The 143,074-nt window shown below is 40.0% G+C and overlaps 3 protein-coding genes across 3 annotated transcripts; 2 read left to right on the top strand and 1 right to left on the bottom strand.

Annotated features, from left to right (window-relative positions):
- The first annotated feature begins 1,756 nt into the window (after positions 1-1,756).
- On the top strand, positions 1,757-2,572 carry LOC137089393 (serine/threonine-protein kinase pim-3-like). The gene is made up of 4 exons (XM_067452973.1): positions 1,757-1,913; positions 2,024-2,197; positions 2,288-2,386; positions 2,482-2,572. Exons 1-4 carry the CDS (start codon positions 1,757-1,759, stop codon positions 2,484-2,486), a joined length of 435 nt encoding a protein of 144 aa, XP_067309074.1. The 3' UTR covers positions 2,487-2,572.
- Positions 2,573-43,304: 40,732 nt separating this feature from the next.
- On the bottom strand, positions 43,305-88,295 carry plppr5a (phospholipid phosphatase related 5a). The gene is made up of 6 exons (XM_067453947.1): positions 88,080-88,295; positions 69,020-69,152; positions 65,099-65,349; positions 60,039-60,215; positions 51,286-51,420; positions 43,305-45,412 (listed from the first exon to the last, which is right to left on the bottom strand). Exons 1-6 carry the CDS (start codon positions 88,281-88,283, stop codon positions 45,383-45,385), a joined length of 930 nt encoding a protein of 309 aa, XP_067310048.1. The 5' UTR covers positions 88,284-88,295; the 3' UTR covers positions 43,305-45,382.
- A 6,960-nt stretch (positions 88,296-95,255) lies between these two features.
- On the top strand, positions 95,256-119,061 carry plppr4a (phospholipid phosphatase related 4a). The gene is made up of 7 exons (XM_067453945.1): positions 95,256-95,677; positions 102,040-102,225; positions 112,498-112,627; positions 113,188-113,383; positions 114,651-114,708; positions 114,841-115,014; positions 115,930-119,061. The coding sequence occupies exons 1-7, from the start codon at positions 95,600-95,602 to the stop codon at positions 117,427-117,429; spliced, it is 2,322 nt and encodes a 773-aa protein (XP_067310046.1). The 5' UTR covers positions 95,256-95,599; the 3' UTR covers positions 117,430-119,061.
- The last annotated feature ends 24,013 nt before the right edge of the window (positions 119,062-143,074 follow it).

Below are 143,074 nucleotides of genomic sequence, written 5' to 3'. Positions count from 1 at the left end.
TCGCTTGACGTCAGTGGACGTCTTATTCACAACCTCTTAAAAACTACTTGGTGCACTTATATTAATTATTGCAGTATTAACCAATGTGTAAGGTAAGCACAGCTTTGCATATTTCACAAGGATTTCATAACGGGTCAGGATGGACTATAATTGCACGTGTAAAAGACGTCGCCAGGTGACGTCCTCTCACAACCGAATCACAACAGGGTGTATATTGAACTACACGGAGCTAAAAGTCAAAGTAATAATTATACATACAACTCCAGATAACTGTAGACACGAACAAACGTATCTGAATACATTTTTAAGAAATGTTTCTGTATTACACATTTTTACTGATTCATGCCGTCCTACCGCGACTATTTTTGGCCAGGGACACGACGTTGCCGTCGGACCAATGTTTGCTGGGAAGCGCCTTTGATGACGTGCATGATTACGTTACTGTTGATCATCTGTCCGTCATCGTCTAAAGCCCGCCCTGATGATTTCATTGGTCCGAACAGTTTCTGTTCGAGCATAATAGGATTGTTCCACTTCACCCAGCGATGCCCAGACCGATCGGCGGCAGACTTGAAGAAGTGCATGCCTGTTAGAAATTAAGCTTGTTTGAGATGCGCCTTGCCTCCCCTGAAAAAAAGGCGAGACTATAGGCGACTGCAGTGAGGGGAGGAGTGAAAAAAGCCGGACAGTTCACTCTTCTCGTGGTGGATCAGACACCTGCGAGATCAGTTGCGGTCGGATATCGCGGGATTCACACTTGTGCGCTCTGTTGCTGATAAACTGGATGTTATTTAAGTTCTGTTGCTTTTATATGAAAATAAATATTATGAACAAGACACCCAAAGTTTTTGTTATTTATTTCCATTCGAAAGACCTGTTTATCAAGTATTTTTATTTTAATTACATGCATGTTTTTTAAAAAAAATATTTTTATTAATATGACAACAATCACATAACCCACAGAGAGATCACACTCTCTGAGAGTTTGAGAATATTCACACATAATTTATACACATAAAAACATGATATCAGAGTTTTAAAATCAAAAATTTTAAAAAAAGAACCATACATCATGGTTTGTTTAAACCAATAAGCATTAAGCTGTGTCGTCAGCAAGTCGTTTCCCATTATGCTTTTGCTCCGCGCAGTCGGTGGAGAGCAACTGCGCTCAACTGTAGAATCCGACACATCCGCCTTTCGCTCGCAAGTTTTTTGACGTACGTCAGCATGACATCAGAGCAAGGCGGACCGCCCTCGGACACATTTCTAACCGGCATGCATCTCGCGCTGATCACCGCTGAACGGTTCTGTATGAATCAGCATCTTGATTCATGATTCAGATCGCCAATGTCACGTGATTTTGGCATTTTGGCAGCTTGACACACAATCTGAATCATGAATCAATCCGCTGATTCATTCTAATCTTTATTTGAGGATTGAAAACAAACACGGAAGCGAAGACAATGCTAAATAAAGTCGTTGTTTTTATTATTTTTGGACCAAAATGTATTTCCAATGCTTCAAGAGATCGAAGATACTTCGATCAGAAGAAAGACAAATTAAATAATTTACCTCCCCACCTTTTCTTAATGCGTTGTGTTTCCTTCTAGATTTTTTTGTCTTGTGGACTATATGTAAACAATAGCTAATAATTGATATTCCTATGGACACATTGGGTTGGTCAGAATGGATAGGCATAATAACAGTTTATTGCCCATATCTTCTGATGATTTTATAACAATAAATATTTTACAACATGCAGTCAATAATACGACGATGCGAGAGCCGCGGAGTCCTGCACCGGGACGTCAAGCCAGGGAACCTGCTGATTTCCACAGCTTCCCATGACATTAAGCTGATAGACTTTGGTTGTGGAGACCTGCTAAAGGACTCAGCCTACACATCCTTTGCAGGTTGGTTACAGAAGGAAACTGTGGATGTCTGTTAACTTTTTTGCTTTGAGAGAATTTGTTTGGACTGGAACCTTTTCAGTGAATGTTTCTTGTCTTCTTGGGTCTCTCAGGTACTGCTGAATATGCCCCTCCTGAGTGGTTTCATCAGCACCGCTATCATGGAGGACCGGCTACTGTTTGGTCAGTGGGGGTGACGCTCTACAACATCCTGTGTTTCCCGTTCAGAGCTGCAAAGAGGGTCTCCTTCAAAAGCAGACTGCTCTTCCCTAGAGAGCTGTCTACAGGTAAGAGATAGCAAACATTCAAAGGTATAAGGTTTGTTACAGGATAAGTTTTTTTGTGTGTGTTTCTGAAGACTGTGTTGTGTGTAACAGAGTGCCGTCAGCTGATTAGCTGGTGTCTCAGTGACGCGGCAGCAGATCGTCCCAGTTTAGCCGAGATTGAGTGTCATCCCTGGTTACACGGAACAGGTGGTCAGTTACTTTACACTTATCTGAATCATAGTAGTCATGACTTGGATTGTATTGTTAGAATAAGTGTAGATAAACAGTTTTGAATATTTGTATAGGGTGAGCAGGAGTGACACTGGAACTGCAGAGAGCTTCCTGATCACCTACGGAAAGAGGAGTGGTCCATGAATACAGTTTACATCTCTGTGAAGCTGTGGATGTGTGGATGCTGGAAGAGCTGAACACACAGCGGCAACTGTAACCAGAGCCCCAGTTGGCCAGAGATCAGCTAGTTGAAAGTAGCAAAATATGTAGTTTGTATTCATCCAATCAGAACAACAACCAATCGGGCTTCAAAAGCACCCACTCAACTGAGACTGCCCTGCTCTCGGTCACTGAAGCACTGAGACCACAGTACTCATCTTGTTGGATCTGTCTGCTGCTTTTGACAGAGTTCACCACCAGGTCCTTCTGTCAACTGTCATGAAGCCTTTTCCTGGACCGTTCCCACCTGGTGGGAATCTCAATTCGAGCAGCCGAGTCTGCAACCATATTCAAAAAAAACATCTAAAGACTCGTCTTTTAAGCAGCTGACCAATGTGTGTGTGTGTGTGTACTGTAGTATGTGTACTGCACTAGATTAACAGAGTCTTGTTACAGCACTTGCATGCTGTTGCCCCTTGTTTGTCTGATTGCATCTATTGCTCTCCTAATTTGTAAATCACTTTGGATAAAAGCATCTGCTAAATGATTAAATGTAAATGTATTCCTATAAGAAAAGAGCAAGAGCAGAGTTTGTTCAGTTAGGTTCATGCAACAGGCCTCTGCGCGACTCACAATAGACACAAACAGAGAAAATAGCAATCCTTAACTTTGGCTGCAGTGTTTTTCCGCTAGACACATGCAGTTCTTTTTATTAAGCGCCAGAGCGCCAAAAGTTACGGATTGCTATTGCTCCGACTACTGGCATGATTGCATATGTGATATAGCCTGACAAGCCAGACCCACATCAAGATGTTTGGTCTGGAAACTCAACATTGAAAGGGCTCAATCCGAGGGGCGGGATAAACGGTTGTCTTTCAAACTCCCTCTGCACGCAATTGGATAGTGCTACACCACCCAGAGCAACGAAGGTGAAGCGGAGCTAGTTGACAGAATAAACTTTCGCTGTATACTGTCGGCAAAACTCCGAACACATCTTCCCTTTTTAAGACTGACTTCAGGGCCTCTGTTCTTTGTTCTTTTCTCAGAGAAAAGCTTAACTCCAAGTCTTCCAGAGTTGCGGTCAAAGCTGATTCGAAAGACCGCCGTTCGCCAGCCTCTGTGTTTACTAGAAGCACGCAAGCACAACTATGCCGTCATTATGTTAAGCCCCGACCACCGACTCTATACATAATGTGATTGGCTCAGAAGGTATTGAAAGTTGCTAGATGACACTGGCGGCAGATTAGATTTGCTGCTGCTAGGGTGCATCTAGATTTCTAGGCTATATGTGATACTGATCTTGCACAAAAGTCCAATAGACAAGTTGATATTAAGTAACTACGTTTTAGCCAAAACACTCTCTAATTTCGTGAAAATCAAAGCCACACCAGAACTGACGCACATCTCTCAAATCAATCTGTTTTGAACAATTAAATGAATGACTCACACATCAAGAATTGCCGCCACCTACTGACGGTTTTATTTTCATATTTATACTTTGCATAGACTTTGTATTTATAATATCAAACTTTTAAAGTTTAATTTTTTTAATAAATTTCTAAATTGAAAAACTTACATTTAAAACATTCGTTCAACATTATTTACCCATGAGCTGCATTAAACACTATGTAAATGTGTCTAAATCCCACTTCAGATAGAGCTTCTGTGGCACTTCTGCAGTGCAAAGATGGATCTTTTGATGCTTATGTCATTTGATTGGAAACAGTATGATTGTGTCTAATTGTTCTAACTGAATTTATTGTTTAAATGGACTGCATTTATATATATTTAAATTTATATATTTAAATTTACATTTTCAAAAAAAAAATCTATTTTAATGTAAGAAATGGACAGATGATGCATACATTTAATAAGATTAGAAAACATTGCTCTTATAATGGTAAAATGCCCCAGAACATTAATTTAAAGGGACAAATATCGTCCTGTAATGGGAAAGTATAATTGGAATGTGTTTGATTGATTAGAAAGTGCTCCTAAATGTTTGACTTTGCTCCTAAACATGTTTTATTAGGAGCATAAGTACTCCTCAAGAAAAAAGTTAGTGTAGAGCCTTGGTGGTGTGTATGTATTCTCATCATGTTCGTATTTTATCCTCATCGTCATGATTCTGTTAACTACCATATCAGTTGTGACACCGGTCGTCAAATAGGTGATCTCAGGTTTTACTATTCTTGTGGCAACATTTGGTCTCTACACTTTTCTCCAGCAAAGTGCTATTTTTAGAGGTGAACTGTTATAATGTCAAAGGGATAAACATATTTACTGTTAGTTTAATGATAAACTAATGAATTGAGAAGAATAATTGACTATATCTGCCTGGTTTCTTGTGTAAATTTCAGTAGTTTTTTTTTTGTTTGTTTGTTTTTTGTCTACAAGTTTATGCAATGTTTTTTCTTATTCAGATATGCACATTGTCAAAGAAAAGTTCTTGGAATAGAAAGAATTTTTTTCTTCATTTAATATTGTAATACATTTTCTATCCAACAGATGGAGGCAAATGCACAGAACAAGTAAAAAATATCTAAAAGTAAAAGCTTTCTCTTCTAAAGTGTTAGATCATTTAGGCATTAAATCTTGATTATGTCACAATGAAAATGTATGCACTGCCTTATATAAATACAATTATAATTCTAAATGGTAACTTTACAGCATTATATTTCCTTTCTCTTAATTTCGTTCTCTTTATGCTGAAGATTAATTTCGGAGTAGCCTGTATTGATTTTCACAAAGGTTCCAAATAAAAGGCTATTTTTGTTGTTGTTTTCTCATGAGCACAGCAGGCAATTAAGTCTGGGTAATTGCTTGAATTTACTCACATTCTTATCAAAATTCAGCTGTTCTTAATGCATGTAATTGGGCATTTAGGGAGGTGTCACTGTTAAGCTGTGCTTCTGACAGCAGACTCACTGACTGTGGATGATGAGTTGACCGAAGTCTCGATAGGAAAGGAAAGCATAGCAGTGTCTAATCAATCAGTATGCCCAGCCAGTCAACCATAAGATCCTGCCCCCTCGCCCTAAACGCTAGCCAATGGACGACAACAAACAGCATTAGTGACCTGAAACCCAGCAAATCAGCTGCAAGGTCCTGCTACCCCCTCCTGGGGCTAGGCTGACGTCATCATCTCAGCTGTGCTCAGTGGAGTGATGAACTTCAGCCTGAGGAGTCAACAGACCACAGCACTCATACATATATTACACAGCTTAGTATTCTTACTCACATGTACGTGCATTAGAAGTAACCATAAGCAACTATATAGTGAAAATAGATTTAAACCAAAAGATTCTACTTTGTTCGTAGGACAGCCATTTTTCATAAATGTCAAGTCAGTGTCATGTGTTTTAAAGGTACACAAGTTATTATACAAATATTATTTACTACTTATTTTTAGCACTTTTTTAATTAAATCTAACTGTTTTAAAACATGTTTCAAATGAAACTTTAATCACAATGAAATCAAAATGGACTGTTCTATTTTTATTGCAGAATTTATTATAAATAATTTGTGCATGCCATTATTTAAATTCATATGCCCTAATCAACAACAAAAAAACTCCCCCTGCCTGCAATGACATCTCTTCACTGATTATTGTGGGGGTTTTTTTGTGTGTGTGTGTTTTTTTTTTTAACCACAACTGTCCAATCAATTCTCAATGGTCAAAATCAAGTCTCCCCTCACATTTTTTTCTTGTTCAAAAAGCCATTTCAGTCTATCGCAACTTCCGTTTCATGCTCACTTTAAGGCATGAGTCTATTTAAAACCAAATCCTCTGAGACATATTCATTGGATTAAAGTGTGACAACTTGCCCTGGCCTCTCTGTATCACCTATCTTGTGGCACGAGTAAATCCAATTAACACATCACTGTATTATCGCTATATATGGATGAAATGGCCTGTAATTGATTCGCTATCAATACATCTCCACACCATGAATGGTCTCATAGCCGTGATATCCTTGTGGCAAAGAGCCCGGTGAGCTGAAGCAAATCAAGTGGTTAAATCAAGTTGTAAAAAAGCCCCTTGAGTCATTGAACACATAACAGCACAAGATTTATTTTTAGCTTGGATTTCAGTGAGGCCTGAAATTTAAAAGCAGGATTGTGTTTCTTTCAAGGATTCTCTCCATTTTTGTTTCCAGTGTTGAGGTACAAGTGGCCGCTTCAACAGATGTGTCCCATACCACTGAAGAGAATCTGATGTGAAGATCTGGAAAAACAACACAAGAGCACTTCATTACACAGAGCCTGACAACAAAGAGGGTGCTTTCCTGGAGCTGCATCTCAAAGCACTTTAGATACCCATGAAAATAAAAAATAAAAACCTCTTTACAAGGCCCTTTCATCAACAGCTACATGGCTGAGGAATTATATTTGATAAAATTAGTCTTATTAACAAACTTCTCTGCACAAACTTAATTTCGACTTTTTGAATACAACTGAATTAAGTTAGTGCTGTCAATCGATTAAAAGTTTTTAATATATTTTAAAATGTAATAATTTCTCAGTTAATCTCTAGATTAGCGTAGAAACAATTTAAAGACATAATATCTTAAACTTTTGTAATGGCATCTTTTTATAAAAGAAAGCCAGTATCACTGATACTAATACAGATACTGATGTCTCCATGAAACACGCACCCCATTTTAAACATTAATTTGGCCATTTAACATTAAAGTGTAATTGAAAGCTCTCTTTTTTTTTACATTTATTAGGCTTCAAAAAATATAAAAACTTTTAATTTAAGTGAACTTAAAACAATCCTCACATAAACCCATAATAAATGTCATATTTACACGTATACCTTCCTGTCTAACAGGAAAGAAATACACAGAAATTGAATAAAGTTATCCAATATGTCATAAATTATGCATTAAATATAGATTAGTCCTTATTAAAGCTACAAAAGTTGTTTAGTCAAGCGCAGCGAGTGATTTTCTCTGTTACCTTTGTTCTTTGATTAACATTAAGGATTAAGGACATAGCCTACATGCTGTCACTTTAAGATGAAGCAGATCTCACATAATCATTTTCATCTATGTTTCTCACAACTCTCTTTGCATTCGTTATTTAACTCATTTAAAGGGATATTTCACCCAAAAAAAAATAAAAAATCTCTCAATAATTACTTATCCTAATGTCGTTCGACACCCGTTGACCTCCGTTCATCTTCGGAACACAGATGAAGATATTTTTGTTGAAATCCGATGGCTCAGACAGGCCTTCATTGACACCAATGTCATTTCCTCTCTCAACAGCCATAAAAGGCACTAAAGAAGTCGGTAACACTTTAGAATACTGTTTCTTACTTAATGCATAACTAATAAAGAGTTACTGCAGTACTAATGAATAATTCTTCATTAACACTCAAGTCACTAATATTAACTACTAAGGAATGAGTGTTAACTAATCAATATGTAATAGCATTTTTTAATTGTGTTAAGTATCAATTAGTTAATCAGTAACTATTCAATTCAGTTATGCCTCCTTAAGAACTACTATTAAGTAACTACTAATTCAGCTTCACAAGGAATAACTATTAAGTAACTACTAATTAACAGTGATGCACAGTATCAGATCGAGGCCCTTTCTTCTTCTTTAGTACTAATGTTGTTAGATAAATGTACTACTGTTATGTGTACTATATTCATTTACATTCACTCGCAAATGTGCCGATTAATGTTTCTGTCTGTGTGTGTCCCCACGCTATAATGTTGCAGTTCTTGCAGCATTAAATCAGAGAAAACAATTCTAGTGAAAGAGTACACAGATTCATGAGTGCACATGCAGAGTGCACAAAATGTGAGCGCACACGCAATTTCTGTGAGTCCAGTTTTGTGCGAGAGAATGGATTGAGATTCCGCTTGTAAGCAGAGATTTATCGCTTGTAAACTTGATGTGCTCTCGCGGTACAATATTAATACTACATTAATGAGGACGTTGATGATTTTTTTTTTTTTTTTTATGTAAGTATTGTCTGCATCCAGAAGTTCAGGACGGAACCCCATCCCCAAACTAAGTGCCTTGCCAACATGGCTCAGGCATTTTATGTTTATGTGATACCAAATGATTTCTGTATTTAAGGCAATGACTGAGGGGAAAATGAGAATACAGGGAACCTATGAGTCATTAAAAAAGAATTACCAAATAGTTCTCAAGTAGTTACTTAGAACCTGGAACAGTATTCTAAAGTGAAAACAAACCCATTCATAATTAATGAAGAATTACCAAATAGTTCTCAAGGAGTTACTTAGAACCTGGAACAGTATTCTAAAGTGAAAACATAAGGAACCCATTCATAATTATTGAAGAATTACCAAATAGTTCTCAAGGAGTTACTTAGAACCTGGAACAGTATTCTAAAGTGAAAACATAAGGAACCCATTCATAATTATTGAAGAATTACCAAATAGTTCTCAAGGAGTTACTTAGAACCTGGAACAGTATTCTGAAGTGAAAACAAACCCATTCATAATTATTGAAGAATTACCAAATAGTTCTCAAGGAGTTACTTAGAACCTGGAACAGTATTCTAAAGTGAAAACATAGCCTAAGGAACCCATTCATAACTAATGAAGAATTACCAAATAGTTCTCAAGGAGTTACTTAGAACCTGGAACAGTATTCTAAAGTGAATACATAGCCTAAGGAACCCATTCATAACTAATGAAGAATTACCAAATAGTTCTCAAGGAGTTACTTAGAACCTGGAACAGTATTCTAAAGTGAAAACAAACCCATTCATAATTAATGAAGAATTACCAAATAGTTCTCAAGGAGTTACTTAGAACCTGGAACAGTATTCTAAAGTGAAAACATAGCCTAAGGAACCCATTCATAACTAATGAAGAATTACCAAATAGTTCTCAAGGAGTTACTTAGAACCTGGAACAGTATTCTAAAGTGAAAACATAGCCTAAGGAACCCATTCATAACTAATGAAGAATTACCAAATAGTTCTCAAGGAGTTACTTAGAACCTGGAACAGTATTCTAAAGTGAAAACAAACCCATTCATAATTAATGAAGAATTACCAAATAGTTAATAGTTAAATAATTAAGCCTAACTACCATTAATACAGTACTAATAAAGGAAATTTGACCCTCTATTCTAAAGTGAAAGTTTTATCCTCATTAATTATGACACTTATTGAATGATATTTAAGTTTACTAACCAGAATAAGCCACTAATTAAGCGTAACTACCATTAATACAGTACTAATAAAGGAAATTTGACCCTCTATTCTAAAGATAAGTTCTTATTGTTTAGCAGTTATGTGTATTTTTATGTGTGGTTCTACGTGAATCTAATACGTAAATCATTAAAAGCAATAAACATTCTGCTGCACACTCAGTTCAAAGGATTTACATTAAACAAACTACACCATAAAACCCTAAAATGAATAAGATTTCTGTAATCATTTAACCATTATTTATCAAGTAATACTTATGTTGCTTGCCATGGGCCACAATGACTAGAAAGTACACCAAAACGCAACATAAATTCACAAAAGACACTGATTTAATTCGTTCGGTGTAATCCACATCTTTAGAATCCATACGAGGAACTTCTTTATCCAGCGTTCTCCATCTTTCTCTTCAATAGCGACCGTAAACAAATCCCGCGCTCCATCTTTCTCTTCAACAGCGACCGTAAACAAAACGTCTCAGGTTACGTATGTAACCATGGTTCCCTGAGAGGGAACGAGACGCTGCGTCGAAACGCTAGGGGACGCCTCTGCGTGCCATGTCATGAAGCACTTTTGTAATCAGTCCAATAGCGGGACGATACGTCACGGGCGGGTGACGTCATCGACCAGGAAGCTATAAAGCATGCCCGGACCAAACAGTCACTAGCTTCTGGAAAAGTCGAACAAATCGATCACAGGCATGCCGGGAGTATGGCATCTCGACGCAGCGTCTCGTTCCCTCTCAGGGAACCATGGTTACATACGTAACCTGAGACGTTCCCTATCTCGAGGGAACTTCGAGCTGCGTCGAAACGCTAGGGGACCTCAATACCCACGCCGCCAGAGTCCCAAATGTCTGTATGTGTGAATCAACCCAGAAACACCCGGGACCCCGGTGTAGAGGCTACATCTAGATTGTAAAACCTCACAAATGTATGCGGAGAGGACCACCCAGCCGCATCACATACCTCTGACAATGAAACTCCCGAAATAAGAGCCATAGAGGCAGCCATACTCCTAGTGGAGTGGGCGCGGACCCTCATTGGTGAAGGATGTCCGGCAGACTCATAAGCGAGCGAAATAGCCTTGACTATCCACTTGCTAAGCATCTGCTTTGAAGCCGGTTTTCCCTTGCTCGGGGACCCAAAAACACACAAACAACTGTTCTGAGTTTCGCCACAGGGCAGCCCTGTGGACATATGCATCTAGGGCCCTGACCGGACATAGCAGATTTAGCTTCTCTTGGTCTTGACTAGTGAACGGAGGCGGACAGAAAGCCTGCAGCATTACTGGTCCCGGCACATTAGTCGGGACCTTGGGAGCATATCCTTCCCTCGGGAAGAGAAATGCTTTTATCATTCCTGGTGCAAACTCCAGACAAGAGGGTGCCACTGCCTAAGTAGGCACCCTCGAGCGTGCCGCAGGTCTGTGCCTCAAAGTACCACGAAGGAAACGCATGACCCAAGGGTGTTTCCCCAATGATGCATTATCTAATGGAATATGATAAGCAGATATCGCCGACACATATACTTTCAGTGTTGACGGAGATAACCCTGCGGAGAATTTTTCTTGTAGGAACTCAAGAACTGAACCGAACGGGCAGTTAACAGGGTCCAAAGCCTGGTGCGTACACCAGGCGACAAAAACTCTCCATTTGAGTGCGTAAAGTCTCCTTGTGGATGGTGCTCTGGAGTGCAACATGGTCTCTATCACCTCAGTAGATAGACCCGTGTTTATGAACTGGGCCCCCTCAGGGGCCAAGCCCACCGTTTCCACAGTTCCGGGCGCGGGTGCAGTACTGACCCCCCCGGCCTGCGAAAGAAGATCTCTCCTGACTGGGATTTTCCAGGGAGGACCTTCTAGGAGAGACATAATGTCGGCGAGCCATACTTGGCCCGGCCAGAGCGGGGCTACCAATAAAAGCTGAACCCCGTCCCGGCGGACGCTCTCCAGCACTCCTGGGAGCAATGCCAGAGGGGGGAAGGCGTACAGACGCAGCCTCGGCCACGTCTGTACCATTGCGTCCAGCCCCAGCAGGGCTGGATGCGTGAGGGAGAAATATGCTGGACAGTGTGTCGTCTCTCGAGACGCAAACAGATCCACCTGGGCTCGCCCAAAGCGGATCCACAGCTCCTCCACCACCTCGGGTGGAGTCTCCATTCTCCCGGCATCACCCCCTGCCTCGACAGGGAGTCTGCCGCTACATTCAGGACCCCCAGGATGTACATCGCCCTGAGCGAGACCATCCTGCCTTGGGCCCATGTTAGCATATGATGCGTCAGCTTCCACACCCGACGCGATCTCAACCCCCCCTGGTGATTTATATACGAGACCACCGAAGTGTTGTCTGACCGAACTAACACATGGCGGCCCCGCAGGTCTGAGAGGAAGTGTTTGATTTTATATGATTGAAACACAGCCATCAGCTCCAGCTGGTTTATGTGCCAGGAGAGCTGACGGCTGCTCAGACCTTGGGCCGAGCGGCCACTCATGACCGCTCCCCAGCCAGTTAGGGAGGCATCCGTCGTTAGCGTTACGCGACGACAAGGAGCCCCCAGAACTGGACCTTGGGACAGGAACCAAGGATCTTTTCACTTCACTAAGGCACGTAGGCAGCGCCGCGTGACCTTGATCAAGCGAAAAAGGGTTTCCCCTCAGAGAGAACCCCTTGGTCCTGAGCCACCACTGTAAGGGTCTCATGTACCGCAGGCCAAAAGGTACCCCGTTGGACACTGCTGTCATCAGCCCTAACACTCTCTGAAAGTGTTTCACAGTGAGTGACTGACCTAGCTTTATCTGGTTCACGGTATCCAGGATCGTTTTTATCCTGGGAGGGGATAGCCGAGCCGACATTATTTTCGTGTCCCAGACTACCGCCAGAAAAGTAGTGCTCTGCAGCTTATAAGTGCCAGCACACATTTCTTTCCGTTCAACCTTAGCCCCAACACTCTCATATGGGCGAGAACAGCATCTCAATGCTGAACGCCCACTGTTTCGACTATGCTAACACCAGCCAATCGTCGATATAGTTGAGCACGCGAATGCCCTGGAGTCGCACCTGAGCCAGAGCTGCATTCACGCACTTGGTGAAAGTGTGGGGTGATTAAGCTAGGCCGAATGGCAGCACTCAATACTGGTAAGCTTCGCCCCCGAAAGCAAACCTGAAGACCTGTCTGTGCTGCGGAAGGATGGAGATGTGGAAGTATACATTTTTTAGGTCTATTGTGACACACCAGTCCTCGGACCTGACGTGACACACGATCTGTTTTATCGTGAGCATTTTGTTTAGCTGATGCAGATCTAAAAATAGGCCTTAACCCTCCATCCTTCTTTGGAACTATGAAGTACTGGCTGTAAAAGCCCGACTCTCTGCAGAGGGGAGGGACCCGTGTATAGCCTCTTTTCGCAGAAGAGTCTGTACCTCTCGTTCCATGACCAGAGGCTGCTCGGGGGTTACTACCATAGGAGTAACCCTGCTGAACACGGGTGGGTGTGACCCGAACCCTTTTTATAATGTGAGCAGGACCCATTCTGAGATATTCGGCAGAAGTTTCCACGCTGCCAGAAAATCTACTAAGGGAACCAGCCTCTCGAGGCTGGTCTCTGGATTTTCCTGGGTGGTCAGCCCGGTGTCCTGTAACGGATAACCGGCAGGTAGCAACCGAACTGACCGCCACGGGGCCCTCACGAGAGGGCGCGAACATCCCCAAGCCGCTACGTTTCCGGGCGGACAAGGAGATATATGTTCGCCGGGGACCGCCGCGCCCTGAAGCACCAACGGTGGCAGGGTTGGCAGACCGGCCCCCCCCGATGGCACCGGGAACGAGCGGGCGCCTCGGCGAGCCGCACTCTCCCGGAGGGGACTGCCATCGGAAGTCCTGCGCCTTTGATGTCAGGACTTCTTAGCCGAAGGCCTTTCTGAATGATAGATGCAGACCCATAATCTACGCGATGCCTCGGCAAACACGCGATCTGAGCCACTAAACTCAACCCCATAATCTACACGCTGCCTCGGCAAGCGCGAGATCCGCGATCGAGTCATAGAATCTATATTGTAGACCCGTGATCTACACGCTGCCTCGGCAAACGCGAGATCCGAGCCACTAGATTCAGCCCCTCGTAATCTCAAACATACTGTCTGCTCGCCATTATATTGTTCTTTCTCTTTCTTATTTTATTTATATATTTATTTATTTTTTGGCGAACTTCTTGACACTCGGCCGGCCAGTCTAAACTTAACCTGGACACAGCGCGAGTTACACCAATAGCACCTCTTTTTATGAGTGTGTGTGTGTCGTTTTCTTTTGCCAGATCATCATTAGCGCTAACAACATCCAGTTCCTCGGAGCTGGAGTGCTGCTGCGCTTGTGCCTCAGCGCGAGCGGAAGAAAACCGCAGAGCGTGCTTCCAGCTCGCTAACTGAGGCATGAGATCCAGCGGGTAAAGGCAGAGATAGGGGATCACCCGTCTCTAACCCCGCCACTAGATCCGACTGCGATCCCCAGGACGCGAGCCTTCGCTGCGCCTCGGCAACAGCGGGACCCGAGCCCTGAGGACCGCGAGCCAAAGCACTCTCCTCGAAGAGTGCCCGGCGTGATCTTAATATGCGCATTGGGAGTCTCTCGCAATGCTCGCAGCCGACCCCCTCGAGAGCTGACTGGGCATGCTCGAGCCCCAAACACATCACACATTAGGACGTGTGTATCCCCACCCGTGATGTAACGTGGGCAGGGAGGAACACAACACCTATACTGACTTGCCATATTTCTTTCTTTCTTTCTTTTTTGAACACACACACAATAAATGGACATACAATTCACACAGAGCGCTTGTGAAGACACAGAAGCTAGTGACTGTTTGGTCCGGGCATGCTTTATAGCTTCCTGGTCGATGACGTCACCCGCCCGTGACGTATCGTCCCGCTATTGGACTGATTACACAAGTGCTTCATGACATGGCACGCAGAGGCGTCCCCTAGCGTTTCGACGCAGCTCGAAGTTCCCTCGAGATAGGGAACCCGCGCTGTTTGGGAATTCAAACATTGCGTTTTACGCCAGTGATATCAAACGCTCATTGGCTCTCGCCTGCTTCGTCACAGATTGCGACAAGCCGTGTTTTAGTTTTTAGTCTGTGGTGAATGAGAAACGCGCACGCCTTCAAATAGTGGGATTAAGTTTAAATTAAATAATTTAAATTCTCTGTAACGTTACCTCATACAAAACTATATCACCAGAGATGACTTCGACTGCAACACATCGTCACTCGGACTACTATTGGTACCGCTTTTGACATTTTCACAATAAAGAAATGATTGTGATTACACTTTTGTTAGTTATGTTTTTCTTTATATATTTTCACTTTAAAAAAATCATTATGTGTATGTTTAGAGGTTTGAGTGAGATTAGGGGCTCAAAATATAATTGTAATGCTAGATTGCCCATTAACCCATTAAGTTGTATTGTCATTTTTAGTCTCTGTTAAATTGCTATGTTTGTGTTTAGGGAAGTAACATGTATCTTTAAAATGGTAAAAGGAAAATTGTAAATGTGTATATGATATAAAATATATTTTATGTATTTTGAGGTAAAAACACCTTTGTTTAAATGTTGCCAATACGTTCATGTTGTACCTTTCACTATTTATCCAAATAGACAAAAAATATGTTTTGTGTCTGTAGAAGCTGCTTAATTAACTTATATAAATTACTACCATAATTGGATATAAAACTTTCACTTTAGAATAGAGGGTCAAATTTCCTTTATTAGTACTGTATTAATGGTAGTTAGGCTTAATTATTGACTTATTCTGGTCAATAAACTTAAATATCATTCAATAAGTGTCATAATTAATGAGGATAAAACTTTCACTTTAGAATAGAGGGTCAAATTTCCTTTATTAGTTCTGTATTAATGGTAGTTAGGCTTAATTATTTAACTATTAACTATTTGGTAATTCTTCAATAATTATGAATGGGTTTGTTTTCACTTTAGAATACTGTTCCAGGGTCTAAGTAACTCCTTGAGAACTATTTGGTAATTCTTCATTAATTATGAATTGGTTTGTTTTCACTTTAGAATACTGTTCCAGGGTCTAAGTAACTCCTTGAGAACTATTTGGTAATTCTTCATTAATTATGAATGGGTTCCTTATGTTTTCACTTTAGAATACTGTTCCAGGTTCTAAGTAACTCCTTGAGAACTATTTGGTAATTCTTCATTAATTATGAATGGGTTTGTTTTCACTTTAGAATACTGTTCCAGGTTCTAAGTAACTACTTGAGAACTATTTGGTAATTCTTTTTTAATGACTCATAGGTTCCCTGTATTCTCATTTTCCCCTCAGTCATTGCCTTAAATACAGAAATCATTTGGTATCACATAAACATAAAATGCCTGAGCCATGTTGGCAAGGCACTTAGTTTGGGGATGGGGTTCCATCCTGAACTTCTGGTTGCAGACAATACTTACATAAAAAAAAAAAAAAAAATCATCAACGTCCTCATTAATGTAGTATTAATATTGTACCGCGAGAGCACATCAAGTTTACAAGCGATAAATCTCTGCTTACAAGCGGAATCTCAATCCATTCTCTCGCACAAAACTGGACTCACAGAAATTGCGTGTGCGCTCACATTTTGTGCACTCTGCATGTGCACTCATGAATCTGTGTACTCTTTCACTAGAATTTTTTTCTCTGATTTAATGCTGCAAGAACTGCAACATTATAGCGTGGGGACACACACAGACAGAAACATTAATCGGCACATTTGCGAGTGAATGTAAATGAATATAGTACACATAACAGTAGTACATTTATCTAACAACATTAGTACTAAAGAAGAAGAAAGGGCCTCGATCTGATACTGTGCATCACAGTTAATTAGTAGTTACTTAATAGTTATTCCTTGTGAAGCTGAATTAGTAGTTACTTAATAGTAGTTCTTAAGGAGGCATAACTGAATTGAATAGTTACTGATTAACTAATTGATACTTAACACAATTAAAAAATGCTATTACATATTGATTAGTTAACACTCATTCCTTAGTAGTTAATATTAGTGACTTGAGTGTTAATGAAGAATTATTCATTAGTACTGCAGTAACTCTTTATTAGTTATGCATTAAGTAAGAAACAGTATTCTAAAGTGTTACCATACCTTTACACCGCTAGATGGGGAAAATATCACACAGTGGAGCTTTAAACTCCATATAAACGAACAATATTGCCAAATTTAGCATAACTGCCCTTGTCTGGATTCTGGAGGAGTATTAACATAGTTCAATATGTGTGTCCCATGCAGCAGCCTCACCGACAGCTGTGTGAATTACTGCTAATGTGTGGTAATGAGCACTGATTCTAGGGTCTTACACAGAACTGCACAGTGCATGTGTGTGTGAGAGAGAGTGTGAGAACCTACTGTGCGCTATCTTTTAGAGCATGGGTGGGACATGTTGATCTCGAGGGCCACTCTTTTGCAGAGTTTAGCTAAGTGAGCCATACTTAAGTGGTTGACTGTGCTAGATTGGTTCTGAGTTTCTCTTAGAGAATCAATCAATCAATCAATCAATCAATCAATCAATCAATCAGTCAGTCTGTCTGGAGATAATAGCTCCCACAGTTTCAATGGGGTTCAAGAACTTTAGAAATGACTTTATAAACCTTTACAAACTAAAAACTTGAAGCTAAATTGCCTTTATTGCGACATTGTGTAAACTGTGTAGAACTGTTTTCTATTTTAATATAATTGAAGTCCTGTTCAATTATATTTTTTATATATATTTTTAATTGATGCCAGGTTTGAGCGAATAATCTTGGGACATGTGGTCTTCACCTCATAGCCGGTGGAAAAGAATCGGGATAGAACTCAGGGAGCAGGGCCAAATGTTAAGGGAGCTGAACAATAAGGCCGCTGGAGAGATTGTTACGCAACACACGGCTCACGAGCAGCTGGACTTTTATTATGACGGTATGGGACACGGTCGTCGGCGCCATTTCCGCTTTTCCGGTCATGAGTATGAGGTAACGCAGCTCTGTTTATCATATCAGATACATTTAAGTGTTTCGAAAACTATTATGGTTGAAAATAATAATGGCGTTACTCTGTGCGCTCACTCTGCGGCTGCTGTGACACTTGCACATGGACGAAGAGTTAAAGGGGGGGTGAAATGCTGTTTCATGCATACTGAGCTTTTTACACTCTTAAAGACTTGGATTCCCATCCTATACATAGACAAAGTTTCAAAAACTAACGTTGGACGTTTGATGGAGTATTTCTGTGTTAAAAATACTCCTTCCGGTTTCTCACAAGTTTCGGAGAGTTTTTTTCTAGTATGGGTCGACTTGACGTTAATAGACCGGAAGGTCCTTGTACAGGCCGTACGGGCTCTTCTCCCAGTAGGGTGCGCGCGCGTGACTAGAGCGACAGAGGAAATGCACGGCCGTAAACACTCTCTCAGCTGCAGATCCAGTCGTCCGTGAACACTAATGTCGGTTATAGTCCGCGCCGCGCTCCACTTCATTCCTCCACTTTGACATTAAGCAACTTCAACGCTTCAGCACAGCATTCCGGGAAGGCAGCGCTGCATTTGAACCGATTTGAACGCAGAAATGCTTCAGTCGCAGCAAAGTGGATCTCCACACTCCAAGAAGTGTGTTTTTGAGGGAGCCGTCCCAGCGATAAAGGTTTGGTCCTGCTTTGGAAGCAGCCGGTGAGTAAAACTGCTTCAAATGTCTGTGCTGTTGCTTATCGTCGCGTATGTAAACATCAGTAAACGACACGATCGCGTGCTTCGTCATTCAAATGCGCTAACGGACTTCATTGTTGTTCTCTGTATAACGTTACACTAGTCTGACATGCAAAACCGTTTTGCTTGCTACTAAGGTTTGGTCGCATACAATAGTCCATAAACCGAATCATGTCCTCATAAACTGAGAGTAAAGACAAATGTTGACAGGTCACTAAATACAGTACATACCACAGAGACAGACGTCCTGCTGTTGCTGTTTCTATTTCAGCCTCTGAATTAGATTCTGGATCATATCTATTTGCTGAGATCGATAGCCATGGGTTTCTCCACGCTTGAGGACGTCACCGCTTTGTTCGCGATCGTCATTCTTTAGCTCCGCCCACATGATACGCCTCCAGGCGCTCGTTTTTTTTCCGGAAAGACTCGGTACAGCCCATATTTCTTTTACAAATATAATAAAACTAAAGACTTTTCGGAGATATGAAGGATGCAATACTACTCTATAGGTGTCACGGTTCACTAATTCATCATCTCTTTCCTCTCTATGTGTGTGTGGTTGTGTTGGAGGCGGGGTCACTGATTACTGGGATTGGATCACCGTCACCTGCTGCACTCATTATCCACTGCATATATACACAGAGCTCACATACCTTTGTTGTCAGTCGTTGCAGTTGTCCCGCGGGTTCCTGTCTGTCGGTGTGTCTTCCCCCTGAGTGTGTTCTTCATTCCGGATTCCAGGATTCCTCCGGTCCAGTGTGTCCATTGCCTGCCTGTGCTGCTCTGCCTGCCGCTATTCATCTGGATTATTCTGTCTCTCGGCTGGATTGGACCTGTCCCCGACACTGCCTTGACTTTTTGTGCTTTATGCATCTGAATTATTGAGAGTAATAAATACTTGTTCTAACTCGCTATTGGATCCTCTGTTTCCTGCCCTCGCACGTGACAGAACGACTGACCAGCTTATGGATCCAGCGAGAATGGCTGAACTCCAGGACTATCTCACCTCGAGTCAACAACGGATGGATCGTCAGGAGGGACAGGTATCCGCGACGGCCCAGGTGGTGCAGGCATTAGTAGCGCAGGTGTCCGAGCTCTCAACCCAGATTGAACAGCTGAGATCGCCCGCTGTGCCAACCCCGCCGTCCGTTCCCCACAACCCCGCTGACGTCATCAACCAGCACGAGCCCCGGATACCAACGCCAGAGCGATACACGGGTGAGCCCGATCTGTGCAGATCATTCTTGACTAGATGTTCGCTGTTTTTCTCTCTACAACCAGTCACGTTTTCAACGGAGAGATCCCGAGTGGCGTTGGTACTGAATTTACTATCCGGGCGTGCTGCTCTCTGGGGAACGGCGGTTTGGGAAAATAACCATCCTTGTTGCTCCTCGTTCCAGGCACTCTCGGAAGAAATGAGGCGCGTGTTCGACCGTGCGGTCGTGGGCCGTGAGGCGGCTCGCAGGCTAGCGGATTTACATCAAGGAAGGAGCACCGTCTCAGAGTATATGATCCAGTTTCAAACCTTGGCCGCGGGGTGCAAATGGAACGAGGAGGCGCAGTGGGATCGATTCCTGCATGGGCTGGCTTACCGTGTCCAACGAGAAATCTACGCGTTGGAACTGCCCGCCGGCTTAAACGATCTGATGGCTCTTGTGCTGCGAGTGGACTCAAGACTGGAGCAGCGCGACCAACGTTCACGTTCCCGAAGACCCCCTGAGGCGGGTGAGTTCCTCGACAGAGACACGGTCAGCCCACTCAACAATCCCGAGCCCATGCAGCTGGGGAGAGCTCGGCTCTCCCGGGAGAAGAGAGAGTGTCAGAGGAGCGGAGGACTGTGTCTTTATTGTGGTGCGGCGGGGAATTTCCTCAACCGTTGTCCTTTAAAAGATCAAGCCCGACAGTAGAAAGGAGGCTACTGTCGAGTGGCGCGTCGTTGGGGAAATCCTCATCCGCGACTCTCCTTCCGGGAAGTCTGCAATGGGCACACGGTTCGTACATCTGCCAGGCCCTTTTGGATTCCGGAGCGGAGGGTAACTTCCTGGACCGTTCCCTGACTGTTCACCTCCACATTCCCATCACTCCCCTTTCCAACCCCATCGCAGTTCACGCTCTCAATGGACAGACACTTCCCACCATTACACACACCACCAGCTCCATCACTCTGACTGTATCCGGCAATCACACTGAAATCATGGAATTCCTCATCACTGACACCCCCTTGGTCCCCATCGTTCTCGGTCATCCCTGGTTGGTGAAACAACCCCAGGGTTGACTGGGGACACAGTTCTGTCTCTGCCTGGAGTAATCGTTGTTATGCCTCTTGTCTTGTGTCTGCTCGTTCGTCTGTGTCTAGTTCTGTGTTACAGGAGGAGACGGTGAATTGGTCCAACGTGCCCAGGGAGTACCTCGACCTGAAGGAAGTGTTCAGTAAGTCCCGGGCTGCTTCTCTTCCTCCACATCGTCCCTATGACTGTGCTATAGATCTTATGCCAGGTACGTCTCCGCCTAAGGGCAAGTTATACTCACTTTCCAATCCTGATAGGGAGGCCATGCAGAAATATATTTCTGATTCTCTAGCTTCCGGGTTCATCCGCCCTTCCTCTTCTCCAGCAGGGGCGGGGTTCTTCTTTGTGGGTAAGAAGGATGGCTCTCTGCGACCTTGCATTGATTACCGAGGGCTGAATAACATCACGGTAAAGAATACTTATCCTTTGCAGGGAGCATCCATATTCACTAAGTTGGACTTACATAATGCTTATCATTTGGTGTGTATCAGGGAGGGGGATGAGTGGAAGACTGCATTTAATACCCCCAGGGGACATTTTGAATATTTGGTCATGCCCTTTGGGTTGTCCAACTCCCCCGCAGTCTTCCAGAAGCACTAGTCAATGATGTGCTGAGAGATATGGTGGATCAGTTCATTTATGTTTACCTGGATGACATATTGATTTTTTCTTCTTCTCTCCAGGAGCATGTTAAGCACGTCAGACTAGTACTCCAGAGGTTGCTAGAGAATGGGCTTTTTGTCAAGGTGGAGAAATGCGTTTTTCATGCACAGTCAGTCCCGTTTTTAGGTTATATCGTCTCGTCCGAGGGAATGCGCATGGATCCCGATAAAGTTAAGGCTGTGGTAGATTGGCCAAGTCCAGATTCCCTTAAGGCCCTGCAGAGGTTTCTGGGGTTCGCCAATTTTTACCGACGTTTTATTCGTAACTTCAGCCAACTAGCCACGCCTCTGACAGCGTTAACCTCATCCAAGACGACGTTCGGGTGGTCTGGTGTAGCCGAGGCTACATTTTCCAAACTGAAGAGCCGCTTCGTTTCGGCTCCCATTCTTGTCGCCCCTGATCCATCACGTCAGTTTGTGGTGAAGGTGGACGCTTCAGAGGTGGGGGTAGGCGCTGTGCTTTCCCAGCGCTCTTCCTCGGACGACAAGATGCATCCTTGCGCATTTTTTTCCCATCGATTGTCGTCAGCCGAGCGCAACTACAACATTGGTAACCGAGAGTTGTTGGCAGTCAAATTCGCATTGGAAGAATGGCGCCATTGGTTAGAGGGGTCGGGGGTTCCCTTTATCGTTTGGACGACCATAAGAATCTGGAGTACATCAGATCTGCCAAAAGACTCAACTCTAGGCAGGCTCGGTGGGCCCTTTTTTTCGGACGTTTTGATTTTTCGCTTTCGTATCGTCCGGGTTCTAAAAACATCAAACCCGATGATTTGTCTCGCGTTTTTGACCGCTCCGAACGCCCGTCTACTCCCGAGTGCATTTTTCCTGAGAGACTTATCATCTCTACACTCACATGGGAGGTCGAATTGAAGGTCAGATCGGCCTTAGAAGGGGTAACGCCTCTGCCCGGCGGACCACCGATTCTATTATTTGTGCCTGAGGGGATAAGGTCCGACGTGATTCGATGGGGTCATGGTTCCAATGTAGCTTGTCACCCGGGAGTTAACAGAACCAAGTTTTTGGTCAAGCAACGATTCTGGTGGCCTGGTATGGCTCGTGACATTCGGGAATTTGTTTTGGCCTGTTCGGTTTGTGCCATGGGCATCTAATCGCTCCCCCGATGGGTTACTCCAACCGCTGTCTATTCCTTCGAGACCCTGGTCCCACATAGCGCTAGATTTTATCACCGCCCTCTCGCCCTCCCAGGGCAAGACGGTTGTTTTAACCGTCGTGGACCGGTTCTCGAAAATGGTTAATTTTGTTCCCTTGCCCAAATTACCATCAGCCAAGGAGACAGCGGTGGCTGTCATCGATCACGTCTTTCGTTTACATGGCCTCCCGATGGACGTGGTTTCCGACAGGGGGCCCCAATTTGTATCCAAATTTTGGCGAGAATTCTGTAAATTATTAGGGGCAACGGTTAGTCTGTCTTCGGGATTTCATCCCCAGAGCAATGGTCAAACAGAGCGGGCCAACCAGGATCTTGAGAGAGTGTTACGATGTTTGGTCGCTAAGAATCCTTCCTCCTTGAGTCAGCAACTGTCTTGGGTTGAGTACGCACAGAACTTGTTACCAGTGTCGGCTACGGGTCTATCTCCGTTTAAGTGTAGCTTAGGTTACCAGCCACCTATCTTTCCCAGTATGGAATCTGAAGTCGCGGTCCCCTCCGCTCACGCCTTTGTCCAGAGGTGTCGTCACACATGGAGCAGAGCCCGCGAGACTCTGCTTCAGGTGGGTAGGCGCACCAAGGCCCAAGCCGATTGCCACCGGTCTAAGCCTCCCGTTTACGTTGTGGGTCAAAAAGTGTGGCTTTCATCCAAGAACATTCCTCTCCATTCCGTAAGTAATAAACTAGCTCCTAAACTCATTGGCCTGTTCACCGTCACCAAGATCCTTAGCCCGATGGCGGTCCGCCTCAAACTACCTCCCGCGTACAGGAGAATTCACCCCGTGTTTCATGTCTCTAAAATAAAAGCCGTTTTTCATTCTCATATTAATCCGCCGGCCCCGGTTCCCCCTCCGCCACGTCTTGTAGATGGGGAGCCTACCTATTCGGTCAATCGTAGGTATGCTAGACGGAGGGGAAGCGGATTCCAATACTTGGTGGACTGGGAAGGTTACGGTCCAGAGGAGAGAAGTTGGGTTCCGGCCAGGGACATACTGGATCATTCCCTTATTGATGATTACAATCGACAGGTAGGTCCTCCTGGGAGCTGCAGGGGGCGCTCCTAGGGGAAGGGGTACTGTCACGGTTCACTAATTCATTGTCTCTTTCCTCTCTATGTGTGTGTGGTTGTGTTGGAGGCGGGGTCACTGATTACTGGGATTGGATCACCGTCACCTGCTGCACTCATTATCCACTGCATATATACACGGAGCTCACATACCTTTGTTGTCAGTCGTTGCAGTTGTCCCGCGGGTTCCTGTCTGTCGGTGTGTCTTCCCCCTGAGTGTGTTCTTCATTCCGGATTCCAGGATTCCTCTGGTCCTGTGTGTCCATTGCCTGCCTGCGCTGCTCTGCCTGTCCCTATTCATCTGGATTATTCTGTCTCTCGGCTGGATTGGACCTGTCCCCGACACTGCCTTGACTTTTTGTGCTTTATGCATCTGAATTATTGAGAGTAATAAATACTTGTTCTAACTCGCTATTGGATCCTCTGTTTTCTGCCCTCGCACGTGACAATAGGTACTCAAGATTGACATGAGATTGACTGAAACTGAGTGTTTCACCCCCCCTTTAAGCATTTCTGCCAAAATAAAACTGGAAACCGTGGGTATGAAGCTAAATTGGGTATGTAGCAATGCCCAGATATGGGCCGAGGGTATGAAGCAATGCAGATGCTACCCATAAATATATATATAGGCGATTTTAACAATATTTCGATTTCTTTATTAATTTATTTTTTCACCCTCAGATTCCAGATTCTCAAATTTCTCAGCCAAATATTGTCCAATACATGAATGTAAAACTTATTTATTCAGCTATTCAGCAATGAAATTTATCCTTATGATAGGTTTTGTGGTCCAGGGTTAGATGCTGATTTGGTGTTCAAGAAACATTCAATAAACATTCAATTATTATCAATGTTGAAAACAGTTTACATCTTTTGTAACATTAAATATGATTACTGTCACTTTTGATCAATTGAATGTGTCCTTAAATAAAAAATATTCCTTGTTCTGAGGTGTCAATACAACAGATGTTAATAGAGGCATTAAAAATTCTAACTTTTGAACGATGGTATAATTCAAACCGAACGAGGTTGCCGTGAAGGCTGCCCAAGTTCAGTCTCTTATATAAAATTAACATCAACAAAAAAATATTTTTCACAGGGACAATATGGTGATGAGTGCCTTTTAAATAAATTAAATAATGACAGCAAAAAGCTTTGTCTTCTCAGGGTTTTCTTGCCTAATGTGAGATTTCATTTGATTATTTGCAATCATTCAGTTGAATATGCAATTAAAATATGAATTTTTTCCCCCATTGTATATACAGTATATATGTTTAAAATATGTAATCCTTCAGTGCTTTGGTAAAGTATCACAGCATATGGTAAAAAGAGTCATGAATATGTGGTTTGTAACAGTGTCCTGGGCATATTGATTCTTATCAGGACCTTAATTATGAAATCTTATCATTATAATTGCATTATTACTTCTTACCTTCTGCCCTATTATGGTTTGACACATTTTAATCTTTGCTCATTTTACCACACTGGCCTGAAAGGCTTCAGATGATTAACTATAATTCACAGCACTGTAGATTATATTTTCATCAGTTTATTCCATACTTTGCTGTCATCTAATGTTATTGCTATGGTGATACCATGGCAACATGAATACTGCCAAAAATGAAGAACTTCCATTCCAATTAACTGCAATGAATTATTAGAAGTCTTCACTGCCCTGAGAGAATCTATAAACCTCTGTTAATGTTAATTCCTTTAAAACATTATTAGCCTTCTCTCTTTAGTCTTTTATAATGCTTTACATTTTTCTCACTAGTGTTACAATAGTCACATGGTACAAAAAACACCCTACCCCTTCTACACAGCAGACCAGCCCATCTCAGATGTAGATCTTTAAAGGTTATATGAAGGCAGAATCCATTGTGCTGGGGCTACCATCTGGAAGAGACCCTTCTGATAGAGCTAGCAGTTCTTTGTGTCCTCTTTTAAAGAGACTGCCCAGATCACAGACGAGTGCCTCCATATAATGCCAGGAGCAAAGGCAGGGCCTGGATGCAGGCACTTATCAGACAGATGCTCTGATGGATCAGTGTGCTCATACAAAGATAATTCAGTATGCTAATGGATGAAAAAGATCTTCCTTGTAATAGCATTTTTTACAATTGTATACAAATTGTAATGTAATTGTATACAATTCAATTGTGAGAAGTTTCTAACTGTTCAATATACAAGTAAACTAAAATTAAAGATGCCATATTAAACCCAAGTTGGATTGAAAATGGACAAACCCAGCAATTGGGCTGTTTAAACTGTAGACTGTTAAAAAAAAAAATCTGAAGATGTTCTGAAGCATAAAGTAAGATCGAGCTGGCCGTTGCCATCTTGGCAGCACGTCATCGTGCATCACTCCTGGATAACTGAAAATGGGCAAAAAGGTGTGACATGGCTAGAGTGAGGTGACGTGATGATTAATAGACAGCAAACAAATGGCTATCCACCTGTCACTCAAAGTGGCCACGCCCTTAATTATGCAGAACTTGAAGGCTTTATATAATGTAAACGAATGATTTATAAAAAATCCACCTCCAGTTTTCATGAAGGGCAAAATAACCGTACAGACCAAAACTACTGTTTTTTTTACCAGCTGTAAAGTCATTCAGATGTAAATGTAAATCATTTTTAGCAAGAATATTGCGGACAATTTTCAAAAGTAACTGCAAGTTGTGTTTGCAATTGCGTTTTCCATTTCTGGATGCATAAAATGCGACATAATCCAAACGCAACTGCAAATCACGCCTTTCCGTTTGCATTTTTGTTTACGCGAGTGCACAAGGACTACCATATTTCAAATGGAAAAGCAAAGATTGATTGCAATTGCATTTCCAATGTCTTACAAATTATGACCCTGCCATTTTGGAATAGTATTGGAAAATCACCTATTTGCTATTTAATTTCCATGTCCTGCAACAACTTGTACAAAATTCAAATGCAGTTGCAATCCCCTTTCCGTTTGCATTTCCGATGTCTAACACTGTAAACTGTCAAAAGAAAAAAGAGTGTCCTTGTGCATTCGCATAAACGAAAATGCAAACGGAAATGCACGATTTTTATTTCCTATTGCGTTTGGATTATGTCACATTTCATGTATCCACAAATTGAAAACGCAATTACAAATACAATTTACAATTCCTTTTGAAAATTGTCCGCGACATACATTTTAACATGAGGATCAATGAGATTGTGCTCCCTTTTGGAGCCTTTCCCTAGCGGCCAATCCATGAATTGCAGTTTAAGTCACATACATATTGGCTTCAAGTGAAACTGGGGGAGGTTGCCACTTGTTTTAACCCAGTGATTGGATTGTTTTAACCTTGGAATTTGGTTATTTTAACCCAGCAATTGGGTTGTTTTATACAAGCATTTAACCCAACCGCTGCAGCTTTTTTAGAGAGTATGCCCCTTAACAAAGTCATGAGGTCTAGAATAGGTTTTCAACACATTTTGGCTGAATCCAAAAACATCCCTTAAACCCTCAATCATTCTCTACGTTAGACCACTTTTTCAATTGACTTGAAGGAGTGAATGAAAACAAGTGAGTGAATTATATGCCAACCTAACGCCCTCTGGGCAGTCCTTAGCCAATGAAAGCTGTTACGGAGTACAATAAAACAAAAAATAGCCCATGTCAAAAAATATATAGTTGAGAATTTTATAGTCTAATTCCAACCAAAGCGACAGCAGAATCAAGTCAAGTCTCTAAGCAGCACAGAGTTCCATTTTTTGCCTCTTTACTGAATGAAACAGTGTTTTTGAATGAATCGGTTAAATGAATAATTCAATGACTCATAACTCAACTCATGACTCATAAAGACAGTGTCTGAAATTGCCCCCTTTACCTTTATGGAGTGTACTATTTAAACGTGCAGTATGCAACTTTTGGCCACTAGGGGTCACTCATTCAAAATAATAACAACAGACGTACTTTGATGACGTCGGGAAAGTGCGTGGGCTCATGGGAGTTGTTGTCATTATTGCCACTGTCAACCAGCGAATCTGGCATCTCCAGCAGAAAACATGTTCACTGACAAGGTAATTGTTATATTACATCTCTATTATTGTTAAGTTTAGTTACGGCTTTTCACTTTATGTAATGTCAATCTAATGAAATAGCAGCGAGCTACCGTTACTTAACAAACTTATCAGTAACGTTAGATAATGTGCGAGACAGAATGTTGTGCGGGCGGTCGCTATGCCAACATACCTATAAGTTGGTAGGCTATGTTGACATATTAACCGCGCATCATAATTTGAGTTACTCAAATTATAGATATGTTGACATGGCATCCGCGATTGTCGAACATTCTGTATATCAACTCTTCAATAAGGAAATAAATTTCAATTTAGTTTATCAGTACCAACATAAAACAGTAAATGAGAGAACCAGCACCAGCAATACGTTGTTTATTGGAACACGCGCTGTGTCGCTCCCCACGTTCATCAATCATTCTAATAAACATTTATTTTGGAACTCAGAGATAAGTTATATGAATAAGTAGATCATTATTAAATCGATATTATATGTAGCTAGTATTAACATATGATAAAAGTGACGGTCACCTTATATTAATTGACCAAGATAGTGGCATATTACCTTATGAAGCTAACGTTACTTTCTCCAGCTACATATAAAACCAATAATAGCTAGTCCATCTGCGTTTTACACATGACATCATCGTGTCACCAAATATACGGATAGAAATACTTTTGAATCAGTTTTTAAAAAAATAGCTCTTTCAGTCTCCAAAAACAGAGAATCCGCCTGTTTGAAAAGCCGATACAAAATGTATAACATTACGTATTCAGCTAAACGCGTCTCAATGTGGTCAAGATCGCTATGCAATATGCAAACATACATCATGTTATGATTATATGATTATTACGATAGCTGAATGGTTACTTAAATGACCTGTTTATTAAAACGCAAGCGAGATCAGCATCTCTCTGCAGTCCGAGCTTGTCACGAAGATTTCGCCATCTTTCAAAGGCTTCTCCAAGGTTTACACGTCTCTTGCTTCTTCTACTGTCCCAAAATCTTCTCGGGTCATTTTTTTCACCCGTACGTTTGCGCTTTGTTGAGCTGGCAAAACGTACAGGCAAAGAGTAGTCATGATCCATTATCATACAGACTTTTTTATACGGGGGTTCCCCTTATACTGTCTGTCAGTGTTCCTCTTTGAGTTTGGCGGTTCCGCCCATAGGTTCCGCCGAGTTCGCAGGAAGCAAGACACAAACATGGATATGACGTGAAAGACTGGCGACATAACGGAAATAAAGACACGGTCCGTGTCTTCGAATTAAAATATTAATTTCTCTGAATTTAGAAGTTAATTGGAACTGTCGGGATAATGTAAACACACAACTTTAAAAAATATATAACATAGATATAGTGATCTTTTATATTTTTAATGCTGAAACATTACATATTGTGCCTTTAAGGGGACATCTGTGTGTATTGTGTATTCTATATATTATAGAGTATACTCCTTCAGTACAAATACACCTCAATAACAAATGTTATTGACATCAGCGATGCACAGAATAAATTCCTGCATCTGGAAGCACTTCCAGCTATACAGTGGAATTATGTTAAAAATAGTGAATGAGGGTAAAAGGGGTGATTTTGGGTAGTTTTTGAAAGTCAATATCAGGGATGTGCAATTAAATATTGCAGGGGCTTCAAATATTGTTGTGGGCAATGGTGTCCTTGAGATCCACTGCCTTTTAGGTCATACATACATACAGACATACATATGTTTGCCTGGCAAACAATGGAAAACAGTTATCTAAAATGTTATGCCACACATACCAGCAGGGAACCATGCTAACCAGCCAAACATTGACCCCTTTGGCTTCATCATTATTCTATGTATTTGTCACTAATAATGCATTAATTCCTTATCAAAATTTGTGTTTGAGGAAATACACTCTTAACACATGACTCATTAGCTCCGTTGACAAATACTGAGCACAGCTGATTGAAGAGCACCATGACAGACTGTGAAACATGTCCTTAATCAGAGTTTGTGCTGGACTGTCACATTCAGATCGTCAGAACAATAGCTTTGCCCACTCAGCCGGCCGTCCATCCACTCAGCTGACCTTTGGTTCCCTCATTGATAAGAGAGCAGAGGCAGGTGTGATGGCAGCCTGTTGCTCAGTCTGTCAGAGTACATCAGCAGGAGCTGTGATGTAGAAAGAGGGACACTGGACTAAGTGGCACCTCCAAAAGCGGCTCAGCACCTCACAGTAACAAAGTGAAACGAGTCAAGGAGAGCCACTCATGCTTTAGCACACAAGGCATTCCCTTAAGAAAAGATCTGGATGCTGGTGATGCAACTAGAGACCTCCATGATCTACCAGCATTAGAGGAAATAAGCATGTCATGCAGATTAAATAGAAAGGTTATGCAAATGAGCAACAATAATTAAACACCACCAAAGAAACGGTAAACCATGTGTCTGTCAAAGCTTAAAGAAATCAAAGTTGGCTTTAAGGGTTAAAATTGTAATGCAATTATTCATGGAGAACATCCTTGGGTTTTTTATAGATGGTATGAATGAGATACCCCAAAGTCTACTGTTTTTATTAACTGAAAAAAAAAAACTTTTTTTTAAGTTAATGATAATTGAGAATTTTATATATATATATATATATATATATATATATATATATATATATATATATATATACTCATATATATATATACTCATATATATATACTCATCTATATATATATATATATATATACTCATCTAAAGGATTATTAGGAACACCATATTAATACTGTGTTTGACCCCCTTTCACCTTAAGAACTGCCTTAATTCTATGTGGCATTGGTTCAACAAGGGGCTAAAAGCATTCTTTAGAAATGTTGGCCCATATTGATAGGATAGCATCTTGCAGTTGATGGAGATTTGTGGGATGCACATCCAGGGAACAAAGCTCCTGTTCCACCACATCCCTTAGATGCTCTATTGGGTTGAGATCTGGTGACTGTGGGAGCCATTTTAGTACAGTGAACTCATTGTCATGTTCAAGAAACCAAATTGAAATGATTCAAGCTTTGTGACATGGTGCATTATCCTGCTGGAAGTAGCCATCAGAGGATGGGTACATGGTGGTCTTAAAGGGATGGACATGGTCAGAAACAATGCTCAGGTAGGCCATGGCATTTAAACGATGCCCAACTGGCACTGAGGGACCTAAAGTGTGCCAAGAAAACATCCCCCACACCATTACACCACCACCACCAGCCTGCACAGTGGTAAAAAGACATGATGGATCCATGTTCTCATTCTGTTTACGCAAAATTCTGACTCTACCATCTGAATGTCTCAACAGAAATCAAGATTCATCAGACCAGGCAACATTTTTCCAGTCTTCAACTGTCCAATTTTGGTAAGCTCGTGCAAATTGTAGCCTCTTTTTCCTATTTGTAGTGGAGATGAGTGGTACCCGGTGGGGTCTTCTGCTGTTGTAGCCCATCCGCCTCAAGGTTGTGCGTGTTGTGGCTTCACAAATGCTTTGCTGCATAGCTCGATTGTAAAGAGTGGTTATTTCAGTCAAAGTTGCTCTTCTATCAGCTTGAATCAGTCGGCCCATTCTCCTCTGACCTCTAGCATCAACAAGGCATTTTCGCCCAGAGGACTGCCGCATACTGGATGTTTTCCCCCTTTTCACACCATTCTTTGTAAACCCTAGAAATGGTTGTCATTGAGTAATCATGTAATCATGAGTTAATGTATTACTAATGGTGAACTATTCACTATTTACTACTGGAAGTTGAAATGCATGGCTTTGACCCCTTGTGGTAATTAACACATTAATTTACATTATTAGTTAATATAATATGTTATTAAGGAATTAATACATTATGACACATTTAACTAACATTTAATCTATTAATCATGTAGAATCTTCATTAGTTGCTTATGCAGTAATCATTAATAAATGGGTTAGTTCACCACTAGTAATACATTAACTCATGATTATCTGTGCATTAATTAATCATGAATTAATGCATATTAGTGCACCCGTATTGTAAAGTGTTACCACATTTCACTTACTTGTTGATTCAAGTTGTCTTCTACACAAGTGGAGCAGGATACTGAACTGCACACATTGTTCAGGAATGGTTTGAGGGACATGATTTGTAAAAGTAAAATACATTTGCGAATGTATTAATTTTTGGTTTGTCTGTCATTTGCTTTAATGAAAAACAAAACTTGAGCTCCATGATCTCTACAAGTTTGCGTTGATCATGTTCTTCTTCAGCATGATTTGTGATGATCCAAAGTGCATCTTGAGATTCAATGGAAGAGTTACATGATCAGCAAATTTACTTGATTGAGTGACCATGATGATATTTTACAAATCCGTAATATATTCCATAACATCCTAATATCCTAACCCTTAAATAAATTAAGATAGTGCTTTGTTAGATTTAATTATTTAAGTTTGACTTTTGTCATTCTAATTCTAAAAAAAAATTAATGTGTTTTCTGTATGGGAAAATTCCTTTTCACAATCAATCTGTGATTTACTGGGTTTTTTTTTTTTTATTTGAACCCATGGGACAAATTATAGTTTTATACTAAACTTTATCCTATACTGATCTGGATGAGCTGATGTTTATGAAAACAATACACTCCATTATATCTCTGTGCAAGTTGCCAGTGTATATAGAGACATTAATGCACGCATGTGTAAGCCCCGGGAGCTCTCTGCTCTTTCAGCTTTCTGTTTAATCTCTGCAGTGAAAACTCTCATTGTAAGGGAGGATGCATTTGGGGCACTGAGATACTCTCTTGATTCAATGAGACAGAGAGGCAGGCAGCCCATCGTGACCATTATTCTCTCTCTCTCTCTCTCTCTCTCTCTCTCTCTCTCTCTCTCTCTCTCTCTCTCTCTCTCTCTCTCTCTCTCTCTCTCTCTCTCTCTCTCTCTCTGAAATATTTTAGCAGTGTGGCATATATTCTAAAGAGATACACTTTACCTGCTTACTGAGGGATACAAATTACTTGAAATATATTTCCTTTTATATATAAGACCTCTGACTTCTTTACAGCTCTACTATCAGTCCTTGTAGCTCTTTAAAAGTTTCTAAACATGTATTTCCCAAAATCTGGTGATAGTGCTGAATCATACAAGAAGTTGAAAAACACAATCAGTGGCCAACCATCATACAGCAAGGTTTTTCCAGACAGTTATTACCAATATACCAGAATCACAGTCCATGCAAGATAGCTCAAGCTGAAAACACTGCAACAGAACAATAAGCCTTTTAAATGCAAACTGCAGACATAGATTCATCAGATCTGACACATCGCTCTCCCAAAACGAACATTACACAGGTAAAATAGCTCTCATTTAAAAGAAATCTGTTAAGACCCCTTGCATTAAATCAAGAGGTAGAGGAGAATAATGTTAAAGTTGGGAGAAACGCATATGCATAGCATACTAATAACCAACTGAGGTGGCAAGGCGAGCACAAAAGGCTGTGATTTGCTGCAAACACACAATTTTTTTTTACACTGTGAGGATAGACGTAAACAAAAGGGTGGAGAGTATTGGAGAAGGGATGTATTTTCCTTTCCAAATCAAAGGACTAATAAAAACCAAGCTAACTTGCCAGTCCCCTCTACTAACAAAAATAATAAAATCTTCAGTCTCAGATGTCCTACCTAACCTACTCTTGCTTGCTAAAATGAAAAGTATAGATGATGGACCTCACCCCTTTCCTAATGCACTGCAAAAAAAAAATGCTTTTCTTACTTAGTATTTTTGTCTTGTTTCTAGTCCAAACATCTAAAAATTCTTAAAACAAGAAGTATTTAATAGACAAGCAAAAGTAATTGTCTTGTTTTGGGGGAAAAATAACTCAAAATCCTGGCATTTACTTACAATCTTTTAAAGCCCATTTTGCTTAACCCACTGGTAGATTATTTTGCCTATTTTAAGCAAAAACTCTCTTAATTTTGAGTAATTTTTTCCCAAAACAAGACAATAATTTCTTTACCAACTGACCGCGCTGCAGAATCATTTAAGTGTTGATAGTGTTGCCATAGAAACGCATAATTCCTAGCCTGACAAGCCAGACCCACATCAAGATGTTTGGTCTGGAAACTCACCATTGACAGGGCTCAATCCGAGGGGCGGGATAAATGGTTGTCTTTCAAACTCCCTCTGCACGCGATAGGATAGCGCTACACCACCCAGAGCAACGAAGGTGAAACGGAGCTTGTCTTTTCTCAGAGAAAAGCTTAACTCCAAGTCTTCCAGAGTCGCGGTCAAAGCTGATTCGAAAGACCGCCGTTCGCCAGTTTCTGTGTTTACTCGAAGCACGCAAACGCAACTCGGCCGTCGTCATTATGGCCCCGCCCACCGACTCTATAAACGATGTGATTGGCCCGGCAAGAGTTAGGCGAATACAGCTCAGAAGGGTATTGAGTGTTGCTAGACGACACTCGCGGGCAGATTAAATTTGCTGCCGCTAGGGTGCGTCTAGATTTCTAGGCTACATAATTCCCAGTTTGAGTTTATGAACCACTCTGACTAGAACGCCACGTGTTGTCATCTCGAGACTACCGTAATTACAATGCGGCGTGAACGCAGCATTAGCATATCAAACCGACAGAATGTCAGTTGCACCCTGCTTACATCATATTTCCTTCAAATAATTACAGTATAAGCTCATCAGGATTAACTACACGAATAAATGTTAGAAACATGAATGAGGTACATCTTAGAAACGCACTGTGTACTTGGTTAGCTGACGCTGAAATTGATAGACAAATCATGTTTATTTTAGTTCTTTAGACACAAGCTCTAATATCTGGACTTAATTATTAATGATAATAAATAATATAATGCTTGCAGCAAACAACTCTGGTATATTTTAGCTTTCATGCAGCTTGTGGTGTTTCTTTCTGTTCTAAAAATGTGTTCAATAGGCCGAAATGAATATATTTGTCTAATATAGTACTAAACTATTAGTAAGTATATTATATTATTATATTCTCCTTTGCTCATTGTTTATTCCTCATATACCATCACATAGGTTTTAATGTATTTTGCTTCTTGATGCAAATCCTGAGATAACTCTAACCTATACTCTACTGATGTACAATGACTCTGATTTATTTAGACCCGCTCTAAATTTATACCAAATGCAATTACACTGGTCATTTGTAAATCTAAACCTTGCACTGTTTTCAGGTCCTCGTCCAGATAAAGCATTGCAATGAGTCTTGATTTATGTCAAATCAAGTGCAGCTTCATGCAATGCAGAGTTTGTGTCTCAGCAAAGGAAAGCACCCAATTATTGTGCCCCAATGACAGTGTAGCCTACATCCACACGGCTGCTGAAACATTGGTGCTGTGAGACCTTGGTGCACAGCTGTCCTTGACAGATGTGTGTTTGTTATTCACCTCACTCTGCTGTGTGTTTATTTGTGCAATGCTTTGTGATTTAACCAGGAAGGACATGATTCTGGATCGATATCCATACCCTAATCCTGACATTTACCACTAAAATCACAGGGAAATGAGAAACATGCTGTTGAAGCCTTGAACATATGACCTATGACTTACAGTGACTTCAGAATTGGCAACATAAACAAAAAATAATATTACAATTATTAAAAAGTGCACATTTAAGCCCATTTAAACAAGATAGTAAAAACTAGACCTTTCCCATGATAGCATTATGATGGCAGCACTTGGTTGCCACAATCATGTAGGTGGGTTAAAGGGGGGGTGAAATGCTGTTTCATGCATACTGAGCTTTTTACACTGTTAAAGACTTGGATTCCCATCCTAAACATAGACAAAGTTTCAAAAACTAATGTTGGACGTTTGATGGAGTATTTCTGTGTTAAAAATACTCCTTCCGGTTTCTCACAAGTTTCGGCGAGTTTTTTTCGATTATGGGTCTACTTGACGTTAAATAGATCGGAAGGTTCTTGTATGGGCTGTACGGGCTCTTCTCCCGGTAGGGTGCGCGCGCGTGTGACTAGAGGGAGAGAGAGGAAATGCACAGTCTCTCACGTAAACAGTCTCTCAGGTGCAGATCCAGTCGTCCGTGAACACTTATGTGGCGCGCCGCGCTCCACTTTATTCCTATGGGTGACGTCGAGCGACTTCAACGCTTCAGCACAGCATTCCGGGAAGGCAGCGCTGCATTTGAACCGATTTGAACGCAGAAATGACGGGAAGCTTCAAGGCATCGCTTCAGTCGCGTCGCAAAGTGGATTTCCACGGTCACTGCTGTCACAGGACTTCACCAAATCATACCAAAGAAGTGTGTTTTTGACAGAGCGGTCCCAGCGATAAAGGTTCGGTCCTGCTTTGGAAGCAGCCGGTGAGTAAATCAACTTAAAATGTCTCTGCTATTGGCTACCGTTGCATGAGTAAACATCAGTAAACGATACGATCGCGTGCTTCGTCATTCAAATGCGCTAACGGTTAACTGTTACTCCATTGTTGTTCTGTATAACGTTACACTAGTGCAAAACCGTTTTGCTTGCTACCTCTAAGGTCTAGTCACATACAATAGTCCATAAACCGAATCATGTCCTCATAAACTGCGCGTAAAGACACACAAAGGCCCCTAAATACAGTACATACCACAGAGACGGACATCCTGATGTTGCCGTTTCTCCTGTTCAATTTATTTCAGCCTCAGATTTGATTGTGGATCATTATCTGTATTAGCTGAGATAGCGATGGGTTTCTCCACGCTTGAGGACGTCACCGCTTTGTGCACATTCGTCATTCTTTAGCTCCCCCCACACGATACGCCTCCAGGCGCTCGGTTTTTTCCGGAAAGACTCGGTACAGCCTATATTTCTTTTATAAATATGATAAAACTAAAGACTTTTCGGAGATATGAAGGATGCAATACTACTCTATAGGTACTCAAGATTGACATGAGATTGACTGAAACTGAGTGTTTCACCCCCCCTTTAAGTATGGTTGAAAAAGTATGGACAAATTGTATTTGAGTTGTACTTAAAGTTAAAGGACAGTTACATGTAAAAAATAAAATAAAATAAAAAACTAATTTTAAAGTCTTGTAGCTACCTAAAAAGTGGGTGAAAGTAAGTGTATCCACATTTAATTGTAATTAAACAGTGTTCTTAGCCTTTTTAAAAATGACTTTTGACTTTTAAAATTACTTTTTCGATGCAAAAACTGTGTAAAGAAACTGTTAAAAAGCACTATTCTACAATTGTTCTTACAGTACAGATGTTAAAAGTATAGCAGCAGATGATTTTAAAGTGGTTATATCAGATTAGAACAGCGATTATTTAGTATTTTGTCATTTTAAGTCTGCATGGAACTGTAATAGCGTAAAAAGTATTATTTTACCTTGTAAATATAAAAATACAAGTATCCGGTAAAGTGCTGGTACTGCGTTTTTCTCTTAAATAACTCTTAATTACTATTAATTAAATATTTACTCCTCTAAATGTTTATCACCCAGCTCAAGGTCACACGAACTGACCTTCTGCATTACTCACAGATATGAAGTTCACACACAGAATATGAGAGACATGCCTGTGTAGTTCTCTGCTGTGATCTGCAAATGAATGAAGATTTGAGGATGAAAGATGCTGTGGCCAACTGACACATGATCAACACACTTTCTCAAGGTCAGAGTGTGAGTTACTCATGAAAAAAACAGAACATACTCACTGTTCTTCTACAAAACTGATTTGAGATCAGTTTAACACCTCCTCATAAGGTCATTCAGGCAATGAATCATAGCAATAAAATCATGTGAAATGTAAATGTGACACCACTGAATATAGGCAGGTCATGCTGGGTCATACTCTCATTATAACCCAAGAAAGATCTTCCCTCATATATTCTCCCATTGTTTATTAAAAGTACTGTCAGTTGGTTTGAGCTTTAAACAAAAACAGCTTTTAAAATTGACTAGTGAATAGACACATTTTTTTATTTATTTAATTGAAGCAACCTGTTTAATCTTTTCTTTAAATCCTCACTGCATAAGATTCAATTAGACACACCAGATGTTTACAGAAACTAATATCCTGAAACCTTTCACTACATTTACCGACTTGGGAACAAGCTCTTGCGCACATTTTTGTGCTTTTAATCGCTCTTTTTATTATTAAACGCATCCCACAATTTAACAACAGTAGCTAGACTGTATTTTACAACAATCACTGCTCGTGCTGATTCTGTCACGTTTGAGTTATGGAGAAATGACAGCGGCTACTGCTGCAAAGGGAATTTGCGCTAGACATATCTAGCAAGATATGTGTATTATGCTAGATTATAATTATAATCTTTGGAAGCCAAAATCTAAAATAAAAACACACTATCACAGATCTAGTGTAAAGTGTAACCAGGCTATGTTTGAATGTTTAGTTCTGTCCTCCAATGTTTAGTTGTTTAGTTCTGTCATCAAGGGCTGTCGTTTTGCTCTCTCTCTCACACTCTCTCTCTCACACACACACACACACACACACACACACACACACACACACACACACACACACACACACACACACACACACACACACACACACACACATATGTTGGTCTATGTGGTTTACAGGGACTCTCCATAGGCGTAATGGTTTTTATACTGTACAAACCGTATTTTCTATCCCCTTACACTGCCCCTGCCCCTAAACCTACCCATCACAGGAAACATTCTGCATTTTTACTTTCTCAAAAAACATCATTTAGTCTGTTTTTAAGGACATTTGAATTATGAGGACATTTGATATGTCCTCATAATACCAGTGTAATACCCATGTAGTTATACAAATTTGTGACCTCATAAACGACATAAACAGGCTCTCACACACACACACACACACACACACACACACACACACACACACACACACACACACACACACACACACACACACACACACACGTCACGTGTATTTTTAAAAGTAGCTGTAAGTCGCTTGGGGTAGGCCTATGTCTCTATCAGTTTTGCACATCGAGAGACTGAAATTTTTGCCCATTCCTCCTTGCAGAACAGCTCGAGCTCAGTGAGGTGTTTATAAACAGCAGTTTTCAGTTCTTTCCACAGATTCTCGATTGAATTCAGGTCTGGACTTTGACTTGGCCAGTCTAACACCTGGATATGTTTACTTTTAAACCATTCCATTGTAGATTTTGCTTTATGTTTTGGATCATTGTCTTGTTGGAAGACAAATCTCTGTCCTAGTCTCAGGTCTTTTGCAGGTTTTCTTCCAGAACGGTCCTGTATTTGGCTCCATCCATCTTCCCATCAATTTTAACCATCTTCCCTGTCCCTGCTGAAGAAAACCAGGCCCAAACCATGATGCTGCCACCACCATGTTTGACAGTGGGGATGGTGTGTTTCAGGGTGATGAGCTGTGTTGCTTTTATGCCAAACATAATGTTTTGCAATGTTGCCAAAAAGTTCAATTTTGGTTTCATCTGACCAGAGCATCTTCTTCCACGTTTGGTGTGTCTTCCAGGTGGCTTGTGGCAAACTTTAAACAACACTTTTTATGGATATCTTTAAGAAATGGCTTTCTTCTTGCCACTCTTCCATAAAGGCCAGAGTTGTGCAGTATACGACTGATTGGACTAATAACATAGCTCTGTGAATACAGTAAGAATGTGGTAACTTTAGCCACATTAGCTGTACAGCATTCTTGAAAGCTCATTCAGAAATGAAATTTGCAAACATTAACAAAATATGAAGTGCCATCCTTGTTCTGGATATGAAGTTAGAGCATGAAGCGTTACTGACATATCCTTCAGAAACAACTTTTTTGCTCACTCAGGGGTGTGTCTATGTTAAAAGGGCAGATCATCAACAGTCACGGGCAGGGTTTCTCTACTCTTACGTAGGAGTAGGGGGAAACATGAAACACGATATGATAGATTGATCATGATTGATGGGGATTATAAAAAAGTATAGGGGGGAATTTTACCATTTACCGTGTTCAAACACCTTCTAAAAGTGACTTTTCATAATATGTCCCCTTTAAAGCACTACTAAATAAAATCAAATAGATCAAGATATATTAGGCTACCATGGACACATGCAAACATGTAAACATGCTGTGATGTGTAATGATACTGAAATATGTTTCTATTCTCAGCATTTCATACACGTTGTCCTCTGTTCTTTTATCTGGGCAATGACTCATGCCCTTGTCATGGCCTTCCTCTGAATTAAATTCATTTTATGAGAAGCCTGAATGAAATCTTCAGAAATGAAATCAAGATTCCCGCTGGGTAGAGTTCTTGAAATGTCATTTGAAACGCATCCAATGCATTTTTAATTTACATTTTGTCCATGGGAGACTTGCACTGTAAATGGGGCATGTGGGGGCAGAGGGGAGGCAGTGGGCATATGCACTGGGACTCACCCACCACACATGAGCTTCATTAACAGAGAAGATGAAAGCAGGACGTCCGGGAGGACCCCTGAACTCCAGCATACTTGGACCAGCATCTCTGTGACTGATACATGACCAGAGACTGATATAACCAGAAAAACACAGTACGCATGTTCCTACATCTCTATTCATATGTGATGTGAATGTTTGGATGATGGATACAAGATAGTAGTTGTAAAACTTATGTTAACAATGTAAGATATTGAGCTATGTAAAAAACGCCCCATCCCTAAAATAGTTACATAAGACCAGCTTGACTGAAACGGATGATAACTAGCCTTCGCCAACACATCTGAAGGTATGAAAGAAACTTAAGTGTAACTGAACTTTTTTTTTTTGCTTCAGCATGCTAATCAGTCAGACTAGCAGGACGATGTACAATAACTGATTACTGAAACAGTATTGTTTTGTTGGCAATGTAAAACTAACACTGACGTTATTCACAGAACATTTTATTTGGATAAAGTAGGGACGAAAAGATGATGGAAATTTCCGTTTCATTGCCGATTTTAAACCTCATTAAAATGCAGACAGAGCAGAGTTCAATTTATTTCCATGAAGAACGACTTGTTGCCTCTAAATGCAAATGCAAATGAAAAAAAAAAAATCCCTTCTTGCTGATCTACTACAATGTGACATAACCATCTGATTCAAGGTTACCTTTTGAGTTCGGATCACTCAACATTGCGTCAGAGCTGATGCTATGGGGGCATCCCCTGCGTCCTCGAATATACTGAAGCCTTATGAAATTTTGTGGGCGAGAGTTCACTGGCTAATGGCGTTCATGCAATAGGGGCGGGCTCCCGCATTATATAAGGCGCTGCTGGGTGCCATTACCTCAGAATCTTTCTTCTTCATCTACAAGAAGCTCTCTACAGGTTGAGATATGCACACCAGGGGACGGTACCTGGATTGCCGCTCCCCTGCAGCGTTCTGGTGAGTATGACCCCATTAAGTATGCCTATCAAGGATGCTGGTGAAGAGCTCGTGCCACCTAAGCATCAGCTTCCCTTTTACCCAGCCCTCCAGGAAATACAGCTAACTTCTCATGCTCCTCCCTCTGTGTTGAGCTGCAAGCCAAGCTACAGCTAAGAGACTACAGCTAAGGGTTCTCCCGCATGGCCCTGCTTTCTAAACCTGCACCCCACCACTTCAGAGGGGCAAGCTGCCGTGTATAAACCACAAATTGCTTCAGCTTCAGTTACCTACAAGCAGTATAAGCATTATCAGAACACTCCCTCGGCCTGCTCACGTTGAATAAGATTCCTCTCGCAGGCTGGCCGATTTTAGTGCATCTGAAGAATGTCTGCTTTTATATTCAGAACATCACGTGTTTCTGAGGTTGCTTCATAGCAATCAGAGACTGTTCTGTTTCTCAGCTCCTTCTTAGAGAGTTGAGCTGGGCTTTATTGTCTCACAGGGGCCCTCCTTACTTTCCAGCGCTGAGTTCGAACAAATGTTTCTGCCTTTAAAGGGTAACTAAACCCTAAAACAACTTTTTTTTTAGTTAATAATCTGCAAGACTGGGGCTTTATTAGTGTTGTTCACTGATTCAAGTAAATGTTTTGACATTCGGACATCATGTTTTATTATATGGTGTAAAAAAAGTCTGAGTGATGCCCTCTTAAGGTTGAACGGTGGCTATTGCAGTTGAATTTTACTATTGGACATTGTTTGCCATCATGATGTTTTTGGCTCTGGCTCACTATCCACGCTGCTGGCATGAGCTCAACACGCCCTAAGAAAGGAGCATTTGAGAAAATAAGAACTTAATACATGAGAATTTGTCTGGCTATCACCAGACCAACTCAATTTAAGATTGAACATTGGTCTGCAGAGTCTGCTCTGTTTTTTCTACTGCACAAGAGGCGTGATCAATGAGCATTATTCAAATGACTCTGTATACAATTGGATAGTCCTTCAACCAATCAGAACACAAGAGGCGTGATCAACAGGCAACGACCCATCGCTTTTCTATCTGTTATCGTGTTAAACCCGCCAATAGGTGGATAAGCCAGTCTGTGATTGGTTCCCGCAAAAGTGTAACAGAAGCAGTAGAGATGAATGTACGAGTTTCCAGACTGAGTTGATCAGGCTGGGTCTACCCGGTCTACATGAGAATAGCTTAACTCCAGTTTGAACTCTCATGTTACATGAAGTAGAAACATTATGATTGAAACTCACTTGACACTTACTAACATTCTAATGAAGAAAATAGTTGTCAGTACAGACCAGGCTTTTCTTGCGATATTTTTGCCGCCCGTCATGTGTACAGATACTTTTCATACAGGCTTTCAAACCTTGACAAGCAAGTGGTTGCCGTTGTAATGAACAACAATACCATAACATGCTGATAGCGAGAATATCACCTCTCTTATGTCTGCTAGTAGATGGTGGGATTTCATGAGATCCCCATAGCGTCAACTCTGATGCAATGTCGAGTGAACCGAGCTTGAAAGGGAATGTCTCTGGTTACCTAACGTAACCTTGGTTCCCTGAGAGGAAAAAATGAGACATTGCGTAAGCTGCTGTGTTACATGGGACACCCTACGGTCTTGTAGACACGTGGCAGGCCATTTTAAGTCTGCAAGATGCATGTGCACATGAAGTGTGTAATTTGGGACAGGGCAGTGTGCATGGATCCACACTTTGATAATCTACCTAAAATAGTAGACATCCTTGGAATTTTGGTGTAGTCTTTTCAACATACTATGCTTGGACACACTTATATACTAAACCTTGTAAACCAGAAACTTGTTATTGGGAGATACAAGAGTCTGTGGCTCTGCCTTTGGAGAAAGTGTAACAGCTAACTTGGATAACGTGTTCCTTGATAACCAATCACATTAAAGCCTTGACAACAGTTGCATAACAGTCAAGTTTGTGGATACCATAGAAATGAAAGAAAAGTGTCATAAACTGAATCAAACCTGTCACACAATTGCCCGTGTCTTCTCTTATAAAACAGTTATTTTTTTAAACATATATTTTTTTTTATATCCCACCCACTAACAGGTGCTGTGATGAAGAGATAATCTGTGTTATTCACTTAAACTGTGATAATGTTAGGCCTAATCGGTGTATATTGACAAATGACTTATTTTTATTTGAGGTATATCATCCAGCCCAGACAAAGTTAACAAACACACAGTTATTTTTACATAACAGTAAATTCTACATTTAAAATAAGAAAATGCATCTTCAAAATCTTATTATGGACATCTTTTTGTTTTCACAGAACGTGAGATCATACATAAAAGATAAAGAGTGACAGTGAGTCTGAGGGTAAATATTTTATTACTGTTTGGCACCTCGGGCTCAGGGAAGATATGCTTTGCTTTCCAGCTCAGTCTCAGAGGTCACTTGATTGACCATCAACACAGGCTGTTTAAATATACTGTCCAACATATACAATATGGTTATAAAAACATGTCAAGCTTTTTCACAGTCAAAATTCCATCCACAATTTTTGGGTTTTGGTCATCAAATCCTATTGCAACTTAAATATGAAGAAAGGTATGTATACTATTTAAAAGTTTGTTTAAAAAAATCTCAGGAAAAAATGAGTCGTCATCCCATTCCTTTCAAACATATATGCACATCACATACTGTACCGACCCTGTTTGGGGGGAGGAATCACACAACCATCATTAGAAATAGCCCTGAATTAAAGTCATTGTGCAGTTAATGCAGTACCTCTATCTGATTATCTGATTTCAATTTATATAGCACTTTCACAATCACAAAGCAGCTTGGCAAAGCATTACTTACAAACTCCTCAGTGAGCTAGCCAAAAAGTCTCCAAGTAGTTATATTCATAAGCTTTCCATGATGAAAGCATCAACTGTTGACACTAACAGTGGACATAAAAGGGTTCGGGATGTTCAGTAGTACTACTTGAGTGAGATTTGAAAATCAAACCTCATCACTGGCCAGTGAGAGATCAAACAAATCCTCAGTATAGTGTATAAAATCACTCTGCAGAATGTTAATTCAACCAAACACAACCTTTGATGCTACAAGGTCTGTGTTACAATTTAAACACATACAACTGTGAAATCGCAAATGTGTCTAAATGCAAACATCTTTATATGAACACTGTGATACACTGTTTTCCATACAATGAAGGTACACCCTCTCTATATTTCCATCTCAATCTCTATTGGACAGGTACAGGTATTATTCCAGCTCAGTGTTTGCCACGAAAAAAAGGCCTGCTCTAAGCCACTAGACACTGCATTTTTACAGAGACATCAAGGGCAAACTCACAAATGCTCACACTGGCCACATAAAAGCACACAAACCAACCCTTCATACACAACCTAGCAGCCTCTTTAGGCAAAAACTTGAGCATCTAATCTTTTGTGAGGCTTGTAATCAATTGCCAGACACAATTAAAGCCATCAGCTCTGCCCAAGGTGCTCTCTGTCATTATGAAACCAAAATCAATCATGATTTCGGTTTATCACCTCATGCCCACATCCACCCACTTTAAAAACCCAGTGAGATTTTTTTAGGTCCATTGAGACCATGTATACGCTAATATAGTCCTATACATTTCTGGAAAAACTCATCCTGTACTGCAATGAGTTTGGACCAATCAGAAGCTTTTCTCTCCCCCAATACCATGTGCACTAGCAAGTAGAAAATCATGGTTTATGACTGCAACATAACTAAAGACTATTGAATATTTAAACATGCTTCAAAAAGCAGAGGATAACATCTGATGCAACAGTGAAATAGTTTGCTGTTCTAAAAGAAAAAGCACTCTGTAAATGTGTGATGTGATATATTTTGGCAAGCAGAAAGATTTAAAAAAAAAATACTAAAATCATAGAAAATCTTAGAAGAACCATATTTCTATGAGGATAACAACAATATTCCTTGTCAGTCAGAAACCCCTTCAAAAATTCTATTATGGGCCCACAGTTGTTAATGGAACATCAGAATTTGTTAAACACATTTCACTGGACATCATGTTGCAAATCCCACATTCACTCCATACACTCCGTACCACACAAATGCTAACAGTGATATGTTTGTATAAAAATATGGATGCGAACCTACCGTACCTATTTTCAAAAAGAGTTACAAGGAGGACAATTTTTTCACACACTTGAAAACAGAAGTCTAAATGTAGCACATATCGACATTGTACTCAAAGTAAGAAGTCGCACCGGAGCAGCAACATTATCCACAGCATTCTTCTGGCTAGTGGGCTTTTCATTGTCATGTGATCTCAGCATAGGTGATGGGATTCTGAAAATCAAACAAAAAATACAGTTTATCTGGGTCAATTACATCACAGTCTATGTTGTCTAGATTTAATAAATAATTCAAAAACATTCAAATGCAATTCATACGTTTTAAAAACACCTCTTCTGTCCACGGCATTTTTTTAATGTCTGAATTCAAATGTTTTTGTTGAGCATGATGCCTGAAATGTCAGGTTGATACAACTGTGCTTATAACATAAGACATAAAAAAGCCTCATAAAAAGATCAAATACATACAAAAGAAAACCTTATTATTTAAACCTGGTTATTAAAAACATAACGATACTTATTAAAGCATCACAGCTTATTAACTTAAGAAACAGAAAAGAATACAGAAAACATAAATGATATCATCCCTTATGACTGTATGTCAGTATTCACTTAAAGGACAACTCCGGTGAGAAATGAACCTAGGGGTGCCGTGTAGATCGTTCTCTGGGATGCTTTTTCATGAAAATCAAATGTAAAGAGTTTTATCTCTAAAAACAGATTAACTTATAATGCTTATCTATGGGGCACAGGGTAAGTGAAATTAAATCGCTAGTTAATACCACTAACAAGGCTCAAAATAGCCTCACACTAACACGATAGCATAGTGAGGGTCCCTACATGCAAAACCGAAGCACTGAGAACTTTGTAAGTGTACAAACAGTTTAATAAGAAGACACTTCATAAAGACAGTACATTACGCATTTACAGATAGGAGCCATCTTGGAAAACAGTCTCGACAAGTCAATCCACGAACGCTGTGCTAAGTGATGAACTGTGACTTGGAATCTCATATGGTCCGTTGTTTCCAGAAGAAAGCACTGAACGCAACAGAGAAAATAAATAAATAAAAATAAAAATGTCCATGTAATTAGATTTCACAAACTTAATTCCTATTGACCAGCTCACTTAGAACAGCGTTCGTCACTCGACTAGTCGAGACTGTTTTCCAAGATGGCGCCTGACCGTAAACGCGTAATGACCTGTGTTTATAAAGGTTCTTCTTATTAAACTGTTTGTACACTTAAAAAGTTCTCAGTGCTTCGGTTTTGCATGTAGGGACCCTCATTATGCTACTGTGTTAGTGTGAGGCTATTTTGAGCCTGGTTAGTGGTATTAACTAGCCATTTAATTTCACTTACCCTGTGCCCCATAGACAAGCATTATAAGCTAATCTGTTTTTAGAGATAAAACTCTTTACATTCGATTTTCATGAAAACGCATCCCAGAGAACGATCTACTCTGTAACCATCTGTTAATTACTTCTAGGTTCATTTCTCACCAGAGTTGTCCTTTAAAATATTCTCTGATAATTTATACTTTTTATGACAAGATAAGGTTTGTTTATGTTGTAAAATGGGCATCCCTCAAAAAATGTATTAATAATTCACGATATCTGAAAAAAATATTTCATTTTAAAAAACACCGTCAGGACTTCAGGCTGATCAGCCATGTTCTGTCTTTTCTGTTTGCGCTTTGGGGTTGCCATGTGCTTCTTTGTTTTTTTCTGTCTTTGCCCCACCTCCTTGTTTCCTTTTCATTAGTCTATTTGCCTCATCAGAATCAGAATCAGAATCAGAAAGAGCTTTATTGCCAAGTGTGCTTTCACACACAAGGAATTTTTTTTGGTGCTGAAGCTTCCAGTGCACATAAACAATACAATACAACACGGTAATAAAAAAATTCTAAGAATAAAAATATGAAGAAAAATATGAACAGTATAAGGTTACGGTTACGTTTAGTCAGAAGACATAGATTATGAGCATTTACAGTATTTGGGTGGAGAGAATAAATATAAATAATAAATAATATAAGTAATATAAGTAATCACCTGAGTTTAGGAGATATTGCACTAAAAAGTGGGAATAATTGCACTTACAGGCACTGGGGGGGGGGTTAACTGTTCAAGAGGGAAATGGCCTGTGGGAAGAAACTGTTCCTATGCCTAGATGTTCTAGTGGCCGGTGATCGGAGTCGCCGTCCTGACGGTAACAGTTCAAACAAGAGGTGTCCGGGGTGAGTGGAGTCTGTGATGATTTTACCCGCTCTCTTCCTCACTCTGGAAGAGTACAGGTCCTGGAGGGTTGGCAGTTTGGCACCAATAATCCTCTCTGCAGTCCGGATGGTACGTTGCAGTCTCCTGATGTGTGATTTGGTAGCTGAACCAAACCAGACAGTGATGGAGGTGCATATAACCGACTCAATGACAGCTGAGTAGAACTGAATCAGCAGGTCCTGACCTCATCCATCTCTTATTGCCCTCTTAGTTTGCTGCCCTTTTTTTTCCCCCTCTATGTGCCAGATAGTTGTTTGCCTCTGCGCTCACAACATCCAGTTAATGTTTTTTGTCAGCTGTCCAGTCTTATTTTTGGGGTTCTAGGATTCTCTCCCTTCCTTTTTTTTAATTTCCCGCTGCCTGATGTGGTTTGCCTAGAACACGGAGGTCTTCTTCTCCTGACTGTTTGCCAGGACTGTTGGATCGCTCCCTTTCTCCTGCCCCGGGCTGCCAAGCCAGCACACCTGCCTGAAATCTCCAGTGGTCAACTTTTGTTTTACAAGGTGTAAAGATATTATGTATTACTAAGGCTACGTTCACATTGTCAGTCTTTGGGATGTGAGTCTCGAAATGTCCCGTTCACACAGCAAATTAAAGTAGCATCTCGAATAATGTCTGTATAAACACGCAACCGGAAGTCAAGCCAGTATTCTGTTGCCAGTAACCATAGTGACAGCAAGCAAAATCATGTCGAAGATGGCAATGTCCAAAAAACTGAAAAATCATATCAATTTTGACAGGACAAGAGTTCAATTGAGTTGCGAGCTTATCCATTAAATCTTCATTAACCAATAGAAGCTTCAATGTAAACACACTAGCCTGACGAGTGCTTTGCAGCCTATCGCGCATGACACGGCATTTGAGTCGCGAACAGAACACAAAAAAAACCTGAGCCGTTCCAGTGGGGAACAGTGACTGGATCGAGAAACTTCAGATGGCACACAGCGCATATCTCTGTCGCTGTAAGTTACCGAAACTGAAACTACACACGAAACCCCCTGCACTGTACGATGTGACAGAAAACAAGTTGTCTAGCGTGGTTCCGTTCACACGGTGCAGGTTTTCTAAGAATGCGGTTGTATTTCTGAAAAGTTTGGTTATAGAATCTTATTTACTCCCGTAAATAACCGTACTGTCTGACCGTAACCGTATTAAGGACTCAAATACAGATTCTACTGCTGTGTGAGCATGACCTAATACATTATGTGGTAAACATGTCAATATGGTATTTTTACTTGGCTACACTATGTTTTTTGATGCCTTAAATTTAAACTTTTCTTGAAAATAGTATTTAAAAAAATCTAAACCATATGAAACAAACATAACCAGCAACAAATGTTTCACATTTGAAACTAAATATTTTAATATTTTTGGTAATTGAGACTTGGAGCATTAAAGGGTTAGTTCACTCAAAAATGAAATTTATGTCATTAATGACTCACCCTAATGTCGTTCCACACCCGTAAGACCTCCGTTCATCTTCAGAACACAGTTCAGGATATTTTATATTTAGTCCGAGAGTGTATGCAAGTGTATCCACACTATACTGTCCATGACCAGAAAGGGAATAAAAACATCATCAAAGTAGTCCATATGTGACATCAGTTAGTTCATTAGAATCTCTTGAAGCATCGGAAATACATTTTGGTCCAAAAATAAAAAAAATCTACAACTTTATTCAGCATTGTCTTCTCTTCCGCGTTTGTTTTCAAACCTCAAATAAAGATTCAAACGGTCATGAATCAGCGTATCATGATTTGGATCGCGTGTCAAACTGCTGAAATCACATGACATTGGGGATCTGAATCATTAATCAATCCACTGATTCATGACTGTTTGAATCTTTATTTGAGGTTTGAAAACAAACGCAGAAGAGGAGACAATGCTGAATAAAGTCGTAGTTTTTGTTATTTTTGGGCCAAAATGTATTTTCGATGCTTCAAGAGATTCTAATGAACTAACTGATGTCACATATGGACTACTTTGATGATGTTTTTATTCCTTTTCTGGACATGGACAGTATAGTGTGGATACACTTGGATACGCTGTCGGACTAAATATAAAATATCTTAAACTGTATTCTGAAGATGAACGGAGGTCTTACGGGTGTGGAACAACATTAGGGTGAGTCATTAATGACATAAATTTCATTTTTGGGTGAACTAACCCTTTAACAGCTGCTTTTCACAGTTGCTTTTCTATCTCATTGCAAAATTAAACTACTGGTGCAGACTTTTCTAAGCCTGTGGGAATAAGTAATAACAACCTTAAAGATTAATGATGTATCCTTGAAATAACCAAATGTGATGTGAGTGCTAGCCATGCATTGCAGGTGCATATGTCTTGGGCTTCTACTTAATCTTGATGAACTGCCTCACGGAGCCCCTGGGCTCACCCTTATATGAATCCGAAATGAATCCTGGGAAGTCATATTGAACTATTAATCAAAGATGGGCGGGACTTCTGTTGATTGTGATGAATAATGGATTTCAAAGGCAATGTATGTGCTACCGAACTGTGGGTTCATGAACTCATGGGGGCCGGCTATCTGTTGAATATTGTATGGCAGTCCTGCTGAACAATGCTGTTGAATACTGAAATAATCAGCAGCAGTGTATATCTGATTTGTGGACAACTGATCTGTGATTTTATAATTAGCTCTCTGAGGTGGAAAACATTTTAAATTTAAAAGACTGGTTTGTGCAACCTGGAAAATCAACAGCAGAAAGGTGTGCATATCTAATTCATTGTTTCGGTTCAAAAGCAAGATGTATAAATGATATATTCAGCTGCATGTGCCTATTTTTTCTGAGACTGGAAGATAAAGCCACTGACTAACTCTGATCTCTTGTGACACAGAAACAAGAAATTCTGGCCTGCAGCAAAGGAGCTGAATGAACATACTGAAAAGAAATAATGGGATTTACTAGGGAGGAACATTTAACATTCAGAACAAAATATTCAGTGTCCAAAGGCTGCTCAATGTGATGGCTGTCACCAGAAGTATTTTATTATTCTTGAAGGAACTGAAGAGGACGTAGTCCTCAAAGAAGAAGCTAAAATGAAAGTTCTGTTTATCAAACAGCTGTATTCCTTGTGATTTCATCTATGATCTTTGTGATATCCCCATTACTAAATATTGTGTATAACACCGTTTAAGGTTTTATATTCATGACCAAACAGTTAAAAATATTATGCTGAAAACTGCCGCAGGGAAACTCATAAGATGACCCACATAAGGCTGACATCTTGTTTTGAAAATCTTTAAAGTGTGGATGAATGACCTTTGTAAGAAGCTCATCTACATTAGAGTAAAGGACATTTCACACCAAGTGAAACTATAACAATATAACTATAACGATAGCTATACAGATTTAAAAAAAAAAAAAAAAAAAAAAAAAACGCACTAATGGCCACATACTACAATAAAGCATTTCATTAATGACTGAATTTGATTAATTCTTCTAGTGCACATGAAGGCGTAGAGGGATAGTTCACTTTGAAATTAAATGTTAATATGTTTTAGCTTACCTCAGGGGCATCCGAGATGTAGGAGTATTTGTTTCCCCAGTAGTTTCAATTTTGATCATTTTAGGTCAAACCGTTCTTGTCTGTGCCTCACATAATGCAGGTCTAGGTGGTGACCATAGACCTGCATTATGTGAGGCACAGACAAGAACGGTTTGACCTAAAATGATCAAAATTGAAACTACTGGGGAAACAAATACTCCTACATCTCGGATGCCCATGAGGTAAGCTAAAACATATCAAAATGTAATTTCAAAGTGAACTATCCCTTTAAGGTTGAATACCTGGGACGCTATGTATTTCTCCATGGTGTTCTCCATCCTGGGCTGAGTTATCATGGGACCACTGGACACACTCTCCTCTGGCGGTATCTCATCCAGTAAGGGCTTCCCTTTGAATTTTTTCACCACACACAAAACCTAATGCAAGAGCACCCATAAGGAAAAGCAAAAGGAAAGAGAGAAAAGAGGGAAGTTTTGCATCTCTGAAAGGCTTTTTGTAACACACATACACATGCATGGCTTTTCTCAGGCTGTAAATTATGATTTATGTAAGTCTCGAAAGGGCAAAGATGCTCGCATGACTTGTTGCCCGAAGTAAAAAGGCTCTGTGCTCTTTCGGGAGGGAGGAAACATGCGAGTCCATGTCCTGGAGGAAATTCATCCATTATCAGGCCAAAATGAGTCTTTCAATGAGACACTACAGGCAATGCTCTGCTAGACTGCAGCATAAGGCAAGGAATGGTTTCAGCTGAGGACATCTCAGGCCGTTCTCATTCCCGGAACCCTGCGTCGAACTAAACGAATGGAGGCATTAATTTTCTGTGCTGTTTGCCCTGCCCTTACCATTTTCTAAACTGTAGAGCAGGGCTGAAATATAAAAATGACCCTGGGCCTGTCTGAGAGGATGGAGGAGAGTTTTGTGTTGTCATTGTCTTTTGGATGTTGACCATGTATATGTGTTCTTATGCTTTATAAATGACACCTTTAAGTCATTTTTTGGGGGGGATGTACTGAACATTGTTGTCCAATTGTACTGTTACTAATGACATTATAGTAGAAGTTTCAGCACTGTTTCACCATTTTTTTTGTAAAGAAAACAAACTTAAATACTCAATTACACAACAATTCTTACTGCAAGTTACATTGATACACCATTAGATGGTGACAAGTCTTCACAAGTGAGTTAATAAGTCATTCACTAAAGTGATTCATTCAAAAAACAAAACAAGTGAACTGCCTGCATCTCAAAATTCCAAGGACGGATTACGCATAGCCTCGGTAGACCCTGTAGGTAGGAGGAGGGCCCTGTCAGCACAACACACCCCCACCGCGAACGCTTTACACCCTATGAACTATCAAATGAGGCCATAGGAGAGGATTTGTACATGGCAGTAGAGCAACATAACATGATAATGACATGCTGAATGAAGTACGTCCAGATAACATTAAATCTACTCACATTCATATTACATACCACATACTTTTTTTAGCGGTTGCACAAAATTGTTCAAAATAATTACCTACTCAAGAGAGTATACAATTGCAGATGAAGTCACTGTATTGAAGAGCAAGTCATCGAATCATTCACTCCGTTTAATTCAAAGTCAGATTTAGTGAGGAAGTAACCCTTAAATGCATACCTTGGGACGTTAGTGTCACATGCCTGTCCTGTCTTGTGTGCACATGTGGGTTTTGTCATGTCTAGCATGTGCTCCTGTCATTGTCTGATCCCTCCCCCTTCTTATCTGATTAGTGTTGATTTCTCCCACCTGTTCCCTCTTGATTTCTTCCCCTTATAAGCTCCTTGTGTTTGTCAGTCTGTGTGGGATCCTTGTGTTTCATGTATACGTCTTCCGTTCCCCCAGTGACTTCTGTTGGTATGTTTTGAGTTTTAGTTTATGTTCTTTTATGTGTTTTGCCCCCTTGTGGGTGTTTGTTTTGTATTTATGTTTTATTTTGTTAATAAATTATCACTTCTTTTGCAAATGAGTCCTTGCACCATTTTCCCTTGTCTGTGACGTGACAGTTAGCGACCCGCAACGTCATTCACTACCCTCCTCCTCATTCAATTTTTAAAGTTAGACATCAACATTCTTAGTATTCCTCAATCAATCCATTTTAAACAATATAATAAGAAAAAAATGATAAAATTATAATTGAGTGCCTGTTTCCACTAGTTTTTCCTCAAAATTGTATAGGGCCGCTAAAGATCCGAGGTGTGTAAGATTGTGTATACTTTTTTGCACAATAATAAATTCATCTATAATTCACCTTTATTCCACAAGGTGGCAATGTCTGATATGCAATGATGAAGTGACGTTTCACTTACAGTTACCACAGACAGAAAACGAAACAATAATAATTATAATCTGCAAAACTTGAAATGGCTTAGTGATTTACTGCAGAGAGCAAGTACTGAACACTATTAAATATTAGTGTCAATGTCACATGATGGATGTGGTCAAGAAGCTGTCAGTGATTAAAATATTGTTTTTGAAGACGTTGAAAATGAGTTTGGAGAATATGCGTGAGATCGCGAATATGAGCCAGATGCTGAATGTACTGGTAAACGAGCTCTGACGAGGACAGATGATGATGGTATAAAACATCTGCTCAAACTGAACCCTTCCAAGCTCCAAAAGGTAACGAAATATGTTTTATTTTTTTACTTTTGTAATTGTTACTCTAATATCAGGAGTTTTATTTATATATATATATATATATATATATATATATATATATATATATATATATATATATATATATATATATATATACAGTCTTGTTCAAAATAATAGCAGTACAATGTGACTAACCAGAATAATCAAGGTTTTTAGTATATTTTTTATTGCTACGTGGCAAACAAGTTACCAGTAGGTTCAGTAGATTGTCAGAAAACAAATGAGACCCAGCATTCATGATATGCACGCTCTTAAGGCTGTGCAATTGGGACATTAGTTGAAAGGGGTGTGTTCAAAAAAATAGCAGTGTCTACCTTTGACTGTACAAAATCAAAACTATTTTGTACAAACATTTTTTTTTCTGGGATTTAGCAATCCTGTGAATCACTAAACTAATATTTAGTTGTATGACCACAGTTTTTTAAAACTGCTTGACATCTGTGTGGCATGGAGTCAACCAACTTGTGGCACCTCTCAGCTGTTATTCCACTCCGTGATTCTTTAACAACATTCCACAATTCATTCACATTTCTTGGTTTTGCTTCAGAAACAGCATTTTTGATATCACCCCACAAGTTCTCAATTGGATTAAGGTCTGGAGATTGGGCTGGCCACTCCATAACATTAATTTTGTTGGTTTGGAACCAAGACTTGGTTCCCGTTTACTAGTGTGTTTTGGGTCATTGTCTTGTTGAAACAACCGTTTCAAGGGCATGTCCTCTTCAGCATAGGGCAACATGACCTCTTCAAGTATTTTAACATATGCAAACTGATCCATGATCCCTGGTATGCGATAAATAGGCCCAACACCATAGTAGGAGAAACATGCCCATATCATGATGCTTGCACCTCCATGCTTCACTGTCTTCACTGTGTACTGTGGCTTGAATTCAGAGTTTGGGGGTCGTCTCACAAACTGCCTGTGGCCCTTGGACCCAAAAAGAACAATTTTACTCTCATCAGTCCACAAAATGTTCCTCCATTTCTCTTTAGGCCAGTTGATGTGTTCTTTGGCAAATTGTAACCTCTTCTGCACATGCCTTTTTTTTAACAGAGGGACTTTGCGGGGGATTCTTGAAAATAGATTAGCTTCACACAGACGTCTTCGAACTGTCACAGTACTTACAGGTAACTCCAGACTGTCTTTGATCATCCTGGAGGTGATCATTGGCTGAGCCTTTGCCATTCTGGTTATTCTTCTATCCATTTTGATGGTTGTCTTCCGTTTTCTTCCACGTCTCTCTGGTTTTGCTCTCCATTTTAAGGCATTGGAGATCATTTTAGCTGAACAGCCTATCATTTTTTGCACCTCTTTATAGGTTTTCCCCTCTCTAATCAACTTTTTAATCAAAGTACGCTGTTCTTCTGAACAATGTCTTGAACGACCCATTTTCCTCAGCTTTCAAATGCATGTTCAACAAGTGTTGGCTTCATCCTTAAATAGGGGCCACCTGATTCACACCTGTTTCTTCACAAAATTGATGACCTCAGTGATTGAATGCCACACTGCTATTTTTTTGAACACACCCCTTTCAACTAATTCAACTAATTGCCCAACTGCACAGCCTTAAGAGCGTGCATATCATGAATGCTGGGTCTCATTTGTTTTCTGAGAATCTACTGAACCTACTGGTAACTTGTTTGCCACGTAGCAATAAAAAAATATACGAAAAACCTTGATTATTCTGGTTAGTCACATTGTACTGCTATTATTTTGAACAAGACTGTATATATATATATAAAGTATATATATATGGAGATCTATCCATTTTAGATATAGATCCAGGTCGCTAACGACCCAAATATGCCCAAGAATGTTTGGCGAAACAGTAATACATTTAAGAGTTAAACAAGTGACTGACTTTACGGGTCAGTCATTGAATAATTTTCTCACTCGATTCATTCAAAAAACAACCAAAACAAGTTACTATGTTTTTGTGTGAATCAAATTAGAGTCATTCACTCTAATTTGAACACTGATTTATTTAGGAATCAAACGCCACTATGTGTATTGTTTGGAGACGTTCTGCTTTGGCTTACTCCTCTTAAAGGCCAACTGAAGTGCCTTGAAACGCACCGCGTTATTCAATATGCTGACGTAATTTCCCCTGAAACGGCTTTAGCTGTTAGCAGCTCCTCCCCTTTTTTGAAACAGCCAATAGCGTTTTGTTAATATACACTTTGACTAGAACGCAAGATCGGACCTTCTCTGTTTGGTAAAGCCAGTTTCCTCTTACAGTTTACCATCATAATCTCCTCCATATCGCTTTGAAATGCAGCATTCTGTGCAGAATTCAAATGGGTCGATATTATTGTTGTCTGCGCGGACTCGTGCATATGATCCACGCTGCGCTCTCATGTCTGTAGTCTAAATTTAGACCAGAGCCGTTGAGGTGTGTTAGCTGCTGCGGTGTGTGAAACTAACGTGAAAACAGACTTTATTCGCTTCAAATGAAAGCATATTTACACTGAATCGTTTCCTATCACATATATAGTGTGCTATGTGCCTTTCACCATGTAGAAATAAGTAAATGTGTTAACAACTGACCGATTTCAGCCGCAGCTTCAGCAGTGTAGGGGGCGGGCTTTAGATTCTAGAGCGCATTTTGATTGGACAGAAGATTTGACGAGAAAGTGAAGTCTGCGATGATGTCACCAAAATCTGAGATTCGTTTTAACGGAAGTGGGAGACTGTAAATTTTGAATGCTATATCTCCTAAATGCAAATTTTGTCATAGTTTTGGAACATACCAGCTTATTCATAACTTTAAAGCTACACTGTGTGATATTTCCCCCATCTAGTGGTGTAAAGGTATATGACCATCCAGTGAATAATAGTTTCTGTTCCTCTCAATTTCGATTTCGTTTCAACTCCTACGGTGGCCGATTTAGTCATGGCTTCCAGTTCAACCTTTTCGGTGAGTGTTGCTTCAAATGATGAGGTTACTTTTGAAAACTATTATAATTTGCAGTTATTTAATTTGCCAAATGATCTATGATCAAATTAATCTATGTAAAATGAATAATAGTTTTACGTTTTCGTTATTTTTTACCATTTCATTGCTAACATCAGCTATCAGGTTCCCAGACGAATGCAAGCTAATCTTAGTAAAGGAACTTTTATCAGTGCTATCGTTATTCTGTATATTGTACGACATCACTAGCGTAAGGCAAACAAATTATAATGCAATTAAAATATTAATCTCATGTTATCCGCCATAGAACACGGATTTATGTTATAAGGTAAACAATACTTTTTCATCATTGACGCAAGGAAAACTATCCTAGACGTCGTTCTAGTTTTATGCACAGAACACCATGATATAATTAGCCAAGCAACAATAAAACTTCCAATATACACAAATAGGCTGAATTAATATTACCTGTCGAGAAGAAAGCAGGAAACGTCGGCGTTCTTTTTAAAATCATTGCTCCTCATGAGCTCTTTATCTTGGAAAGGCCACTCCAATATTTACTTTTGTCTTGTTGATTTGCCCGTTGCGTTGCCGTCTTAATTCTCTTTTCCGCTTCCTTGGCGACTCTGATACATATCCCGCAATGTTACTAGGTCCCTGACCCGGGTCGAATTCGGTAATCAATTCCGGGACGTGGTTGCTTTCACACAGAAGACGACCCGGCAATGTTCCGGGAATATTGCGGGTCCGACGTGCAGTTAGAAAGGGGCTTAAGAGTGATCCTCCATCATCATATAGCAGCCATAAGCAATCCCCCTCTTCACATTCGACACGGTGCCATCGAGTGTAAAAACGCGAAAAGCGAAGCTTGAATTTATGGGTATGTCCCTCTTTGGCAAATGTACTTTCAATATGGAGGAGCAACATGGCGACCGCCATCCGAACCCCTAACACGTATTTTCAATTGTTTATTATAAAATTACGAGAATACATTATTACTTGAAAGAAGTAAATATACATTAATGAGCACATATATTTTTGAAAGAACTAAGTGATTTTAGCTAAGAATAAACTAAAAAAGTTACACAGTGTAGCTTTAAGGCTAACACAGTCATACTAAAAGCTACAAAATTTAAATTTTGATTTTAGTGGACCTTTAATATTCGAAATAGAAGCCCTCTTGCATGCATGACACTGCTTACATTTCTTTTCCTGACACAAATAAAAGGTCAAGTAAAATCTGAACTCTCTTGTCCTGACAATGTTAGTGGGGGGACGGAGGATGGGGACGGTGGGGGGGGGGGGGGGCACTCATTACTGAGCCCTTAGCTGAACTCCATTTGCAAAACAAACTGCTAAGAAATCAGAAGGAAACATTAGCAAGGAGACATTAGCAAGAATTACTTCAATGCCTTTACTTAAGCACAAACCATTTGTGTCCCCACTAGTGCCTGCTTTCTGATGACGTGACGTTTAAGAGATTTGATCTGACCATGAGTTTGATGTCTGTATTCACCTTCCTCCCTGCACCCCCTCCCCCAACCCACCCTTAACAGCAGAAATAGGTCAGCGCATATCTCATACAGTATGACTAAAGCACCACAAAAAATAAAACATTCACGCTTCCACAAACTCACTTACAATGATGTTATGCCTAATGCGAGGCAAGCACGCATGAGTTCATGTGTGACCTTCCTCTAAAGCTCACAATGCGTTTCTCATCTTCTGTGCACTCTTCAAACAACAGTGTGTCCAGCACAGTAAAAACTGGTGAAGCCACACATGTGCCCTATCCTGTGGCCTGACCTAATTATCAAGCCATATGTCATTTCTTCTTGAGTGTAACATTACTTTATGAATTACCATATTTTCAAATAAATAATGCACATATAAGATTATATTTTAAAAATAGTTTTTATGTATTTCTCGCTTTTACTGAGAAATACAACTGCTTTTTTTTCTGTTAGTATATAGGAATATGCAGTTTGTGTAATGGCCAAAAGTCTGCATAAGATTAGTGGTTTGCTGCTATGTGTCTTTTTTTAGATGGCTTAAAGGCAACTCAGTGCAGCAGATCACTCCAAACTCTGCATTGGAGATGCATTGTGTACTGTAAAATATTGTGTACAGTCAGGCACTTTCATTTAAACAGGAATTTGAACAGAAGCTTGCATTTCTGTTAAAGCCCTACTAAAAAAATCAGTACAATAATGTTTATTTATAATTTGTCTAAAATTCAGGTGTCTTCAAACTTTTTGATGCCCACTTCAAATCAATAGTTAGAAATATCAGCCTGATTACATACAGTTACATAAGACCAGATTTACAGGAGTTGCAATGAACTGTTTGCTTTAACTGTTCGCCAGCACATTATTTTAAACTTTTTTTAATTTATGTATTTTTTACGTTTTTGGTACTACGATTTGTTAGCCTGACAAGCCAGACCCACATCAAGATGTTTGGTCTGGAAACTCACCATTGACAGGGCTCAATCCGAGGGGCGGGATAAACGGTTGTCTTTCAAACTCCCTCTGCACGCGATAGGATAGCGCTACAACCAACCAGAGCAACGTGAAGTGGCGCTCGTTGATAGATTAAACATTCACCGTATCCGGTCGGCAAAACTCCGAACACATCTTTCCTTTTTAAGAATGACTTCAGGGCTGTTCTTTGTTCTTTTCTCAGAGAAAAGCTTAACTCCAAGTCTTCCAGAGTCGCGGTTAAAGCTGATTAGAAAGACCGCTGTTCGCCAGCTTCTGTGTTTAGTAGCACGCAAGCGCAACTCTGCCGTCATTATGTTAAGCCCCGCCCATTGACTCTATACACGATGTGATTGGCCTGATCAGTTTGGATTTTTACAGCTCAGAACTGTAATAAGAGTTACTGGACGACACTCACGGAAGATTAGATTTGCTGCCGCTAAGGTGCTTCCAGATTTTTAGGCTAAAGATTTGTGCATAACATGTTATATATTATTTAAATAACATTTTGGAGGTTTTCTCAATCACAAAATATAAAAACGCAAAAGGAACAACATTGCATAATACTATATTTTGTGATAAATGGGGTTTTATGTGGGATTTTATGAGTTATAAATCCATGAGAGAATACCTTTAGATCTAAGTGATGGATTATAAGTTCTTTTTCATCATAAAAAAAAAAAAGCTGTGCCATTTTACACAATCTAAGCATGTTTCATTAAGTTACGAGCGAAAACGTGACATAAATGTCACTGGCTGTACACTTCAGGTTTATGGGGTTAATAAAAAGTATACACAAATAAGAACATACAGTTTATTAGAAACACTTGTGCATGTAAACAGAAGTACTTGTGCATGTAAATATTCAAGAAGATCAACTATATCAAATACATTTGCATTTAAAAATGAACTGAATGTGTATCTTTCTTATCAGTGTGTGTTCTCATATGTGACCTCACCATGAAGACGGCAATGGCTCCACCGATGATGAAGCCAGCAATGACATCAGACCAGTGGTTGCGGTACTCCACCACTCGATTAATCCCAGTTAGGAAGGCCAGACACATGAGCCCCAGAGACAGCACAGGCTTGGCCAGCCGTGTCCCTTTGGCCTTCACGGAGCATGTGATGTACATCTGAGAGACAACAGAGAACTCTGTAATACATCTTCATTCTAACAACTGTGTAAACGCTTCTCATAGTTCATTCATTCCCTGCTCACGTGTGGACATGTTTCTCAGAATATACACATTTGTATCCTTTTAACTGTTTAAACACTGGCATTCACAACAATAAACTGCACTCTAAGGCACCAATTACTCTGATCGGTGTATGCAAACATTTGAATGTGTCTGATGCTTCTGACACGCAGGTGCTTTTAAATGAAATACATTAGCATGGTTCAGCTACATCGTTTCAATTATCCAAGACATTGGCATTGACTGGAAGGGTGACATTTGAAGGCTATTCTGGTGGTATTTGAGAAAACCTGCGTGGCTTTAGTTCAGGATCAAGCCCTAGGGGAAAGAGAGAAGGTGGAGTAAGGTGGATGTGGGGTGGTCTTGTATTCATCTCACTGTGAGGATTTGAACAAGTACAACTCTTAGGGCCTTATCATACACCCAACACAATACGACAAGTTTTTTGCTAGTTTCAGCCTGACGCAGTTATCGTTTTCATGTCCAGCGGCCATATTGTTCAAATAGCAAATGCATATGCAATAAGTTCAGCCGCAGAAATAACAACATTTTCACTGCATGTCTTTAGTAAATCCTGACTTTAGCTTTTTAACGCCAAAAGTCTGCGGAGCATTGGTCTGCGGAGTCTGGTCTGCGGAGTCTGCTCTGAACATTGCTCTGAACATTGGTCTGCAGAGTCTGCTCTGAACATTGGTCTGCGGAGTCTGCTCTGAACATTGGTCTGCAGAGTCTGCTCTGAACATTGGTCTGCGGAGTCTGCTCTGAACATTGGTCTGAACATTGGTCTGCGGAGTCTGCTCTGTTTTTTCTGCTGCACAAGAGGCGTGATCAACAGGCAACGACCCATTGCTTCTCTATCTGTCATGTGTTAAACCCGCCAATAGCACGCCAGGTGGATAAGCCAGTCTGTGATTGGTTCCCGCAAAAGTGTAACAGAAGCAGTAGAAATGTTTCCAGACTGAGTTGCAGGGAGAAATCAAATCACCGGCAGATCAGGCTGGGTTTACCCAGTCTAATGAAAAGTGGATTCAGAAAAAAAATCTAAAGAATATGATGAGCTGATAATTATTTACATGTTTTGGCCATTTATTGATAAATGGGCGATATTAGAATTCAATACAATTTTGTCTAAATAGATTTAAAATACAACACAAAGGACTCAAATCAATCATTCTAAATGCTGTAAATGTTTTAGTCTCTACAAAAGTACATTATGACATTTAGATTTGCTAAAGATTACATTATTATTCAATTATTTGTTTTTCAATATTAACTTACAGTTTTTTTCAGTCGCTAATAAGCGCTTGTCCCAATCAGTTGTCACATTTTCACAGCATCGGTCTTTGGTGGTCATACCTTTCACACATTTCATGTCTTTTTCACACAATATGCAGGGAGTGAACACATTTCCACAATGCTTATATTTTCTTAAAAGACAGGCTATACCTCCCAAAAAAATTATGGATTGCTTTTGTAGCCTTTACGAATGTTAACACACAACATCCCACAATAGCAAACACAATATTCCAAACCTTAGTTACAGTATAAAAACCTCTGCTTCTGCAATGAAATCAGTTAAAAACAATATATCAGCTGATAATAAACAAACAATTGAATAATTGGCACAGCTGATTCCAGTCTGGCTTAGACTCAGTGACAGGTTTTTAAAAATATATATTACATTGACACTTATACAGTAAAAGGGGAACTTTGAGGAGTGATGTTTCTGAAAACAGAACAAGAAAAAGACAAACACTGTAATGTCTGGATAAGGAAGAGTAAGAGCAAGGGGCCAGGGGCACAGGGAGAAGAGCAGGCCCAGTGAGAAATGCAGTGAGAGGTGCAGAATCCAAGGGTGGACATACCAAGCTGTTTTATCCCAGGTGCATAATACCCTTGGATAAAATCAGATGTGATTTGGGATTTGATGTGTGATGGGCATTTTGCTGTTTTTTATTTTTGTTCAGAATGCTCTTGTGTGTTACATGCATATTTTGTAAAAATGGTAGATTGCATGTTTTGCATGCAAATACCTGTAAAACTGAAACATAAAAGTCTATGCAGTATTTGTAATGTTAACAATAGCCAGTATTTTGAAACCTGGTATACTTTGATTGACTGCAATGAGTGAGTGAGTGAGTGAGTGAGTGAGTGAGTGAGTGAGTGAGTGAGTGAGTGAGTGAGTGAGTGAGTGAGTGAGTGAGTGAGTGAGTGAGTGAGTGAGTGAGTGAGTGTGTGAGAGTGAGTGAGTGAATAGTGACAGAATTTAGATTTTCAGGGGGAGTGACATTTTAAAATTCCATCACAGGCAAAATTATGTAATTAAGTAGATCTATTGATTTTCCTCCTCTCCACTCTATGACACAATGCCATTTGGATATGACAGATGAAAGTTTTTCTGTCTATAGGGAAGTTATTTGTTTTATTATTGTCATAAAAGCCATTAATGAATCTCCTAGAAGGCCAATATGGGCTTCTTACCATCTGCCTTGAGGCTGTTAGCATTTAAACGTGTCGATTTAGAATGTAAACCATTGCAGATTTATTTAATGACTGGAGTAATTAATTTGATTAGTATGATTAAGGTTTCAATGTTGCTAGGTGAAATATGCACTTACATCATTCTTTTTTTATTTTTTTATTTCAGTCTTAAACACATTTCTGGAAAAGCACAAAAATATGACGTTTGCTGTGTACAATAACTTGTGAAGTTGCTGCTTAACGTCCAATGTATCGGACTGAGATGGAGATGCGTTCATACGAAGCCCTGAGAACGCATTAAATCTCACAGGTCACTCCAACAGATGTTAACATGATGAAAAATCAGAAAGCAAAGTAACTTAAACACCTTCAGACAACTGATGGAAAAGGAAAATCACTTTTCTGTGGCCAAAATGAATGTTGTGTTGCTGGAACAGTCCTTGTAGCATTTAGGCTTCAAGAATAAATGGAAAACGGCTTTTTTTTGCTTTTTTAAAAGGGGTACCATTTTTGATAAACATGTTATGAAACCCAATTCATGCCTGGATCAATATCATAGTATGGGCAAAAAGCTTCTCTTATCAGAAGTTGAAGGAGTGTTAGAACAAAATAATTTTAAAATCTTGAACCTGACAAGAAGTTTACTTTTCCCTGAGCTCCACATCATTTTTGCTGATTTAACTTCTACACAAACAGCCTCTTCACATGGGAAAAAAACATGCATAAGCTTCCATAAACAGAATGCAACTGGTTCCAAACCTGTTTAGCTGTAGAAAACCAGATAGCTATTTGTAATTCTGGCACAAACAATAAAAGGGTTGGCTCCCCCACAAAATTAAATTCTGTCATTAATTACTCACCCTAAAGCCATTCCAAACCCATAAGACCTTCATTCATCTTCGGAACACGAATTAAGATATTTTGGATGTAATCCGAGAGGTTTCTGAACCATCCATTGGCAAGGCAGCACGAGGGGGTTGACGGTCAATCAGCCGTCTCCATTGACTTTGGTTGCGTCTCAATCAGCTCTCTGGTTCAATAGTCAGGGCACTGATCAGGACATAAATCAATGGGCTGACTCCCTGATCCGTACCCTAACTACTGAACTAGCTTCGAGCTGATTGAGACGCACAATTTGTATTGCGTGAAGCAGCCTCCTTGTCATTTCTGACTGTACACCCTGTCACACAGCAGCTTTTAGACATTATTCTGTTTTTTGTTATTAGAGAGAAATGACAAGGAGGCAGCATCACGCAATACAAAGTCAATGGAGAGCGTTGGATGGTTTACTATTTCCGGTCCGAATTCGAAGTACGGATCAATGGGCACTCTAACGGCTGATATTGCCCACAACCCATTGCAAGTTGGACGAGGATTCGATTAGAACTACAAAAGCGGATAAAAAGTGTTAAAAAACTACAAACATGACAGATGTGCGAGTCAGACGGTTAAGTTGAGAAGTTTAGATAAAGGGGTTTTATCTAACCTGGTTATCTAACCTGAGGTTATCTAACCTGACAAAAATATATTTATTCAGTGTTGTCCACATTATATTTCACCTGCAGTAGCATTGTGAACTTTTGTAATGACACATTTGCCCATTAACTTTTAAATGCATCATTATATTTAAACTGCAAACACATGAGGAGAGTCTCTGCATTAAAGACCAACAAATGGCAGATCAACGTGCGGCTACATTTCTCTCCGATACGGTAGTAAATGAAACTGAATGTGGAGGATTTGAACTGTGAAGAATCTGACGATGCCTTATAGGGCATTTAAACGGTTATGGGATGCACGTAAGTAAGCGACAGAGTCCATTAAAGATGGCGAAGTAGTATGTCCCGAAGCTTGCATACTTTTCTGCAACACACTCAAAAGTATGCACTTTTTCTTCACAAAAAGAGTACATACTTTTAGGACATAGTATAAGTAGGCGAATTGGGACGTATCATCAGTGTCAGTCTCCTACACTCAGTGCAGCGCTTCCTGGTTCTACTTCAGAACGCCGGCTCACCATTGGCCAAAGCTGTTCATGTGAGCACCACTCTTCTGGAAGGGGGGCAGGAAGCAGCAGCTCATTTGAATTTAAAGGGGGACACACAAAAACGGCGCATTTTTGCTAAAACCCAAATAGGGGCAAATTTGATTATAATAAATGGTCTACGGGGTATTTTGAAACTTCACAGACACATTCTGGGGACTCCATAGATTTATATTACATTGTGTGATGGCATAATATGTCCCCTTAAATGTTTTTGTTGTTGTTGTTTAGACTACAGAGTTTCATCCATCCCTTTCTATTGTGTAGTGTATTTGTACAAGTAGGGTTTACTCACAGCAACATAAAGGGCTGCATAAACACTGATGGCCGCCTCTTTGGATGGAAAGGATTTGCGAGCACGCAAAATATCATCCTCATTGCCTGTGCAGGCTTCCTTTTGGCTGACGAAACGCACCACCTGTTGGCACCCAAGCGCTGTGTAGTTTGGTTTGCACACCGTCAGGAAGTAGGGGGTCAGATCTCCCGTTACCACCTGTCCGGCATTTACAAAGATGTCTGTGGCAAAGAGGCCAAAAGCGTACACACCTGGAGGGACACAAATACACTGTTTAATGCAGAGGCAAAACTAGGATTTCAGTCTTACGTTTGAAAGTTTGGGGTCAAGATTTTACATTGAAAAAAGCCTCATGCTCACCAAAAAAAAAAATTCAGAAACATTGTGAAATATTATTAACCACTTCAGCTCTGCAGCACATTTTGCATTTTTTTGAGAATTAGGAATATCTGAATTTAAAAGAGCGCCCTACCCACAAACATTGGAGTAAATTGATAAAAATGGTCTCATTTTACAGAAAAAACTCTACATTTTAACACAGTGGTGGAATATTGCATATATTATATTGTATCTATTCACAATCTTATGATAAACATAGATAAAAAATAAATATTTTGATTTATTTTTAATTAATTTGTTATATTTGTTAATTTGTTTTTGTTTTTTTATCATTTTGGGATCCAAGCTTTTTGGAAGTTTCTGTTGATTCTATAAATTGGCACTAAACAGGGGAAAAAAGAATTTTCTTGATATCTCCTTGCAAATAAAAGTTGAGATTTATCTGACCAAAGTGTCTAAAAACTCCTACTCATCTGCATTGACATAAACTGGCCACTAGGAAATCGAAAAGAAGGCTCCGCCTCTTCGACTTTGTAAAGGGAGATCTCGGGCTCTGATTGGTCTAGAATCATGATCCACATGTCTATAAAGAGCTGAGATTCTCAGCTTTTATGTAGCATGATGCAATATGTGATGACATCATCAAAAATCGTGGCTAACACCGACAATCAAAACTAGCAATAATAAGAGTATTTGTCTGCATCACATGTTTTGATCTGGACATCGGTGACATTTTTCAGTGTCATTTGGCCATACTTGCTCACAGACATGTAAAAATAGTCTCATTTTGAAGAAAACAACCTAAGGAACAAGCTGATATAGGGTTTGAGGCTAGTAGCTTTACAACGAGTTTGTGATCCGAACAGGAATATGACTCATGTGTTTGCTTGTTCAAAGGAGTCATTTCCATCTTTGTGATTCTTTTGATAATAAATTTACTGTAAATTATTGGATCTGTGAAATTAAGCGATATTCCTGAGGCCGATAGCTTTCATTTGAAATATGACTTGTCTATTTTAGGTGTGTTTGTGTGATAAAAATATGAAAATTTATATTATTTGCATGATTTTCTCATGGGGTGGTCGTTGCGGGGGTGTCAAATTCAGACCGTATAATTTTCTACTATGTAATATAAATGCAGAAGTTATTGGGTTATTAAGAAAGCTGAGGTTCTAATCTTTCAAATGATACCATATATGTCTAGTTTTGTGGTGCGCGAGTTATAGATTTTTTTAAAAGATTATGATGATGCTATTTTGGACCCACCATGGGTCCAAAAGGGGGTGCAGAGCTGAAGTGGTTAATGTTTGAAATAATATGTTAAGATATTTTAACATGTAATTTAATCCTGTAATTTTCAGCATCATTACTTCAGTCTTCAATGTCACATGATCCCTCGGAAATCATTCTAATATACTGATTTTCTGCTCAAAAAACATTCCTTATTATTGTCAATGTTTAAAACAGTTGTGCTGCTTAATATTTTTGTGGAAACTGTAATACTTTTTTCAGGTTTCTTTGATGAATAGAAAGGCCAAAAGAACAGCATTTTTTAAAATACTGTATAAATAAAGCAATTACAAAAATTCTGACCCCAAACTTTTGAACAGAAGTGTGTATATGAGTCAGGGGGATGATTAATTCCGCATTATTAATCACACTAAATTAACATGTTAAATAGATAGCCTCAATATTAATTTATCACAAAAGCAATGAGTTACAGAAGTGACTTCTGTTCTTTGCCTGTAATGCCTATTCGCTAAACAAATCCTGAAAAGCTCAATGATACTAAACTGCAATCACATCGTGGAAAATGACAGCCCATTCAGCACAGAGTGAGTCTTCAGCTTTTTTACAATCAAAATATTGGGCATGAAAGCAGAGGAACGAGACTCGAATCTTAATGTAAGCGTGGGTAGCTTTGTCACATTGAATGTTATTTATGAGCGAAGCTTGGAGACGCAGCGGACTGAAACTAGCTTACAATGAACGCTACCGCTGTCAGTTTACTCCCAGCTCCTCCGTCTGCCCCCACGTTAACATGCTTATTCATTACGCTCCAGAGGACTCATTTTTAACCAGAAACCTAAAGTGGCACAGCACTGAATTCCAAACGAGATTTTCTTAAAACCAAATGATTACAGGATCAGAAGCGAGAGGATCAGAGTAACAGACAAGCCAGTAAATTTACTGTGCTGGAATAATGCAGAAACTATGCATGTATTTAAAGGTGCACTATGTAGTATTTTTGCAGTAAAATATCCAAAAACCACTAGGCCAGTGTTATATATTTTGTTCAGTTGAGTACCTACAATATCCCAGAAGTTTCCAACTATTTGTAAATTGTGAGAAAATTGCTATTTTAACTAAGGACAGGGACGTTGCAGCATTGCATTTGAGGGAGTCGCCTGTCAATTGCGTCATATCTGCGCTACCCTCGGTTTCGGCTTTTATTTGGCAGGAGCGCTTTACTCTTAGCAGTGTGAACAAGTGAACGCACGGAGTAACGTCATAACATCGTTTTAAACACACTTAAATGTATCTAATATGATAAACAGAGCTACATTACCTCAAAATCATAACCGGAAGAGCGGATCTGTGCAGGCGCCCAGCAAATGAGTCCCGTCCCGTCATAATAAAAGTCCCGGTATTCGCGAGGCGAGTATTTGTTTAACAATCGCTCCAGCAGCTGTGCTCAGGTCCATAACACTCGGTCCTGCTCTGCTTTAGACTACAGTAACGTTAATAACCGCATGCATGAACGTGATTTCTGCCCGAGTCCTATTTTCCACCGGCTGTGATGAGAAGACCACATCTCCCAAGTTGCTGCGCTCACACTTTGCGTCATCAAACTACGCATTTGTTTTGCATAGGCGCCCTCCAGTGGACGAAAGCTGCATAGTGCACCTTTAAATAACTGCTTTTTTGATCAAATCCAATGTTTATCTTTGAAAAACTGTTTTCCACCTGTTATCGACAAGTTTGTGGGACATTCTACAATAAGCTTCATAGGAAGGAAGTGTTGATTTAAATATTTCAGCACATTTATAACCTGGTTAAGATGTTTTCCAGGTGGTTAGTAAGCATGATCTGGTTTTTGAGCTGAAATACCACTGTTGAGGTAATTTCTTTGCGATATTTAGGGGGGGACCAAACATATAAGTGGGGACGGAGTCAAAAAGTAAATATCGAATCTTTTTGCTTGATTTTGTAGGAATATGAAGGTTATGAAGGTACTAAAATAAATGTAGCCTAATATGGGGGAGGGTATGCTTCCCTTTTAGTGTTTGCTGGAGTTATAGGGGCAAATATCTAGTCTGGTCTGATTTCAGGGAAAGAAACATCCCATAGTTTTCCCCTTGAACTCCTCTCTGCAGAAGAAATATTCTAAATAATTTATGTGAATGCTTTGACATGAACCATGAGCGTCTGCCCCACACAAGAAACTTGCAAGCACTGTATGTGTGTCTGACATCTCCAGTTGCCTTTTCTTCTGCTGCAGCTGCAACTGTGCAAGGAAAGGAAACAAATTCTAAATCTACATTTGTCCTAATTAGTGCCGATCCGCCTGTGAAGACATACCAAGAAAGCGAAATGTCCTTCGGACCAGAGGGTTGAGGTAACAACAGTCGCCCATCACAATGATCTTCTCTCGGTTGTCAAGATCCTCAGAGACATACTGCAGCAAGAAGAGCACGGACTCTGTCACTGTAATCTGCAGACAAAACCAAAAATCAAACAAGGCTTTTAATGGCACATTTCGCTTGTAGGCTCTCTCTCTCTTTTGCTTTTTCCTTGATCTTTACTTAGATCCAAAATGTAAATGAAGCTCAAATAAAATTTTTGACTTGAAGGCAAAATCAAGAAAACAGGCTGCATTTCGGCATTTGTAACACTGGAAGAAGCATAAAGACCAATTCATGAGCACAATGTAAATGATTAGAGGTCTGATTTTCTGCCGGCCAGATGCCAGTTCCCAGCTAGTTGTTGAACTTGATTTTGCCAAACTGGCAGGGAGCACCAGGGTCAAAGGAACACTCGCAATTAGAGCTGGATCGGTTTGAAAGAATAAAGCTGTTGACGTCTATGGGGGGTTTTGGGACAACTTGCATTGATGTATGAAAAAGTTAGAATGTCTGTCATATAAGACATCACCATTGTAATCGATATCTGAGTAGAATGGCTTCTCAAACAAGAAAAAAGGACAACTTGATTTTGTCCATCGTTAATTGATTGGGTCTTTGGATCATTGTGTTTTGCTACTGCTGTGATCTCATATGAGTGACAGGTTGTCCCGTCCTTGCACCAGTCATCAGAGGTGAGACACCTTTTAGGGGTAAATAAGGAAGACATCTCTTTGAGTTTAAGGGAACTGCCACAGTGACCAGCTGTTGTACCCCTGCAGGTAAAGTTTTGTAATTTAAAAAAACTATTCTGAGATTGTGCCGAAAGAAAGGTGAAACAAGTTAAAACTAGTCTTAAGCCTTGTTCAGTGTTGCTTGTGTATATCCGATTGGAATCCTGTTATTTATAGCAAGTGTGATCAGAAAAACAAAAATCACATGAAATCAGATTTTTACTAATCTGCTACAAACTACATTTATATGTGATCTGAAATCCTAAAATTCGCCTTCCATTTCAGTCTGACTGCGCTGACTGTGTAAACTGTAAAAATGTAAACACGTTAGATGTTTCAATGAGCAGGTCATGTATAAAGTTATAATATAATAGAGACATTTCTGTGGTCCAGTGATGAGGTGTTAGACATAGTTGTAGTCCAGTGCTGCGACTACACTTTATTTCACATTGCGTATCAGATCTGATCAGTTGTGATACACAGTGGGGACTATCAATTGTTTAGATCAGAATCCAATCAGATAAGAAATTATCGGATTTGGACTGACAGTCTGTACAAGAAACGAAACCAAAAAAAGTTGTTTCGCTAACCCATGTTAGTCAAGTCCTTTTTCCTGTGACTTATAAAAATTGTAACTCAAATACATTATTTCATTGTGTATTGTGTACACTTCCTACTTTCTTGCTACCTATAGAGTGGCGCAGGTATGAATTCACTTTGTAGGCCAAAATATGGAAGTGAGTTTTTTAGCACTTTTTAGCACATCTTAAAGTCAATGGGTTTTTTAAACAGGGTTTTGGTTAAATGGCTGAAATAAGGTCTGTGGTGAACACAAGCTCAAGACACTTTCACATTTTTTCTACGACATAAAATACATAATTTTTACTCCACTCATGATTTTTTGAAGCTGCTATGTGTCTTGAAAAAGGCGGTTGCTAACAAGTGGCTAAACGGGACTACAGAGGCTGTCTGATTAAAAATCATTATGCCAAACTGGTAAATGCAGTCTGCTTTTACAGCCTTATTATGCTCATAACAGTGCTCTTATAAGCTATTTTAACTCAAATTTTCTGGGAAAATATTTTTAGATAAAACCTTAAGGAGTTGTCGGAAGCTTAGTGGTGGTGACGTTGAAATCATGGGACTGTGGTGTTGTCCATTTATAGCCTACATTTAGCTTTTTACTTCTGGTGACTTCATTGAGGCTTCATGCAAGTATCATAAACTTTTGCTGATCACAGAGCTTGTTTTTAATCCAAGAGTCCATGGGAAAATCCTTCTGGGTTTTTGTTGAAGGAACCAGTGTGATTCTAACTGCAGGATGGCCTACAAAGTGACTTACTTGCACTACTCTACACTGTTTAGCATTTTATTAGGCTGCTATTCTCATTTGCAACTCTTTTTTTTACGTCACAACTAACCAGTTCACAGCATGTGAAGTGTTAGGCTGCATCAGAGCCTGGCACCCTTATTCCAATACGTTTACCAATGTGAAAAATCACAGGAAGTGACAGGTGAACTTGTGAACTCTAATGCTAAACTCAACAGTGCAGCAAACTCCAGGTTACAACAACGGCAGTAATATCTCAATATTAGCTTGGCTGAGCGAGCTTTTGAAGTGGGAAGAGTCTGAGGATATATCACTTTGACATCGCTTGTTAGTACTGAAGTATGAATCTCTACTATTTATTGATTACATCTGAGGTATGTACAATAAGCTCAGAAAGAGTAATTGCGTTTATTAAATGTAGAAACTTTGAATTCAAAATTAGTTCAAATAAATGTGGGGTGGTTGAATCCTTCTCTAAGATGGATATTACATAAGACATATTTGTTATTTTTGTTTACTTCAATTTCATTACATATTCCTTAAGCTCATCAACAGAAAATAGTTCATAAGATGGAATTCTGAGATTGAATGTACACGTTTTCATAATTAACTATAAATAAGGTCTGATCAGTCAATTAACAAGGGACGACAAATCCTTTCATTGGCTTCTACAAAAGGAATTCATATTTCTTAACAAATGCAATTCGGGACTGGGAACGTGGATTGACATGCCTCACTGTTCACTTCTAATATACATCATGCCATCCTGGCCCATTAATGTCACACAGCCAAGCCTGACGGGTTCCTCGAACTGTCATATGGGCCATCAAAGAATTCTTTAATTAATGTTTTATTTATTTTCACATTCATATTTAATTTAAAGAATGCGAGATGCAGCAAAAGTAAGAATTCTATGGATCTGCCTTCAGCCTCCAACAACACATGGCCTAGAGTCGAGACAATCTCCTCTTTTATCGGGTGTTCAAAGACATTGTGATTTATTGTTTAAGTAATCCAGCAATCAGGGCGCTTTTGCAAACTTGTGTGTGCACTAGCATACCACATCCGAGCCCACTTGAAAGGGTTGTCTAAAGGTGCAGTCACATTACATTAGCGAAATAAAAAAAAAGGTCTATTGTCAATAGTGTAGTGATGTGTGAAGATCGCACAGAAGTCACTTTTAAACAAAGTTGTTCTGTTGGTCAACGTAATAAATTCACATGAGCATCTTGAACCCATTATGGGCGGCAGTGGTTCAGTGGTTCGTGTAGGTTGTCTACAAACCGGAAGGTTGGTGGTTCGATCCCCGGTTCCACCTGACCAAGTGTCGAGGTCTCCATGAGCAAGACACCTAACCCCAAACTGCTCCCGACGAGCTGGATGGTGCCTTGCATGGCAGACACCGCCGTCGGTGTATGAATGAGTGTATGGATGGGTGAATGTGAGGCAACATGTAAAGCGCTTGGATGGCCATGGGGTCTGTTGAAAGCGCTATAAAAATGCAGTCCATTTACCATTACGAATGGATTTCTTTTAAAACAACAGGAAAATGTAGTGGAAATGTGATCATACTTTAGGGGTCCAGGAACCCCCAAAGAGCTATAACGGGGTGTTAGGGAGTTCTCACAAAAAGTTCTGAGAATTGTTTACAATTTTATAAATATATTTGACCATCGCAAATGATTACAGTGGTGGCCAAAATCTTTAGAACACTTGGCATCTGGGAGTTGCCTTATTGGGCCCGGATTTAGAGGACAATGACCCAAAACATTCTTCTAACTATTGCTGGAACTACCTGCGATGGAAGGAACTGTAAGACTGAAAAAAACAGTATATGCCGAAATGTCTGAATGAAGAACAAAGACTCTCTGAGAAAATAATGAAATTAACATCTGAACTGTCCCTCACACACCACTGGAGACGCAAGTCTCACCTCACTATCAGCTAATCTACATCTTTCCCTATTGACTCCCTCTCCCCCAATTCATTCCCTCTCTCATGCTGAGATCACTGAAAATACACCCCAGAATCTCTATATTACAATGTCAATCCACACGATCGAGTATCATATGTGTTTGATATCGTTTGAAATGTCTCAGTGCGACTGGTACAAATATCTCAACTCCACAGAAGTTAACCAAAAGATAATCAATGTTTTAAGGGTTTAAAGATATCTTTCTTTGGTGTATGGTGGGTGTGGCTTTCAGCCATTTGGCCTCTCTTCTAATCAGGTCTATAGGACCTGATCAATGCAAATTCCTATTGTTAACTGGTGTTTCCATTTGAAAGAGTTTCAAATGGTTCTGGGTATCTGGTTTTGGGTATTTAAGGAAATGTTGCAAAGAGCTCAGGGCTTGACACTTTAAACCGGTCAGCCCGTAATGCTGGATATCTCAAGATAGCCAGCATTATGTAGTTTTCAGAAGTCAGGTATACATTTCATTCTTTACTTCAGAGTATTTGATGTTATATATGGATTACCTTTGAATTGACTATGTAATTGGCTTTATACATTTACCTGACTGTTAAATAAATTGTTACGCTTTGATTGATTCTGACTTGCTCTGGAATTATTCAGGTTGGGTATAATTTCAACAAAGGGTTAAACGGAATAATTAAATGTGTACTTAAACTATTAAAAATGAATGACCAAATAACCAATTGGCATTCTAACCTAAATTCTAAATTATCATTAAATGGAGTCAGATAACGAGGAATTGGAATAAAATCCCCTTTTCCCCGCTGAAAAGACGAACGCGCAACGAACTTCACCCGCCGATCGTTAGCCTTCATTGGGACGATTTGGGCGGCCTTACAAAATGGTGACCAGCCTCCGTGATGTTGCAACTCTCTTACGAGCAACGTCTTTTCAGCGAAGTATTCGATTTTAAAATCAACAAGAGGTTTGCACTTCTCTTTCTTCAGCTGTTCTGGTAAGTAAAATTCTTTTTGCCTTTTTAGAAATGCTTAGGGAAAAACAGACGCATCCCATATAGACACATGTATAGAATGGGTCGGAATACCCAATGTTAGACCGGAACCGCAATCCGGTGGGGTTTAAGAATTTAGATACAATCACATATCAGGGACATGATAGCGACAGCGCAGTAGAGGAATTGAAACTCGTGTTATGGATTTTAAAATATTTCTTTGTCGGCGTAGACCTACAACAACTAAACCTAAATTGGAAAAACATCTTCCAAACTATTTCCTGAGACTCGATAAACATTTGTAAATTAGAGCGTTTTTAAAATCAGCTAAATGCTTTCTCCGTTGTTTTATTAGCTGCAACAAACTAGCAACACACGATGAGAACGAGCAAACAATAGAATTAAAAATCTAAGTTTGTAAACAATTGGAAGGCATTTGTGATTTGATAAATACGCACGTTGATGCATTTGTTTATGAAAAACAAAGTTGGGAAAAACAGGCTGATGCATATGCAACATGTAAAAATGAAGAGAACTTTTTGTTTGATCAAAATTGGCTACAGCTATTATTGCTACACAGCTATATTACTCGTGGTTACAAATGATTAAGAGGTGGTACGATTCAAATCTAAGATTGATACACAGAATGATAGTGATGTTGTTACTGTATTTTTGTTAAGAAACCTCATGATGTTTCTGAGTGGCTCAGCGAGCCCACGGGGCGTACCACGCCCACTCGGAGAACAAAGACTTTCTCTCTATGTTCAATGGGAGCGTTTAGCCAAATAAGTAACACCTAAATCTATCACATTTTGTAAATTCAGTTAAAATTGCCACTGTGCTGCCAAGCAGATTAGTCTGTAAATAGACTAAATCAAGCAAAAAGGCATTTGTAATCTAAAAAGGGATACAACGAATGTGCTTGCATCAGTCTTGAACCAGTCTTTCATATTCAAATGTATTGGTATGAAAATAAAATCCGAAACCTCACTCAAAACAGAATTCGAGCAGGAATTTGACTGCACTCAGCATGTGCTGCTAGTTCATTGGATGTTAACAGCAACAGAGTCGCTCATTGAACTTAAGCCTGACTGTTGTCGTGCAATCAATGTACATGCCAGCCAGTTGTGACTGCAGGGCCGAATCAAAATCATTATCTTTAAGACACTTTGATAAATATGTTGTTGCGTTCGATTTAATTTTGATTTACTCTGAAATTATTGATTTTAGTGCATTAGGATGTATTGTTACCGCAAATCTGTCAGGTTAGTAACGGACTGGAGTTCAGTTTTTGGGTGGAGCTTTGAGGCACGCCGACTGAGATTTTAGAGTTCCGCCTAACGCTTGGTATTAGTTCGTATGCATTTTCAAATTTGTAATTGTTCTAAACACGTGCGCATTGAACACACGATAGTTGTTTGTGTTAATAAAAACACCTAGGCTATTTAAGTTTATTCTTTAAAACACAAGATTGCTTTACTGTAAGTGTATGAAACACTTAGGATAAAGGTTGTAGATGCTATATGCATTCTAGACCATGTATCTTGAGAAAAACTGAATAAATGTGGTTCTTTGTTGAATTTGTTTGTCTCCCAGGTGGAGCATAGGATTGCCATGTGGCTACAGTGTTATTCAATTGCATTAACCATGAAAATGCTATAACGTATGTTGTGTTAATAACTCAGTGGATCATGTACATCCATGACACCACAAGACTACGCTCAGGTTAGTAACACGGACTAGAACACAGTTTTTCGGTGGAGCATAAAAGCACACCAGGCTGATGTTTTAGAGCTCCGACTAACACATTGGCGTTCAGATACGTAGACTTGGACTGCGGGTTGAAAGACTAAAGACGTCTTCCGTTTAGAACAATAACAAATTGTTAGACCAATCTAAATAGGGCAACCCTAATTCCTGATTGTTGTAATATTGCTCTAAATTACGTAGACGTGGAAAACCACGGCATGATTATAGAAAGTCACCATTAGAGATAGTAAGTTGGTCACTTGAATCTGTGGTGATGGTCATGGGCCTCTGATTGAAAGCAGTTTGCATTAATTACGAGAATTCAAACCCAAGGGGACTGAACAAAAATATCTTGGAATGATCAACGTGTAGCACGGGCGTCCAAGATATCAGTCGTATGGCCTCTACTGACGACCAAGACTGACGAGTTTGTGAATACTCATGTTATCGGAATCTTGGTTTACTGACTATAACGCAATATAAAAGATTTAACCTCTGTCTACTTGACCAAGACTGATAAGTTTGTGATTATGGGCCCGCATACTGGAAAGTGCGAAGACCCTGTGACTCTAAGAACCTAATGAATGATTTCAATAAAGTAAAGAGTTAAGCAGAATAATCAGACGTTTATTCATATTTGTAAAGTATTAGAAATAATTAAAACGTTTACATTATTGAGTCAGATGAAATATTGAGGTAATGCAAAAAGAAATGAATTGGATTTTAATCTTGTGTTGCATTGGGTTAATTCCCAGTGCCAAAAGGGAGGGGTTGTGCTGTTATCTTTTGCCTTTACAAGAACACAGCTATATGTGTGGCACTGATAATAGCAAACCAATTCACCCTTCACCACAGAAGTACCTCAATTTTTTTACAGGTCACAGAGACCTCAAATAATCAAATGTGTGTGCGACACCGTAAAACAAAAATTCAAAGCAGACAACACCAAAACAGGTGAATCAATTTCTGCCCACAGATCTGACTGTAAGGAGAGCAACTGGAAATAAAGCCATGGGAACCAACCCATCAGAATTCATGACAATATGAGCGATAAAAGCTCTGATTAATTCAGAAAAATTCTCCAGCAGAACTGGGGTCTCTAATGCTCACAGCAGACTGTGAAGGCTCGACTGTAAGAACAGTTTTAAGGTGTCACACACTTTACTAAAACAACAGCAACAATTCAGACCTGGCCGATGAAACTCTGTTTCATGTGACAGCTAGGATGAAAATTGCATCAGGCATAATAGTGCCATTCAAATAAGTCCAAACCTGACTGTGAAGCTGTTGATAATGTCAGAATTAACTGTGATTCTCTGCATTATTTTTGTCTCAGGTTTACAACTGCAATTCCTTGTAGGATGGACACCAAGATGGGGCTAACACCCCCATCAGAGCCAAAACAATGGAATTGTCAGAGCAACTTGAAATGATGGAGATGGGTGCGAATACACTTGATGGGGCCATTCACACCTCACAAACTGTATACATGACCTCCCAGTGTAGCACTGGAACTAAATTTTGCAACACAGATTGTTATTGATAAGACTCCACCCATCTCCCAAAAACAAACACAGAACACAGAACACACACCTCCTTCACTACACCCTCATATCACCTGAAACAGATCAAATCTATCCAGGCTAAACACTACACATCATAGATGACAAAGATGGCATAGAGTCCAAAAGTGTTACTTCACTAAAGATCTATTGTCAGTCTTTTCACACCAACAAATCCAAATAGCTTCACACACACAGGACAGTAGAGTTGATCCCATGATGACAGTCTATTAAAGACACACATAGCAAACGCTATTCACTACATCCTACCAACTCATAGGACTGCTCACTCACTCACACTCACACACACACACACACACACACACACACACACACACACACACACACACACACACACACACACACACACACACACACACACACGCACACACACACACACACACACACATACACACACACACACACACACACACACACACACACACACACACACACACACACACACACACACACACACACACACACACACTGTGACAAGGAATACACAATCTCCATTATTGTATGACTAAACATATTTAGATCTGCCTTAATTGCATTGGAAGATTCCTGAACACACACAGTGGTTATTATATATATATGTATATCTTCATAATTGTGATTGAATATTGAATATTATTGATGATGTTATTATTATATGCATATCATCTATTTAAATATATAAACTGCACTGACTTTTTGCTACATTTCCTTAGGTAATCCAGACCAAGAATATTTAAATTCCGCTATCACTTTATCCCAGTGATAGTGAAGAATTAGGTGATTAAATACCACCCCACCAATTATGACCTTGAAAAACACTTGAGAGAAGGTGTACCAATCGCACTGCTGACATGAACCCACATTGTTTTTTCTTTTATGTTTTCTTGCATTATATGTTCTTATGCATTTCTCTACGGTTTTAAGTTCATCAGTGTTCAGTCGTTAAGTGGACATTAAGACTCTTTTCAGGTGTCAACTACGGAGAAGCCTTCCACCTATTGAAATCTACCCAGTGAACCACACCATTGGAGGTGTGAGGATTACACAAGGAGAGTCAGATTATCGGGAAGGTGCAGAAGCAGAAGCTTCCCCATGAAGAAGTGACACGTTAACTGAACATTCACCAAGGTCCGAGACTGACTCTATGAATATGCTGTGCTGGACTACAGGTAGAACACCTGAACACATTCACCCACCAGCTGAAACTCAAGCTACACAAACCTGGCGAGACGGTGTCCTGCAGGTGAACAAAGAGCCTTCCGAAGGGCTCTGCAGCTGCTAAGACAATTTCTTCATCTCAAGGATTGAACCAACGTCTAACCAACGTCTAACAGTGATCCCATAGGACCACCAGAGTTTGACCCATTGGGATCAAGAGGTGGAACTGTAAGACTGAAAAAAACAGTATATGCCGAAATGTCTGAATGAAGAACAAAGACTCTCTGAGAAAATAATGAAATTAACATCTGAACTGTCCCTCACACACCACTGGAGACGCAAGTCTCACCTCACTATCAGCTAATCTACATCTTTCCCTATTGACTCCCTCTCCCCCAATTCATTCCCTCTCTCATGCTGAGATCACTGAAAATACACCCCAGAATCTCTATATTACAATGTCAATCCACACGATCGAGTATCATATGTGTTTGATATCGTTTGAAATGTCTCAGTGCGACTGGTACAAATATCTCAACTCCACAGAAGTTAACCAAAAGATAATCAATGTTTTAAGGGTTTAAAGATATCTTTCTTTGGTGTATGGTGGGTGTGGCTTTCAGCCATTTGGCCTCTCTTCTAATCAGGTCTATAGGACCTGATCAATGCAAATTCCTATTGTTAACTGGTGTTTCCATTTGAAAGAGTTTCAAATGGTTCTGGGTATCTGGTTTTGGGTATTTAAGGAAATGTTGCAAAGAGCTCAGGGCTTGACACTTTAAACCGGTCAGCCCGTAATGCTGGATATCTCAAGATAGCCAGCATTATGTAGTTTTCAGAAGTCAGGTATACATTTCATTCTTTACTTCAGAGTATTTGATGTTATATATGGATTACCTTTGAATTGACTATGTAATTGGCTTTATACATTTACCTGACTGTTAAATAAATTGTTACGCTTTGATTGATTCTGACTTGCTCTGGAATTATTCAGGTTGGGTATAATTTCAACAAAGGGTTAAACGGAATAATTAAATGTGTACTTAAACTATTAAAAATGAATGACCAAATAACCAATTGGCATTCTAACCTAAATTCTAAATTATCATTAAATGGAGTCAGATAACGAGGAATTGGAATAAAATCCCCTTTTCCCCGCTGAAAAGACGAACGCGCAACGAACTTCACCCGCCGATCGTTAGCCTTCATTGGGACGATTTGGGCGGCCTTACAGGTGCATGGTTTCATGAACATTAAGAAAATAAATAATGTTTTGGAGGCAAAACAATTATAGACAGATACATATTTTCAGATCTGTTAGGTGTTCTAATAATTTTTGCCACCATGTATATTCTAAAAATGATAAAAATCCAAAAACAAATAACCCTAAAAGAAAGATTTTTTAAATTCAAAATTTTTCACAGTATAAATGTATCTGCATCATACATGAAAATACTACCTATATATTAAAGCTACACTGTGTAACTTTTTTTGTTTATTCTTAGCTAAAATCACTTAGTTCTTTCAAAAATATATGTGCTCATTAATGTATATTTACTTCTTTCAAGTAATAATGCATTCTCGTAATTTTATAATATACCATTGAAAATGCATAAGTGTTAGGGGTTCGGATGGCGGTCGCCATGTTGCTCCTCCATCTTGAAAGTACATTTGCCAAAGAGGGACATACCCGTAAATTCAAGCTTTGCTTTTCGCGTTTTTACACTCGATGGCACCGTGTCGCATGTGAAGAGGAGGATTGCTTGAGGCTGCTATATGATGAAGGAGGATCACTCTTAAGCCCCTTTCACACTGCACGTCGGACCCGCAATATTCCCGGAACATTGCCGGGTCGCCTTCTGTGTGAAAGCAACCACGTCCCGGAATTGATTACCGAATTCGACCCGGGTCGGGGACCTAGTAACATTGCGGGATATGTATCAGAGTCGCCAAGGAAGCGGAAAAGAGAATTAAGACGGCAACGCGACAGGCAAATCAACAAGACAAAATAAATATTGGAGTGGCCTTTCCAAGATAAAGAGCTCATGAGGAGCAACGATTTTAAAAAGAACGCCAATGTTGCCTGCTTTCTTCTCGACAGGTAATATTAATTCAGCCTATTTGTGTATATTGGAAGTTTTATTGTTGCTTGGCTAATTATATCATGGTGTTCTGTGCATAACACTAGAACGACGTCTAGGATAGTTTTCCTCGCGTCAATGATGAAAAAGTAATGTTTACCTTATAACATAAATCTGTGTTCTATGACGGATAACATGAGATTAATATTTAAATTGCATTATAATTTGTTTGCCTTACGCTAGTGATGTCATATAATATAAATAATAACGATGGCACTGATCAAAAAAGTTCCTTTACTAAGATTAGCTTGCATTCGTCTGGAACCTGATAGCTGATGTTAGCAATAAAATGGTAAAAAATAACAAAAACGTAAAACTATTATTCATTTTACATATATTAATTTGATCATAGATCATTTGGCAAATTAAATAACTGCAAATTATAATAGTTTTCAAAAGTAACCTCATCACTTGCAACACTCACCGAAGAGGTCGAACTGGAAGCCATGACTAAATCGGCCACCGTAGGAGTTGAAACGAAATCGAAATTGAGAGGAGCAGAAACTATTATTCACTGGATGGTCATATACCTTTTCACCACTAGATGGGGGAAAATATCACACAGTGTAGCTTTAAGATGATCTTCATATTTGAGAGTTCTCATTTGTAATCCATCCTAATATATTATTTGCATCTTTGCATACTTTAGGTCACAATTATAATGCATTTATCATAGTTTCTTGTTTCCAAATTATTTGAGGAGGCAGTGGGAAGTGATGGAATCATAATCTGGTTCAAACCAAATAAGCTTTGGAAAGTGTTTAAAATAAGTTTGGTGGTCATTTTTAAAATTAGAAAGAGTAGTGTGAGTAGATTAGCCTGACAAGCCAGACCCACATCAAGATGTTTGGTCTGGAAACTCACCATTGACAGGGCTCAATCCGAGGGCCGGGATAAACGGTTCTCTTTCAAACTCCCTCTGCACGTGATTGGATAGCGCTACAACCAACCAGAGCAACGTGAAGTGGAGCTTGTTGATAGATTAAACATTCTCTGTATCTGGTCGGCAAAACTTGGAACACGTCTTCCCTTTTTAAGAATGACTTCAGGGCTGTTCTTTGTTCTTTTCTCAGAGAAAACTTTAACTCCAAGTATTCCAGAGTTGCGGTTTGAAAGCTGATTTGAAAGACCGCTGTTCTACAGCCTCTTTGTTTACTAGCAGCACGCAAGCGCTACTCTGCCGCCATTTTGTTAAGCCCCGCCCACCGACTCTAGATTGGCCTGACCAGAGTTTGGTTTTTACAGCTCAGAACTGTATTGAGAGTTGCTAGACGATACTCGCAGCAGATTAGATTTGCTGCCGCTAGGGTGCGTCTAGATTTCTAGGCTATGAGTAGATGCCTATTAGTTAAAACCCTCTGTCAGGCAGGTTTTTGCCATTTAAAACTTGAAAGTTACAAAGGTTAGCATATATAAACTGCTACATCAACTGCTCAAGAGATGTTTGTTTGTTTGGTTTCAGAGCGCTTATTCATGCTGACCTGCTATAAAGCCACCATATTTTTTGCTGTGCGTTGTGCCATAGCAAGCAACTGTTGTTAAGTGCTTCTCTAAATACAGAGGCTAGCTTAGTTTGGCCAAAAGTGATGTCATCAATTAATCATCCTTATGTCGTTCCAAATTCATATGATGGTTTCCTTTTATCAAACACAAAAAGAGAAATTTAGAAGAATGCTGGTAATTTTGTCCATCCAGTTATTAAATATGAGCTTTCAAGCTTCGAAAGGACACAAACGCACCATAAATGTATCATAAAGAAGCTATTTATGTGATAAACAAACCTAAATCTATGAAATCCAATTTCCACCACATAAGATAAAGATAAACATAAATATGACATAAAAAGTCAAAATTAAGAAGTAAGAAATTTTGACAAAGTAATAATTGACACAGGTCAAAATGATGACAAAACTCAATATTATGAGATAAAAAGTATAAGCATAAAAATGTTTGTCATATTTACATCTTATCTTATTATTATGACAGTACGTCATCATTTAAATCGTTAATCTCAGAATAATAACAGCTCACTGGACAGGAAGATTGTAACAACTTTTTTTCCCCTTTACACAAAGCTATATGAATTCAGAAAGAGTTGTAATACAGCATTTACTACTTTTATGTTAATTTTGAATTTGATACTTAAAAGCTCCAGTCAGCATTAATTATAATTTCATGGCTAAATGATTTAAAGTATTCCACAGAACAAAATGACACAGTTTGAAAAAACATGAGGATAAGTACTGCTGCATAAAAGTTTCAGATAATGTTATCTTATCAGTTTTCTTGTCAGAAATTGCCACGTTCATCATGTCAGCAATATTTGGGACTAACACTGTATAAGCCTTGAACTTTTAAAACCCGTCGGGCTGATAGCTGACCTTTACTGTCCACCGCAGAGCACGCTTGAGACCAGATCGAAGTTTTCACTCCACACTTGGCTCAAAAATTATGCTTTTAGCAAATGGGTCATAATAATAGTTATTTGGGGGTGAATTATGGCCTTAATATAAGGCCATGCAGAATGTTTTCAGATCGATTGAGCAAATCCATTGGAATTCTTATGAGAGATGAGAGCAGGGAGGCTCTGTAGTGATCCTGGTGCTCTTTAATTGATCCTCGGAGCTGCCAATATCTTGCTCATCATAAATTCTCTTTTAATATACTGTAGGCCCACAGAGCTAGAGTCTATAGAGCCAAAAAATGACTCTCAATGACAGATTTTAAAGGGGGGGTGAAATGCTGTTTCATGCATACTGAGCTTTTTACACTGTTAAAGACTTGGATTCCCATCCTAAACATAGACAAAGTTTCAAAAACTAATGTTGGACGTTTGATGGAGTATTTCTGTGTTAAAAATACTCTTTCGGTTTCTCATAAGTTTCGGCGAGTTTTTTTCGAGTATGGGTCTACTTGACGTTAATAGATCGGAAGGTCCTTGTATGGGCCGTATGGGCTCTTCTCCCAGTAGGGTGCGCGCGCGCGTGACTAGAGCGAGAGAGGAAATGCACGCCGTAAACAGTCTCTCAGGTGCAGATCCAGTCGTCCGTGAACACTTATGTGGCGCGCCGCGCTCCACTTTATTCCTATGGGTGACGTCGAGCGACTTCAACACTTCAGCACAGCATTCCGGGAAGGCAGCGCTGCATTTGAACCGATTTGAACGCAGAAATGACGGGAAGCTTCACAACATCGTTTCAGTCGTGTCTCAAAGTGGATTTACACGCCACTGCAGTCACAGGACTTTACCAAATCATACCAAAGAAGTGTGTTTTTGACGGAGCGGTCCCAGCGATAAAGGTTCGGTCCTGCTTAGGAAGCAGTCAGTGAGTAAAACTGCTTCAAATGTCTCTGCTATTGGCTACCGTCGCATGAGTAAACATCAGTAAACGACACGATCGCGTGCTTCGTCATTCAAATGCGCTAACGGTTACTCCATTGTTGTTCTGTATAACGTTACACTAGTCTGATGTGCAAAACCGTTTTGCTTGCTACTTCTAAGGTCTAGTCGCATACAATAGTCCATAAACCAAATCATGTCCTCATAAACTGCGAGTAAAGACACACAAATGTTGACAGGCCACTAAATACAGTACATACCACAGAGACGGACGTCCTGATGTTGCCGTTTCTCCTGTTCAATTTATTTCTGCCTCAGATTTGATTCTGGATCATATCTGTATTAGCTGAGATAGCGATGGGTTTCTCCACGCTTGAGGACGTCACCGCTTTGCGCGCTTGTCATTCTTTAGCTCCGCCCACACGATACGCCTCCAGCCGCTCGGTTTTTTCCGGAAAGACTCGGTACAGCCTATATTTCTTTTATAAATATAATAAAACTAAAGACTTTTCGGAGATATGAAGGATGCAATACTACTCTATAGGTACTCAAGATTGACATGAGATTGACTGAAACTGAGTGTTTCACCCCCCCTTGGCCATTACAACATAGCAAACATTAAGCAATGGCAATGCAGCTTCTCAACTTACTGATCTCTTTCATATTTCAATAGTTTCTACAAGACAATAAGATTAAAGGGGTGGTCAAACAGGATTTCACGTGTCTAACTTTAGCTAGTGTGTAATTTTGCTGTTTGAGCATAAACAACATCTGCAAAGTTACAACACTCAAAGTTTAAAGGAAAGGGAGATTTTTGATTTTAAAGAAATCAATTTCTAAGGACTACAGCAAACGGCCTGTTGGGAACTACAACCTTTTCCTCCAGACTTGCTGACATCAGCAGCTCCAATATTTACATAAACCCCTCCTCTGAGAATATTAAATAATGGGGGGGGGGGGGGGGGGGTATTGCTGTGGAGAAGAGTAGGCTGAAGTGTGCTAGGCGGTTAGCGAATCACAACACAGCTGGGCCAGCTAAACAATCTGAGCCAATTGCGTATTTTTAGGGACTGGTTTCATAAAACCAGGAAACTATAAGAACGTATTTACAAGGACAAACAGAGCAGTGTACAATATAATAATGTATGAATTTTATTTTTATTTTTTAAACGAAGCATGAACACATGCTATAGTGCACCCCGCAAACACAATCAAGCCTTCGAAAGAATGTGTTTTACAACCCCTTTAAATGAAGACTGTGGCATGATCTGCTTTATTTTATAATGTTTATAATGTTGTTATAATGTTTATATATTTTACATCAAAAAAAATTCATGATTTAGAAATAAAAGGCATTCTCTTAGCCTGGCTCCGCCCTTCAACGTACATCCGCTCAATTTTCATTTTCCTTCAGTCCTTCATCTGGGACTGCTGTGTATTCTTAGGTTTTCTCCGAACAATTTTTTACCAGTCCAATCAGCAAATCGAGGGAGTGGCTGAGAATGAATATGTTGATGTTGTGCGCTAGTTTGAGTTGTAGTTCAGTAATGGCGGCGGAGAAAGATGTGAGCGAAACCATTCATTCCGTTGTGGCACCGCTGCCGAATATCCAGAAGTTAAAGCCCGAACAATAAGCTGCGGTTTGTTGGTGGCCCTCCTCCCCAACAGGGTGAATTCGGGAAAAGTTAGATTTTCCAGCTTAGTACTGAAGGAGTTGGCTGAAGCCCTATTTGGACGGTAATTGTTTCTCGTGGGGGTCATAAGGTATTGCCATCATTTAAGTTTTTGTTTTGGCAAACAAAAGCAGTAGGTAGCACAAAAAACGCACAAACAAGGTCGTGTGGTGATGTAATAGCTGTCCAAATCCACATCTCTGAGTTTTCAAGAATATATCACTTCAAAATTCACTGTTTATTATCCTTTTTGACCACTGCAGAACCATTTTAAAAAGGTTTAAAAATGAAAGAAAAGAATATATTTGTTTTGTTTACTGTAAGTTTTAATGTAAAATGTTTTTGATTTTAACATAGGCTATAACAAAGGTCTATGTTTAAATGTTTTGCCACTTGCAAAGTATACAAATATAAAGTATAAAGTAATGAATTTAATAAAATGTTTAAATGTAATGTGTTTAAAGTAATAATGATTTTTTTTTTATATATATATGGATAAAAATAATGGATTTTAAATAAAAAATTATTCATAAATGTTGTGTTTGTGGTACAGACTACTGATGGAGTATGTGTGAAACAGGCGTAATGCTGACAAGCCATGTTCAGTACCAAAAAAATTATGGATTTGAAATAAAAAATGAATAAATGTTGTGTTTGTGGTATACAACCGCAGATCAGTTGTGCACTGCAAACGCGGCATATGTGAAAGCACACATCGCATCGCATACACAGCTCAACACGCACTGCATGTGGACTGCAGACGGAGTATGTGTGAAACAGGCGTAACTCACTTAAGTGTGTTGCACTGTACCTGTCAGATCCAATCTAGAAGGCACAGCATTGTTTTTTAATTTCAGGCTCTCTGCAAATTCAATGCAGCTACTGTTTTTTCACAATCTGGCACTGTACAGCATTTTGCACTCTTCAAAGGCATGTTTATCACTCGTTCCAGTGTTAGCGTCGCGTCTTTTATTTATTTACCTACTACTACTTGTCGAATCAGTGGGCGGGGCTACAGAACTTTAGGGTTTGTGATGTCACTAAACCTGGAAGAAGCTCGCTGATGTCTCTACCAGCCTTTTATTATTTGAATGTCCAAATTTCATATCCACAAATGTAAATTTTCCGGTTAAAAAAAACATGTTTTATAGCATTTAAAAATTAATTGAAATATTATATTGAATCTATATTACCCTCGAAGAAAAAAAAAAGCTAAAAGAAAAAAAAAAGCTATTCGAATTTTGCAAGCATGTACACTTTTTAATGTATTCCTATAATTTTCTTATATCCCCCCTAGCATTCCAAATGTCTATACTGTTATTGTAATTGGATTGTATTTCTGTTCTGTTGTGTTTATCTGTTAATCTTCCAAAGTAAAAAAAAAAATGTCCCTACCAGCCATTTGTTGTAGCCCTTAAAAAAATTGATTTATGTAAAAGAAAATCTCCCTTTGCATTGAACTTTGAGCGTCGTAACTTTGCAGATGTTGTTTATGCTCAAACAGCAACATTAACTAAATTTAGAAAAGTGAAATCATAATCAAGCACCCCTTTTAGTAATCTAGTGTTAGCTCTGGAGTTTATGAAGAGATCTCAACAATGCAAGTTAAAGATTTAAAACTCAAATTAAAGCTCAATTCAACATCAGATTTCATTATAAAAAATCTCATTCTTCAAATACCAACTTCTCTAAACTATACAGTGAATTTAATTTGCCATTTAATAAATATCAACAAATGTTTTTTGTATATCTTGTTTTTTTATGGTAATATTGTGAATACTATTGCAATTTAAAATAACAGTTTCCTTTTTTAATATATTTAAAAATGTTATTTATTCTTGAGATGATTGTATGTAGACTCAATGTAGACTTTTTGCAGCCATTACTCCAGTGTCAAATAATACTTCAGAAATCATTCTAATATGATGATTTGATGATCAAGAGAGATGTATTATTAGCAATGTTGAGATCAGTTAAACTGCTTAATATTTTTTTGGAAACTGACACATTTTGATTTTTTAGTAGGTTATTCAATTAATAAAAGCATTTATATAGACTACATGTCTTGACATTATAACTTGTAATAATCTAATGAATCCTTGATTAATAAAATTATTAATTAATTTTCTTTTGCTGACCCCAAATTTTATACACTGACCCACCATGAAAGGTGCAAACATACACTGTTAGACTGTATTCAGAAACCACAATGGATCATTCATTTTCAACATAATATGCATAATGTGTTACACTGATTAATGTGTATGTTAATATAATATGTTATACTTACTTTGTAGGCAGACTGACTATGAGACTCTATCCAACAGGACATTTGAACTATCTCTACCAATCAAAAACTGATCATGAACTGCTGGTTTAAACTCCTTTCAACACACACTCACCACAAGTGCAGGGACCCCTGCGACCACCGCGTACAGGACAGCTGGTGGGATCGCGCCGGACTCCTCTGCTCCGAGATAGGGCTTCGTATACGCGTTATCATGACAGAAAAATCCCTGGATATGCACGTTGAAAGTATCAGTGTACTCAAAGTAGTATGCCAGCATGACAGTACCTGCCATGATCACCATCTGAAAGTAAAGCATTGCCGATAAGGGTCAAACAGATCCTGGTAAATGAATGTTTTTCGGCTTCGTCTCCTGGTCCTACGATAGCATTTGCATGATTTCTTCTTAATCCATTATCACTCCTCCTAATAAATCCACCAGAAATAGTAGCGCATTGTGTCACGGACAGTCCGAGCGCTCAGCGCTGTAAGTGCGTTGTAGTCTGTGAGAATGATTTCAATTGGGTAGAGCTCGCGCAGGCTGGGGGCAGCTGCACGCGCTAGCCGAGCCACTTGCATTTTTTTTGAGTGATGGGACGCCTATAAAATAAAAAAATGCACGTCTTGAACTGTGTTATCTTAAGTTATTATAGATGATCGAATCCTTCATGCAATATGACTACAAATATTTCATAGTTGGAGTCTCATTTTGCTGTGGCTCATTAGCATAAGGACTTGCGAAGCAATTAAGTCTTAGCTCTTCATTAACAATATGGTCAAATAGGAAGGCCAGCTTACAGTTGCAAAGTCTCTAAAGATAAATACGGAAATAATGCATGAACATTACATTTACCATTCTGCAACCATTGTTGATAAATCAATCAAACACAATTAACTGACAATAGGCTTTAGGATATTTCATGTGCATGTCCTGGTGCCTAAGAATGGAGGAAAGTATGGGCTTCGATGTATTTCTGAAGACTTATGAGGAACTGTGCGCTGCTGCCCTCTTGTGAATGTATGTTAGACTTTGAAAATGATTGATCAGTTTCACTTTTTATAAATGACATAAAAAATAAAATAAAATTCAATCTACGTGTTAAAAAATGTAATGGTTATTGTGCCTATGAAAGGTAGACTAAAGTTTTGTTTGTGCAGCTGGCTGCCTTATTCCTCCATAATACCAGAGCTTGTTTCAGGGTTCTGTTGACATCTACTGGTCTGGATGCAGTTGTATAGCGAATTTGTTTGTTTTTCTTTTTCTCTGGTCTGTTAATTAATACTGATTTTTCTTTTTTTCACGTTGTTTCAACAAGGTTTTCTTTATCACTGCGGCAATTATAACCTACACTTTTGTGTTTGATTTGCTTGTTTTGTTTAGATTGTAGCCCATATATTTAAATTGACCACTTGCAGTGTTACATAAAGTAAAGGTAGCATATTTATCAGGGCCATGGACTAAAGGTAAGTAGGCCTAACTATATGGGAATCTGTCCAGTTTTAAATCGGACGTTCGGGTTTGAAATAGGCCATCATGTCGGCACAGCATACATCGTTTCTGTTGTAGCATATACCTTTCAGCATCCATTGAATATTCACTCATTGAATATTTAAACGTTTAAAATGTTTTTAAAAATCTTGAGACAGCGACACCTAGTGACCTATATAGATAAAGATAACATTTTCTTTATATATCTTTCTTTTTTCGTTATAGTAATTTTTTAGATCAGTTCTTCCAAAACTTTTGTCATTGAAATCTTACATAAAAGACCCCCCTTCTCCTCAGGATTATTTAATAACTAATTAAACCAAACTAAATATAAAAGTCCTTCACTCTCTTTTGAATCATTATAATTCAATATAATGTTATTGTTTCTATTTAATAGTGTTTAATTTTTTTATATTGAAGTATTTTATTCTTTATAAACTACATTGTATGCCTTTAGCAACGCTGGGTGTAAAAACCCCACACATACTGGATTTGGGGCAGAGAATCTTGAGTAGATCTAACACAGATTAAACAAATTAGTTCAAACAAATTAACTTTTAAGAGTATTTAGAACTTTATTTTTCTTTTCAGATCTCAAAACTGACACATTTTAAATCCTTCGAACTGTTTAAATAGTTTTGAGCTTTATGAACTTGTTTCTTAATTTAGACTAATTTACGTTTAACCAAAACTGGACTGGGATTTCTATTTCCCAGCATGCTTTGCCATGATACTCAAAAGGGACAGTAAATGCCAAAATTAAGTGTGATTTAATGTTAATTGTGCAAGATTAACATTAAGTGGGCGATTTAGTAGTGTTTAATGTTTTGTTATGCTATTGTTAAAACCCCTTGACTCGAGGAGAATAAACATTAATGGAGGGGCCATACGTAATCCAATTTGCAAAATAATAAGCGTTAATCAAGAAGATAAACATAACTACAAGTAAGGATTAAAATAACGCAAGTTATAAAACATATCAACCCTTGGACTGGAGAGGATGAGTGAGCCAACAGGATGTCCAAGCTAGCAGGACCGCAGAGATCACGCTCCTAGCCTTTTGTCCCAACACATTATATTCCCGACTTGTCAATTTGACTTCTTATAAGCAGCATGGTAAGTCACCATCAATTCTCCACACCTGTGTCACTGTAGCCTGACAACAAGCCAGACCAACATCAAGATGTTTGGTCTGGAAACTCACCATTGACAGGTGCTGCGTCCCAATTCGCCTACTTATACTATGTCCTAAAAGTATGTACTCTTTTTGTGAAGAAAAAGTGCATACTTTTGAGTGTGTTGCAGAAAATTATGCAAGCTTCAGGACATATACTACTTCCCCATCTTTAACGGACTCTGACGCTTAGTTACGTGCATCCCATAACCGTTTAACTGCCCTGTCAATCATCATCAGATTCGTCACAGGTAAAATCCTTCACATTCAGATTAATCTCCTACCGTATAGGAGAGAAATGTAGCCGCTCGTTGATCTGCCATTTGTGGGTCTTTAATGCAGAGACTCCCCTCATGTGTTTGCAGTTTAAATATAATGATGCATTTAAAAGTTAATGGCCAAACGTGTCATTAAAAAAGTTCATAATGCTACTGAAGATGAAATATAATGTGGACAACACTGAATAAATATATTTTTGTCAGGTTAAATGCTGATAGTTGGTCACTCAAACCCCTTTATCTAAACTTCTCTACTTAACCGCTGGACTCGCATATCCGCCATGTTTGTAGCTCTACCTTGCAATGGGTTGTGGGCAATATCAGCCGTTAGAGTGCACATCGATCCGTACTTCGAAATCGGACCGGAAATAGTAAACCATCCGGGTATCTTTGGAATACTCTTTTCAACATACTATGATTTGGGACATACTAATTCTATTTTCGATTACTTTTTAGTATGGATAGTATGCGAATTGGGACGCAGGGAGGGCTCAATCCGAGGGGCAGGATAAACGGTTAGAGTGAAAAGATGTGCAACATTGTTGACATTAATGTTATTCCTGCATTTAGCCCTCAGGTATTCTTTACTAATTGGTCAAACTAATACTCATTGATGGTCAAATGTGGCCATACACCGTAACTATTTTTCAATCAAATAAGTGTTCTATATTTTAGCTCAATAATGTTTATTGAATATTTTGAAGAGATCTTTTGGTAGGCTACTAAATACTACTTGTGCAATAATAATAGTCAATTAATGACCACTTAAAATATATTTCTTCTAATATTTTTATTATTTATATTTCAATTTGTGTAGTAATTAAGGTTAAAATAGAGAATTCTAATTCAAAGAGGTAAATTAGAGTCATTTTGTTGCTTAAAAAATAAAAATGTTAATTTGTAATGCCATTACCCAGTAGGTGCCTTATGGCTCTCTAAAGGGTCATGAAACCCTACAGCTAAATTTTTGAGATTTTAACAGAGGTATGTGTGTTGAACATCATTGAACATAATGTTAGAATAAATAGCCTATACATATATCTAATCTAGTTCTTCAAAAACAGTCTTGCATTTGAATAAATATTTAGATCAAACACTAGATTTCTTTAAATGTGAAATTTTAAAACGTTAATATACTTTTATATTTTTAGTGAATAATGATATATAAGCACAAGTGAATATTAATGAATGCGAGCACATAAAATTTGACCGTTTCAGATAGTGCTAAAACAAACAAATGTTCCTTATGTTTATACTACATATGAATTGAGCCCCCCCCCCCCCCCCCCCCCCCCCCCCAATCTTACTCCAACCTGAACATACAAGTTGGCAACCCTGGTTTAAATATTATATTGCTCGATCAGCAATTGCTATGCTAATGCTACCAAAGCATTGGGTAACCAATTAACAGAGGTGGACAGTAACTAAGCACATTCACTTGAGTACTGTACTTAAGTACACTTTTTGAGTATCTGTACTTTACTTGAGTATTATTTTATCTGGAAACTTATGACTTTAACTGCACTACATTTGAAAGACAAATATCGTATACTTTTCACTCCACTACATTTCTATCAAGGTCCTCGAAGTCGAAAGTCGTTTCTGTAACAGCTTTGAAAGTCAGTGGATGATTTTTTTTCTTCTTTAAAAGGTGTTTGGGTTTTTGCAGAAAGCCTTTCAGGGATCACTCTTGTAGAGTCTCGTGAAGTTCAATGATTTCACAGCATTTATTAAACACTGATTTATAGTTTATAGCAAAATGGAAGAAGACCGATGTCAAAATGTTCATTTTGTCGAGTATTCACATAAACAAAGTTGATTATGTCTTCAGTGAAGGTAAACAGTTGGAGAATATCAGATGTGTATCAGTGTATTGGATCTGTGCATTCTGCCTTAAAGTGACAGCAGCTTTGTAAAGAGCTTTGTAATTTTAATACAAGTATTTAATTGAGTGTAAGTTAGTCGTTTGCTAGTATGTCAGATGGAGAATCACTGACTGGCTTAAACCATGATGACATAATGTGCATTTATACAACAATAATGAAATAATGCACTGACATAAAAAAGGAAATTTACTTTGATACTTAAGTACTTTTGAAAACAAATACTTCAGTACTTTTACTTAAGTAAAAATCAGTTTTTACAACTTTCACTTCTAACGGAGTATTTGACTAGTAGTACTTTTACTTTTACTCAAGTAATGAAGTTGTGTACTTTGTCCACGTCTGCCAATTAACAAGATGGCATTTATTGAATTAGCTAGTTGAAACTAGTCGTGTTCACAAAAAAATTGAGATTACATGATATTTTTTAAATTAAACATATTAATTAGTTTACTCAAATATTTAAAGTTCCGAGCAATTGAAATCTGCAAGTTCTGCTTACTTAAACTTTAAATTTCTTAACTTACAAAATTTAAGGCAACTGATTACCTCAACTTTTAGAATTTGCCAACTTATATACAGTGTGGTTAAAACTGGCCTATATGTAGAGTTGTATCTATCTTTAGTCATGCAGACAATTAATAATAACCATTTTTGACTGCTTTAAAACTTTCTAATGAAATAAAAATGGGCATTTTAAAATGCTAACTGTCAACACTCATCCATCTAGATGTCTTGAAATATCCACTAGGTGGCGTGAATGCCCAATGGAACAAAATTAAAAGATACGTATATGTTGGATTCCTGCTATTTCTCGTTTATCTCAGAAGGAGTTTAGGAGATTATTTTGAAGAGTAAAAAAACAATAAGCTGCAGTCAATTAGTTATGTAGAACTCCAGATAGAGTCCAATTTTATATATATATATATATATATAAAAAAAATTCTCTTTTTTTTATTCACTTATATCACTTATGTTATGTATATTTTATATTACTTTATGCATATTTGACAGAAGGACGAACATGTTTGTATGATATCTGAGATGTTTATTGTGGACTGCACTATTCTGTAAGGAATTATTTTACGTTGAATGCAATATTTACAGATAAGACTCCTCCAAATACCAAAAACTGCATCTTTAATTTTCACATCTATGCTATTTAATCTATGCTATTAAATTTTATTTCTAACAATCATCCAGCTCACCCACGACCCCAGTATTGGAAGATGGCTGTATGGATGCCTATAATCAGTATTATACAATCCATATCTTGCTTTTATTTGTTGTTAAATTAATTTAAAAAATGTCAAGCATAATGTGGAAGATCAAGATTAAATGTGTCCATTAATAGGCCTATGTAAGTTTAACTATATTTAATGGGGTAGCATACCCATATTTTGCATTTCTTCAGCACCAAATGACTTCAGCACAGTCTATCTTTTTTGAAAATATTAAATGTATTCACAAACATAAAAAAATGTATAACCAATTATTTGACTTAAAGAGGCCTGTAGGCTATAGTTTAGTGGAACATGCTTGTCCGTAGGCCTAAACAAAAACTCGAATTAACATGTCCTCTTCAATAGCCTAAGGGTTTCAAATATATATCCAAAATCATATTTACGCTCACATCTATATCAATTATTACTAGGCCTAATTATTTAATAAAGATACAGATAAACAAATGTTAATTAGTCAGGCATGCAAATGAGAAAGCACGTGATGGAGAAGCGCGCGCAGAAGCGGGCGAAGTAGCTAAATGAAGATTGAAATATTTTTGCTATAAAGATAGATTTATCTGATCATTATTACGCATGTTGATCTCATTTCAACATAAATGCGGCATTAAACTAATTTCAAAGCGCTGTCATTAGCCTACACAATAAACATATGCAACGTTTTAATTGTTTTACAATGTTATTAAATAATAATATAAAAATAACCCTTAGGAAAAGTTCTGTATAAGCTACTTTAGGTTATTAAAATAACTACCATGCAACTTCTGGGAACGTTATTTTATGGTTGCAAAATAATAACCTAAAAATAACCATTAAGGAACGTTCTGTATAAGTTATTTTTAGGTTATTTAAAAAATAACCACATGCAACGTTATTTTATGGTTGCAAAATAATAAAATAACCCCCATTCTCTATAAGGTATTTTTAGGTAAACCTCTCTACAACGTTGTTTTATGTTTGCAAGAAATAACAAATAAAAAGAACATTTCCTAGAACGTTATTATTTGGTTCTTAAACAAATAACCAAACGGGAACCATAAACTAACGTTCTGTTTTTGCTGGGTTTATAGCTGGGCAAATAATTGTTGTCCTAATAAATGTCGAACAGCCAGGCATATAAGTAATAGAATGTTTTACAGGCTTAATAAAAAAAAATAAAAAAAATAAAAGCCTTCTGACAGTCAAGAAGTAGCGTGAACGCCCCCACCTCACACACACACGTGCGCGCGCTTCTGGTGAAAATGGGTTTTTAGCACACCTCTGACGTCATCTGGTCAGCATATTGCCTCTAATCAGAAGGTTGAATGTTGCCTTGAAACATTAATCGGCGTTGGACACTGTTAACATCTCCATCGGCGCGTCCTCGGGGGATGGCGATTGTGTTGTCATGGTTTCAGTCATGATGTTGCCAGGTTTGATACAGCATCTTTTCGTGTGTCTGTATCCGCAGTAAAAGCACACTTGGGGATGGAGAAAGCGACAGCCTGAAGGAGCGCAATTACTGCAGACGGTGAGAATTTCAGTATTCCTCTCTTCACGCACCGCGTTTTAAAGGAGCGTACCGTTTATCATGTCTGCGAAGGAAAGACTCAAAGGCAAGATGACCAAAGACAGCGTTACCTTGCTGCCCTGCTTTTATTTCGTGGAGGTAAGTTAGTCCAGTACACGTACACTTATGTATGCTGTTATGGATCATTAATAAAGAGTTAAGGGAATGATGGTCTTCATTCAAGCGATGGTCACGTTCGAAATCAAAGCAGTTAAGCGGATTTGAACCACAGTCTGTTCATTCTGCGTGACTGCTCGTTAACTTTGCATACATATGCAGTTATGGTCGTGGGAAAGACGAAATGCATTGCACTTGTTGTATGTCACGTTCATGTTAAAGGAATATGCATGGCATGCGATGAAAATAGATAAATTGCTCGCTTTTGCGCATCAATTGTGGCTTGCTTCCTGATGTCAGCCATTCAAAAACAATATTTTCCTGATTATAAAGGTGCAGCATTTATTGGCATAGACAACATGGCCTTAGTAAAGTGTTACTTCAAAGTCAATGTGAAGGGAATCATCCATATTACACATAAAGCAGAATTGGAAACCTGAAAATAAGTCTTTGTAATAAACAATGTTATCTATTAAAGAATTAAGAGGACACTGTTGAGCATAAATGGCGTTAGAATATGAGGAGTTATTATATGATGGCTTAGCAAACGTGGCCTAGATATCACAAACAAATGAGTGCTGATGACTGGTGTCATGGAGATAATGGTGGCGGTCTTTGATCTGTCTTGTTTACTTGTCAAGCTGAAGAACTGAGTTCCCTGTTTTTGAATATTAAGGAATATCAAACATTCTGTTCAATGTATTAATCAGTGTGATCATGAACAATTGATGTTATATTTCTATTCTGCTCTAAAAGTTCGTTTTCATTGGAGAATGGGGGTATAATGAACTACCACATGATATTAGCTACATATAAAAACCTTAGTGTTTCCCCTATAGACCAGACAATAAGTGCTTGTTGTTAATAAAGCTTTACTCAAATATGTATTAATATATATTATTTTACAGATTATCTTTGTAATTTTGGCAGTGAGAAAGATTTCAGGATACATATATGCTCCAGATCCAGAGTAAACCAAATGTAAATGTAAACCTGAAATAGTCTCTGTTTTGTCAGATCAGACTGAATCAAAGCCCATTGGCTGCACTGAAATTAATATCATGTTCCCAGGTGTGACCTGGTTGCCTTCTATAGAGTTGCCTTGCTGCAGAGACCTTGTTCTGTCCTGAGAGGAGAATGAATTAAAAACAGAGTCATTTAATCTGCTTCACTTCACTAATTTTGGCTAATTAACTTCCCTGTTTCACTATGTTTCAGTTTACTATACATTACAATATGGCTGGGAACTTTAACTTGTCCTTAAGATCAAAAAAGAGAGATTATATTGATAGTTCTAAAAACTTCATATTAATGTACACAATGTGCTGACAGATCTCATTTTAGGTTGTAAGTTACCATGCCAGCCTTTGACAGTACATTCCCACATTTTTACAAAACATCTCCAGAATTACTTATAATGATGTAAATACCAAATTGGTTCTTGTTCATAGTTACTTAGCCCAGTTAAATGGAATAGTTCACTTTTAAAATGAAAATAACCCATAATTTACTCACCCAAGCCATTCTAGACTTTCTTCTTTCTGATGAATACAATCTGAGTAATATTAAAACATATACTGACACTTCCTAGCTTTTCCTTCCTAGCTAAAAGTGCATTCATCTATCATAAACTTACTCCACATGGCTTCGGGGGGTTAATAAAGGCCTTCTGAAGTGAATCGATCGAGTTTTGTAAGAAAAATATCTATATTTAAAAAACCGCCGGCGCCTTCTGTATTCAACTTGCGCAGATAGTGTAATGCCTCTCGCAGTTCAAAATGCTTACGCTAGGTCTGACGTCATACATCATGTTTTTCTGTGTTTCATGTAAGTTGAATACAGAAGGTGGTCTGGTGAAGGCTAGATATTCTACTTTATTAAGTTTTAAAGGTCCCATTCTTCGTGTGTTTTCGAAGCTTTGATTATGTTTACAGTGTGCAATATAACATGTGAAAAAAACAGTATTTTTCACACAATTTACTTATCTGTGCAGCGCTGTTTCCTCTGTCCTAAAAAACGGCCTGATGATTTCCTTGTTCTATGAAGTCCCTCATTCAGAAATACGTAATGAGTTCTGATTGGGCCAGCGCTTCCTGTGTTGTGATTGGACAGCAGCTTAGCGCACTTTGCCCGGATAGGAAAGGTCCCGCCTCTTACCATAACGGGGAGATCCAAGCGCTGAATGCGCGCTCTTCTCCACGTGGGAGAGCAACAAGACCACGCCCCCTTTTTTGCGTGTTCTTTTGGGCGGAGGGTTAGTCAACAAACGGTTCTAGTGACGTCATTACAATCCTGCACTTCCTGCTGTAGTCCAAATCAATTCACTTTAGAAGGCCTTTATTAAAGTGATAGTTCACCCAAAAATGACAATTTTATGTTTATCTGCATACCCCCAGGGCAATTAAGATTTTTAACTCCAACTGTTGCTCGTATAATGCATGCCAATGGGGTGTTTGAGAGCCACTATGACCACATATGGTCCTGAATCAGACCCAGATCTGATTTTTTTTCAATGTGGCCGCAGTGTGAACAACCATTTGATGCAAACTTTACGTCAATTTATGTCGTCATTTGTTACAATTATGCACCGGCGAGCTAGCCCTAGACACAACAGACACAGACAGTAACATTAAAAACTTGACTAGATATGGAAAACAGCGATGGAGTGAGTCAGTGGAGGGAGAGTGAGGTGTTATGGGCCTTTCACACCGAACGCGGAATGTGCTGCGCTTGCCGCGGGGTTCAGCGCAGCCCTTCAGATGCGCTTCACTGGCCAGCGCAAAGTAGGCGGAGTTTTCAAAACTTTTTGCGGGAGTTCTATATGTCTATTTCTATTCATTCAATCAGCAGCAAATATGTATCTGTCCCGTGCTAAAAAGCGAGCGATAGCAATAACCCTTCTAGTAAGAAGAAGAAGAGAGAGCAGCAAGGAAGGATTAGGCTGTGGGTGCATGAAACCCTCAGGTCCAGGGAACAGTTGGGTGACTTTAGGCTAGCCAAAGAGCTCCGTTTCCACAGAGACCGTTTTCAGGTGTACTTTTTGGCTCAGTAGGGAGCAGTTCGACAGTTTGCTGGGCAGAGTCAGACCTAGAATCTCAAGGATCCATACAAATTACAGAGAGGCAATTTCCGTGCTCGTTTCGATGTACCGTTTCTATTGGCCGCACGGGTAATCGTCACAGAGCGCAGCGGCAAAAGTTAAAATATTTTGAACTTTGAACGCGGCATGCGCGCAAGCTCGTCAAGGGTGCGCTCCGCTGCGCGTGCGCTTTGGTCGGCGCAGCAAAAAACCGTCCTTGCGCAGCGCAAGCCATTGAAATGAATGGATTTCTTAGCGCAGCGGCGCCGTTGCCGCGTTCGGTGTGAAAGGCCCATTAGACCTAATTAGTATATGGGGAGATACTTCAATTCGAGCTAAACTAGAAGGATCCTACCGTAACTGGTCCGTTTTTGAAAAAGAACGGGGACACAGGAAAACGTGGCTTCAGTGCCAAAGGATGCTGACAAAAGGCCAAAATAACCAATTTTGCTCTCTTTCTTTTCGTTCCTCTCCTCTTCAGCACCTGCTCCTTAATGTTATGGCTTCCATTACACAAACATGTTTAAATAAAAGCGAAAATGCTTACTTCCTCTATAACCTCCCGAACTTTAGTGCAACAGCGCGCTGCGTCTAATGTCATTGATATTGTTCTTTTGCACATGCGGGTTAGTTTGAAACCTCAAACAGTTCACACTGGAATCAGATATAGGCCACATTTTAAAAGGTAATGTGAACAGCCAAACAAAAAATCAGATCTTAGCAAAAAATCAGAATTGAGCATTAAGACTTGTGAACGGGGCCTATAAGAGTAAAAATCACGAAACGATCGGTTTCTGCGAGAAACGTAAAAGGTATTTATGTGGTTTTTTTTTTTTTTTACCTCATACAATTTATATATAGAGTCCTCACTAGTGCCTGCGCAGATTGGTCGAATGAGGCATCTATGTACATATATATCTATGATCTTACTCTAAAGTAATGGTGTTGGGATACTAGATGAGATTCATATGAGGTCTGATATGAGGTTAAAAAAAACATAAATACTGTTCGGTTTCTCGCAAAAAACGATGTCTTAAGACATCAATGTGTCACCACGAGCCACAGGGTTTAATATGGATTTAATATGGATACGTATGTATATGTGCTTTTTACATTAATAGTGGCTTTCATAGAAATATACCCCATTGATATGCATTTTACGAGCAATGGATGGAGTTAAAAATCTTCATTTGTGTTCTACTGAAGAAACAAACACACCTACATCTTGGATGCACATTTTTGGGTGGACTATCGCTTTAATTCCCCAGAGCCATGTGCAGTATGTTTATGATGATGGATAGATGCACGTTGTTGAGCTTCAAATTCAAAGGAGTTTGGAGCTTGGAAGCATCAGGATATTTATTAATACTAGAAAGTCATATACACCTCAGATGGCTTCAGGCTGACTTAATCATGAGGTAAATTTCATTTTAAAGTGAACTACTTCTTTAATGGTGTTTGGAATAAAACACTGTTTTGTACGTGACATTTATATCAAAATATGATTTTATTTTTGGTTTTAGATACAGATGTGCTGGTACCGATATCAATGGCAGATACCAATATGCAGATTATTTCTGGCCGATAATAACCAATAAATGTCTTATATTAAAATCCTATATTATTTTATATATATATATATATATATATATATATATATATATAGAGAGAGAGAGAGAGAGAGAGAGAGAGAGAGAGAGAGAGAAAGAACGCACCATTAAATATCCAATATATTACAATATATCCAATATTGATATATAAAAAATAAAAAAACTTTAAATATCAGTCGATAACCGATATAGTACAGATATATTACTGCATTCCTAGTTTTATATAAAGACCGGTAAAATGAGTTTTGGCATGCATATGGTATGCACACTTTATGCCGCATTATACGTACGAAACACCCATCCCAACTTAATCCTACCCAAGAGCGTGTCATATGCACACCATAAAGTGCGTATCATATGCACATGAAAAACTGTGTAGCATTTGCACGCCAAAATACATTCTACAAGATTTCACACTCGTACTATTGATACGCATTACCATGAGATCGGGTTGGCATGCACTCTCTTGAACATTTTTCTATTGTTGCCACAAATGTTGTTTAACAAGTAAACTGTTAAAAAAATTATTTCAGTTATTGCATTATTGTCAAATGTAAAAACAAAGTTTTGTTCTGGTTGTTGTGTATTAAAGTATGTGCATTATAAGTTGAGTTTTAGTGGCTTGTACAAAATATGAAAAATGAAAATAGTAGAAAATAGAAGTTTGAGTTTAAGACACTTAATTGCAATTCACTGTTCAACATCTGTAAATTTTCACATCAAAGTGCTGAATTAGTAATGGCTGGTAAGAGACAATAACTATTAATTGATCCAGTACAGGATCATAGAGGTTATTAGTATCTGTGCCGTTTAGACCACAGGGCCTTTTTCTACAGATGCTCTCCCCTTTTTAGAAGGGGGTTGATTACAGTAATTAAACCCCCAACCCCCACCTTTGATCTTCATGCTGTCCGCTCAAGTTTCATAATTATTCAGTACGATGCCACAATTCCCCTTTGTATAGCACGCCGCAATATATTTCTCCCTGGGAGCTCTGCCGCTGCAAAGACATCTCCAGCTGATCCTTGTTCTCTGAGATGCTATGGGGTGAACTGTGTCAATGACAACAGTAATTCTAGGATATCTAAAGACGTCCCATGCATATTCACCTGAGAATAACCTTCATTCTGCCGTAATCACACATCTTCTGTCTAACCTTAGCATGAACCTGGTATTATTGAAGAGCGTGAAAAACCTTAAGGGATGGAACTCCAGCACAGCGTCATTCAATGTACCCTCATGTATCAGAGTGTGAAGCTCATTTACCGACATAAGGCTGATCTGTAGCAGTTAGCTTGACAAGCGAGGATCTCCCAATGCATTTCATGCTTCAACTTTTTTAGGAGATAAGAGTTGCGATGAATTAGAACAACTATTACGAAATGTGGAAGGATAACAGCGGATCGAATAAGTCACAAAAACGAATCGAAAAATGTCACATGATCAGACGCAGTACCTCCATTGTGCTATAATTGGCTGATTACCTTGTCAATGGAATCATTGCTTTCTATCATGTTTGCATATCCGCCTGGATGAGCCGAACAAGCAAACTATGGGACTGTGCGCCATTTGATATTGACCATGTTGCATACTTTTATTATTGTTCACTCTCATCTTGCTTATTTACCACATTCCTTCTGTGTTTATCTCTCCAGCTCCCGATTCTGGTGTCCTCTGTGGTCAGCTTGTACTTCTTGGAGTTGACAGACATTTTTAAGCCAGTGCGTTCAGGCTACAGCTGCAATGACCGCAGTCTCAGCATGCCTTACATTGAGCCCACAAAGGAGGTCGTCCCCTTCCTCATGCTCTTCAGTCTGGCTTTCGCCGGGCCAGCAGCAACGGTAATGTGCCTCTCTTGCTTTTATTTAGTTTAGAGGGCACTCATACTTCTTCATGCAGGCTTAGTGTTTGATCTCAGTTTAGAGGGGAAAGGATGAATATTAAAGTGAATATTAAGAATCTATTTGAGGGTATGGCTTGAAATATTATATATTCTGTGTCACTTGAAGTTGACTGTGCCAGATGCATTTTTAGCTGTATTTGGTCGTAAATTGTTGCTAGCTTTGCACAAATTCACAGTTCATTTTAAAGGCCCTAATAAATTGCTTGATGGCTTTAGCCTCGTCTTAGCCATGAACAATGAATTGCTGCTTCCTAGTCATTTGCAGGTGGTATTAGGCAGAAGGACACAGAACTTCTAATTGGACAAAGGTCTGTATTATATAGGAGGTCATCAATATTTTTGACTTAGATGGCTTCAAAGCTAATAGGCAGGTATGCCAATAAAAATGATGTATTTAAAAGTAGGACTTTTAAGCATAAGATCCCTCCCTCCCTTCAGAGGATCTCCAAAGCCACGCATCCTCCAAAACACATGAACGCACACAGCAGCGTCTGCAAAGCATCACGATAGACTGCCTTAAATGACCATGTCTCAAAGCACACAAAATTACAATAATAATAAATGTAAACCACTTACAGAGCTTGTACCATCCGACTGCTGCAGATTCATTTCAGCGTTGATAGATTTGCTAGAACAGATCTAATTCTGAGGACGTGAACATCTCCATGTAGTACATCACAGGTTGCCATCATGTAAGCAAAATAAGCTTGTTGTTTTGGTTCAGGAGGAACTGTAAATGATGGCTGCTGTTTTATGGAGCTCGGTGACTGTCTGTCTACATCTCATCATAGTGTGATGTCTGCGCGAGCAGGGTGCCAGAGGTATGGAAATACATAGGTTGACAGGCAGGCAGGGCATTATATCATTGCCTCCGAAGACTTCCACAGAAGATATGAAAGAAAGAAAAAAATTAATAACATAAAATTTCAAAAAAATGTTTATGAAAAACATTGCCTACCAGTGGCGGCTAATCAATAGGGGGTCAAAGTTAGCCAGTTAGCCAGAGAAGAAGGCTCACTGGTTTGGTTCAAGAGGATCTGTAAAAGATTGGTGCTGTTAGGCCGGGGACACACTGCAAGCGTGCCGTGAGCGTCTCGTCTGCGTGGCGTGTCCGTTTTTATTTCGGCTCCCATGTTAACCGGTTAGCGCTTGCATACTGCCTGCGTCAGCCGCACGGAAAACGCTTGCATGCTTCAAATAGAAGAGACGCCTATTTTTCACGCGACACGCAAGCGTGTTGGAAGCGTTTCTAGGCAAAACAGCATAGGAAAAGATGTTTATATGCCATTTTGACACGAATACATATTAATAAATGACATTTTCATGTTTGAAAGTCTTAAGGTTAACATAAATGCAGATATAGGCCTACTTGTAATAATAAAAAACAACATTATTATCGATTTTGAAATATTAAACCTGTCAATACAGAACGAAATATTCTGTAGCCTATTTTGCCGTCAATACCATATGTATGGTCAATAGGCTACTGCCGACGTTGTCTTTGCTGTATCAATAGGCAATATATTTATATTTAACATGAAGTATAGGGCTTCCCAGCAGCAGCAGCGCCGCGTCAGACACGCTTCTGGTGTGCAAAGACAGAGAAAACGCTGCGCAGCCGCCCGGCGGCTGACACGCAGCAGAAACGCCTCGCTTGCAGTGTGTCTCCGGCCTTAGCATCTATGTTCATCTAACTAAATGTTCAAACTTCTTTTCTTTTCTCATCTTTTCTTTCTTTTTTATTGAAATTGTACTTTGCTTTTGTTTTTGTGTGTGTATGGGGTGCCTAACAAATTGATGTCTATAGAATGGTGCAGATGTGACGTCCCTTTTTAGGCCAACCAGCCATTAGCACTGTACTGGCTCCCTCCAGAAAACCCAAAAAAACAAGCTCTGTGATCAACCAAAATGTATGATAATTACATGTTTTGTCCATCAATATAATTATTACAGATGAACACTACTTTTATGATTTTTGAAGCCTAAATGAAGTCGCCAGAAGTAAAAAGCTAAAGGTAGGCTATAAATTGACTAAGTTACACTTTTTATCTAAAAAAACTTCCCAGAATGTTTGAGTTAGACTGATTTATACGAGCACAATTATAAGCATTAAAAGGCTGTAAAAGCAGACTGAATTTACTTTGTCGGAGTGATGACATTAATCTCCTCTATTGCCTCTGTAGTACCACTGAGAAAAAAATAAGGATCATAGAGCTTGGACTGAGTTGGCTGGATGCGATGCATGTCATGCCTTTTATTGTTTTCCCGGTTTGCTATTTCAAAGTCCTGTCACTGAAGCATTGTGGGCAATCACAAAGAAGGCAAATGAAACAACGCAACTTAAGGTGATCATTGGGGTTCAAACACTAGATGTAGAAACACTAGTGTAGATGAAATGCAGTTATACAATGGACATGTCTCTTTTCAAATAAAATATAAGTGTCTTTTTATGGAAGTATTATATACACTCTAAAAAATGCTGGGTTAAAAACAACCCAAGTTGGGTTGAAAATGGACAAACAGCATTTTTTAGAGTGTATGTACTATATTAATATAGACAAATAATAATGTATCTCTACTTCAATTGGACATACATTGTTCAGTCTGCAGTTTGATAAATATGTTTATTTATTTATTATTCAATTTATTATTATTTATTTATTATTCAATATCATTAGAATTAAAATTAAAATTAAGATGAAAAATGAATGGTCTATATTAAGAATTTTGGAGATCACAGTTTGTGCTAACATTATTTTATATTTTATTAAACTTTCAGAAACTATAATAAACATATATGATATTTTTACTACAAGTCAATGTATTGTACAGTTTTCTTAAACTGATCTTAAAGGATTTTTTATCCCGTGGCTCCCTCTGATAGACAACATTAGTATTAATCTCTGTATCGAATTGATAGAAATGGCTGATCGTTTTTGAATGATTTATTACTAATAATATACCCATATTAAACTTAAATCTGCCAAACCCTGTTTCATGCTTTAACAGTTGAATTTTCAAGTTCCATGGTACATTATTATATCACTTGTGGTTATTTAACAAATACATTCAGTCCTGCATTAACAGTGTGATTCAGTTTGTTTGCGCACCCCCAAAAATCTTTAGCACCAGCTGCAACTGTTGCCTACTCTAGCAATACTTGCTTGCTCTCTCTCTCTCTCTCTCTCTCTCTCTCTCTCTCTCTCTCTCTCTCTCTCTCTCTCTCTCTCTCTCTCTCTCTCTCTCTCTCTCTCTCTCTCTCTCTCTCTCTCTCTCTCTCATTTTTTTTGCTCTTTGCCTGTCTCTTTTGAATTTTGGTCTTCTCCCCAAACTATAAGAGAAGTTTTGACTATCGCCCACCCAGCATGCATTTCGAACATCAGCTGGGCGACAAGGCTCTAAGCCTCCCCAGGCATGTTGTGAGTGTATTATCAAGACCCTGGGTGATGAACTCATGAGTCTAATAGATTGTCCTAAATTGCATTTCACCATCTGTACATGTTGGGGTTTACAACAGTGTCACTGCAAAGGCAAATTGTTAGAAATATATCAAATAGCTATTCTCCAATAGCTAAAAAGCTCAGTATGCATGAAACAGCAATTAGCTCCACCCACAGGATACGCCTCCAGCCGCTCGTTTTTTTCCAGAAAAGACTCGGTACAGCGTTTCTTTCTTTTATAAATATAATAAAACGAAAGACTTTTCGGAGATATGAAGGTTGCAATACTACTCTATAAGTACTAAAGACTGACATGAGATGTTTGGAAAATGTTTGGAAACTTAAGCTTTTGAGGGTCATATAGGCTACACTATTTTAGGGCAAGTAAGATTTTTTATTTTTTAAATTAACCCTTTTATTCAGCAAGGATTCATTAAATGGATTAAAAAATGACAGTAAAGACAGGAGTGGATAAAAAATAGATGTAGCATAGTATTGCAATGTTTTTCATGGGGATATTATATTGATACATGGCGCCGCAGGTGTCAATCTTTGCGGGGCCTGTTCAAAGCTTGTGATTGCGAGTATTCTGCATAATTTTAGCATAATCTCTTCAATGCTGGAAATATTAATAATAGCTTGTAATTTCACAATTGATGTAACATAAAAATGTGTACAGTGTAAAAAATAAAAATGTGCAGTGAGCTGTGTGTAAAGGAAACACATTTCTGAACATGGACTGCTTGGTGAAGGCTAAATAAACATGTTAATTTGACATGCAAATGCCATCCCATTACCATAACATTACCTGATAGTTCACCCATTACATTACTGTTAAAAACGGTTGGTGATAACGCTTATAATTTTTTTAAATGAAACTTACTTTATTAATGAAAATAAGTCCATAGCACCATCAATGGCAAATGTGTATAGTCTTGAAACAACAATATAAATATGTATACACATAATTAATTTCACTGAAAAATGGTATAGTTGGTTGCCATTGACTTGAAGGTGTTAGAAATGTTGTTCTTTGTAAAACTGTTTAAAACAAAAAGTATTGTAAAAACAAATGCCTTGAAGTGAGTGTGAAAACATTGAAATGTGCAACCATTTTTATTTGACAATTGTACATTTTATTAAGGATACGTCTAAAATACGAGGAAGGAAAATACTGAAAAAGGAAGAGATGATGCAATAGGAAGATGGAAAATATTTCTAGATAAAAAACAAGTGGAGACAAAGTTTTCTTTTAGAGGAATAAAGGTAACAAATTGCAATATATAATATTGCAATACTCAGCATACTGGAAAACCTTTAAATCTATTGTGGGGCCTCTGGAGATTGCCACCCAAGACATTTAGAATGTTAAAAGATTTTTATTTTCAATAAATCTTGTTCTTTTGGACTTCCAATTCATTCATTCATTCATTCATCCATTCATTCATTCATCCATTCATTCATTCATTCATTCATTCATTCATTCATTCATTCATTCATTCATTCAGGATCTGTTCGTCAGAATCCAGAAAAAAGCATCATGGTTTTTACATAAAACAGCTCAACTGTACACTCTTAGAAAAAAAGATAGTGTGGTCACTGGGGTGGGACAAAAAACCTAAGGTACAAAAGTGAAAAGGTACATCTTTGTACCTTACTTACCCTAAGCCACATAAGCCACATACCCAATATGTAGATATCAGAGAACAATTTAACATATTGTTTCAACTCATACTAGGACACCTTTAATAAATAGGTCACTGGATCAATGAAACTTGTAAAAACTGAAAATTGTAATTTCTTAGAAATTAACTTTTTGTATTCATGTCATTTATTTAAAAATGACATGAATGTTTTGTGCTGTAGCAATGAAGTAAAAAGAAAGTTGAAGATATCTGCTTATTTACTCTTAAACATACCCGGATACATAACCTGCTTTCTGGAATACCCCCCAGGCTAAATAAATCAAGAAAAGTCTAGCACTACTTTCCCTGTGCTTTTCTTCCGCTGTGCACATACAAAAGGGAAAAAACCATCCCAAATGCACATTTAAATATGTCCATTAACATTTAGTTGTTCAGTTCGGTTCTGTACACTGTGCATAGCATTTTGTAATTGTGATTGTCATTCCTGTGTTAACTGGATTAAGCACTATAGGGTAAATTGACCACCACATTTGTCTGCAGTCTTTATGGATTTTTTTGCGTTTTACAAAAACAATTAATTATTAATTAAATAATATTATTTAATGATGAATTAAAATATGTAAATTGAATTTTCTTTAATGAATAGATCCAAACCAAAAAGGTTGTTATGTCATTGTCCAGCTGCTTATATGCAGGTCCTTCTCAAAAAATGAGCATATGTGATAAAAGTTCATTATTTTCCATAATGTAATGATACAATTATGAGTGATAAGATTATGTTCAGTTATGCACTCAATACTTCGGAAAACCTTTTGCAGAAATGACTGCTTCAATGTGGCGTGGCATGGAGGCGATCAGCCTGAGGCACTGCTGAGGTGTTATGGAGGCCCAGGATGCTTCGATAGCGGCCTTAAGCTCATCCAGAGTGTTGGGTCTTGCGTCTCTCAACTTTCTCTTCACAATATCCCACAGATTCTCTATGTCTATGGGGTTCAGGTCAGGAGAGTTGGCAGGCCATTTGAGCACAGTAATACCATGGTCAGTAAAGCATTTACCAGTGGTTTTGGCACTGTGAGCAGGTGCCAAGTCGTGCTGAAAAATGAAATCTTCATCTCCATAAAGCTTTTCAGCAGATGGAAGCATGAAGTGCTCCAAAATCTCCTGATAGCTAGCTGCATTGACCCTGCCCTTGATAAAACACAGTGGACCAACACCAGCAGCTGACATGGCACCCCAGACCATCACTGACTGTGGGTACTTGACACTGGACTTCAGGCATTTTGGCATTTCCTTCTCTCCAGTCTTCCTCCAGACTCTGGCACCTTGATTTCCGAATGACATGCAAAATTTGCTTTCATCCGAAAAAAGTACTTTGGACCACTGAGCAACAGTCCAGTGCTGCTTCTCTGTAGCCTAAAAGTGGCTTGACCTGGGGAATGCAGAACCTGTAGCCCATTTCCTGCACACGCCTGTGCACGGTGGCTCTAGATGTTTCTACTCCAGACTCAGTCCACTGCTTCCGCAGGTCCCCCAAGGTCTAGAATCGGTCCTTCTCCACAATCTTCCTCAGGGTCCGGTCACCTCTTCTCGTTGTGCAGCGTTTTTTGCCACACTTTTTTCTTCCCACAGACTTCCCACTGAGGTGCCTTGATACAGCACTCTGGGAACAGCCTATTCGTTCAGAAATTTCTTTCTGTGTCTTACCCTCTCGCTTGAGGGTGTCAATGATGGCCTTCTGGACAGCAGTCAGGTTGGCAGTCTTACCCATGATTGCGGTTTTGAGTAATGAACCAGGCTGGGAGTTCTTAAAAGCCTCAGGAATCTTTTGCAGGTGTTTAGAGTTAATTAGTTGGTTCAGATGATTAGGTTAATAGCTCATTTAAGGCGGGCGTACACGGTGCGATTTTTGCTGTCGCACGAACTCGCAGACGATTTTTTTTTCTCGGGAGAAATCGCGTGGACATCGTGGATGCTCGTATGGTCGCGGCTCGCACCGTGTGAGAGGAAATACGAGACGAGCCGAGCACGTTAAGAGCACCTCCCGACCTTACGATAATTTTTAAACATGTTTAAAAAGTTCGGGGAGTCGGCCCGATTTTTACCAGCTGTCCCCTATTGCTAAATCATGCACAAGCACGTCACATACGCTCAATCTATATGACTAGCTCAGTGGCTGCCACATACTGCGTTCACACACACACACACACACACACACACACACACACACACACACACACTTTCTCTCTCTCACGTGCACTCTTCTCTCTCCCTCTGGTTGTTTCGGTTAAAAGGAATGGCTGTTCTCTGCTTTTCAACAAATCATTTTCACACCTTTTTTCTTTATTTTTTTGTATCTAAAGCCATAGCAGCAACATTGAAAGCTCCGGTGTCTGTGTTACATGAAAACTGGTGTGATCGCGGCCGGCTCGCGGTGCAAACAGTCGTGCCGTGTACCAGCTGATTTGATGCGATGATCAAATTAAATGACTCGTAGCGTCTGCAATATCTCACGACCTTCCGAGTGTCCGAATTCGCACAGTGTACGCCCGCCTTTAGAGAACCTTTTCATGGTATGCTAATTTTTTGAGATTTGGAATTTTGGGTTTTCATGAGCTGTGTGCCAAAATCATCAGTATTAAAACAATAAAAGACCTGAAATATTTTAGTTGGTGTGCAATGAATCTAAAAAATATGAAAGTTTAATTTTTATCAGTACATTATGAAAAATAATAAACTTTTATCACATATGCTAATTTTTTGAGAAGGACCTGTATTCACAATGTCTTTTTCATAGTTTGTTGTTCCACTGTTGATCTCATAACTCATTAATCTTAAAAAATTGCCTCGCTCCACCTATATTCATCAGAGAGCAGATTTGTTTAATGTTTAATGACATTTGTTTCATCATCTCCCCAGCGCATCACTTGGGTGTTTTCATCACATTAGGTGCTCCACCATACTGGCCTAATTAATTTTGCGAGGCGGCTATGCTCTTTTAAGTGCTCTCACTGTTGGTTATCCTGTTCATTATGTATTTGTCAGCCATTGTAAATGAAAGGAGACTTGGACTTGGGTCTGCAATAAAGCATGAGTACAAATCTCCTAAGGGTGCTGTGGTCAGAATTTTTGGAGCTGATCACTCATCAGCGATCAGAGGAAGCAGTGTCAACCAATAACGATTACTGATACCAATCATGGTGTCTATCTGAAACCTTCTTTTTATCATGTAATAATAATAATAATAATAATAATAATAATAATAATGCGTTCGATTTATATAGCGCTTTTCAAGGCACTCAAAGCGCTTTACATAGAAGGGGGAATCTCCTCAGCCACCACCAATGTGCAGCATCCACCTGGATGATGCGACGGCAGCCATATTGCGCCAGAACGCTCACCACACACCAGCTTATGGTGGAGAGGAGACGAAGTAATGAAGCCAATCAGGATATGGGGATTATTAGGAGGCCATGATGGACAGGGGCCAATGGGCAAATTTGGCCAGGATGCCGGGGTTACACCCCTAATCTTTTTCCGAAAGACATCCTGGGATTTTTAATGACCACAGAGAGTCAGGACCTCGGTTTAACGTCTCATCCGAAAGACGGTGCTCTTTTGTCAGTATAGTGTCCCCATCACTATACTGGGGTGTTAGGACCCACACAGACCACAGGGTGAGCACCCCCTGCTCATTGTATGAATGTAGCATTTTTTATAGGATTCTCCAATCAGGATTTTACAGACATTAATTCTGGGCCTGACTTTCACTATAATGTGACTCTTTTGTGGAGGATATTTTTATCTGAGGAGCGAGTTAGGGGAGAGGGATTATAAAAAAAATATATAAAAAAAAGAAATTTGTCTGACAGAGTCGCCTGTCAATTGCGTCATATCTGTGTTTAAAAGAAACGCTTTACTCTTTATCCATGTGCAACAAGTGTCACAGCAGCCGCAGCCGCAGAGCAACATTACAGAGTAATGTCATAACATCATTTTCAACCATAGTTTTCAACACACTTAAATGTACCTGATATGATAAACAGAGCAGCGTTACCTCATACTCATGCCCGGAAAAGCGGAAATGGCCCCGGTGACTGTGTCCCGTCATAATAAAAGACCCGGTGCTTGCGAGTGTGTTGCGTAACAATCGCTCCAGCGGCATTGCTCCACTCCCACAACACTCTGTCCTGATCTGCTTCATACTATAGTAACGTTAATAACCGCATCCATGAACATGATTTCTGCCTATCCCGATTTTTTTCCCACCTGCTGTGAGGTGAAGACCACATGTCCCAAGATTCTGAGCTCAGACCTGGCGTCATCAAACTATGCCTTTGTTTTGAATAGGCTCCCTCTAGCAGACAAAAAAGTTACATAGTAGCTTTAATGACACAGACTGCAAGTTACTTTAAGACCTGATGCACGGATCCAAAACATGTTATGTGATTTCTTTCCCAGCTGTTTACATTCACTTGTGCAGGCACGATGTGGTAATGTGAAGCTATGCGAAGCCACAGAAACTGAGGCAGCGACGCTTCAATCATGTCATATCACTCAACACCACTCTTGATGTTAAATCATCCAAATGAATTTTAGGCCTCAGTACTGCATGTGTATGATGGCTTAGCCTGTACTAGCAGGCAGCATGTGAATGTGTGTCCTGCTGGTAGCTCCAGCTGTTATGGTAGTGCCTGCTACACTCGAGTGCTGCACTTGACTGTAGATGTGTGGCAAGTGTGATCTCAGGGGGGTAGGATCACTTGCTCATCTCTTTCACTCTCTATCTTGTCATTCACAGCAGATGCCCCCATGCAGAAGCATTTACATTTACATCTATGGGTTTATGCTTTTCATTTACATGGAATTAACATTTATATGTAATAGTGGAGGCCTGGATGACTTACAAGATACCCCCTTCCCCTCATCGGTTTTTACAGTTTTGGATGAATTCCCCCTCGTATGGCTATGAATGAATGGATGGAAGGATGAGATGATTATTTTAATTACAGTAATTGCTTTGATGTGTGTAGAATTGACCCCTGGAAGCCACTAGAAAGGGGAGGGGTGGCAGTTTAACAAAAATGCTGTATGCTTGGGTAAACACAGATGACCATCTTCCCACAGATTATGATTGGGGAAGGGATCCTGTACTGCTGCTTAGCCAGAAGAAACATCACCATCAAAACAGAGGCCAACATAAATGCCGCTGGCTGCAATTTCAACTCTTACATCCGACGGGCTGTGAGGTTTGTGGGTGGGTGTATATTTTTTTGCCCTTTGTGACTCTATAAAAAGCCATATAGCTTGTATAAATATTGTTTGGCATACACTTTTGAACTTGACTCATTCTGCCTGTTTTATAGGCTTGTACTATATTGAGTTTGATATTAATAATGAAAGCTCCATCTATTTTATCACAGGCTTATGAAGTCTACTTGCTACTTATGAAATCTAGTATTTGAAAAAGCTGTGTGTGTGGGGGGGAATGTCTTTGTGACATATGAGGAGACAAATGTGGAGAGGGTGAAATATGAGGACACTGACCATGTCCCCACTTTTCAAAATGCTTATAAATCATACAGGATGAGTTTTTTTAGAAATTAAAAATGCAGAATGTTTCCTGTGATGGGTAGGTTTAGGGACAGGGGTAGGGGCAGTGTAAGGGGATAGAAAATACGGTTTGTACAGGATAAAAACCATTACGCCTGTCCCCATATGTCACAAAAACAAACAATTTGTTTGTGTGTGTGTGTGTTGTGTGTCTGTGTGTGTATGTTCCTGCGCACGTGCGTGTGTCTTTTGTCTCATTTTCAGGGGTCCACGTGTTTGGCCTGTGCATTACAGCACTCATCACAGATATTATTCAGCTGGCTACAGGATATCACGCCCCCTACTTCCTTACTGTGTGCAAGCCCAACTACACCAGCCTCAACACTTCCTGTGATGAGAACTCTTTCATTGTGGATGACATCTGCTCTGGGCCTGATCCAGCTGCCATCAATGCTGGCAGGTCAGAAAGCGGTATCTGTTTCATATTGTAATTGTCAACCCTATGCATTATCCTTCTTAATAAAGGCAACCCTTTTTACTTCCACATTGTGATGATGCATTTTCAAGTGAAGCAGAAACTTCAACAAGGAAAAAATGTATGGCAAGACAATTGTATTCACAACATTTGGGTGTTTTAAATCAGAATGGAAACTTAACAACTGGATGTGAGTTTGCTAAAACAGTGTGTATAGCTATTTGGCTATTGGTTAACATGATCCAATAGCCTGTTTGGTCAAAATGATGTCAGGGGTATAGGAAGGCCATTTTAAAGGCAGAGCCAACACCTGTAAGAACATGCAACAATGAGCCACAGTTGCATATCACAATAAGACTCTGAGCATGATCTTAGAAAGTAAATAATAAAATAGGATTTTCCTCCCTCCAACCAGGATAATCTGATTCTTAAAGACATAATGTTTTAGTTCACTAAAAATTTCAAATTCAAGTTTTTTGTACCATTTCCACAAGCAACTGCAATTAAAATACTTGTCATGTAATGATGCAAGAGTGACCTTATGAAAAACTGTCTCTGAAACTCAGATGATGGAGTGTGGGTGATTAGCAATATAACCAAACAAAGATGATTATACATATTGTGGCTGACAAAATTTAATTAGACCTGCTGTGCAACAGCTCTGCTTACAATAAAGGTCTGATTGGATTAATAGATTTGTATATAATCATTGCTGTAAACAGTGTAGATAAATGTGAATGCAGCAGAATGAACATGGCTCTTTCCTCTGGCACATGGCGTTCCTGTAAAACCCACACAGGGTTCAGTCTTGATGCTTCACTCACAACCCGGCTGCCCATTCTAGCACACCCACACACATCCATTTGCACAGCTCTGCTTTTCAATCTTCCACTCATTTCATGCACTCTCAATAGCCACAATTATATGTTGTGCAGACATTTTGTAAAACGTAAAAAATTAGACGCAAAGAAGGTCAGTGTGGTGCGTCTGTCCCTGAAAGCTTGCACTACTGTGACGTATATTGAAATCTAGCTGACATGCTTATCCAGACATATTGCTTGGTTTTATGAGAACATTCTTGGAAATAAAAACCCTGATCGTGTTTGCTGCACTATATGAATTATGGCACATTGGACATGATCATCTGTGGCTTTTCATTTCCATCTGTCCTTTAGCATGGTACACTACCTCAAATGTGCTCAGTGTGAAAAAGATCTAATGATCTGACAAGGCTGTCTGTTTCTCTTTACAGGAAGTCCTTCCCATCCCAGCATGCCACTTTGGCAGCCTTTGCGGCTGTGTACATCTCCGTAAGTAATCCACTTGACTCAGGGCACAGTTGACTCAAGCGATCTCTAACTGCTTGCCAAATAATCTCACAGTCCTTTCCGCTATTAAGAATTTCCTAAAACTTCAGTCAAAAGGCTGGTCTCCTTCCACAGATGTACTTTAATGCCACTCTGACCGACTCGTCCAAGCTCCTGAAGCCACTGCTGGTGTTCTCCTTCATCATCTGCGGCATTATCTGCGGCCTTACTCGCATCATTCAGTTCAAGAACCATGCCGTGGATGTCTACTGTGGCTTTCTCATCGGAGGGAGCATAGCCGTCTACCTGGTGAGTCCTGCTGTCACAGAGATGCAGAAACAAAGGCAATGCGTGGATGGTAATTCATTTCATAATCCCATGACCAATCTATATTACTCTGTAAAACCTGACTCTGGAGAAGAATCATAGAGAATTAGCAATGTACTATAAGACAATGCTGTTTTAATAGAGGTAAAAATAGCTCACACATGCAAATCCCTTGTGGCTCCTTTTCTGCTCTCCACCCACACATCCCCCTCAAATTCCTCCCACCATTTCTTTCATTTTCTCTCACTCTCTCTCCTTACTCTCTGCTCAATCTGCTCTGAGGGCTATGTACATCCTGTGGTTTCTAACACAGACAACAATGCCAAAACACCTTTAGGAGGAATTGGCGCAGCTGAGACAAATCAGTACATCAGGTCTTGGTTTTATTGTTTGCTTAACATAAAGTACATTAATCAGGCCAAGCGATTTACTATGTAATGCTGTTTGATACTCTAACTGTGAAGTCCCACATTCGGTGTATAGACCATGGTATGAGGAATGTTCTCAGAAGTTAATGTTTGCTAATAATACACCTTAGTCATAATGGGTTCCATATTTCTTCTTTTTTAAATGAAAAAAAGGCAGTTGATCACCCAGGTCCTAAAATGAATGTTGAAGTATGGTTTGGCAATACAATTATTGGTGCCACTGGACCGTAGGACAACCTTGTTGGGAAACCCTGTTGACTTAATCAGACAAATACCTTCTTAATCAGCTTAAAACAGCTAGAAGATTTTTTCAGCAGGCAATGCAACCTTTTAAACAGAATGTGCAAGTATCTCTCAAAGCCTCAATTTCAGGTGCAAAAAAACTATCACTATCCTGACTAACATTCTTAAAAACCTTATCTGCATTGATTCATTGTGGTAAAAATTCTGACTTTTTGCACTATTTTAGGGTCTGTATGCAGTCGGGAACTTTAAACCTAGTGAAGACACATCTTTGAAGTTACATGTACATCCTCCAATCCGGCAACCACAGCCACCACAGCCTCCACCACAACCCCAGCCAGTGGTGCCTCCACCTGCTATGCGGGAGCCTCTGAGACCTCTACCCAACTTGAACACAGATCCACCACGCTTACTGCCACCTAAGAGCCTGAGCATGCGGGAACGTCCCACATCGGCACGCTCTGAAAGTATCCTGCTACGTGGCCCATCCTACAGAGAGAACTCCATGTCCAGCTTGAAGAGGGCAAGCACAGAGGTGGAGTGCATTACGCCACCCAGTCCTCTCTGCAAGGAGAGCTTTGTGACATTCAGTAACACCCTGCCCCGGGTGCACTCAACCGGAATCGAAGAACCGGTGCCTCGCCGCCACGCTGCTATCCATGCCTCGATGGACTCCACACGTTCCAAGCAGCTGCTCTCACAATGGAAGACCAAGAACGAGAACCGCAAGATGTCTCTGCAGGTGATGGAGACTGAGGCTGGACAACTATCTCCCCAGCGAAGCATGGAGCTTCGCTGCAGCTCTGAACCCTCAGCTGTGGGCTTGGATGGTGAGCTCCGTGGTGGACCTCCCGGACAGTACATGAAGCTTGCCACTAGTGCTGTGCCATTAGCCAATCATAATAACTCTGGTGGCCTAGCTGGTGGAGCTAGGGTATCTATCCAGTCACGACCAGGATCTTCCCAACTGGTGCACATCCCTGAGGAGACCCAAGAGAATGTGAACTTCTCACCTCAGGAGGATTGTGGAGAGGTGAATGATGGTGGGGGTGGGACAGCACGGTCAAAATGGTTGAAGGTGGCAGAGAAGAGCACCGCCTGCCGGACTAACAGCCAGCCACGTATAATGCAGGTCATCGCAATGTCCAAGCAGCAAGGCATGTTGCATGGTAGTCCTAAAAGTGAGGGCAGCACCGTGAGTTGTACTGGATCCATTCGTTACAAAGCCCTGATGGATCAGGAACCTAACTCGGGCATTGTTCGCGTGGAGGCCCACCCTGAGAACAAGCCTGTGGTTAAACCACCATCCACAGATGGCAGTGGGTCATGGAGGTGGAAACCGCAGGAGCGGGTCAGCATCCGGCAGTCCCTCGAGCTCAACGACCTGAACCGGGACTCTGAAAGCTGCGAGTCATTGAAAGATGGCTACGGCTCCATAGACGGCAACCGGAGCCTACCTGACATCAGCAACCCCCATCATCCCCATTTCCACCATCACCACCACCAACAGAGTATCACCACCATCCGAGTCACACCGGTGGAAGCCAGCAGTGAAGCCACCTCGGAAACTCTCTCTACCACCTCCAGTCGAGACTCCACCCTACGCAGGAAAGGCAACATCATCCTGCTGCCTGACAGAGGACCTAGTCCTGAGAACACCAGGAACCTGCCTCACTTTTTCAAATCCTCCCCTACACCTCCCCCCATTTTGACTTTTAAAGAGTGACGAAAAAAACCTTTCCGTAACAATCCTAAGAGTTGCCTTGCTCTCTGAACTCTAAAGACTGGAGGCTCTGTTAAAGGAATGAGTAGACTCAGTCATTCTGGGTACATCTACATTCCCTGACCATTAAATACAGATAAACTCTCCAGAATACATACGGCAACGTTGTGCATTTTCAATCTACATTCTGTAGGTCTCGTTACGAAAAAATAAGCACAAAATGTGACATTTGGGGCTGATTGGTAAAGGTGATTATTTGATTTGCCTTTGATTTTCCGGATTAGTTTTGTTATTGAATCCATTGTCTTATCGCAATCTGTCTGTTGTCTCATGGCAACGTGGGTGCTTTTAAAAACTTTGTACATTTATATATATTTTCTGAATATAAATATTTGTATGTATACTGGACCACTCAATCACATGCTTAAGGAAAATAATTGTTTTCAATGTCACTATGAAATATTTAATACAGGCTTTCAATCAGACTCATAGCTTTTAGACAAATAGGAGAATGTTATTGTGATGTTTACAGAAGGTATTAACGACAGTGTTTTAATCAAATGGATGTTTTGTTTAGTGGGCTTGTTTAACCATATGCACTGTGTGTTTTGGTGACCATGAATGAGCAATTTTCATTCAGACAGCTGAAAGCGCTCTTTGCTGGCATAGAGACAATGTATTTATAGAGACTCTGCCTTTGGGATTGTAATGCAGAGAACAATACATATTTCAGACATTAATGTCATATTGCCTTGTGTGTAATATAGAATTTATATTTGGCTCCATAGGCCAATGAGCACTATTTCAGTCATATATATTGATTTGCGAGCCCCTGTATTTTGTGCTAGTGTGCTTTGAGCACAGGTATAATTGTGCTTCATGGCCCATTGCTGTATGTATGCAGTTATGTATTGTGCATATTTTCTTGGTTGTCCCCCCATTTTGCTTGGCGGGATGGGGTTATATAGCTACTGAGGTACATCGTCCTCTTCATTTTTAAGCGTGTGGGCATAAAAAAATGACTCATACTTCACTGCACATTGCAGAGAAACATACACAATATATGAGCAATAGGAGGCCCCCAAAGGTACTAGAGGGAATTCATTGCTTATTTTTGTAAACGTATTTAAAAAAACCCACTAATAATCATATTCATAGAGTGCCTCAAAAAGACGTATATGCCTATTACTTAGCTCCATTCGGCAGTAACTGTAGAAAAAGTTACAAGTTGCTGCTGTTATTATTACGGTGCAGAATTGACAGATGTTCATTGACTTTGCTTTAAATAACCACTGTCTGTGCCATCAAATGGCACTGGAAAACGGGCACAATCACTGCATAATGACAAGTGCTGCATAAACTAAAGTTTTAATAAAATCCACATAATAGACAATGTTAGGATTCGTCCTGTGTGGCGTGTGTATTTCTAAACAGTTCTAAACTGTGTATTTGTATTTTTAGCTCATTGTTTACATCCTTGTTAGGATCATATTGTAATATACATAAATATTGCCAAATAAGAATGTATGTTGAACAAGAGGAAAGATACATTTAGTTCATTCATGTACAGTGTCATTTATATGATGTTGTTTTTTTTTATTGAACATAGATTTCAGTACATATATATATATATATATATATATATATATATATATATATATATATATATATATATATATACCTATTTTAATGTGTCTGTTTTAAAAAAGAGAATCAGAACCAACACATTTTAAAGTTTTATATGTGCTTGTACAGTATAATTGTACCCCACATTATGGCTTTAACCTGTCCTCACATATGCATGGTGACTTAAATACTGTATGGACTGAAACTAAAGGATTTGTTTTGTTTTGCTTTTCTTTTGTAAATGATGCCTTGAATAGTGATGGCTGGTACATTCTGCAGAATCAACCAGATAATCATTAAATATTTTTACCCCTGTAAATAGGTATTTGTAACTTTGCCAGCAAATTGTTGAGATGTGAAAGAGATCAGTGGGTTATTATTTGAGTGTCATTGACACACTTCATTTATTAGTGCCCTAAATTAGATACAGTAAATCAGAGAAATGGCCTTTCAGTTGAACCTGTTGACATATATTTGGAAGTTTCGCCTTGTGGGGTTTTGTTTAGCAATGTATTTTGACTGAGGATGATATGTCTTAATATATTGAAATAAATATTTGGTATCACAGCCAAAATAAGCATTTTTCTTTTTTATTTCACACTTTCATGTAGTGGCCTATCATAAAAGATCAAAAAGTATATCACCCCATATTGTTTATCCGTGTTTTTGTGAAGTGGTCGAAAATAGCAAAATACATCTTGTATATGTCTCAACAATACAATACAGTATATAGTCTCAACCTCAGGGAGATAACTAATGTGTCAAGGTGAGTTTTCTACCCTAAGTTTCTGATTTATTTCCCAAAGTTTGGGGCACTCACCATGCACCAAGAAGAAGGAAAAGGAGAGCTCTCCAATTGCAGCACAGCTCCGCACTAGTTGCACGTTGTGGTGGACTTACTGTACAAAGAGGGTGCAGGCTCCATCATGGCCACTGCAAAAGAGCCAGTGTGCCCTTGAGGAAAAGGTTGTCTTCCACATCCTTGCACTTGTGGAAAAGGGATTTCTATGAAGGATTCACATGGTCTCTGCATCTCCTGTTTGAGCACTAAACATGCTCAGACATCACTATCCAACCCTGAGGGCTGTCCCCACTGTGCGACATCCTCGGCTTAAATCTGTGAAAGGGGACTCCGCGTGGCAATAGCTGGAAAGTTTGACCCTTGCCTCTCTGCTCAACCAAGAGGGGAACCTATGGATTGTCCACAGGCCGCAGCTTGTGAGGAGAGAGGATGGAGAGTGTGTCACCTGTCCTTCCCCTGTTGTTTGAAGATCCGTTGGGAGAGGAAGATGACAATGAAGAGGTCGTGTCGACCATCCTCGAGGATGAGGACGATGGCGATGAAGTTGCTACTCTTCCCTCGAATCAGTCCGTCTCCCTCCAGCGAGGTAGTTTATTCCAGACGTCCCGGAAGAGGTTTTAGGACGAGCCTTTTTCCCACCAAGTAGACATCAAGGGCTTCTCGAGGCTGGATGTTCAGGGAATGGAGGATTTAGTGATGGCAGAATCCTCCACCTGTGGAAACATTTATGGTGAACCATTTGCACCCGGCTGCAGAGGCAGAGGAGTTAAAGTCCAGTTTTGTAAAACCAAAAGGTAGGGCAAGGAGAGACAATCAACCTGACATGTCAGTTTGGCATCAGGAAAGGTTTGGAGACAGCACTCAGGGTTTCTCTTCCCCATCCCTTCAGAACAATTTCTCTCTCCCTCCCAGGGGAAAAAGAAGAAGGATTTTGAATTTGAAATGTGTTTGTGTGGCTAGCTCAAAGTTCAGTGTCTGTAGGAATATGGCCCATAATCTTCAGGTGAAGGCGAGAAGGGCCCATTCGCTGCTCATGCACAGTTTATCCCTGGATTTTAACCACTATAGACAGGGGATACAGATTTCAATTCGCTGTAAAACTGCCGGTGTTAATTAGTGGTAATTTCAGTAGCCCAAAGGAGAATCAGCTTGTGTTTTAGAGGAAGAAATATCCTCTTTAATGAGAAAGAGTGATAAGAATGATTCTAGCTAAAAAAAAAAAAAAAAATTTTAAAAAAACCCAGGGGCTTTTACTCCCATTTTTTTTTTTTTTTTTTTTTTTTTTTTTTGTGATTCCCAAAAGAGGGGGAGGTCTCCGTCCCATTTTGGATTTACGGGTCCTCAGCAAACATCACAAACAAATACAAATTCAAAAATGCTTTTAAGTCTACTTGGGTCTCAGGTTGAATTCAGCTATGTTTCAGGCTGTCCTATCAAAGGAATGCATCAAGACATTTCACAGCTGCCTTTCCCTGTTTCAGTAAGGGAGATCAGTCTCTTTCAGGATGTGTCTTCAGCTGCTAGGTTTGATGGCCTCAACAGTGTCAGTGATTCCCTGGGACTGCTGCGAATGAGGCATTTTCAGAATTGGACAAAGTCACAGGGCACTCGCCCCAAGCTGTCTCAGCTGCAGAGTGCGCGTCTCACGAGAATGAATAAGCGCTCTCCGTCATTGGAGAGCCCTGTCCTTTCTCAGGACAGGGTGCCCTCTGGGTTCTATCATATTAAGGAAAGTAGTGACGACGGATGCATCTCTCACAGACTGGGGGGCGGTGTTTGAGGGCAGAACAGTGAGAGGAGTTTGGTCTCCTGCACTGAGAGAGAAGCACATACATTTCCCAGAGCTAATAACAGTGTTCCCAGTTCTTAGACATTTTGTGCATTTTCTCAAGAATCATGTCAGCACAGAAAATAAGACCACGATAGCCTACATAAATCAGTAGGGAGGAGTACGTTCTCACAAGATTCACATATTAGCGAAGAAACTGGTTATGTGGAGCAGCAGGACCCTCCTGTCAGGAATCCTATCCAGGAATACTCCACCCCGAAGTGATCCTCATGGTGTGACATAGATAAGGCCAGGCTGCCATAGATCTCTTCACATTGTGCGGAAATTTTTGAATGCAAGGACTGCTTCGAAACGTTTTATATAATCTGAAATGGAGGTTGTTTGATGGATAGTGCACAGATAGGAACATTGTTTCTGTGTTTCTTACAGGACCTTCTGGATAAGGGCAGAGACTTTTCTATGGTTAAAGTTTAGCTGTCCGCTATCTCAGCATGTCATATTGGTCTTGACTCGGATACTATTGACCATCACCCTCTCGTCTGTCGATTTATGAGAGGTGCGCATAGGCTACACCCAGTATCAAAGCTGCCGGTCCCACCTTGGGACTTGTTCGTGGTCCTGAACGCACACTCTAAAGCCCCTTTTGAGCCCATTGATAACCTTGCCTTGAAGCTGCTTGCTTTAAAGACTGCTCTGTTACTTGCGTTCACTACAGCGAACTACATGCTTTATCATTTTACTCCTCATGTATGATGTTTGCACTGGTAGGTCAAAAAGTAACTTTTAGAACTAATCCGGCATTTGTGCCTAATGATCATGCTGTTGCAGTTCAATCAATGGACCTGCTAGCTTTTCATCCACCACAGTTTTCATCTCCAAAAGAGGAGAGGTTACACTGTGTATGACTGGTCTGGTCTGCTCTGTATACGTACGTACAGAACCCGCACACTTCGTAAGAGCAACCAACTATTTCTCTCGTGGGCTGACTCTTACAAGGGAAAACTCCTGTTAATGCCTTTCCCACTGGGTGGTGAAAGCTATCTTGTTATGTTACACTAACGCACTATATAGAGCCCCGGTTGGGCACATTCTACTCGAGACATGGCTACATCCTGGGCTCTATTTAAACTTATTTCTATGCAAGAAATTTTCACTGCAGCCAGCTGGTGAACACATTTGTTTGTTTCTATAGACTGGATGTGACAGAACCCTCTCAGTCCTGGGAGTGAGTGGTCAGGTTGTATAATGAAGTTTTTATTTGGGAAGAATTCATCAGATTATTCGTTTATCACCTCCACAACTAGTCTGCTTCCTCAGCATATTGGCAATACTGGATTTGTCTATATCCTTTAGTGAGATACCGAACAAATGTTAGAAAGAGAACATTCTTATCTGATAACATGAAGTGAGGTATCTCACAACATTTCATTGTCTGTCCTGCATGGAGTACAGATATGCATAGAAGGTAGCAGCGGTTTATATACAGGAATACAGGACTCCCTGATCATTACAGCGATTGGTCTGCCATGTTGCAGACGTGGTGTCATTGGTGCTTTCGTAATCAGTCACGCCTGGGGGTTCCCATGGTGAGATACCTAATTTTATGTTATCAGAGAATCCGAGACCCTAATGTTAGGTTTAATACCCAAGTATGACAAATAGTGATGCCTGTCCCTAAAGTTGACATCTCAGAGCCACAGCTGTGCCAGAACCCCTTTAATACGTTTGGTTGTATATTTTAAATGGAAAAAAATGGGGCACAGCTACACAAAGACGATGTTTTCTGCATCTTATTTCAGATATTGCACAACAACGAAAAGTATTTTGTATATGAGCTATAAGTTTGCTTCAGTCTGTCTGTGCTGAAACCAATGAGTTGTATTTTCCATATCTTTGTACAAGTGTATCCAAGCCTTGTCTGTCCTTAGGACAAATCTTAAGTAAACGCACTGACCAGCTCTAACAAATGACCTCACATTATGTTCATAGCTAGAATCAAAGGTCCTTCCCTTCACAGTCACTTCATCTTTATTCCAAACTCAGTATTTGGCTTAGAGTACATGTGGCATTCTGGATTAAACACATTCCTCTAGGAAGTGTTAAAAGCCGGGGAAAAGTGGGTCTGGTTAGCATTGCTGAATCCAATCAGTGGGTCCTAAGTAGGTCAGAAAGCTGACCTAAATTGAGGAAGAGATTCTCACCCCCCTTCATTTTATACAGCATCCCCTGAAGACCAAATGCATTGTGTTGAGAGGGGAGTAGAGTGTGAATAGTCCAGTAATGTTTCAGAGAAGACAACAAGGAAACAGAGACAGCTAAGAGAAAAAGTGATTAATAGATGCCTGATCCATTACTTTCGAGCTTGTCATTGGGCTGATGCACATCATGTTATTGCCCTGAAGCATAGAGCTATTGCTCACTAAAAATACTGCAACATGAAACATCTCTCATGTTACCTGGCAATTGCAAACAACAGCAAAGCATCTTAAAATGAAGGTAAGCAATGTTTGAGTCCCTTATTCCAACATTGGAAAGTACATTGTGTTCCATTAAACTGTCATTTCAAACCTGAAAGCACACATTGTGTTTATTCTCTGATATTTAAAATCAGCATGTAATTTGGCAGAACATTGCATACATCCAAACCATCTGTCCTCTAGATATATATGACAAAATGGGCAAGGAACATGGGTTTATTAAATTTTCCAGTAACAGCAGACTGTCTATAAAAAGATAGATTTCCTGTCTGATTTCAGAATCGCACAGTATTGATGTGCTGTTCTTTTCATTACTGCTGTCTTATTTCAAGACTTTGAAAAGACAAATTTGGTTTTCAAAAAATTAGACATTTATCTGAATAAACGTCGGTATTATCTGTGTTTTTTAATTTTTTCTGAATTGATGGTTTAGAAGTTTATCTGCATCTACACTCTAAATAATGCGGGGTTATTTTTTTAACCCAAAATGCTGGGTTAAGACTGTTGGGTAATTTTTGTTGGTTTATTTGATCAGATTTTAAACACCATTGGTTAGTTTCAAATTTCCAGTCGTTGGGTTAAACCTGCTGGGTTGCAATGCTTGATTGATTCTACCCAGCTTGGTTGTTTCACGTGCTTCCCGCCTTGATTCATTCAAATTCGCTCCCACTGTAATTTTGAAAGGACAATGCAAAAGCCAAAGCCACTGGTTGCAGATGTTTTAAGATAAGTTCATATTTTCATTACTAATCTTTTTAATTAGCATAATTATAGTTTTTTTCTTCTTCGCGGCAACAATTCTTAAGCTTACATGACGTTAAGACGACAAAAGTTTTACCTCAGAATCCGATGCAATGTACTGACTCGTGTTAGTTTAGGTGGGCATGTGAGACGATAAGATACAGTTTGTGATTACACAGAACCATCCCCTTACGAAAATTAAACATGGTTGTATGTAGGGATGTCACAAGTACCTGTCCTTCAGTACCAAGTACATACTGAAATGTTAAAAATGTGACAAAAGTATCTGTATAGCATCGACTCACAAGTAGACTATATTCGGTCCCACAGCTGTGCTCAGTCGCGTCACGCAGGGCTCCTGACTGTAGCCGAATATTTGTCTGTGTATTTTAAATACTATTTAAATATTAACGTTACTCTTCCATATTTTGCGTCTCGTGTGAATGACGGGGACGCGTGTCATATCATGAACATAGACACTCAAAAGTCACGGCAACCCGTCAAAATAAAAGTTAGATTTCAACGTGAATAAATTGACAGAATATATTAGGTTTGTAGTTGTCATTGTTGCCAATTTGAACACATTTGTGTATTGTACCATTTGTCAAGCACTAAATGTGATTGTTTTAACAGTCTAAACATGCATTCTTCATTTGTTCTTTCATGATTAGTTTTACAGTAGGCTAATGCACAGGAGATTTTTTAAGAACAACCCAGCAAGAATAACCCAGAATAGCAAATCCATTAATGGTAAAAAATTGACTACATTTGGGGTTTTCTTAACAGCCCAGCCTACTGGGTTAAAATGCCACTGGGTTAATTTAACCCAGCATGTGTTCTGTCTAATATTTACCCAGCGCTGGGTTGCCAATTGGGTTGTTTTTAACCCAGCCATTTTTAGAGTGACTAGTCCAGACATTTTTTTACTTTGTGTCAATAAGGGCTGTAAGTACCTGAACCCCAGATAAAGTCCATTTAAAATGTTCTATGTTTCATGCAACAAGGACAGTGAATGGATCAAAAGTGACAGTTAAGACTTTTATATTGTTACAAAAACAATCTATTTCAAATAAACACTGCTCTTTTAAATTTTCTGTTTATCAAATAATCAGTTTTGGCTTCACAGTAATAAATTAAATCTCATAAAAACAAGTACATTTGAAGAAAAAAAAACTTTTGAGATTATGCAAGGACATCTAAACTTGCTTTGCATCGTGCAAATTTTGTACACAGAAGGAGACAGATGGAGGGGTCATCTGGCAAAGATAATGCATCCACAAATCAGCTGCAAGGATCTTGTCAAGATCATTTCATGGCTGTCAGGCATGACCTGTCAAGGTGATTTCAAGGTGATTCCTCCAACAGAGAGAGACAGACATGACTGTCAAATAAAGTATTCACACAGCAGACCTCTCGTTATAGGCCTACTTTACATATTCTGGACTATTTTGTATGTTGCATTCATTGCGGCACATAAATATTATTTAATCTTTTGATGCCTTAACACAGAATGTGACTTGTTGCTGGTTTACAAGGCACCTTTATGTCACATCTAATGATCTAGAAGCAACTTCAAGTAAGCTTTAGACATAACCAAGCAAATATTTAATCATTTATTAGCGGAAATGCAACCTTAAAGGGAAATTTCACCCAAAAAAATATATATTTATGGTCCAGTACAAGTCCTGTGAAGATATATGATCAGATTAACACACATAGGCTACTGTGCATAGAGCACTTCAAATGGTGTGTGATGCAGGCACATTTGAGCTTCCGTGTTTACCATATCTGAATTTGCCTCACCGACACGTCATCCTCAGTAGACCGATCTCCAGTGTGACGACTCCGATCTTTCGAATATTCTTGTTCAATAATTGTTTATTCAACACGTCATCCTAAATAAACCTGTCTCCTGCGCGATGACTCTGATCCTTCAAATATCCATATTTTTGTGTAATCGACACATCATCCTTAATAAACCCGTCTCTTGCGTGATACCGCGAACTCATATTAGAACCTCAATCTAATATGTTTTCTGACCGGTAAGGTTGCCAGAATAATAATCATACACTGTTTGTTAATAGACCAGAGGAGAACTGGCACCCCGACTGAGCCTGGTTTCTCCCAGGGTTTATTTTTCTCCATCATGCCCTGATGGAGTTTTGGTTCCTTGCTACTGTCACCTTTGGCTTGGCTTGCTCAGTTGGGGACAATTTTTTTTTTATCTAAGTTTTCAACAAAATATCCAAATAAAATGGATCATCTCGATCATCTCTTCCTAAAGAATAAACATGAATTAATCTCTTGAGGTATGTTGAGGATACATTACAGCATACTAAACTGTATCATATGTCATGTAATCACTCAATCAGTGTTTCAACCACGGAAAGACAATAAAACAGCTTGTAAACAATGTCATGTAGCATTATCTACCTCAGGAGTCATGCAATTTCCACAGCTGTTAGTTCACTAGAGAGATAAAATCTTTCTCTAAATAAATTCACTATATTAGCCTATATATTAATTATACTTAACCTGTTAGTGATGTCTTGATTATTTAAAGCTGTAGTCTGTAACTTTTTTTTTTTTAGCAAGTACATAACAATAGGTTACTATCGTAACCCCGGTTCTCTGAAACATCGAGTGGAGAGATCCACCTATGGGAAGGGCATCCGTACCTGACCTCTGCAGAAGCATCCAATTGCACCAAGTCTGACAAGACAGGCAGGAGCGCGCAGCCAATGCCCAGTAAGGCCCCACCCCTTACCAGCGGGCATATATGGGCTGCATACGCTACTGTACATCAGTAAGTATATTCGCTTCTCGTGCGGTAAGCGGGGCAACGCTGGTGGATCTCTCCACTCGATGTTTCAGAGAACCGGGGTTACGATAGTAACCTATTGTTCTCTTTCATCATCTCGTTTCGAGATCCACCTATGGGAGAGACATGGACAGCTCCCCGATTGCCCAATACACTCACAGTGAGGTCCTGTTAGCCAGAAAAAGACGGTCACCCCGAGGGGCGGTGCACGACGCGTCTCATAATCATGAACTCGCCACACCGACGCAACCGCGTAACTGCGGTGTGAAGCAGGACATGAAACATAGGCTATGTGTGTCACACATAAGGAAGGCAGGGTTAGGAAGACCCCACCCCCAAGACCGAATGTGCTACTGAGGTTCTGGTGACATCCAGCCTGTAGTAACGCACAAACGTATGGGGAGAAGCCCAACTGGCCGCAGAACAGATATCCTGCAGTGATACTCCCCTGAACAGAGCCCAAGAGGCGGCCAAGCCCCTCGTGGAATGAGCTCTGATGTTCCCTGGGGGTTGCACTCCCTTTGATTCATATGCCAAGATTATAGCGTCCACAAGCCAATGTGAGAGGCGTTGTTTAGACAGGGGATCCCCTTTGCGAGGAGGAGCCCATGAAACGAAGAGTTGGTCACTCTTCCGGAACGCGCTGGTCCTAGACACATACGTTTGTAATGCACGGACTGGACACAGGGCATTTAGCCTCTGATCCTCCGCGGAGGAAAAGGGCGGAGGGTGAAAAGCGGATAGCTCCAACACCTCCAATGTGAACGCAGGGAAACATTTCGGCATGAATGCTGGATTAGGCTTGAGGAAAACCTTATCTCCACCCAGAGAGAAATTGATGCACGAGGGGTGGACCGAGAGTGCATGTAACTCACTGACACGTTTGGCTGACGCCAAGGCCAAGAGCAAGGCTGTTTTGAAGGACAGCAACTTAAGGGGAATATTCCCCAGAGGCTCAAAAGGGAATTGAGACAGAGCTTCCAGCACCATGGAGAGGTCCCATTCAGGGATCGTTCTCCTAATGACTGGCAAGGAGCGACGGGCGCCCTTCATAAATCTGCGGATTAGAGAATGCTGCCCAACCGTTGAGCCCTCAAAACCCACATGACAAGCAGAGATAGCTGCCAGATAGACCTTAATAGTGGAAAAAGACCTGCCCTTATCCATAAGGTCTTGGAGGAAACACAAGATATCAGCGACTGAGCACTGATATGACGTGAGACCCCGCCCATCACACCACTCATCGAACACCTGCCACTTACAGCCATACAAGGACCGTGTAGAAACGGCCCTGGCATTCTGTATAGTAGCCACCACGCGCGGGGGAAGCCCTAACGCGCTTAGGTTCGTCCTCTCACGGGCCAAGCCCAGAGAGCTACCCTGTCCGGGTGTGGGTGATAAATCTCCCCGTTCGCTTAAGACAATAGGTCTGTGCGGAGGGGGAGGCACCACGGCTGGGCATACAACAGAGGGATTATCTCTGCCAGCCACGGCGCTTTGGGCCACCTGGGTGCTATCAGGATGAGAGAAAACCCCCCCTCTCTCGCCCTGGCCAGTGTGAGAATTATCAGGCACAGGGGAGGAAAGGTATACAGCAGCACTCTGGGCCACGGGTGGGCCAGTGTGTCCACCTCGAGGGGCGCGTCCAAGTCCTTTAGCGCGAAGAACATAGGACAATGGCTGTTTTCGCGCGAGGCGAACAGATCTACGGGCGCCCGTAGTCTCATCCATATCATGTCTACTATCTGAGGGTGGAGGTGCCAATCTCCGAAGAGCGGGTTCCCCCTCGATAGAAGATCCGCGCCTCTGTTCAGAATTCCCGGAACATGAGTCGCGCGTAACGACAGGAAAACTCGCCCGCTCCATACCAAACGCTTGTAAGCTAGGGCATGAAGCTTCGGCGAGCGCGCGCCGCCTTGACGATTGATAGCCACTGTCGTGGTATCGTCGCAGCGTACGAGCACATGATGTCCCTGCAGACGAGGCAGAAAATGATTCAGAGCCTTCTAATTGGTTAGAAGCTCTAAATAATCTATGTGCTCTGAACGTAGTTTGCTCGGCCGCAAACCGTTCACAGTTCTGCCCTCCTGGGTGGCACCCCAGCCTGTTAGGGACGCGTCCGTCGTCACGACTTTCCGCAACATGACAGTCCCCAGAGGGGTACCCTGTGCGTAAAAGTCCGCGCTCTTCCAGTGGCGCTGAGCTGCAGCGCAGGTGCGCGTCACTGTTACAGAGCGGCAAAGATCGTGTAACGGGCTGAAATGTAGTGACAAAACCCATTTCATGAACGCCCTCATCCTCAGGGGTCCTAGTGGCAAAAACTGGATAGCTAAAGCCATAAGACCCTGTAGCCTGAGACATGTGCGATATCGCACCCTCGCCCCCTCTCTGAACTGTGACAGACAGTTCGTCAGAGAGAGAACGCGCTCCTGAGAGAGACGCGCTCGCATGGAGACTGAGTTGAGCTCCATGCCCTGGAAGAACACCCTCTGACTGGGTGTAAAGCTGCTCTTGTTCACATTCACCCTGAAGTCCAGAGATCGGGTGTGCGCGAGCACACGGGAGGTGTCCTGCAACACCTTTTCCCACGAATCGGCTATGATGAGCCAATCGCATATGTATGTCAGGATCCGTAGACCAGACATTCTTAGGGGAGTGAAGCCCGCTTCCACACGCAAACAGAAAGTTCGGGGGCTTAATTTTTGCCCGAACGGAAGCACCGTGAGTTCGTAACAAATGCCTTGATAGGCGAAACGAAGAAACTTCCGGTGTGGTGGATAAATGCTTATGTGGAGAAAAGCATCTCTCAGATCGACCGATGTGAACCAGTCGTTCCGTTTCATGACACGGGCGAGCGAACCAAGGGTTAACATTATGAATCTGTATTTCCTCAAATGTTTGTTCAACACCCTGGGGTCCAGAATAGGACGGAGGGAACCGTCCTTCTTTGTGACCAGGAAATAACGGGAAAAGAAACCCTGGTTTATCAGATTGTGGGGAACCACCTGAATCGCACCTTTGTTTAGAAGAGAGGAGATTTCCTCCTTCAGGACGTGGGCCGTGCTTTCCTCTGTGTGAGAAAAGAGAACGCTGCTGAAACGTGGATGTTTCATAGCAATCTGCAGACGATAGCCCTGTAATATCATGCGTAATACAGTAAGCCAGGCTGACACACAGCTCGTGTGAATGCTCGTCCAGGCCGTGCTGGCTTCGAGCATGCCTAGCTGGCTTATTTGTGATGCAATGGCGCCCTCTAGTGGAGAAACTAGGGACGACACGTACAGGTTCACCATTACGAGAGAAAGGGTATTTCCCTACATTGAGAGGGTATCTCGCTGTGACAAATTCATTTGATTCGTTAGATTTATTGTGTTTTTTGTGTTTCTGTGTGTGTTGTGTTTTCTGGGAAACACTGGGGCCGAAGCCTTTATTATTTGGGTGAGGGGAACACAGTATGTGCGGTGTGGTTACACTGCTTTTGAACTTTTCCTCACGACAATCCCCTTGAACAGGGGGGAACACACATCGTCCACTAAACATATGGGCTGGGCAGCCACGGGAGGGGGACACCCTACAGCAGGAACCTTCCGTCCTTTGGACAGGGGTTCTGGGGCAGGGAGAAAGCCCAGAAAACTTCTTTCGAGGCTTTTCCTTGACCTGATTAAAATTACGTCCCGGGACCGGGGGGTTAGGCAAACGCACAGGGGGCGCCTGGCGTGGGACCGTCTTCCTGGGAAGATACAATATGAAGGCCTCGTGCTCCTTCTTGTCGTCGCATCGTTGTTGCATCATAGCAACTGCGGGGCCAAAGAGAGCCCGGCCGGGCTCTACCGGGGCGCCTGCGATACGTTTCTTTTCACTATCCGGGAGACCAGACAGGTTGAGCCAGAGCGAGCGCTCTCCTACCACGGAAAGCGCCATAGAGCGCCCGCAGGTTTGGACGACCTGACGAGCATTACGGAGAACGAGGTCGTTAACCGTGATGATCTCCTTCCACAGTGCAGGAGAGGGAGAAGATCCCTTATCTAACTGCTGGCCCAGATCGTCCAGGATCTCCGCTTGGTAAGCGGAAAGGAGGGAGGAGACATTCAGAGTCCTAACAGCCAAGGCCGAGGATTTATAAACGGCCTGGTGCACCGAGGCAGAAAAACGGTCCATCCTGTTAGGAAGGACCGGCTTCGGGGGGGCGGGCAGCCCTCCCTGGACTGGGTTGAGGTGTCTGGCAATGGAGGGCTCAATGGCAGGCGGTTCGCCCATGCCGCGAGCCGCCATATCTTTAACCTCCAGCCCCGCGAGACCGTGTTTAAGATCGAGCGGGTCGTTCCAGTAGTGCCTCATGTGCTTAGCGCACGCTGGAAGAACGGGAAAGAGTTCTTTCCTCGGGCCGGGGGGGGCTCCCAACACTTTACCGTCATAAATATCCCTCTCCTGGTCGGTGGCGCTCTGTGGAGCCGGCCATTTAATGTTGAGACGAGCGGCCGCTCGTTCACACACATCCAGGAGGATGGATTCAGGCAAGGCCGCGGGGGCGCTAGCCTGGGGAATAACAGAGGGCGGGATGGCCTCCTCGTCCTCCGAAATTCCAAGAAGGCCCGCGTCGTCGTAATCACCGGACCCGGCAAGATCGTCGGCGAGCGGGAGGTTACCCGTGAAGATGTCCTCTTCGGGGAACTCAGGATTGGGCTGGTCAGCCAAAACAAGAGCCGTCGCGCCCCGGGAGGTCCCCGGTAGCGCGCTATCGTCACCGTGTTCCATATCCGAGTACGACAAGTCGAGCTCGCCACACTGAGTAGCGGCAACTTTAAGGCGGTGTCGCAGGAGTTTCTTAGGCAGTACCAGGCAGTAACTGCAGTTCTCCGGGTTCTCTATTGCCTCCTCTGCGTGCTTGAGGCCCAAGCAGACCACACAGAAAGGGTGAAAATCCTTAGCGGCGATAAGAGACCCACACGCGGCCGGGCAGGCCCGTAATAGGCTAGACACAGAAGGAGAAGACTGAGAGAGCGACATACCCGCGAAAAACTCAGAAAGGTCCGTGGCGGCAGCCGTGGAACAGGAAGACGGACGAGAGCGCGAGCGGCTCCGAATGCAGACACAGAATGTGGCAGAATAGAACTGTCACGCCCGGTGGAGGCTGATCTGGCGATATTTCCTCCTGCAGACAATAAGTGAGCAGCGCAAATCTAACCGAACTGTGTCAGTGCAGAGATCGCGAGAAGCGAATGTCAACTGATGTACAGTAGCGTATGCAGCCCATATATGCCCGCTGGTAAGGGGTGGGGCCTTACTGGGCATTGGCTGCGCGCTCCTGCCTGTCTTGTCAGACTTGGTGCAATTGGATGCTTCTGCAGAGGTCAGGTACGGATGCCCTTCCCATAGGTGGATCTCGAAACGAGATGATGAAAGAGAACCAGTCATTGTTCACAACTATCTGCTTACCTTAGCTCGACTTTAAGGTAAGCTTGTAATGTTTTAAATTCCAGTGGTACTAATAGATTTCAGCGGGAAATTCAAGCATATCTTCGCGGTCATTGCGTCACATCTATACATATAAAGAGGGTAAGCAGGCTATATTGCGTGTTAGGAGATTTATAGCCTTTTCTCACATCACTTGATATAATTAAACTTATCAATTTGATGGTGGATCCAGTGACAACTGAAGATTCATCCATTGTAAGATGCAAAAGACTTTGGACATCGGAGTGACTACAGAAAAAAAAAGAGACTTTAACCGGCAGATGCGAAAACAAGGATTAAAGGGCTTTCAGGGTGTGAACCCTGTGTTTCTGCAGAAAAAAAGCTGAAAAACAACTTAAAAACAATTGTCCAAAAGACGACCATTGACACCTTGCAAAAGGAAGGCAAGACACAAAAGGTCATTGCAAAAGAGGCTGGCTATTCACAGAGCTCTGTGTCCTATAGCACATTAATAGAGAGGCGAAGAGAAGGGAAAGATGGGGTAGAAAACTGTGTACAAGCAATAGGGATAACCGCACCCTGGAGAGGATTGTGAAACAAAACCCATTCAAAAATGTGGGGGAGATTCACAGAGTGGACTGCAGCTGGAGTCAGTGCTTCAAAAACCACTACACACAGACGTATGCAAGACATGGGTTTCATCTTTCGCATTCCTTGTGTCAAGCCACTCTTGAACAACAGAGACAAAATTATTCTACAGCACTATTGCTCCCCCCCCCGTCTGATTTTGGCATGACGATTTCTGGGATGGGGCTTTTTCAGTATTCAGGTGGCAGTATCAGTTTGCACACTTGGTATCAGTTGGCTGCCAAGGCTCATTGATGCACGAGGGGATCGAAGGCTGGCCCGTGTGGTCCGATCAAACAGATGAGCTACTGTAGATCAAACTGCTCAAAACGTTAATGCTGGTTCGGGGGCTGCATAGCCGCTGACCAGTCAGGGTGCCCATGCTGACCCCTGACCCCGCCGAAAGCACCAACAGTGCACGTGGCCATCAGAACTGGACAACGGAACAATGGAAGAAGGTGCCTGGTCTGATGAATCAATGGTGGCTGTGGCTCTTCCAGCAGGATAATGCTGTCATGAAACAGAAGCGGATTCAATAGCGAGTGCTATACAAGATCTTTATTTTCTCAGAACACAGATAGTAGATATAAAGAAGGTCAGACGTTTAGGCTGGTTCCATCTCTTTACAGCACAGTAATGTGTTAGTCAGACGATGTAGGCAGGCTTTGATCCGGGTGACGCAGGGACTCAATGGACAACCAGCTCCGGGAGCTGATCCACCACGGTGAAGACATCCACAGAACTCAAACAGAATCCACGAGAGCAGCAAATACCGGATGAAACAGGAGGAGGACAGGACAGGACCACGGAACAACACCAAACGATCTGACAAACACAGGGTGGTTAGCAAGCCATAATGTAGACCGGGTAATCAGGTGCAGCAGGTGGTGGTGGTGATCTGATTAACAGGTAATCAAAAACAACGCCTCCCACTTACACTCCACACACACACAGACAGAATGAACCAATGAATTCATGAACCGTGACAAATGCTCCTGCCACAAAGCACGCATGCTTCAGGAATGGTTTAAGGAGCACAATAACGATTTTGAGCTGTTGACTTGGCCTTCAAATTCCCCAGATCTCAATCCAATTGAGCATCTGTGGGATGTGCTGAACAAACCAGTCTGATCCATAGAGATGCAACAGTGCAACTTACAAGACTTAAAGGATCTGCTGCTAACATCTTTGTGCCAGATACCACAGCACACCTCCTGGAGTCTAGTGGAGTCCATGGCTCGACGGGTCATGGGTGTTTTGGCAGCAAAATGGGGACCAACACAATATAGAAATTTGATTTTAAATATAGTACAATAAATGTATACTGTACTAATATTGTTACAAGTTTCATTCAACATTCAAAAAATATCATGAACTACTTTAAATGTAAAGCAATTTTTACCATAAACTGACATCTCTCTTTAAAATCTTTTAGTTAAAAACATTTTTTTTATTTTTTACAAAAAAACAGCCTAGTTAATTTTTCAAGAGTTAATTTGTCAAGTGTTCAATAATAAGAATTTTAAGAAAAATATTTTTTTCATTGGCTTCTTCTAGGGGTGAGAGTTAAAGGGATAATTTGCATGGTTTGACGTGATATGATAAACGACCGCTAGATTAATCATCGCGATTTATTGCAATGCTTTTTTTTCCTTAGTTGGTCAGAACAAAAGTAGATGTTAGATACTTGTTCAGATGACATTCTTATGTCGGTCATAATTTCAAACTGTAGAATCTATGATTTTGAATGACAGTATCCACACCGGCACTGCGCATTCTCCTCATAACATCGGATTCGTCCGCCCTGTGCCGTGCCGAGTTACAACTCAAGTAAAGTTGATAATTCCGCGAATAACTGCAATTGCAGATTTTGAATGAAGATGGCGACAAAGAGGAAAAACTACAGACTGCAGCTTTAATGTATGTTTAAATAAATCTGTCATGAAAATCACAGCCGTTGTGTATAAATGATTATATTTCAACAACGAATTGGAGAAAAACTATTTATATTTAGACGTTAATGCAAAAACTGCCTTATGTCAAGCTTATAAGTGTTAATTATTATAGCCTAGTCTAAAAATAAATTAAAACTGAATTTAGGCTAATCGTTTAGGCTCTGTTGTTAACCATTAATATTATAATGTGTAAGTAAGGGCTCTCTTACAGCATTATATTTTAGTTAAAATTGAATTAATTTAAGGACATACACAATTTTTTTCAGTAAACCACTGTTGAATAAAAATAATAGAAAGCAATTTTGTAAAATAAAGCAATAAAGTGATCATATCTCTTCACAACACTTGAATTAATGTGCTCGGTTAACTTGGATTCATTTTACGAAGCATTATGATCTTCTAAATTTGGGTGGAATAAATGGAGGGACAGAAACCTCTTAGGTTTCATTACAAAAAATTGAATTTGTGTTTCAAAGAATAAATAACCAAAATTCTATGGGTTTGGAATGGCATGAGAGTAAGTAAACGATAACAGGGTGAACTATGCCTTTAAATAAAGGGAGGGAATGACATCTGCCAAACCCACATGAACGGCATGCTTTCTTCAAAAACCATCCAAACGAAGGCATCTTAGTTGACAGGATGTTATGTAAACAGTGGATTCGGACATGTTTTGATTCCCTCCTACCTCTATTGCCTTGGAAAGTGGTATTTTTCCAGAATCACATATGTACTTTCATTAACAGATATACACATAGACATCAAGTGCATGTACCTAACACAATCAGGTCCGTCCATCACACACACAGTGCTATCAACAACACACTGTCATATTTAACCACAACCAGACGATGAATCTGTGAGGCAAAGAACTGCAAGTTTTCCATCTCTGGGAGGTTGCCATGGCAACTCCGCAGCAGACTCTGGATAGAAAGAGAGTGTTTCAAATCAATGCTTCTTTCCTTCTAAGATGAGTGTGAGAGCGCATTGTGCAGCCGATGGCCTTCTGAATCTGAAAAACAACATTTTAGACACTATTCATACGCTCATGCTTCGTAAAAGCAAGGTACAAAACACCTGTGCTGACTTCTTGAGGTTACCAGAAGGACAGGACGCCTACGCTTATCCTTGGATGAAGATTATTTTACACATTGCAGCACAAGCCACTGAACATTTGCATGTCTACAGTATTATGTCTCTTCTTACAACACCACATTATGATGCGAGGCAACAGGGGCAGGCAAATAAAGCTGAACTTTTAATGGAAGCCAGCCTATTATGGTGAGCCTGGGGTTTAACCGCAAAATGAAAACTCTCTCACGAGCTGAATTGGGAAATTGTATTTCTGTTTCCTGCAGAGTTTTTCCTAATTTAATAGGATCACCCTGGGAGGCACAAAGAGCTGCTTGGGAATGGTGATGCGTAAATAAGTTGTAAAACTGTACTCATGCACAACCTGGCATGTAAATGAAGTCGTTTGGCTATTATGATATCATTCATTCCCATGTGAATCAAAGGAAGACTGTGCATGATGATGTAGCAGTGTTATCAGTCTAGATGTTTCCACTGGGATGCTGCACTCATTTTTCTCTCCTGTTTATTTTAATCTATATGGTTCCTCACAGCATGAGCAGAAGAAACAGTATGTTACTTTTTCTAATAATGGCAATATTATTTGTATTTTTGTAATATTCTTTCAATATTCTTTTTTCAGCATCTTGCTTATGGACTGTCACCCCCATTTTTACTTTAAATGCACCGTCCAAATAGCCTGACAAGCCAGACCCACATCAAGATGTTTGGTCTGGAAATTCACCATTGACAGGGCGCAATCCGAGAGGTGGGATAAACGGTTGTCTTTCAAACTCCCTCTGCACAATGTGCACGCAATTGCATAGCGCTACAACCAACCAGAGCAACGAAGGTGAAGCAGAGCTCATTGACAGATTAAACTTTCGCCGTATCCGGTCAGCAAAACTCAGAACACATCTTCCCTTCTTAAGAATGACTTCAGTGCCATTCTTTGTTCTTTTCTCAGAGAAAAGCTTAACTCCAAGTCTTCCAACGTCGTGGTTAAAGCTGATTCGAAGCCGTTCACCAGCTTCTGTGTTTACTAGTAGCACGCGCGCACAACTCAGCCGTCATTATATTAAGCCCCGCCCACCGACTCTATACACGATGTGATTGACCTGAACAGACATTGGCGTTTACAGCTCAGAAGTGTATTGAGAGTTGCTAGACGACACTCGCGGCAGTGAGCGTGCGTCTAGATTTCTAGGCTACCGTCCAAACTTAAATGGTTATTTCAGCGATTAGCATATGGCTTTGTATCAGAACCCTGGAGTATATTCAAATGATTGTGCTTTCCCCCCTCATATCCCCCTGAGACAAGAGATTTATGCATTTTATTTCTGGAAAAATTCCTCCTATGACGCAAATTGACGATATTCGCATCATAGGAGGAATGTTTGGCCAAAGGCTAAAGACTACAGCCAGCAGAGGGAGCCATTTCCGCATGTTTTGAACTTGTGCATGAGGGACGGAGATAACACTCAGAGCTCAGCTCAGCTACAGGCACTCATTTAAACGGAGCTATGGTGAGCAATGTAAGTCTTTTAACTTCTCAAATTAATTTTTAATTCGTATCACCAACAGTTACCATGAATACTGTCCATATGCAGGTGTTCTGCTTGCGGCGCGTGTGAAATGTCTTCATCCCAGGTACAGTGGCATATTTTTCAGCATGTCATATGAATAGAATTTCATTGGTTTTATTTTTTTCAAATGCCAAATGATCGCGATGCTCACGTTTACAAGCCAGTATCATTATAGTAGCCTAGTCTATTTGTTACCATTTTACAGAATCTATGAAACTTCAATTCAATGTTTGAGCGGTAGGTAATAACCATAGCAAGCATGACAGCCAAGTCAGCATCGGTCGGGCACGCCTCCTTCAGCTCACGCCAACGAGCAAGCGCTGGCCCAATGTTGATCCTCGTCCTGCCTTTAATCCAATCCCTTTTTCGTTTCCTCTTTTTGCTTTCCTCCAACACAACCTTTGCTTTCTTATTTGTCTGTGCTGCTTCGGACATGACTATAACATCCAACAAACAAACAATACACTGTAAACAATTATTTAGAAAAAAAGTTACCTGGTTGCCTTAAAATTTTGAGTTCATTGAAATTAAAATGTTGAGTTAATACAATTAACATTTTTTGAGATTCAGCAACCTTTATTAAAATAATTTTAAAAGATTTTGTAAGCATATTGGGTAATTGTTCTGATGACGCAGTGAAACATGCCAAATAGTGATTTATCAAAAATGTTATGTGGTTCAGATAGAATAATATTGTGAGTTTCTATTTATTAAACAAATTGCCTTCATTGGATCAACTCAAATTTTTAATTTCAATAAACTTAAAATTTTAAGGCAACCAGGTTACTTACTTTTTTTAAGTTAAACCAACAAAAAACAACCAATTTTTTTTTACAGTGTAGGACTAAATGTCTTGTTTTGCTCACCCCAAACAAATGAGCTTGTATGTATACTGTGTACATATGGTATTTTGACCAGCTTAGAATGCATGAAGAGGAAGGAATTCCTCTATTGCACACAAAGAAGATCCGCTGCAAGGAGACTGACACCTTTTCTGAGCAACACAGCTCTAATGACGAGGGGGAAAAGCTATGTTTCAGCGTTCTGTCTTTTTTAGGGTCACATCTGGTGACATCACGCCCTGTTTTTGTTTAGTTCGTTTAGATGTCTTTGGTCCGTTCATATTTCAGTCGAACTGCACTAGAGTTTGTTTGGTAGCGGACCCATCTTTTCAGCTGTCTGGGTAAGCTTGTTTGGCACGCACCAGAATTCGGATGGCAGCACTCACCCAAATAAAACACAATCACACCGGAGTTCGTTTTAACCAAACCAAAGCTGAGAAATCATTCTTATTCCATCATATGTACACACATAAAGCGAGCACATTTAGCCAAGCACACATCATTGTTTTGGATGTTTGCAAAGCAAGAATATGTTTTTTTTTTTTTTTTTTTTTTTTTAATCTTCAGGTTCGTAGTTAAAAAAATTACCATATGAACGCTAAGTAAACCAGGATGTATTTTTTTTTTCTCTTTTTTTGGTCTGGAAAAATATCCAAAAGAACTGAACTACAAGTGTGAACACACCCTTAATAAAATAGCATAAGGTTGTTTTCATATTTTTAGTATTCGTATTGTTCGTATTTTTTGTTTCGGTGTTAAAAATGCCTATTTAAACTCTAAGCGGACCATGACTAAATGTTTGTCGTCTGGGCCTGATTACACACTGTCAGAAAAAACATTTACATTTCTGTCACTGGGGCGGTACCCTAAGGTACAAAACTGAAAAGGTACTACTATGTACCTTTAAAGTACTAATACGCACCCCTAAAGTTCTGATATGTACCTTTTAAGGTACAATTATGTACCATTTATGGGTTAGTAAGGTACAAAGATGTACCTTTTCACTTTTGTACCTTAGGGTACCACCCCAGTGACAGAACTGTACCTTTTTTCTGAGAGTGCAAGTGTGGACATACCCTTAATGGTTAAAAAAAAAAAAGTCATTATGACAATTTTAATTTTAATTGAACAAGTTTAATATGTAAATATGGTACTGTATATACTAGACAAGTCAAACAGATAATTTACCCAGTTTAATATGTGAAAACAGTTAATGAAGCCGGTTTATCAGCAGAAATACAGAAAGAGGGCTGCAGCAGAAGGTTTGGCTGCTGTCTGAATTTGTTGAGCCAATCCAAAAGCAAATGTGTTGGTAATGAAGTAGTAGACATCATCATTTAGTCTCATTCATTCTGCTGCGGGTTGTTTTCCTCCCCTCCCTCAGCAGATAGATCAATCCTTCTGCTTCATATGCTTCTCACCTCAGTGTGCAGAGTGTAGTAAGTGCCATGTTCTCAGAACAGACACAAGTTCATGCACGTCACTGAGTTATCACTGCTTTTCACCTTTTTTGTATAGATCAACAATCCATTCATGCTTTTTGTTGTTGTATCTGTTTCCCATTTTTCTTAGGCTTTGCAAGTCTTAGCTGAAAGGTTGTAGCAATGTGTATTTTGGGCTAAAACACCTGAAAATGGGGATTGTGGAACATGTAGGTCATGCAGTGTGAGACCCTTAACTCTTGTTAAATATCTGAACAGAGGCGAATGCAGAAAAAAAGAAGAAGAATTGATGTAACAGAAACACTTCTAATATAAAATCTTGCTTAAAATATGCTGTTCCACATGAAACGTGGCTTATGGAATATATCGTTTGTTTTTGCATTTCTGGCACTGATTTTGAGGGAAATTCTGTGGATTTAAAGTCTTTCTCAATTGCTAAAACCCATTGGCTGAAGATAGTTCTCAGTTGCCTGAACTTGTTTAGCTAATTGTGCAGTCTGTTGTCAATACCTTAAACACGTGGTAAAACACAATTTGACACATGAAGCTGAACAAGGCCGCTGGAGCGATTGTTGCCGAACACGTGGCTCGCGAGCAATTTATTATGAAGGGACACACGCTTTTCCGGTCATGAGTATGAGGTAACGCAGCTCTCTCATATCAGATACATTTAAAGGTGGGGTAAGTGCTATCTGGAAACCGTTGTTGATATTTCAAATTACCAAAAACAAACACGCCCCTACAACCAAAAAGGGTCTCGGCGATATTTTGATAGCGCCGCCCCACACATACGTAACCCAGGCAATGACTATGGCATAATCTGCGTGTAACTAATCCAGGTCGACTATTCAATGAAAAAGTCACCCCTTCTATCACAAAAACACAAACCGTTGTCATGAACAACTCGATAGTACACGAACACGAGTCCAACTAACAACATAATACAATTATGACCAGATTAGAGTTATAGCGATCACAAAACAAACTAGTTCTCATGAACAACTTGATAGTACGCAAGCTAGTCCAGCTAACGACATATTACAATTATGACAGGATTAGGATTATATAGATCATGAAAAGAGGAAACAAACATATATCAGGAGTGTCTTACTTGTAGGATTGTGACTTGTATTTTGTGAGCTGATGCTTGAAAAGACACGCCCCCTATCTGCTGATTGGCTACAAGTTTGTTATTCCACTCGGCCCGAGTCCTTTTTCTAAAACAGTTTTGAAATAACACTTACCCCACCTTTAAGTGTGTTTAAAAATGTTACCACGTTGCGTTCGCTCAGCGGCTGCTGTGACTCACTGCTAAGAGTAAAGCACTTCTGCACAATAAAACTGGAAAGCGAGGGTAACGCAGATATGACGCAATTGACAGGCGACTCGCTTAGACGTACCGGCTCCTTGGTTAAATTGGAAATTTTCTCACAATTTACAAATAGTTGGAAACATTTGGGATATTCTAAGAACTCAACTGAACAAAATATAATACTGGCCTTGTGGTTTATTTTACTGGAAAAAAAAACACTATAGGCTATAGTGCTGTCAGGGATCAGGAATGGAGGACCCAGATGCAGAGTGAACAAAAGGACAGTTTATTAAAAAGACAGATCAACAAGACACAAGAGGGTAGTGGATGAGTGACAGTCCAAACACCAGGGCAGGGGACAGACACCACGACGACAGGCAGGGGAGGATGACCACTGAGACCAGTCCAGGCAGCCAATGAACTTGACGACAGCTCGTGAGGCAACACCAGGCAGGGCGATGGTGGACCAATCCAGGCAGGAACCAAGGGCTTGAGGGTCTCACAGAATCAGCTCCCTTCTTGGCTGAGAGGCAGTGGAGACAGCGGCCAGGGAAAAACTTAGGACAGAAAACACAGGACACACACACAAGACACTAGACAAGACAACAAGAAACAACAGACAAACTAAGAACTATGACTAAATTAAACAAAAACTAAAATAATAACTGGAGCTAGAAAACAAGGAAAAATAAAACAAAACCAATCTCTATAAAAAGACTAACTGAGAAATAAAAGTGGAAAACAGGAAAAATAAAAATGTAAGCTATCGAAACCAAGAAAACTAAACAATAAGGCTAAAGAGAAATGCCAAAATAAAACCTGGAGAAAATGAGCAAAATAAAGACAGAAACTACACTAGACTCAAAAACTCAGGAACAAAGAAAAAACTGAAAATAAATGCAAAGCTAGAAAAACAGGAGACACTAAAACTAGAAAAGGCTAGACTAAGCTAGACAAGGAGCTAGAGACATGTACGCACAAGCAAACGCTCACAAACATACACAACGAACCAGCAAAGACATGAGGGAAGGTAGCACAATATAAAGGGACCAGAGCACATGAGGAACAGGTGAGCACAATTAGAGAAACGAGGACTAGACCAGACTAAACAAGGGGGCGTGGTAACGGCAAACAAGGAGGTA

Source organism: Pseudorasbora parva, chromosome 9, assembly GCF_024679245.1.
Source record: "Pseudorasbora parva isolate DD20220531a chromosome 9, ASM2467924v1, whole genome shotgun sequence".
NCBI lineage: Eukaryota > Metazoa > Chordata > Actinopteri > Cypriniformes > Gobionidae > Pseudorasbora > Pseudorasbora parva.
This window is presented reverse-complemented; position numbering and strand designations above follow the sequence as displayed.

Bases quoted from the DNA above. Each gene is read 5' to 3' on its own strand.
- plppr4a (XM_067453945.1), top strand. From the start codon at position 95,600: ATGTCTGCGAAGGAAAGACTCAAAGGCAAGATGACCAAAGACAGCGTT. The intron at 114,709-114,840 runs GTAAGTAATCCA...CTCCTTCCACAG, and splicing joins TTGCGGCTGTGTACATCTCC to ATGTACTTTAATGCCACTCT. The intron at 115,015-115,929 runs GTGAGTCCTGCT...GCACTATTTTAG, and splicing joins GGAGCATAGCCGTCTACCTG to GGTCTGTATGCAGTCGGGAA.
- plppr5a (XM_067453947.1), bottom strand. From the start codon at position 88,283: ATGCTTTACTTTCAGATGGTGATCATGGCAGGTACTGTCATGCTGGCA. The intron at 69,153-88,079 runs GTGAGTGTGTGT...TTTTGTCTGCAG, and splicing joins CAGGGGTCCCTGCACTTGTG to ATTACAGTGACAGAGTCCGT. The intron at 51,421-60,038 runs GTGAGGTCACAT...CTCTTGCATTAG, and splicing joins GAGCCATTGCCGTCTTCATG to GTTTTGTGTGTGGTGAAAAA.
- LOC137089393 (XM_067452973.1), top strand. From the start codon at position 1,757: ATGCAGTCAATAATACGACGATGCGAGAGCCGCGGAGTCCTGCACCGG. The intron at 1,914-2,023 runs GTTGGTTACAGA...TGGGTCTCTCAG, and splicing joins AGCCTACACATCCTTTGCAG to GTACTGCTGAATATGCCCCT. The intron at 2,198-2,287 runs GTAAGAGATAGC...TGTGTGTAACAG, and splicing joins CCCTAGAGAGCTGTCTACAG to AGTGCCGTCAGCTGATTAGC.